We start from the raw sequence: 138,783 nt of genomic DNA on the forward strand, positions 1-138,783 counted from the left end.
GGCAGGGCCCCCCTTTGCTCCCCTGGAAGGCCCTTCCTGGGTCTTTCATGTGCTGCCCTGCCTGCTTTCGGTGCCCACCCCCTCCCCCCACGTTCGTGGTCCACCCAGCACCTCCCAGCTATTGGGAAGCCCTGGGCCTGAGGCAGTGGGTGGGAGGTGGGGGTCAGTGCAGGTTGGCCGAGCTCCTGGGAGTGAGGAGAACAGCTGGGCATGGGGGCCCACCCAGGCTGAGAGGAGGTGGCCCACGGTCCCCCACGGAATCCTGCAGCTATGGCCGAGATTCCAAGCCCCCCGAGGGCAGGGGCGGTTGACCCTCTTGTCGGCTGCGTTGAAGCAGCTCAGGCAGGGCGCCGGCACAGAGGAGGCCTTGGTTCAAGGAGGGGGTGCAGGAGGGAGGGACTGCAGCCTGCCTCGAGGCCCCTTGGCGTGGGTTCCTGCTCCAGACTCGCACCCCCCTCCCGTGCCACTCCCTGCGGCCTCGGGCCACCCAGGCCGCCGGCACCGCCTCCTCTTGGCCCTCTGGCTGCCTCCAGGAGCCTGGCGCGGACAGCTCTCCCCGGCTCTGCAGGACCCAGATCGGCCGCCCGCTGCGGCCACCGGGTCCAGGTCGCCCCACCCTTCGGGGGGCAAGTCCGGAGGCCTCTCCCCTCCCCCCAGTGCCAGCCAAAGCCCCCTCTTAGGCCCTGCGGGTCACACCCCAGCGTGCCCGGGGTCCACGCCAGCGGCGGCCAGGGCGTGGGGCACGGCCTCGAGGTACTCCCGTAGAGGGGGCTCCAGGTGGGGTCCACCCCGCCCCGAGGGAGGGTCCCCCGTCCCGGGCAGTGCCTCGGCCCCTCCTCGCCCCCGGCGGCGCAGCCCAGCCCCGGCTCTGCCCGCAGACCCCGCCCCGCAGCGCCCGGCCAACCCAGGTATGCGCGGGCGCTGGAGCGAAGCCGGGCGCCGGGCTCGTCGCGACACGCTCGGGGACCGGCGCATAAAGGCGCATTATACGGGCGGCGGGATCGGGGACGGGGGTCGGGGTCCCCCCACCCCGCGCGGGCGACGTGTCCCGGCGGCGCGGCGCGCAGGCAAGGGCTTGTCCCAGGGCGGCGCAGGAATCCGCCGCCGCCGCCGCGTTTCCGGCCCCGCCCCCGCCCGTTGGGTCCGGGGTGGGTGGGGGCGCCGCGGCGACCCGAGCCCAGCTCCCCCCACGCCCGGCGGCAGCGGCAGCCACGGTCCAGGTGTCCTCTTCCGGAGGCTTTGCTCAGGCGGTGCCCCCTTCCCGGAATCCTTTCCTCCCCCTGGCCTCTGGCATCCCGTAGCTGGAGGGGGGTTGGGGAGCAGGGGTGACCAGAGGGCCGGGGGGCCACAAAGAGGGACCCGAGCCGGCCTCTCCCGCCAGTGTCGCAGCGGAGGGTCCAGGTGCGCTCTGGGCTCAGAGCGACGGGGGCCGGCGTCCTCCCCTTCCCGGGGGTCCCCCGAGCCCCTTCTCGCCGGCTGCGTGGGGCCACGTGGCTAAGGCGCACGGAGCGCCAGGTCCCCGAAACCCGCTCTGAACCCTCCAGCGCGGGAGAGGGTGCTGGTTACCCTCATCTCCGGCTGGTAGGTGAGGAAACAGGCCAGGAGCTGGCCGGGTGACAGAGCCCCTGAGCTCCTGGGCAGCTCCTCAGGCTCCCTGGCCCGGCCCCTCCTCGGGACTGTGAGACTGGACCCCCCTCCCCCAGGCTGCAGAGGGCGCCCCATTTCCTGCTCAGCCCCTTGTCCTGGGGTCGGGGTGCTCAGGGCTGCTTGACACGGGGTAGGTGACCCAGGAAGGTTCCCCGAGGGAATGGCAGCTGTCACGGGTCGGCAAGGCAGACTGCAGCCAGCCGGTCCCGCACCAGGACCCCCAGGGTCTCAGGCGGGGGTGGGGGTGGGGCTCGCGCTGCAGTCACATGTTCAAGGTGGGGAGCAGCTCGGGCCTCCAGGTGAGGGGGGCTGTCACCGCAGCCCCTCTGGCGGCGGGGAGCGGGAGCCCGGGACGCAGGAGCCGAGACGCACCCTGCCGGCCACCCCCGCTCTCCCCTGTGGCCCGGCTGGCGAGGCCTGGGCGGGCGGCTCCCTGGAGTTGGCAGGGATCAAAGGGCGGAAAGCCGCCCTCCGCCCTCGCCCACTGGGACAGGAATCCGTGGCCCCGGGGCACGGAACCCACAGGCGCGTTCCGAGGGCCGGGTCCCCGCAAGGCAAGGGTGGGGCCGGGCGGGGGCGTGGGAACGACTGTGCTGCCCGCGCCGGCCCGGCTGCCGCGCGGAGGGCCCCCCCCGCCCCTGCCCCGGCTGTGGCCTTCGCCCCCTCGCCCTCCCTCGAGAGCTCCAGGCGCCAGGCCTCGCGGGGCCAAAGGGGCCCACGTCTCCAGGAACTGGGGTGCCCGAGGAGGGCTGCGTTTCTGGGGCTCACAGCCGGGGCGCGGTCACCTCCCCACCCCCCCCGCCCCACGCTCGGGGATGCAGACCCTGCCCCGTCTGGGCTGGCGGGGGCCGCGGGGGGACAGGGTGTGGCGGGGAGGGGGCGCTCCGGGGGTGGCGCGGGGTGGCAGGCCCCCGGCACACGCAGACGGCGCGCACTCGCCCTCGCGCTCCCCCGAGCTCGTCCTGAGCTGGCTGGAGCGGGGCTGGAGCGGCCTGCGGCCCCCGCCTCCCGCCTCCCGCCCGCGGGCCTCCCCGCCCCAGCCCAGAGCCGCGCGACGAGCCGAGGCGCAGACCCCGATTCCGGGCGGGCTCGGAGGACGCTGCGGACCCGGCCGCCCCTGCAGGCGCCTCCCCCACCAGCGCTGCAGCGCGGCGCCCCCTGGTGGCTGCGGGAGCCGGGAGGCCCGTCCTCCGGCCTGGGATGATGGGCAGCCAGGGGAGTCCAGGCTCCGGCCCTCTGGAGCACCGGGGTGGGGGTGGGGGTGAGTGGGGTGCCCCGGGGGGGCGGGCAGGTTGCAGCAGAACAGGGACCATGGCAGGCAGGTGGCAGCCCCGGGGTGTTCACCCCCCACCCCACCCCCCAGGCTGATGGGAGAGACGGAGGAAGGGGGGGGCAGGCTTGGGGAGAAAGGTGCTGTGGGGGCCACAGGCCCGCTGTCCCCGGAGCCCCCGTGCCCTAGGAGGACTGCATGGACCCCAGCCCCTTCTGGGGCCGCCCTAGCATCAGGCTCGGTGTCTGGCACCCAGAGCCCAGAATCGTGGTTTGTGGAAGACACAAATAAGTGAACAAGACTCAGATGACAGCGTGAATGAGGAGCGTCCTCAGGGGGGCCCAGCCCACCCTGGCTCCCTGATGACTGCTCTCCCCGCCTGGGGTCCGCGGGGAGGTGCTTCCCCTCTGGGGTTCTGCAGGTTGTGAGGGGGTGGTCCTGAGACCTCTGGGGCACGATGGGGGGGGGGAGCAGCTTGCCCAGCGGACAGCTGGGTCCCAAGGCAAGACCCATGCAGGGGGCCCCCACAGTCCCATGGGGGGCCGGCCAGCCAAGGGGCTCTTCTGGCCTTGGGGCGAGGGGCTGGGCTGGATTCTGTGGCCTCTGGGCACAGGGCGAAGAGACAGGCTGTGCTCCTTCTGCCACCACCACTGCGGTGAGGGCAGCACGGGCAGGGCCGAGCGGTGAGGGGCACCCGGCTCTCCAGCTCATCCAGGGGCATCCCCAGTGCCACCCCACTCCCAGGGGAGGGGGCTCCATGCGCACTAGGACTTCTGGCCCCAGTACTGACAGCCCCCCTGCATGCCGGTGGCTCCCTGAGTTGTCTACCTGGCAGGACCCCTTCTCCTAGGGCCAGTCAATCCACGGCCTTTGCTGAGTGCCCATGGCTAGCACCATCAGGGGCAGGGGTTTCCTGGCATGACGGCCTGCCTGGCCCCCTCCCTGGGCTCTGTAGTCACCTGAGCCTGGGGTCTCCTTGGCCTGGAGGGGGACAGGCTGGGGCGAACATCTGCAGACTGGGCCCGGGGTCTGCCCTCCCAGGGAGCTGGCCAGCCTCCCTCTCTCCTTGGCAAAGTGCTCCCCTGCAAGGGCCGACGGGAGGGGGGGAGCCGCGTGGGCAAACCTGGGGAGGGCCCCAGGGGCTGGCATCTGAGAGCTCCCCTGTGTTGACACGGCTCCCCACCCACGGAGCTGAATTGGCCAAAGTGTGCACACACACAGCACACACGTGCACACGCACATGAGCACACATGCTCACACATGCAGGAACACACTGGCAGGCACGTGCTTGTATCACACACGCACACGTGGGTGCCACCCGGCCTTGGCTTCCTCTTGCCCCGGGAAGCCCCGCGGGTATCATACTGGATCACCCAAGAAGGAAATTAAAAGGGGAGGGTGGAAGAGTGGGCCCTGTGGTGTTGGGGGTGGGGGTGGGGTTTCTCTGGGCCTCAGTTTCCCCTCTGGAAGTGGTAACTACTGCCCTCGGCCCCAGCCTTTACCACGGGCGGTTCCAGATACTGTGCGTGTATCCGCTCCCGCGCTGCACCCTCTGGTGGAGATAACGCTCTCTGCACGGATGGGGAAACCGAGGCCCAGGCCGTGGGGTTCTGTGCCTTCTGTGGGAGGTGTGGGGGAAGGGCCGGCTCTGCGCGGGGCGGGGAGCTCCGCCCCCCTCGGGGAGCCTGTCCCCTCGCCCCCGCTGGTTGGGGCCGGCCCAGCGGGAGGGGTCGCCGGGCCGCTGGCGGGCTCCCCCGGGAATTCCAGGCGCATGTGTCAGCGCGCGGGCTCCCGCCCTCCACCCCGGAGAGGCCCTGGCGTGGACCCGTCTACTCGCCCAGAGGCCTCGTCATGTCCCCTGGGCTGGGGGGCTCCAGTCGGGGTGGGGGCAGTTCCAGGAGGAGGCCTGGGCACCTGGGCGCCGGCGCCCGGAATTCTCTCCACCTCCCGGGAGGCGGGCCCTGCCCTGCGCCGCGAAGCCCCCGAGGGCGCGGATGACAAGCAGGGGCGCGTCTGGCTCCGGGTGGGCGGCGGGTGAATCCCAGGCGTCGCCCCGATTTCAACCCCGACAAATGGGACGGCTGCAGCCCCCACCGCCGGGTCCTGTGCGAAGAAGCGAGAGGCTGGGTCAACGCCGTGGGCCCGGGGCGCGTGCAGGAGGGGCCCCCGGGCGCGGTGGCGAGCCCCGCGGCTCTGCCCTGGGGGGCTTGGGGCGGCGTGGCTGAGGCCCGCTCCCGGCCCCACGGACCGAACCCTCCCCAGGCCCGGCCCGCTCTGCAGGCGGCGGGGTGAGGGGCCGCGGGGGTCCGAGGGGAAGGCTCCGGGCCACGCGACGGGCGGGGGCAGGGAGGCTGGGCACTGCAGACCGTCAGCGGAAGCCCCCGCCCGTCCCCGCACACCGCCGCGCCGAGGCCAGCGCTCCTGGGCGCACTTCCCAGCCAGGGAAACCGAGGCTCCAGGCCCGCGGTGCGCCTGAGGGGAAGGGAGAGTGTTTGTGGCCAAGGGGCCCTCCGCAGCGGACGTGGTGTTCGGGGAGCCCCTCATGAGCTGATGAGGAGCCTGGCAGCACTGGGGCGAGGAGCAAGCTCTGAGCGTAGGCTGAGCCAGTGGTCGCGGAGCACCACCCCACCTGCGGGGGACAGGACCCCCTCCCCAGCGGCCCTCCCGGTCGGAGGCGCAGGACAGCCAGCGGGGGCCAGGCTGCAGTGCGGGCAGCCGCCGCCAGAGGGCAGGACAGGGCCGGGGACCGGCGGTGGGCCGGGGCAGGGGGACCCAGGGCCGCGCGCCCTGGCCTCAACTTGGAGCCCCTGAAAGAAAGGGGACTCGGAGGCAGCTGTCTTGGGGGAGGGGGCAGATGGAAGAAACCTGAGCTCCCCTAGCTGTGCCTCTGATGGGCTGCCTGACTTTAATCAATTCTCAGGCTCCTGTGTCTTGGTTTCCCCCTATGAAAATGGGGGGTGGGGTGGTGAGAACTCCAAGCTTCTGATCCTTCTTGTCCCCAGGAGCAGCTGTAGGGAGTCGGGGCCTGTCCGGAGGGGGAGGAAGGCTGGCCCCTCGCTAACCTGGCCGAGGGGAAGGGGCAAGTTGAGCTGGACCCTGGGCTCAGCTGGGGATGGGGTCGGGCCAGGGGAGGGCCAGCTGGTGGTCAGCCCTGGGACCAGAGACCCCTGATCTGAGGCTGGGGGTCATGGGCTTCAAGGCCCAGCCATGGGGCTCAGGCTGCACACCTGATTTAGCCCTGGGGAGGCCTGGCTCCTGCCCAAGGCTCTCGGAGATGCCACTGAGCATGCTCAGACCTGCCTGGCCCCCCGGCCACTGCGGTCAGCACGGCCAGGCTGGCCCCAGGCACACAGCCCTTCCTATCCCGGGCACTTGGGCTTGGCAGCAAGGTGGGGCAGCCTCCCCACCAGTGGGGCGCCTGGCCAGGAGGTGACATGGGAGGGGTCTGGGGGCTGCCGAGGGGCTACGCCTCCAGGTACTGACGGGAAATGAACTCAGAAAGTAGGGGGTGGGGCGGGGGCAAAGTCGGCGGCCTCAGGAGCCCATGCATAGCCAGGGCTGAAAGGGACCTTGGCCAGCTCGGGCCCGTCACTTTCCTGCCCACAAGAGAAACTGAGGCAGGAAGTCCTGCAGGGCCCCCGACCTGGGTTTCTTGGGCCCGGGACTTCCCCACATCTCCTCCCTGCTGGGTGGTTTTGGGGAACTTCAGTTGCTGGGACGGCTGAGCTAGGAGATTTTCTAACTGAAAGTGAAGGGAGCTTTTCTCTGAATCAAGAAAATTCCCCTCATGCCCCAGAGCCGGCCCGTTAGTCACCCACTGTCTGCAGAACAGAGCGGGGGGCCCCTGCCTGGGTCTGACCCCGTCCTCCCCGTCTGGGGGTGGGTGCCTGAGGGGATGCCACAGCTCTGCCCACAGACGAGCCTCTCCACAGAAGCTCACTGCCACCTCCGTGTCACCCACCTGGTGGCCGTCCCCCTGCCCTGCCCACCCCAGGTTACTCGGGGCCCAGCTCCCTGTAGGGGCCGGGCAGGGCGCCTGTGGGCTCCCGATTGGGGAAGGTTCCGGGCTTGGGTGCAGCTGAGGAGGGGCATGGCTGGTGCAGCCACAGCCGGCGGGGTCTTCTCGGGGAGCCCGGGGCCCAGTGAGGGCACTGCGACGGTCAGCTCCCCTTTTCCACAGCCGGCGGTCTTGGCTCGTGGGTACGGGGTGTGGGGGACGTGTCCTCTCAGTGCCTCCCCAGCATAGCCATTGGCATGGGGGGCCCACCCACTCACCGGCAGCCCCCAGTGGTGGACACAAAGGGCCGTCCCCATGTGGGAGCTGACAAGGGCTGTGGAGCTCTGCTCCTCAGTTTCCCCTCCTGCACCCGGGGGAGTAGTGCCCGTCTTCTGGGCTGCTGAGAGGCTCCCACTGCCCTGAAGGGGTCCCCTGCGGGCAGTGCCCAGAAAGGTGAGTCAGGAACAGGACTCCCAGCCCCTTGGCCGGGGCGGCTCTGAGGCCTCCACACCCCTTCCCGCGGCCCAGAGGACTGAGCTCAGGTGCCCACAGGGCAATGGGCTACCAGCTCGCCCTTCACCCTCCTTCTCTGCCCTGGGTCCCAGGGTCACCCCCCAAAGGCACCCTGCCTCGAGGCCAGCTCCTGGATGGGTCCCAGTGCCCTGGCCTCTGCCCCCTCCTGGCTGGGAACCACACGCTCCCTGCGTCTGGCTGCGACCTGCAGGGACAGAGCCCCTCTAGGCCTTTCGCCCTTGCTCCTCCAAGGTGGGCTGCAGCATGTGGCATCTTGGGCTGGAGGCCGGCCAGCCCCTAGGTTACAGATGAGGGAAACCGAGGCCCAGGGAAGGAGGACACACGCCAGCCCCACAGTGACCTGGGGGAGGACAGGTGCAGGTGGGCGCTGGCCTCAGCAGGGAGCCTGGCAGTGCGAGAGGAGCAGGCCGGCAGGTCGGCCAGCAGGCAGGGCCCGGCCTGAGGGGGGACGTGGCTGTCCTGTCCCGCCTGGGGCAGAAGGCCTGTCGGACTCCAGGAGCCACGGGTCTTGCACAGTAGCAGCTCCTGGCCCCGGGCAGGCCAGTTGGAGCCGTGTGGCTCTTGCCTCACAAGTTGGGGTCCACAGTGGATGCAGCACCTCTCCCCCACAGGGCAGCCGGCTCCCCCCAGCCGGGAGCCTGTGCTTCTCGGCAGTTAAGGCTCCAGGCCCCCAGGCCTGCCCTCCAGCCCCAGGCCCAAGCTGCCCCATCCTTGGGAAGCCCCATGGGCTCAGGGGCCTCCTTGGGGGTCCTCCGTGCCAAAGAACAGACCTCCCCTCTCGTGCCAGGCTGGGAAAGGCAGAGCTTTCCTGGAAGAGCCTCCATGTCAGCTTCCAAGAGTTTTATGATTTTAGCCCTCCTATTTAGGTCCTTGATCCATTTGGAGTTAGTTTTTGTGTGTGGTATGAGGCAGGGATCCAGCTCATTCTTTTGCATGTGGATTTGCAGCTGTCCCAGCCCTGTTTGTTAAAAGAATGTTCTTTCCCCATTGCAAGGACGTGGCAGCCTTGTTGAAAATCAACCCACAGGCATCGGGGTTTATCTCTGGACTCTCAGTCCTGCTCCACTGGCCTCTGTCCCTCCTAGCGCCACGCCACACCACACGCTCACCATGGCCTTGCAGGAAGTCTTGAGATCGGAAGTGCGAGTTCTCCAGCTTTGCTCGCTTTTCAAGATTCGGGGATGTTGGGGTTGAATCGTGTCCCCACAAAGGACCCGTTCAAGCCCTGATCCCCAGCACCCCAGGTGTGAATCGTTCATAAATGGACCTTAGTGTGTTGTTGGTCAAAGCGAGCCCTCCAGAGTGGGGCCTCTGGAGACTGACCACACTGTGGCCAGACGAGTGAGGGTGGCCTTCACCCCATGCAGCTGAAACAAAGGGAGTTGGACGTGGAGGCAGAAACCAGACAGCGCGTCGGGTGACGGGAGCCGGGACCAAGCTGCACAAGAACACAGCAGGTGCGGAGGGGACGCGGCCCGGCAGTGCTGAGACTCCGACTTCCAGCCTCCAAGACCGCGGGGCAGTGTGCGCCTGCAGTCGTCCCGTTCTGTGGCATTTGTCACGGCATCCCCAGCACGCCAGGACAGGCCCTTTGCAAGCCCATGTGAAGCTGAGGGTTGGCTTTTCCATTTCTGCAAAAAAAAAAAAAAAAAAAAGTCTGCTGGAATTTTGGTAGGGATTGTATTGAATCTGTAAATCTCTTTGGGTAGTGTGCCAGTTTGAATGTATTATGTCTCCCAAACGCCATTATCTTTGATGTAATCTTGTGTGGGCAGACATATTATTGTTAACTAGATTGTAATTCTTTGAGTGTTTCCATGGAGATGCGCCCCACCCAGCTGTGGATGATGACTCTGATTGGATAATTTCCATGGAGGTGTTGGCCCGCCCATTGGGTGGGTCTGAATTAGTTTACTAGAGCACTGTATAAGACCAGACAGAAGGAGCAAGCTGCTACAGCCAAGAGGGACACTTTGAAGAATGCACAAGAGCTGAGAGAGGAGCTTCAGCTTACAGGGACATTTTGGAGAAGGCCTTTGGGAGCAGACTTGTGCTCCGGAGAGGCTGAGAGAGGACAAATACCCCAAGAGCAACTAAGAGTGACATTTTTGAGGCGCTGAAGCCTAGAGAGGAACGTCCTGGGAGAAATCCATTTTGAAACCATAACTTGGAGCAGATGCCAGCCATGTGCCTTTCCAGCTAACAGAGGTTTTCCGGGCACCACTGGCCATCCTCCAGTGAAGGTACCCGATTCTTGATGGGTTACCTTGGACACTTTATGGACACTTTATGACTGTAACTGTGTAACCAAAATGAACTCCCTTTTATAAAAGCCAGTCCGTCTCTGGTGTTTTGCATTCTGGCAGCATTAGCAAACTACAACAGGTAGTGTTGAATTTTGTCTCCAGTCCATGAACGCAGGGTGTCTTTCCATCTATTTAGGTCTTCTCCTATTTTTTTCAGCAGTGTTGTGTGGTGTTCAGTGCACAAGTCTTTCACCTCCTTGGTTAGATTTATTCCTAGATATTTTATCCTTTTAGTTGCTATTGTAAATGGAATTGTTTGCTTAATTTCCTCTTCAATTGTTTATTGCTGATGTATAGAACCACACTTTAGTTTTGTTTGGTGGTTGTGTGTTGCTAGATTTGTTTATTAGCCCTAGTAGCTTTTTTTTTTTTTTTAATAAATTCAAAGTTACAGGAACAGTTGCAAAAACAATACAAACCCCATACACAGCATACCCTGACCCCCCTCTCCCGATACCCCCATCCATCAACTTTAATATGCTGTCATACCACCGTTTCTTTCTTTCCCTCCCTCCCTCTCTCCCTCCCTATCATCCATCATCTATTGCTCTGTCTTCTGAACATGAGAGCTAGCTGCACACATCCTTGAACAAACACTATAATTCACATATACATTTCTCATGAACAAGAACATTCTTTTATGCAATCCCATTAAGCGCAGCTAAGAAGTTCAAGAGATTCAACACTGATACAAAGCTTACATTCTATATTTCCTTTTTTTTTTTTCCCTTATGTCTCAACTGTGTCCCTTTGAGCCTCCTGTTTTCCATCCTCAGATCCCATCCAGGGTCATCCTTGGCATTCAATTGTCATCTATTTAGACTGTCTTTTTTTTTTTTTTTTTCGATTGTGGAAACATATGTACAGCCTAAATCTTCCCATTCCACCCCCTCCCTAGCCTTCCATTAGTGGGATTAATCACATTTAGAATGTTGTAATGCTATCACCTTCCCACCATCCATTACCAGAAATTTCTCTTCATCTCAAACAGCAACCCTACACTCATTTCTTAACTCCCCATTGCCCCTTCCCCCACTTCTCGTAACCCATACTCTACTTTTCATCTCTGTGGTCATATCTTCTGATAATTTCTTTGTGTTTACTGTGGGGCTTAAATTTAACCTCTTAAATCCATAACAATGTTGGTTTTCTTTGATACCAACTTAACTTCAATAGGACCCATAAACTATGTTCCTATACTCCTCCATTCCCCCATCTTTATATAGTTCTTGTCAAAAATTACATATTTTACATTGAGTCCAAAACCACTGATTTGTCATTAGAGTTTATGTATTTTATATCCTGTAGGAAGTAAATAGTGGAGTTACAAATCAAAAATTATTGACTTCTATTTGTATTCCATTGTGGTCAGAGAATGTGCTTTGAATACATTCAATTTTTTTTTCAATTTATTGAGGCTTGTTTTATGTCCCAGCATATGGTCTATTCTGGAGAAAGATCTGTGACCACTAGAGAAAAATATGTGTCCTGGTGATTTGAGATGTAAGGTTCTATAAATGTCTGTTAAAATTCTCTGTATCTCTTTCTCCTTTCTTTGTCTGTCTGTTGGTAGGGCTCTCTTTAGTATCTGAAGTAGGGCAGATCTTTTATTGGCAAAATCTCTCAGCATTTGTTTGTCTGTGAAGAATTTAATCTCTCCCTCAAATCTGAAGGAGAGTTTTGCTGGATAAAGTATTCTTGGTTGGAAATTTTTCTCTCTGAGAATTTTAAATCTGTCATGCCACTGCCTCCTCACCTCCATAGTGGCCACTGAGTAGTCACTCTTAGTCTTATGTTGTTTCCTTTGTATGTGGTGAATTGCTTTTCTCTTGCTGCTTTCAGAACTTGCTCCTTCTCTTCAGTATTTGAGAATTTGATCAGAATATGTCTTGGAGTGGGTTTATTTGGATTTATTCTATTTGGAGTTCACTGGGCATTTATGCTTTGTGTATTTATATTGTGTAGAAGGTTTGGGAAGTTTTCCCCAACAATTTTTTTGAATACTCTTTCTAGACCTTTACCCTTCTCTTCCCCTTCTGGGACACCAATGAGTCTTAAATTTGGATGTTTTATTTTATCTATCATATCCCTGAGATTCATTTTGATTTTTTTTGATTTTTTTCTCCATTCTTTCTTTTATTCTTTAATCTTCTGTTCTGTGGCCTTCTAGGACACTGAGTTGTTGTTCAACTTCCTCTTATCTTGTATTATGAGTATCCAGAGTCTTTTTAATTTGGCCAACAGTTTCTTTTATTTCCATAAGAACTTCCGTTTTTTTATTTACTCTTGCACTTTCTTTTTTATGCTCTTCTAGGGTCTTCTTTATGTCCTTTATATCTTGTGCCATGCTCTTCTTCACGTCCTTTATATCCTGTGCCATGCTCTCATTCTTTGACTGTAGTCCTTTGATTAATTGCGCCAAGTACTGTGTCTCCTCCAGTCGTTTGATTTGGGTGTTTGGGATTGGGTTCTCCATACCGTCTAGCTTTAGCAAATGCTTTAAGATTTTCTGTTATTTTTGGCCTCTTGGCATTTGCTTTGCTTGACAGCTGTGATCTTCCAGGACCTCTGCTGAGGGAAGGCTGTGCTACGTCACAAGTGTGAGCCTTCCCTTAAGGGAAGCCCCGGGCTGCCAGGCCGTGCAGGGGCGCTCCCAGCCTGATGCAAAGATGGCTGAATGGGGCATCTCAACCCCTCCCCTTTTCGCACAGCTCCACCTTCCCAGCTCCAGGACAACTAGCTGTGGTTGCACCCAAGGCCACTGTCCACGGCCGTTATTGTGGCTTGTGTGGGGTGCCGTGGGAAGCCGGCTGCAAGGGGTATGGTTTCTTTCTCCTTTTGGCTCTCCCCTCTGTCCCTCTGGCCCCGGGACAATCAGCAGCAGGTGTGGGGAGGGCGATCCTCCATGCCAGACACCAAGGCGTTGGTTTCAGCCCGCTCCTACGTGCTTCACTGCGCAGTTCTCACTGCCGTATCTGCAGCTGCTCCTGGGTTTTTTGTTTTGTTTTGTTTTGTTTTAAAGAACTAGTCCGTCTCCAAATGCCAACCCGCAGTTTCCCCACACCACAGCACAGCCGTGGGACTTTCAGTCAGCTTACTCACTCGTTTCAGAATGCAGACTCCTGGTTTCACCAACTGCATGGTCCCTGTGGTTTTAGCAACCTTGTCCAGCTGGTGCATTGCTGGAAGTGGTGTTCTGGGTCACTTTCTGGTTTTTATCTAGTATTTTTCACGGAGGTGTTTTTTTGCCCTGTCTCACCTAGCTGCCACCTTAGGTTCTGCATAAACAGCTACTGAAAACTTCTCTCCAGAGATTCAATGACAAAAAGGACAACTCTGAATTGCTTGAAATTCTGGAAGAGGACACAGAGTGGAGAAGGGCCCTGCCAATGCGGTGTAGACGCAGCCTTTGCTCAGAGGCAAAGCAGCTTCTGAGGATGATTAAGTCACTGAACAGCACCATCTGCTGGACAGTCTGGAAGGTGCAAGGGAACACCTGAAAGGCTGTTCAACTCCATCCCGGGAAGAGTCACCTGGATTCCACGAAGTCTCGGGGCCAACTGAGCAGCTCCCAAAGACAGAGGACTCAGGAAGCCCTAGTAGCTTTTTTGTAGATTCCCTGGGATTTTATATATATAGGATTGTACCACTTGCAAATTGAGATAGTTTTCCTTCTTTCTTTCCATTTATTTCTTTCCTTGCCTAATTGCTCTGGCTGGAACTTCCAACACAGTGTTGAATAGCTGTGGCAACAGTGGGTGTCCCCGTCTTGTTTCCTCTTGGGAGGGAAGCTGTCAGCCTTTCGCATGGATTACGAGGTTAGCCATGGGTTCTCCATAAACAGCCTTGACCATGTTGAGGACATTCTCTTATGTTCCTAGTTTTCTGAGTGTTGTTAATCATGCAAGGGTGCTGAATTTTCAGCTGCCCATTCGGTGTCCATTGAGATGGTCATGTGCTTTTCCCTGGTTCTGTTAATGTGGCGTATTACATCGGTTGATTTTCAACGATGAACCATCCTTGCATTCCTGGGATAAATCCCACTTGGTCATCGTGTATAAGCCTTTTATTATGCTCTTGAATTCAGTTTGCCAGTGTTTCTTTGAGGCTCTTTGCATCTATATTGAAAAGGGTAATTGGTCTGTAATTTTCTTTTCTTGTTCTGTGTTTATCTGGTGTTGGTATCAGGTTAATGCTAGCCTCAGAATGAGTTAATATACCCTCTTTTTCAATTCTTTGGAAGAGTGTGAGAAGGTTCTGTTAATTCATTAAGTGTTTGATTAAGTGGGATTCACCGTGAAACCATCTGGTCCTGCACTTCTCTTTGCTGGAGGTTTTTGATGACTGATTCTTTGCTTGTTATAGGTCTGTTAAGATTTTCTGTTTGTTCTTGGGCCAGTTCAGCCAATTTGTGTGTTTCTAGGCATTTGTTCATCTAGGTGATTTAACTTATTGTGTGTGCATTTGTGTGTGCCTGTGTGTGTGTGTGTGTGTTTGTAAAGATGAGCAGGTCTTGATCTTGCAGACAGGGTGAGGCAGCTGAAAGAGGAGGGGTCCAGGAGGGGTTCTCACCCTGCACCCCACAAGGAAACTTCAGGCTCTGAGCAGGTGACACAGGCAAAGGGTGTGAGTCTGTAGGGAGGGGCAGGAAGTGGAGGCGGCTCACCCAGATTTTCCTGTGAGGTGCGAGGAGTGCCGTCAGCAGGCCGCTCAGACCTGCATGGTACTGATCGCTTCACACACACCTGTACATGAGCACACACCTGTGCATGCACACAGCACACCTGCCTCACACACTGACATACGCTCACACAGGCACATGGACACACACCTATACAAGGTGCACATGCAAACTTGTACACACCACAGACACCAATGTGCATGCACACACACATTCTCACATCTGATACATGTGCACACACAGCTCTACTCACACTCATGCCACACAGAAACATAGACACAATGCACATGCACACACTCCACACACTCACCAACACCACACACATGTCTGTATGCACACATCTGTACTCACACATGTACTCACACTTGTACTGACACACTAGTATACACATGCACACACACACCTGTCCTCACATACACACTCGTGCACTCATGCACACACACACACTCCTGCACCCACACTCCTCCCTCACCTTCTAGCCCCTGACTTAACTCCCTACCCCGGCCCTGGGCACCTCTTTGGTGGGTCAGCCACACCCACTGTCCTGGTGACTTTGTCCCCCACTCGTCCCTCTGGTTTGGCCTCCCTCCCCACCCCCTCCCCAGCACCCCCTGAGGCCCAGCCCAGCTGCATCTTACCCACACCCTGCAGGCAGGTGACTTGGCCAGTCTCGCTTGGCCTCTGAGGCCTCAGGCCCCCCATACCCTTGGATGTCCTGGGGTCTCCTCTGGGCACCACACCATGCCAGCCACCCAGAGCCCCTGCTCCCAGCCCCCAGGCTCACTCTCCGCCTGCCCGGGCCTCGGCCCTCCCACTGCCCAGGTAAGCCTGTCCCTCCTGGAGTCGCCCAGCTACCCCTGCGCCTCCGTGTCTCCCTCCTACCTCCAGAGCCCCTGGCCCCCCCGGCCCCCTGCCCCCTACCTTGTCCACTCTGTCAGGGCTGAGGCCTCTGGAGCTGCCCAGCCAGAGCAACAGGCACACCCGGCACCTGTCTCGCCAGCCCTGGGACACAAGTGGCTGCGTGGTCGGTGTGGACCCCGGCCTCTCTCCCGCTGGCCTCACTTCCTGACCCTCACCTGCACCCCAGGAGCTGCCCTCAGGCCTCCAGACCTTTGCACTTGCCCCCCCTGCCCCCCTGCCCCCCCCCCCCCGCTCCCTGACTAACTGGCTCCAGCCCCGAGTTCTGGCTCTCTGAAGTGCTTCCAGACCCCACTGTGGGACTGGGGGCCTGGCCTGCCCTGTGGGGTGGCTTCTGTCCTGCTGACCCCCCCGACCCTACCCTCCAGGCCACAGGCCAGGGCAGCCTCCCAGCAGGGACTCAGCACTTGCGGTTGAGCTGCTTGTCAGGGCCGAGAGGGGCCATCTGCCCGGGTCCTCCCCTGGGGAGGTGGGTGATGGGGAAGGGGTCCCCCAGACCAGCAGCCTCGTCCACACCCCCTGGCTCAGGTTGGCTGGGGCCCCTGCCGGCCCGCAGAGGGACCAGATTGTTTCCATGGGAGCCATGGGCTGCGGACGCTCCTGGGGCCTTTCCCATGTGGGGCGGCTGTTTCCGACCCGCGTCCCCACGTCCCCGCTGTGGGTGGAGGCGGCCTTGCCCAGCACCCCCAGCCACAGCATCCCCTTCCCCAGGTCACTTGTGCTTTTTGACATAGTGGGAAAGGGCTGCAGTGGGAGGGGGCCGGGGCCGTGAGGTTGCCCAGGGAGGGGTCTCTGTCATCCCTGCCACCCCTCCCAGCCCCTCCCAGCAGCCCCCTGGAGTCTAGCTTCACGGCTTCCCCAGGGGGCCTTTGCAGAGATGGGGAACCCCACCCCACCGTCCCTGCAGCCAGCTCCTCCTGGGGGGGTGCTCTGGAACAATCTTTCTGAGACCCACACACACACATCACCCCCAGCTGCACACATTTGGGGCTGATGCTTCGTGTGCGTGCAGGGGGATGGGGGTGGGGGGCTGTCCTGTGCACCGTCGGGTGTGGTCGCGTCCTTGGTCCCCTGCTGGGGCTGGGAGCATCTCCCCAGACATTGCCTGATGGCCCCTGGGGGGCACAATCACCCCCGTGGGGACCCCAGTGGGGGCGAGCCAGCCGGGACAGGCCTGGCTGCTCAAACCACAGGCTGGGAAGGATTTGATTTCAATTTCCAATCTCTGACAACAGACTACAAGAAAAACGAAGTGAAAATGAATAGAAAAACTCAAAAACAAGCACCTGATTTTTTATGGGATTCATTGTATTATCATGAAAGCAGCTCGCGTCCTCCAGATTTCTGGGCTTTTCTCCCCGCTGGAGGTAACAGTTTGGGGCCAGCCTTGGCCTGTGGCTGCTCCGTCAGAGACTGGACTGCAGAGCTGGGGGCCTGGATGCAGGGTCCCCGGTGGGCTGGGGGAGGGGACAGAGGAAGCGCCCCGGCCCGACCCCCTCCAGCCGCACTTCTGCATTTCTCCCCTGCTGGTGTGGGCTGGGCTGGTGCTGAGGGGCCCAGACCCCTCCCCAAGGCCTGGGGGTGGACCCCTCTCACCCAGGCTGTCAGGCGAAAACAAGCAGTTTCTAAAAGCCAGCTGAGGGTTGACCACAAGGGCCCAAGGGGCACTCCCCTGGGGGAGCCGAGGCCACTGTGTGTTGTCGTGGGGAGGCCCTGGGGCGGGGTTGGGGGATCTGGAGAAAGTGTGGGGTGGGGGCCCCGGTGGAGTCCACAGGGGGCGTGCCCCCTACCCGGGGGAGGGAAGGCTGGCTACCCACGCTTAGGGCCTGGTCCCCAGCAGGTGCTCACTATGCAGGGCTGAGCAGACGGCCTTCTCCAGGTGCTGTGGGGCCTGGGCCCTGAGGGGACTGGGGTCAAGGCGAGGCCGAGCAGGGAGTTCCAGCCGAGGCCCACTGTGTCGGGGACCGGCCCGCAGCTGGAGGAGCTGAGCCCACCCCACCTCTGCGCCCACGGGGGCCAGGCCCCCACCCATGGAGGGCAGGGCGCGGGGCTGCCGGGAAATGAACACACTTGCTTATTTGGCCACAGATCCCATGCCAGGGCCTGGGGCTCTGCGGCAGAGAAGGCAGGGGTAGTGCCCCCCTGCTGGGAGCAGGGACAGACAGACGAAGCCCACCCAGCACAGTGGGAGGCCCAGGGTCATGGAGCTCAGGCGAGAGGCCCCTGACCTGACACGGAATCCAGGAAGGCTTCCTGGAGGAAGGAGACCTGCTGGACGAACGAGGCCGGAGGGGGTGGGCCCAGAGCAGAGGGAGGTGAAGGCTCCCGGGGGGGCTGCAGGGGGCAGCAGGGCCAGGCCTGGGGCCACAGAAAGTGCTGGACCACCTGGGAGCCGTGGGCAGGCTGGGGAGGGGCTGGTGAACCAGGGCCTAGAAAGGGGCCCCTCCGGGGAGCCGGGCGGTGGCCGAGATCCCGGCTGCAGGGACAAGAGGTGGGGTGCAGGCCTCAAGCCTTTCAGGGCAAGCCGCAGGCCAGCCACAGGGGGAGGCGGGCAGGGGTCTCTGGGGGTCGGCGGCGAGCTCGTCCACTGCGAGCAGGGGCAGCTGGGGTTGGCAGTTTCCTGGTGAACTGGGGTCCAGGTGAGGGTGTCAGGAGGAGCCTTGGGTACCCCGCTTTCCCAATGCACTTTCAGAGCTGTCGGCGCAGGTGGGGTTCAAAGGCAAGAGAGGGCGACTCTCGACCCCGGGCCCCGAGATTCAGGGGGAACAGGGAAAGCCGCGAAGGAGAGAGAGAAGGAAGCCCTGGCCCACCCCGCGCGTCTCCGTTGGTGCATCTCCGCCACCTCCTCCTCCTCGGAGGCCGCAGGACGGGACCCACCCCGTCCCTCCCCACCCCGCAGCTCTCCCTTTCCCATGGGGGGTGCTGCCCGCCCCACGGCCCTTCCCAGCCCTGCGGCCCGAGGCCCCGGGTCCTGCACCCCAACTGGGCGGCCACCTGGGCTCCTGCCCCAGCCCTCCAACGGGGCGCCCAGCCCCCCACATCCCCCCACTCCACCCAGCAGCCAGTGTTTCCAAAGCGTCCCCCATCCGAGCCCCCAGGGGCTTCATGGCAAAACGGCCCCGGCTCCCCTTCTCCAAGACCCCCGTGCATCAGGCGTGCAGCCCCTCCCCGGCAGCCCCTCCCCCGCAGCCCCTCCCCGGCAGCTCCTCCCCCCGCAGCCCCTCCCCCGCAGCCCCTCCCCCAGCAGCCCCTCCCCCGCAGCCCCTCCCCGGCAGCCCCTCCCCCGCAGCCCCTCCTCCGCAGCCCGGCTGCAACCTTTCTTGTGTGGGTCGGAGGCACCATTAAATATCTTTTTCATTGTGGCAACACGTGTACGACATGACCTTTCCAGTTGTAACTTTCAGGTGTCCCCCAAACTCGGCACCCCACGCAGACGCTGTTGAGCAGACTCCCCCCCCCGCCGGCACCCTGGTCTGCTCCCTGCGTCGGTGCACGAGCCACGGGGTGCAGGCCGGGGCCCTCCGCACTGCGGCGCGCTGGGGCGGACGGGCTCCCGCCTGTGCTGTTCCTGCCGGTGGGTGCGAGGCTGGAGGCTGCGCCGCCGTCGTGTCTCCCGCCCCCCTGCTGCGGCCACTGAGCTGCCCCGAGGGGGCTCATCCGGCGGACAGGAGGCGCCTTCCCGGCCCGGCCTGGTTCTCTCTGTGGTTGCGCATCTCCTCCTGGTGTGCGCCTGACAGCAGTTTCCCGTTAATTCTCGCCGGCAAGTGCGCTGTCCCGTCCTGCGACGCGTGCGTCGGTCCGCGGCGTCCTCACCCGCGGTGCCCGTCTTTGGCTTTCTGTTGGGCCTTTGGTGTTTGTCTGGGTCCTGCTCCGTCCCGGCGGTCAGGCTGCGTTCCCTGGTCGCCCTGGAGCTTCCACGCGCGGACGGACTCTGGTCACTTCCCCTCCGCCTGCGCTGGTGCTGGGCCAGGCCAGGGTCAGCGGCAATGGCCAGAGGCCACCCGTGCAGAGGCGGCGGAGCCGGCTGCCGTGCCCAGTGCCCGCCCAACGCCCAGGGCAGCCTCCGGGAGAGGAGGGCTCGGTCCAGCCCGCGCCCGCCCCGTGGACTCGGCTCCTCCTGCAGGTCCCCCTCTTGGGGGGACGTGGAAACTCCTCCCTGTGTCCATGGACACCCGCGTTAGTTCCTTTCTTTTCTTACACTTTTATGTAGGACTCAAACACGCAGAGGAGTACACTAACCGCCAGTGCACAGCGTGAATTCGCCAGCTGAACGTGGTGGTGGGACAAACCCATGATCACGACAGACATCTGGGACCCAGGGGCTCCCCTCGGACCCCTCCCCAGCCTCCGCCTCCCCAGGGCGCCCCCACACCGCCTCCCGGGTGGCGTCTGCAGAACGCAGGCAGCACCGGCTCCACGGGCTGGATGTGCCGCTGTGCGCTCGAGCGGCCTCCTGCCCCGGCCACCCCCACCCTCAAGGCGAGGGCAACTGTCCAGCTGTGCCCAGTGGCCGCCCGGCAGAGGTGCCAGCTCAGGCCCAGCAAGCAAGGCCTCCCGGCGCTGCCACGTCCAGCCAAGACCGGGACTCACCTGTCAGTGGCTTTCATCCGACCTTGGCCCTTTGCTCTTTGCCCTTGGCCTGTGGCCTCTGCCAAGGGGCCTGTCGGCCTCACCCCGTCTCTCTGTCTCTCCATTGGCCCCTTTGTCGGCCTAGTTGCCGGGAGGGGGCTCCTGGTTAGAGCCTACCCTCTAACGGCCCCACGGAGGCTCTCACCTGCTCCTCCCGGGGCCTTTGGACAAACAGGTCTTTGCTTCGACATAAAACGATTTACCAGTCTCTTGGCCTTGGCGCCTCTGCACCCTCTTTAAGGGCCCTGCTCACGCCCTGAAGTGAGGCTTTCCCTTCGCTTTCTCCCCAAAGCTCTGCTGTCTCTCGTCCCCGTCTGGCTCTCAGCCTCCGGGGTTGGCTTTCCGGGCGCACCGGGGTGCTCCCGGTTATTCCCTGAAGGCCGCAGGACCCAAGCGGCTCTCTCTGCCCAGGAATGATTCTTCATCTCCCAGGGCCTGGGCTTCCGCCTCCTCTTTAGTGAGCGTTTTCAGCTCCTGAGGTGTGAGGCTGGGGCAGGGCAGGGGCAAAATAGCAAGGTCCGAACCCTGCTGCCTCGGGGCTCACGGACCGAGGGGACAGACAGACGGACAGGGTTTGGCACCGGGACCCCTCTCACCTCTCAAGGCCCACCCCAGTGCTCTCAAAAGATGCTGGCGAACGCGGGTCTCCTGAAGTACCGCCCGGACCCCCGGGGAACGACAGAGCCGGGCAGCTCCTGCCCCTGGCCCTGGCGTTCAGAGCGGGAGGGGCGGCTGGGGCGGGTGAGGGTCGCCAGGAGCCCGTTTGGGAGAGATTTTGAGGCGAGGGATTGGAAGAGTCTTGGGGTTTCAAGTGTTGATCTGGGTCCTTTTTGGAATTGCTGGGGGGATCGAGACGATTATCTGACCCTTTTGCCTTCTGGGCAAGGGTCCCTGGGAAGAGCAGAGGAAGTGGGTGGAGACGCTGGGGGCTCCTGCCAGCGCCCGCGGCCCTGAGCTTGCAGACGCCTCCCGAAGTCCAGAGACGTGGCATGACAGGACTTTCCTGGTCCCCATGGGCAGCCCCCTCCCCGTGAGCTGGGCCCCTCCTCTCGCCCTCCTCTCCTTCCCAGCCCGTTTCTCCCTGGCCTCTGGCCTCTGGGCTCCACCTTCTCTTCCCGATCCTGCTCCCTGGTCCTTCCTCCCCTTTGGGGGCAATTTCACCCCGGAGCTGGGCCACTGTGCCCCTCACCCGCCTGCCTGGGAACTGCCCTTCCCAGGAGAAAGAGAAGCCGGTGATGAGGTGACCAGAGACAGCACGTGCCCTCCGATATCTACCTGCCCCTTTTCCCGAGGGAAAGCACCCACATCAGCTACATCTCCATCTTCCCCTGCAGCCAGGGGTGTGCCAGGGCTGCATGCTGCCAAGGGCAGAGCAGAAGCACTGGGTGGACTGCTGGGAAAGCCCATCAAAGGGGGTGAGGCACACAGTCCCTACTTCCTTCCTGTTACCTGGAATGCAGCTGTGAAGGCTGGAACCCAAGCAGCCACTCTGCCCATGAGCTAAGGTGCCGGGATTTCCAGTGACTGTGGAAGTGGCCATGCCAGCCTCCAGACCAAGAATGCCCCTGTGTGTGAGACCTGGTTCTCTGAGGTCCTGGGTTATGGGGAGTCTGTCCTGGACCAAGCCAGGACACACCATAATTTGCTGAAACCACAGTGAGTATTAAGTCATAATCAGGGCGTGCTTCTGTCTGAGACACAGCCACCCATAAGGAGTTTCAGAGTCATCCAGCTCTTGGTGTGAGCTTCTCGAAAGCTCCTTCCTCCCTCAGCCTCTTCTGGAGGCCTCGCGCCCCCGCCTCCCCCTCCTTCTGTCCTGCTCGGCATCGCCGACTGCAAGGGTCGGGCGGGAAGGACGGAGCCTCCCCCCGAGGCGGGCGGGGGAGCCGAGGGCGCAGGGGCAGCGAAGCCTGGGGACTCCTGTTCAGAAGCGGCCGACGCTTTGCCAGCCGGACCAGGCGGCGCGTCAGCGGAGTCGGACCCTGAGGGCGGAATTAGAGTCGCGGGCCTGGGGCTGGCGCCGCGGGGCCGTCCTCACCGACAGCTGAGCCCGGTGGACGCCCTGAATAAACAGCACGGGGCGGGGGGTTGTTTCCTCGGACCCGGCCCCAAAGCCAGCGCCTGCTCAGCGGGACCCGCAGGCCCCCGTCGGCGGGGGTGGGACAGGGCGCCCCGGGGCCCGTGCGTGGCGCTGCCCGGACGCTCCGGCCAAGCCAGCCAGACCGAAGGAAGAGAGTGGGGGTGAAACCCGGGAAGGAGGCGCAGGCCCGTCGGTGCTGACCGTGCACCGGAAACCGAGGCTACGCGCGTGAGAACTGTTATAAACGACCAAATAATTTAATGATGTGTAGAGATTAACACCATCATATGTGCCCAAAACAGCCAGATGGAACATGGACGAGCGGAAGGACCCCCCTTCCCAGAGAGAGGGACTGAGGGACAGAGCGCGACTCCTGGGAATACTTCAACGCAGAATGTGGGGCTTCAATAAGCACAATGTCAAACACGCCCAAGGGGCACAGAAGAAACGTGACACCAGTGGAAACTGGGCCGGGCCCTGGAGAGCTGCCGGCCATCCTGCATCGCGGTAAAAAGACCCACAGACAAGCAGAGTCTGAAAGTCCACAGAGCAGCAGGCGAGACTGCAGGGAACCCCCTGCGGGGGAAGTGAGGAACAGGGCGGCCGGCTCCCCCAGAGGCTGGACACTGCAGTGACGGGAACCCCGTGCTCTGTGCACACGGGGCGGAAAGGGCCAGAGATGGAGCCAAATCCACGGGATCCTGGTGCTTGACAAGGTGCCGCAGACATCAGTGGGGAGTCCACAGATTGCTACGGGGCCGCCCCCGGGAAAAGTGAAATGGGATCCCTGGATCCCTGCCTCAGCCCGTAAACCAGGACAAATTCCAAATGCACCAGAGTTAAGTGTGAGAAACCCGGGGCAAGAAAACTTCCTAACTATGATTCAAAACCCAAAGCCTTAAAAGAAAAGTCCGATGTGTCCTACTGCACACAATTTAAAATGTTCTAAAATAAAAGCAAAGGGAAAACAACCCAATCAAGTTAAAATAATTTTCCAACTACAGAAGGTTAATTTCTTACCACACAGTGGACACAGGCATCTCCTGCAAGTACAAACAGCTCCTGCAAATCACCCTGTCTTAAACGGGCAACGACTCTGGGCAGCCACAGGGAGGAAGGCTCCAGCTCCTGGACAAAAACAGACGCTCGGCCTGGCACGAGAAAGGAATGAGCCGGAGCCCTGACCTGAGCTGCCCCTTGCCTGCCGGACGGCCCCGGGGCAGGCAGTGTGGCTGTGGCCTCTCATGGGCACGACCCCTTAGAGGACTGCCCAGCAGGTCCACCAGGTGACACGTGCATCCCACCCGAGTTGGGCCTTCGCTTCTGGCAGGGGTCTCACAGACACATTTGGGCATGAGGGGATTCTCTGTGGCTCAGGGACCACCCTCGCTCTCCCCACCTGGGGACCACGTGAGGCGACGCTGGCCAAGGCATGAGGTGCTGCGCGTTTCGAGGACCAGAGGGGCCACGTCAGAGGGGCAGGGGGAAGTAGGTGCCCTCATTCGTGGCAGGGGGTGTGAAGCAGTGTGGCTGCTGTGCGAGACAGCTTGGTCAAACGTGGAATAAGTCCAGGACCCGCAGAGCCGCTCCCAGCACGTCCACGGGCCCCTGAGGGTGGAAAGCAGGGACCCACCAGGGCCTGCACACCGATGTCCGTAGGAGCATTTTTCTCGATTCCCAAAAGATGGGAGCAACCAGGTGTCCGTCGGCAGATGACAGACACTCAGAGAGTGGTCTCCCACCCTCGGAGGAGAGAAGTTATGATACGAGCAACAACATGCATGAACTTCAAAAACGAGCTGAGCAGAAGAAGCCGGACACGAGAGGACAAATGTTGCAGGTTCCAAGAAACACCCGGAATGTGCAGATTCATAGACCAGGTGCTGGTGGGGGCAGGGTTTCCGTTTAGGGAGATGGAAAAGTTTTGGCACCACATTGTGACTGTGATTAATGTCACAGAATCAGACACTTAAAAATGGTCAAAATGGGATATTTTGAGTTATATATTGTTCCAGTTAGCTAATGCTGCCATTTTGCAAAATACCAGAAACAGATCGGCTTTTATAAAGGGGGTTTATTTGGTTACGCAGTTACAGTCTTAAGGCAATAAAGTGCCCAAGGTAACACATCAGGAATCAGGTACCTTCACTGGAGGATGGCCAATGGTGTCCGGAAAACCTCTGTTAGCTGGGAAGGCACGTGGCTGGTGTCTGCTTGCTCCCAGGTTGTGTTTTAAAATGGTGTTCTCTGAAGTGTCAGTGTCAGCTTCCATTGGCTGTCTTCAAAATATCTGTCTCAGCTCCAGCTCGCTCTGTGCTCCTTCTGTCTGAGCTTATATAGGGCTCCAGTGAACCAATCAAAGCCCACGCTGAATAGGTGTGGCCACACCTCCATGGAAATTATCCAATCAGAGTCATCACCCACAGTTGGGTGGGTCACATCTTCATGGAAACATCCAATCAAAAGGTCACACCGTAATCAAAACGAACATGTTTTTTCCTGGGGGACATAATATATACAAACCAGCAGATATGTGTTACCACAAAAGGTTATCTTCAGTTATAAAATTATTTTGTATAATTCTTCCAATAAACGTGCTTTACTTATATTTTAGAAGATGTGGGAGCCAGCTTGAAGGGGCTCCCACGGCCACATCTGGACAATTTGTGAGTCGTTGAGAACATGACTGGGTGTCTGAGACACAGCGAAGATGTAAAAACCCATGGGGCCATGACGACAAAGAGCAGAAGAAAAAAATCCAGGTCCTCAGGCACCCTTGGAGGTGACCACTTCCCCTCTCGGTCAGGAGGAAGTGGAGCCCCCAGGTGATGTCCAGGCAGACAGGTGTGCAACACCATCAGGGGTAAACCATGCGGCCGGACGTCGGTGACGGCCAGCTCGACGGCAGGTGGACCAGGACGCCGGGGACGCCCCCACCGGTGCCGGAGCTGCCCCTGCCCACGATTTGCGACTCAGTTCATTTTGTGCCCCACCTGGGAGCAACCTGCAGGGCCAGGCCAGGTGTCCCCGGTGCCGAGCTGGGCGTGGCACCCAGAATGTGCTCAGTGAACCTCACTGACGGCACGGGAAGCGGCTGAGCTGTGCACGGTTTCCCTCTCTGTGCGCCCTGCTTCCGGGCCAGGTGTGCAGAGATGGCAGCCCAGGGGCACCTGCTTGTCACCCATCTCTACCCAGCCCCCTTGCCGGCCCTGCCAGCCCCACGGTCAGCAGGCAGGACACGGGCCCGCCCCGCCCTGGGCAGCCCCTGCAGCTGGTGCTTCAACAATGCCATGAAAGATCGGGGCACCCCCAGGGAGCAGCCGTCCTGAGCCGAGGTAGCTCAGTCACCTTGGGCTGACACTCCCTTGTCTCAGGAGGAAGCTGCCCCCCCAAATGTGGGGCTCACCCTTCAGGAGCTTCTCTTTCAGACTCTCCCAGTAGGCAAAGCTAGAACTGGCTGTGAGAATTCAGCGGGCACCAGACGAGGGCCAGGCAGGGGACGGCCGGGAGAGCTGGGGCTGCTCCTGGCCTGTCCGCCCCTGCGGCCCACCCCTCGCCCCACTCCCAGGGTCCCGGCTTCTGCCGGCCTCGGCCTCGGGTCGTCTGCCTGAGCTGCTGGGACACATACACCACGGTGGTGGCTCAGACAGCGGGAGCTTATCGGCCACGCTTCTGAGGCAGAAAGTCCATACCCCAGAGACCAGCCAGGCTTGCTTTCTCCCCAAAGACCGCTCCGGCACTGGCTGCGGTGTGACTCGGTGTTCCCTGGCTTTCCCTTCCCATGGCGATGTCGTCTTTCCTCTGCCTCATCCCGCTGACCCCGGCTTCTCCCTGGGGACTCCGAGAACCCGTGTTCAGACCCACCTGCTTGGTGGCCGCACCTTACCCACGAGTAGCATCTGTGAGAGGCCCTGGGTGCGGGGTTCCCAGCCTCGGGGGGCAGAGTAAGATGAAGAGTTCGTCTAAATTGGGGGCATAACCAACCTACCCCCCTTATTTGGCCTCAGAGCCCCTGTCTCGGTGCCTGCCCGGGAGGACCGGACAAAGCTCACGCCAGCGGGTACCATTTTTGGCTTCTGTAGGAAAAAATGTAAAAAGACTTTGAAGCGGACAGCTGGGTGTCCTCAGCGGGCAGGCCTGGGGCCGGGAGATCAGGGGGCGGCAGAGACCCTGCTGGGCACGCACGGGGGTCCTGACCGCTTCCCGCAGCCGTGGAAAGAGCCGGCCCAGCACAAGTGTGTCCATCACGCCGGTGTTCAGCATCCTCGACTGGTCTGATGAGTGCGCTACTTTTGAACAGGTTGTAACCTTGCGGCCGTTCCTGCACTCGTTAGTGGGTTAAAGACCTCCGGCAGGCGTTCCCTCTGTATTTGTAGATCGTGATTTTACCTGTTTGTAAGAAGTTTCCTGAAACACGATGTCCTCACCTGGACAGAAGCAGGGTGTGGGCTCCCCATGGGCCTCCTGGGGCTTGGTGGGCAGAGGGTGGGATCAGCCATGGGATCTGCGTGGGGCCACCCAAAGCTGCCCCTGGGCTGGACAGAGCCATCCTCAGGCCCGGCCTTAGAAGGTTTGGGCTCCTCCTGCCTGCGGGACCTGCTCCCTTACTGACGCGCGGAGGGGCTGGGGCCACCCGGGGCACGACACGCGTCTCCACTGTCTGCGATGCGACCAGGGCTCAGCTGGGGGCTGGGTGACCCCACAGAGGCCCGGGGGCCTGCAATCCTGGGGTGCACTGGAGCTGCCTGGCTGTGCCATGCCCCTGGGTGGTGAAGGTTCAGCTTCCAGCATCCAGGGGGCCAGCGTGGACCCCAGTACCAGTTTGTATATTATGTTCCTGAGAAAAAGCCATTATCTTTGATGCAGTCTTGTGGACACAGATGTATTAGTGTTGATTGGGTTGGAACCTATTGGTTCAGTGTTTCCTTGGAGATGTGACACAATCACCTCTGGGCGAGAATTTTCACTGGATTATTTCTATGGAGATGTTACCCCACCCATTCAGGGTGGGTCTGTATTGGATCACTGGAGTACTTTAAAAAGAGCCACGTAGGCCCAGAAGCAGAGCAACTGAGGGTGACATTTTGAAGAGCAGCTGCAGCTGAGAGAGGATGATTCACCCTGAGAGCAACACTTTGGGGAACGCCATTTTGCAATGCAACCTGGGAGCAAGCAGACGCCAGCCACGTGCCTTCCTGGCTAACAGAGGTTTTCCAGACACCAGTGGATCCTCCATCCTCCAGTGGATCAACCCAATTGCTGATGTCTTACCTTGGACACTTTATGGCCTTAAGACTGTAACTGTGTAACCAAATAAACCCCCTTTATAAAAGCCAATCCATTTCTGGTGTTTTGCATTCTGGCAGCATTAGCAAACTGGAGCAACCCCCCAGGGCAGAGGGAGAAGTGGGGGAATGGAGGCTGCCCTGAAGGGCTGGGATGGGGCCTGGAGACCCCAGTGTGGCCCTGCCAATTATAGGCTCTCAGCAGGAACACGGGGTGCAGGGCCACACCCTTCAATCCCACAGACTCCTGGGCCAGGCCCCCACAGCCAGCCCCCACCCCACAGCTCCCACCTTCTTTTCCGGGGTCCACTGAGGGACCCCCGGGGAGGGCTCCTTCTGGCTTCTCTCCTGCCGTCAGCTGCGGCTTTGGAGGAACCTTGGAGAACACGGTGGGCTCCACCAGAACCCCCCAGAGGGATGAGGACAAGAGCAGGTCCCACCGGAAGGCAGCCGTCCCCCAGGCCACCCCTGGTGCTGGGCACTGCCGGGCCCTCTCAAGGCATCTGCGTCCCTTGGGTCCTTACATCAGGCCTGTCTCGGGGTCTCCGTGTGCCTCGGGCCCCTCTACCAGGCCTGTGCCTGCAGCCCCTGGGTGGACGACATGTGGGCAGTGGCCTGCACTAGACCTGCTGCTTGTCGTGGACCCCCAGGGGACACAGCCCTCGCACAGACACATTTGGCAGGAGGCGGTGGGTCTGTGCTCACGTCACGTGCTCCGCGCCCAGGGCTGCTGCTCCTGGCTGTGCAGGTACCGGGCGCCCACCTCCCAAAGCCCCCTGGGATGGCAGCTCAGGGGTAGAACCGAGCCGGCCGGGCGGACTGCGGATCAGACATCTAGGGGAAAGCACCATGTGGCAGGGACCCTCGAGCCAACGTCATCCCCCCTGGGGTCCACCCGCCTTGGACACGCCAGGGACGCAGCTGCTGGAGAAAGTGCCCGTCTGTCCACGGCCCACAGCATCTGGGCAGCCACAGGTCGTGGACCTGACTCCTCAGCTGGGTGGAAGGAGCCAGGGTGAGGGCGGCTCCTGCTCGCAGCCCATGGGGTGGGCACATGCCCAGGGCGCCCACGGAGCCCTGCGCCTCCACCAGCCCTCTGGGTGGTCGGTGGTCAAGTGGGGTCGGGGTGATGTGGGGATGTGAGTGAGCACTTTCCGGGGAAACGGGACTTTGGGTTTGGACCCAGGATTTTTCAGCCTGGGGTGCTGCAAGCTGGAGGAAAAGCAGGACGCTGTGCGGTACCTCCGCGGCCCCCATGCTCCCTCGCTGAGACCCCACGGACGGGGAGGGCGGCACTAGGCCCGTGGCAGGCCCCCCCGGGAGGGTGAGTGGGTGCTGGAGGGCGGATGCCAGCCACCCCACAGCTCCACCACCGGCCAGGGCAGCCCCCCAGGGAAGCTCGGGAACCCTGCCCCGAGCCAGGTCCATCTCACCAGGGCACCCCCAGGGGTCCCCCGTGTCTTCTGGGGACGCCGTGGACCGGCCGTGCTTCCTCCTCCGCTCAGTGCCCACGCTCGCCGGGACAGCCCAGAGTGAGCCCCAAGCCGCAAGGAGCCGAGCGCCCCGGCTGTTTCCTGCCCCCCTACCCCAGGAAGGTGACGGGGCCGCGCTGTCACTGTCACTGCAGCCATTGGCCGGGCCCGACCTCCGCGCCAGCTGCGGTTAGGGGAGTTCTAGAGCCAGCCCTGGAGGACGCCTCCGTGCCACTTCCTGAAACCTGCCGGAGGGGCCGGGGCCCAGGGCGCATGGCCAGGACAAGCCGAGTGAGTCGGGGCTTGCGGGCAGGGGCACGCCCAGGGCTGCCGTCACCCCAGGGGTCCCATCTCCCTGTGGGACCTTCGTCCCTGCCCGCTGGTCTGGGTGGCCGAATTCCATCCCTGGGGCCTCTCCTGCCCCCACCAAGGGACTCGGGGGCTCCTGGTGCCGGCCGTGCTTGTTGCCGACCCTCTTGGGGTCCAGCCCCTCTGCTCCAGGGCCTGCAGGGCACGAGGGGATGAGGGGTGGACAGGCCAGCCCGGGCACGTGGCATGGCCGAGCCGCTGCCTATTTGCCTGTTGGGGGTGCGAAGCTGGACCCCAGGGGCAGGGACTGACCCATTGGTGACCCGGCGATGCTTCCGGGGGCTCGGGGGCCTCGGGAGGGCAGAGTGGGGTAGGAGGGGACCTCACACGCGGGGGCCCGGGAGATGCGCTTTCTAGAGGTGCCCTTTTAAACTCTCAGTTTGGGAAATGAAAGCGCAGCTTGCCCTGGGGCCGCGTGTCCCGGAATTGCGCCCAGGCCTGGCAACGCCGGGGCAGAGCTGGGCTCAGGCCGTGCCCAGGAGTGGGGTGCAAAGCTGGGAGCCACGGGGAGGGGGGCGAAGGCCCTGGAGCGCCAAGGGAGGGCCAGGGTCGGCGTCGGTGGGAGGTTTTCGGCCGGGAATTCACTGAGTATTCCAGAAGCCCGGAGGGACGCACAGCCAAGGCGGCTCCTCCTATGTCCCTGGATGTCCCCAGTGCCCTCGCAGCCAGGACATAGGCTCATGGGTCTTTTATTGGAGAAAAGAGGGGTGGTGGCTACGACGTCTCAGGATGCCGGGGAGGGGACGGAGGGTATGAGGAGAGGGGCTGAAGGCCGAGCTGGACACACGGTGGTCATTGAGTGTGGCAGCTGGGGATGACCGGGGGTGGGGGCATGTGGCTGGACATTGGGGGAGCACATGGGGGCACGAAGGGGTGCAAGGGGGTGCAAGGTGACCGTGCACCCTCACCAGGACCTGCACATCCAGCTGCAGTTGCCTGGGCCCTGGGGGACAGGACGCGGGAGGGGACGCGTGGCCTCAGGTGCCCTCAAGCTGAGCGTGAGCTCAGGCTGCAGACCCCACAGGTGGGCAGGGGCGGCTGAGGAAAGGGCTGGTTACAGCCCACGGCCCGGGCAGGGAGGTGGCAGCCACTTTTTGGTGGAGACTCCCACACAGCTCCCTGCTGCCTTCACTGAGCCCACCCCCTGGTGTGGCCCAGAAGCCCCCCAGGTCCCTTCCTCTGAAGAATCAGGGCTCCAGCAGCAGGCAAGGCCAGGCCTGGTCAGGGACCCCGGGGGGACACCCACCGCCAGCCACCGCTGGCCTGGACACTGAGGTCCACACTCCCCACCCACACCCAGGGCTGGATCAGCCTTCAGGAATGGTCCATGCCCCCCGCAGGCATCCCAGCCATGAGCCGAGGTGGAGGGTCCCGGGGTGGGGGTGGGGGGTGGTGCTGTGGCCGCCGGCCATGGTAGGGCCTCAGGGAGTCCCCGGGCCCCAAGGGCTGGCCACGCTCCTGGGTGGTCTCTGTCACCCTGTCCTCATGAAGGCCCCCTACCGGACAGCAGCACGTGCGGGGCCGCGTGGCAGGGTCCAGGCTCTCCCACGCGTGGCGTCGCTGACGGGCTGGGCCGGCGTCCCCAGAGCCCCTCCCCAGCAGGTGCCCGAGGGCAGGCCCTGGGGTCCTGCGCTTGAAGGGGCTCCGCCGCCCTCGCCCGTGAAGTGAGTGTGCATTTTTGGCTAAGCTGCCACTTCCTCTGCTTTTGCAGAAGTGACCTCTCGAGAACCCCTTGCCCCTGCCCGTCAGGTCGCTGGCATCACCAGAGAAGCCCCTGCGGGTGGAAGGGCTGACGGCCCCGAGTGCAGAGATGCGACGCCCTGAACCCAGATGATGGGGTCCCGGGGCACCTGCTAATCCTGTGTGGGACGTGTGGGGGCCACGGGCCACCTGTGCAGCCACACTCGCTGCACCGGGCATGCAGGCGTCACGCGGAACTGGGATGTAGGGCAGCTTTCCCTAGGGAGCCGGGACCCCCAAGACGGCCGGGCCTGGGTGCAGCACTGGGGGTCGCTCAGAGCGCCCCCCCAACTCCCCTGGTCAGGTTCCCCTCCCCCAGCCCCTGCACCATCTGGGTCTCTGTGTCCGGCAAATGGTGTCCCTGGGGGCCCCTCTCAAGGCCGGGTCCACCCGCCCCCAGGCTGGGGACCGCAGGCCGCCTTGGAGGACAGCGAGGTCTCTGAGGCCCCCAGGGGGTGTCTCCATTTTTGGGGCGACCCGAGTCCCAGGGCACCCGCGGGGCGAGACGAGGTAAGTTTGGGGCCGTGGTCACCCGCGTCGTGGGGACACCTGTTTTGAAGGGGTCATGTCACTGCAGAGATGACTCTTTCTTCTCTCCTCCCTCAACGTCTCGCCTCTTCATGTATTTGAGGAGAGTCATTTAAAAATTCTTCCTAAGCCAACGAACTTCCTGTAATTTCAAGTAAACCTCCGGGCTTCCTGTTAGAGTTTTGAGAAATACACTTGAAAAAAAGAAGGCTGAGACGCGGCTGCTGGCAGCAGCACCGCAGGGGCCGGGGGCACCTGGATCTTCCCCCTCCCCACTGTGTGGTTTCTAGAAAGTTCCGGTGGCCACGGAGCCCTGGCCAGGCCGGCCCTTGGGGGCAAGAGGCAGCTGCTGAGGAGGCTGATCGCACCCCCCGACCGAGGGTAGCACAGGGTGGACCGACCGGAGAGGGGCGTCCTCTAGCCGGGCCCCTACGCCCCAGGACAAGGCGCCCGCCGGCCTGCTCCCCGGGGCCGAGGGCGCGGCTGCAACGGGGCTTTCCCAGGGCCGCAGCCCCTGCCCCATCCCCGCCGCGCTCCCCGGGCTCCCCTTCCACCTCTGCGCTGGGAGGTCCCTGCTGGGTCCCACGTGCTCTGCTTCTAGTGAAAAATTCCTAAAAGGGGCTCTACAGGGTCAAAAGTCACACACATTTTTAAATGTTAGAAACATCCTGCAAAATTGTGCTCCAAAAAACGTGTACCGTTTATAACCCCTGGACGGAGGGTGGGAGCTCTGCCTCAGCCCTCACCAACCCAACGGTTAAACGTCCTTCTATCTGCCCGTGGAGGGGAAAATGCTCTTTCAGATGTTTATCGTCACATCTTTTTTTATTATTAGTAGAGTTGAGCATTTTTTGGATTTTTAGGAGCTATTTTTATTTCTTCCATGAATTATCTGTTCCTGGCCTTTGACAATTTTCCATTGGGTTGTCTTTTGTTGATTTGTGGGAATTCTTTTTAGATTAAGGATTTGCTATCATATTCCCCAGAATTAATATGAGACTTGGAACCTCATAAATGCTCATTAACCACTCATCAAATCAATTAATTTGTGGCTTAATCTGATTTCCCTAAAGCAATTTCAACCTACTTTTTTGCAGGTCATTTAAAACTCCTGGAGTCAACGTCCCAGCGGAGTTTGCAGGACGCACGCAGAGCTCGGGAAGGGCTGACGCTATGCAAGGTGAGCCCCTGCCCGGCCCCGCGCCTGTGAAGACTTGAGAAGCAGCTGCGAGAATTTTTTCCACAGTGCACTTTGTCCGCATAATGGGGATAATTACTTCAAAAATTAATGTGAAAACAGTCTTGAAGAAATTATAAAAGAACTCAGACAATAGAGCTAGAGGCACCCTCTTGAGAAACTGGAAAATGTCAGGTTCGTAATTCCCAGTGATGCTGGGAAAAGCCTCAAGCTGTGGGGCTGGGGTTGTGTGGCCCCCGAGAGCCGCCTGGCGGGGAGTGCAGCGCTGACCCCACGGGAGCTGCCGGCGGAGGGGACCCCGGCCCTGCCCTCCCCAGGGAGCAGGCGGCTCCCGCCCCAGGACTCTGCCCCCTGCCCCGACGGCTCTTCCCCAGGTGGTGCGGGGGTCGCACTCACCTGCACCCGAGAGCTTAAGGCGCCCAGAGGCGGGTCTGGGGGCTGCAGGGAGCGGGCAGGGGCCCGTCTGGGCGTGAGTGTTGGGCGCCCGGGGGGAGCGGCCCAGGCCGTGGCAGCAGCGGGGCCGCCGTGGCCTTCGCCCTTCACTCAGTCCTGGCCCCAGGTGTGCAGCCACCAGCGGCCGGTGACACGTCCCAGGACGGGGTCGGTGCTGGGAGGGAAACGGGCCGGAGGCCGGGGAGCGCGGTGGCCGCGGCAGGTCGGGTCGTGGTCCCCGCAAACATGCCCAGGTCCCGCTCTCGCCTGTGGCTGCGGACCATTTGGAAGGAGCGAGGAGGACGTGACTCGGACACGGCCTCCCGGACCAGCACCCCCATGGGTGGCCGGAGCCCTTCCGAGCGGAGAAGGGTCTGCACCGGGAGAAGCCGGGAAGTGACAGAGGCGCGGCCACAGAGCCACCACCTAGAGGCTGCCGGATCCGGATCCCTGAGACAACGAAATCCCAGGGGTGGCATTTGTCCTTGAGCCTGGCAAGCCCACTTGGCCTTCCTGGGCTAGGGAGCAGCACACACAGGGACGGGGAGCTCATGGCTCTCCCCGAGAGGACACCCCCCCCCCCCACCGAGGCCCTGGCCAGAGTGGGGACACCGCTGACCCCAGGGCACCAACCAGGAGACCGCAGGGGGCAGGGGTCATTGGGGGCCTCCCCCTGCCATGGGGGGTCAGCAGGAGGAGCCCGGGCAACTCTGAGCCGTGCTGGAGCGCCAGTGGGACCCCAGAGACGCGACCCTCATGGCCTTGGGCTGGCCCAGCCCCCGCCCCGAGCCCCCGGGAGGCAGCACGAGCCTCTCCTGGCCCTCAGCCTCTTGGGGCGTCCCTCACGTGGAAGCAAACGTTCAGGCGCTGCCCTCTGTGCTGCCTCCTGGCTTCTCCTCAAAGTCCCCGACACCTCCTCAAGGAAAGCAGCACGTCCCGGACGCCAGGCCCCCCGGGTCACACAGGCCGCAGCCTCGGCGATTCATTGAGGACTGAAGGGAGGAGAGCAAGAGAGGGAGCCCCGGTCTCTCGGCCAAGGTGTCACAAAGCGCCCAGGAGCTTGTCCCTGAGCCTGGAGGAAGCTGGCTACGGTGGGGACCCCTGGAGCCTGCAGTGCCGCCCGCTTTCGGGGCCCCTCGCCCACCTTCCACCATCAGTTTCTTTCCCGGCCGGGGGGCACGGCTTCCCTCAGCTGCGGGTCACGGGCTCCGCACAAGAGCCTGGGCTGGACCAGCAGCCGGGTTGGGGGCGTCGTGGGGACCCTGCTGTCCGAGTCTTCTGGGCTGCGGTGCCGGGCACCACCCACGGGCGGTGCAGCAAGAGCCCCGCGGCTCACGGCCTGGAGGCCGGAAGCCCAGCACGGAGATGTCGCCGAGACCGTGCTTCCGTCTTGGCCCGCGCTGCCGCCCCCCAGCGTCCTCGGCCTTCCGTTGTCCCCTGACGGCTTCTGGATCCCTCTCCCCACGAAGCCCCCGTCCTCACTCGGCCGCCTCTAAATCGGATCTTCAAAGACCTTCGTTCACAAAAGAGCCCACAGCTCAACCCCAGTACCTTCCTCGGAGATGCTGTTTGCAAGCTGGTTCCCACCCACAGGACCACGGTGAGATTTGGCCGTGTCTTCTGGGGGGATTCAACCCCCACCCCCACTGCAGGCTGCCCCCACTCGGGCCGGGGCTGGGGGCCAGCGGGAGCCCACTCTCTCCCTGGAGACCCCCCTCGCCCTCAGCCAGGGTGATGCCCACGAGGACGCCCGGCGAGCTGAGCCCACGGTGCCACCCGAGGGGCAGACGGCACAGAAGACGCACGGTCAGCGCATTCGCACTGCGGGAACTAACGCGGGAACTGAAAACACAAGCCTGCCCAAAAGGACCAGGCAGACGTGCAGAGAAACCAAGTGAAATTTCTAGAAATGAAAAATACAGTAATTGAATGTTAAAACCCAGTGGACAAGATTTTTTAAAAGATGAGAAAATTAATCAACGGAAGTTAGATATGAAAAAATTATCCAGAAGGCATCACAGAAGACAGAAAGGGTGAGAGTGAGATGAGTGGGCGAGGGCTCGGATGATGAGATGTGCGTGTGAAATCGGAGTTCCCGGAGAAGGTGAGACAGGTGGGGAACACGCAAAATGGGTTTCTCCCAGAGCCGACGGAAGATGGAAGTTCTGAGATTCCACAGGTCCCGCTGGCTCACAGCCGCCCTGGAAGCCGGAGCCCTGGACAACGGTCTCCAGAATGTAGAGAAAACCGCTGCCGAGCCAGAAAAGGGTTCCCAGGGAAACGGCTTTCCAGAAGAGGAGTAACGTGGAGGCGTTTCAGATGAACAAAAGCTGAAAGAGTTTGCACTACAGGCTTTCGTTAACAGAATCACAACAGGATGTCTTCAGGGAAGAAGGAAAACAGTCTCAGAAGGATGCTTGAGTGAAGAGGGAGCAAAACCAGCTAGCCCGGGGCTAATTTTAAACAGGGATTGATTTTAGGAAAGAATTACATTAATAAAGTCTAACTTGTGGGGTTAAAAACAACCAAAAAATTAACACAACTAAAATAACTGGATAGAAAAGCATATGATCCAGACTCTGGGGTGATTAGAGTTACAGCATTTGAAGGTCCTTGAATATTCCAGAGGGAAAAGATTTGATTAACATTACATTCATTAAATACACCTGAAAAAATTTCTACGGTAACGTCTAAGAGACGAAAAATAGACTTAATTTCCAAGCCAATAGAAGGGAGGAAGTAGAATAAGGGGGAAAAACCCCAATAAATCTAAAAGAAATCTAAAAGAAAGCAAAAAGAATAAAAAGAAACAGAAAAACAAACAAAAGAACAAATAACATGGAGAAAATAAAATATATCAATAATATAAATATATTGAACTGCACTCAGTATTTAAAAGATAAAGATTGTTCAATTTTTAATTCTGGCTATAAACCTTTTATGTGTCATCTCTAAAACATAAGGATACTGATAGGGTGAAAAGAAAAATTTGGAAAAATATACCAAGCAAATAGTAAGCAAAAGAAAGCGGATATAGTTATATGAAATAATAGACCAATGAAAGTATTTTACATTGAAAACATTTTTAGAGATTGCATTAATTTTCTATTGCTTTTGTAACAAATTGCTACAAATTTTGTGGCCTCAGGCAACACAAGTCCATTATCTCTCAGTTCTGGAGCCGGGAGTCTGAATGGGTCCCACTGGGCTGAGATCAAAGTGCTGCAGCTGCAACCAGGTTGGGCTCCAGCAAGAAGCCGTCTCCTCGCCACCCACGGCCTGCGGCTCCTGGCCCCTCCGTTCCAGGCCGCAGTGGCGGGTCAGGCGTCCCAGGGGTCCCAGGCTGTCCCAGGCTGTCCCGGGGGTCCCAGGGGTCCCAGGCTGTCCCGGGGGTCCCAGGGGTCCCAGGCTGTCCCAGGCTGTCCCGGGGGTCCCAGGGGTCCCGGGCTGTCCCAGGCTGTCCCAGGGGTCCCAGGCTGTCCCGGGGGTCCCAGGGGTCCTAGGCAGTCCCAGGCTGTCCCGGGGGTCCCAGGGGTCCCAGGCTGTCCCGGGGGTCCCAGGGGTCCCAGGGGTCCCAGGGGTCCCGGGCTGTCCCAGGCTGTCCCGGGGGTCCCAGGGGTCCCAGGTTGTCCCAGGCTGTCCCAGGGGTCCCAGGCTGTCCCAGGGGTCCCAGGGGTCCCAGGCTGTCCCAGGCTGTCCCAGGCTATCCCAGGCTGTCCCAGGGGTCCCAGGCTATCCAAGGCTGTCCCAGGGGTCCCAGGGGTCCCAGGCTGTCCCAGGCTGTCCCAGGGGTCCCAGGGATCCCGGGCTGTCCCAGGCTGTCCCAGGCCGCCCTGCTGTCCATCTGTAGGACGCCAGGGCGCAGGTCCGGTTGGGCTCCTCCTGGGTGCATTTCGTTGGGCGTCTTGGCTTGTGGATCCATGTCTCTCACTAAATGTGTGGAGTTTCCAGCCATTATTTTCTCCGATATTCTCTCTGCCCTTTTCTCTCTTCCTTCTCCTTCTGGAACGCTTGATGGTACCCCACAGGCTCCCCAGGCTCCGTCTGCTTTCTTCGTTCGCTCCTCCTCCTCCTCAGACTAGATGATATCACTTGTCTTATCTTCAAGTTCTCTGATTCCTTCTTCTGCCAGCTCCAATCTGCTGTTGAACCCCTCCAGGGGATTTTTAACTTCTGTTACTGGGGTCTTCAGAGCTGTTTGGTTCCTTTTCATAATTTCCATCTCTCTACTGATAGTTTCTTTGTGTTCATCTGTCATTTTTCTGGTTTCCTTTGGTTCTTTGTCCATGTTTTTCTTTAGCCCTTTGAGCATATTTAGACCATTTATTTAAAGTCTTTCTCTGGAATGTTCCAGGTCTGGGTTTTTATCTTCTCCTTTGCCTGGGCCATTTCTTCTTGTTTCTTTGTTTGTTTTGCAACCTTTTGTTGAAACATGGGCATTTCAATATTTTACTATTATCACTGAAATTTTAGTTCTGAGGTGTCTGTTCCTTAAGCTTATATCCAACTAGTATTACTAGAGAAGTTTTGCTGGGTGCCCAGAGCCAGGAAGGAATCAATTAAAAATAGAGAAGGAAAAGAAGAAAACACCTCTCCCAGTCTCTGCAGATCACCCTGTGCCAGTGATTTTCCATACGATGAGCTTAGAGAAAAGCTCCAGGCCGAAGCCTAGGGGCATCCTGATCCTTTCTGTGTCTGTGCTCTCACCCCACCCCTGTGTACACAGATTCCCTTCCCTAAGAAACCGTTTCCTCACGCTCACAGGCTCTGCTCCGTGTGCCCTCCAGCCAGCGTCCCTTGTCCCAGGCTGCATGGCTTTCCTGCTCCCTCACTGTGTTCTGCAGAGAGCTCAGTGAGCCCCTTCCACACGCAGGGCAGGTTCTGGGATGGTGAGTCCCTCAGACACCCCCAAACAGATGGAGCTGGACACTCACGCTGCCAGCCTGTGCGCGCGGCTTCCCCTGCTCCCTCCAGAACCAGAACCAGGACCGAGGGTCCACACTGGGGGTGCGGCTGGCTCCTCGCCGAGCCAGTGAGGGGCAGGGAGGGGCCATCCCATGCCTTCTAGTGGCCTTTTTCTTGGTTCAGTGTTCGCCCTGTTGCTCAGTCTTTTACCTGTTTTCTGGGCTTCGAGAAAGATGTCTCTGCCAGTTGCTAGTTGTTCAAGGCTTCTATGGGGGACGGAGCCCTGGAGGGTCTCACTCTGTCTGCTGTCTTGGCTGAGGTGGGGCCGAGGAAAACACTCTTTTCTAACAAACCAGCAACAGTTTTGTTCCCTGCCATCACAGTTTTGGGTTGGAAACCAATAATCCAAGGATCATTCAAAAAAACCCACTTGGGAATTTTCATACACCTGGGGTCCCTGGTTTGGAGTTACCAGGAAACTCTCACCTTTTCCTACAGCCTCTGAGCCTCCTCCAGGTGGTTCCCAGGACACCCACCTTCACTCTTGTCTCTGTCCCGCAGGAAACGCCACCTCGGTGACGGCCCATGTCCCGCGCTCCGCCGAGGGCTGCAACGTGTCGTACGAGGAGAGCAGGGTGATCCTGGTGGCCGTGTACAGTGCCGTGTGCGCCCTGGGCCTCCCGGCCAACTGCCTGACAGCGTGGCTGACGCTGCTGCAGGCCCTGCAGGGCAACGTGCTGGCCGTCTACCTGTTCTGCCTGGCACTCTGCGAGCTGCTCTACCTGAGCACTCTGCCGCTCTGGGTCGTCTACATCCAGAACCAGCACCGCTGGACCCTGGGCCCGTGGGCCTGCAAACTGACCGCCTACGTCTTCTTCTGCAACATCTACGTAAGCATCCTCTTCCTGTGCTGCATCTCCTGCGACCGCTTCCTGGCAGTCGTCTATGCCCTGGAGAGCCGGGGCCACCGCCAGCAGAGGATCGCCGTGGCCGTTTCGGTCTCCGTCTTCGTCCTCGTAGGGCTGGTCCACTATCCCGTGTTCGAGATGGAAGAGAGGGGGACCTGCTTCGAGGTGCTGCCCACGGACAGCAGGATCGCCGGGTACCACTACTCACGGTTTGTCGTGGGGTTTGCGGTCCCACTCTCCATCATCGCGTTCACCAACCACCGGATCTTCGCGAGCATCAGGCTGAGCCCGAGCCTGAGTGCCACCCAGAAGGCCAAGGTGCGGCACTCGGTGACCGCTGTCGTCATCATCTTCCTCGTCTGCTTTGCCCCCTACCACCTGGTGCTCCTCATCAAGGCCGTCGCCGTCTCCTACTACAAAGGGGACCAGGACGCGCTGTGCACATTTGAAGCCAGCCTGTACACGGTGTCTGTGGTGTTTCTGTGCCTGTCCACAGTGAACAGTGTGGCCGACCCGGTCATCTACGTGCTGGCCACTGACCACTCAAGGCAAGAAGCATCCAGGATCCACCGGGAGTGGAAGGAGTGGTCAGCGAGGACCAATGCCAGCAAGCTCACGTGCTCCAGGGACTCGGACGAGGCGAGGTTCCCCACTGCACCCAGCAGCTGCTACGCATTCTCCGGGCCTGTGCACCCCCCAGGACTGCGGCCGCATGTGTGGGGCTCCCCTTGCACCCCAGAGAGGCTGGGCGAGGAGGCCTGCTGAGCCTGGGGCGCGCGAGGGCGGGGGCTGGCAGCTCCCCTTCCGCCGAGTTCGCTGTGCCCTTGGTGCCAGCTGGAGGACACTCTCTGGAAGATGTGCCCCTGGCTTCTTGTTCCCGGAGCCGTTGCCTCGGGGAGCCTCTGCCTCTCAGGGATTCCAGCTGCCCAGGCTGTCCCATTGGGCACAGAAACCTACTGGGGAGCTGGCCTTATGCCACGGGCTAGCGGTGACACTTCCAGGCGCCCAGAGGCGTGGCGTCGGGGACTCCCTGCTCCACAGCCTTGCTGGGTGGTTCCCTCAGCCATGAGAGCACATCCAGGCCTTTGCCAGGGCCAGGGCTTGCCCGGAGCCCCCGGCCAGCAGCTGGTACACAGTGGGCATCAGGCGTGGCCAGGGCAGCATCCCTGGTCTGTGGGTTTGGGCTGGTGCTGCGCAGCGACTGAAGGGGCACAGTGGGGTGTCGGTGAGCCTTCGCCTCAGGATTGCCTGAGATCACTGGGCTCCGACGCAGTGTCCAGTCACCCGGGACAGCCCTGGACCGAGCAGGGGGGCAGGAGCTGGCCCTGAGGGCCTCGGCTGGAATGCTGCTGCAGGGGCTGCAGGATCCCTACAGGAGACCCTAGAGGGGTAGGCCCATGCGCCCCCCACAGGGAACCCCAAATCCTCACAACGGGACGGTCAGCCTGCCAGAGAGCTTGCCTGGTGCCTGGGGTCTGCGTTGTGTCCCACATGGCTGCTGCTGGGGCCAGGGATGTGCTCGGAGCCCTTTGCCCGGGGACCTCTGGGCTCCCTGGTCAGTGAGAAGGGACACAGGGCTCCGGGCCGGGCCAGTCGGGAGCGAGCAGCTGCCCCCTGCCCCCCATGCCCTCCCCCAGGCACGGATGAGCCCGAGTCAGCTCCCAGCTCTGCGCCACGTCCCACGGCCACCTCAGCTTCCTCGACCGTACAAGGGACTCAGGACACCTGCTCAGGAGGTCGCGTCCAGGCTGACCCTCCTCCCCTCCCGCTGCTTCTGCCCTAGTTGCCTGGCAGGTGGGAGCCCAGGGCAGTGGCCGTGGCCGGAGCCGAGCAGACCTGCTGGCCGCCGAGGGGGATGGCCGCGCGGAGAGGGGTGGGCACCGGGGAGGCCGCTGCTGGAAGTCTCTCCAAGGGTTTGTTTCCCACGGAGCTGGGTGTGGCCGTGGTGTTAAATTATGTTTCCGTTTCTGCAAGGGGGCACTGCTCCTCCTCACTGTTACAGAAGTTGAGAAAATACGTTTTCTAATAAAAACATAAATATACATCAGCCCCAAATCCCCTTTTAAAGAAAGAACGCAATTTTACCTTTTTGGGTAAACACGTTCCTCAGGGGCTCCCTTGGGTGCCCTGGCTTCACCCCCACCCGACAGGGGACGCCCACCCCCTGCAGCCCAGGGAACCCTCACGAGGCTCCAGGGCTGGGGCTGAGGTGGGGGAACTCGGCCCAGAGCAGCCGGACACCCCCATGGTCGGGGACACAGGGGCTCCTCCAGGGGTGTATGCACCGAGTGGAGCACATCCTTCCTCGCTGCCACCACCCCTCACGGTCGCCGTCCTGCTGGCCCCTCCCGGGCCCCTCTGCTGCCCACAGACGGGGCAGGCATGGCTGGGGGTCCGGGCCCCCAACCCTCGGCTGTGCCTCTTGGACTCGGCTCCCATCGCCCCCATGGCCTGGCCTCCGGGAGCAGCGGGGGGTCCGGGGCAGCTGCCCCCAGGCTCCTGGGAGCAGAGTGGAGCCACCAGACCTCAGGGCCGCGGGGCCACCCTCTGTCCTCAGCCCGGAGCTGGGAGTGGCCTCACCAGCACTGGGTGGCGAGGGGCCGCCTTGGCCAGGGCGGCACAGGGTGAGGGTCCTGCCTGGCCACCCTCGCTTCTCCCCAGGGCTCCGCGACGCGCTGCGATGCCGCGGCCTCTCCTGAAGACCCCTTCGCCCGCCCGCCCACCCTTTCTTCTGTCCCCTCACCCAAGCGTTCCCTGCCTGCACCCCCTCTGCAGTGGGGCACAGAGACGTCCACCCGCACAGTTCTGAGGTGATCCAAGCCGGGAGTAGACGGAGGAGGGGAGCCCCAAGAATGCTCGTGGGTGCCTCGAGTCCCTCTACACCCTGGGGCTCCTTGCGCAGGGGCCTCCCCGAGACTGGGCCCGGGGACGGGCTCTCCCGCGTTCTGCTCTCTGCTGAGCTCCGGGCTCCCCGTGCAAGGCCTGCGTGGGGCCCCCCAAGTAAAATGCCCTTCCAGGCCCCTCTGTCGTCTTGTGAACTGGAGGGAGAAACCAGCGAGGAGGCGACAGCTGGCGTTTCACTTTACCGTTGAGCCCGGACGCCGTGCCGGGCGGGACACACGCGATCTCGATGAAGCCCCCGGCAGCCTTTCGGGGCAGGTGCCGCCATCGGGGCTCCTGGGACGTCGAGGAGAGGTTTGCTCCGTCCACGTCCGTGTGTTTCCAGTGGACTTTTGGGCAACAGTCTCAGATTTACAGGAAAAGCGAATAGACGGAGCAGCTCCCCGCACCGCACCCTTGTCCGTCGGTGTGTCCGTCCCTGTCGGTGTGTCCGTCCCGCTGCGGCAGCCGAGGACCTGGATCCGCTCGGTCTCTCCCGGGTTCTCTTTCCCGCCCCAGGACCTCCCGGGACCCACAGGACCACCGGGCGCCCCCTCGGGCTGTTCTGGGGCTCGGGGCTGAGGGCGGGTGTGCGGGGGACTCGGCAGGAAGAGGACGGTGACCCCCTGTTCAGCCCACCTGTGAGGACTGGGGGGTCCTGCTCCCCTGCCCTGAGGGCAAAATATCCACACAAATTACCTGGATTTTTCTGCCTGGGAGACTTGTCTCTACTCCTCCATTTATTTACCCATTCAGTCATTTCTTTATTTCTGTCCAGACTCATGGAGATTTATTTTATACTTTGTGTTATAATCCAGTGTGACTTTATTTATTTTATTGCTCAAAATCGCTCCAGCTTTGGCCGCTGGGTGGTGCTTTCAGTTGGCTCCTGGGTCCCTATAACACACCCCCATCACGACAGGGTTTTTTTTTTTTTTTAAATTCAATTTTATTGAGATACATTCACACACCATACAGTTATCCAAAGTGTACAACTAATTGTTCACAGTACCATTATACAGCTGTGCCGTCATCACAATTAATTTTTTTAACATTTTCATTCCCCCCCCCACACACAAAATAAGAATAAGGATAAAAATTAAAGTAAAAAAAGAACACCCGAAACATCCCATTCCCCCCTTCCCTCCCTATTATTCATTTACTTTTTTTGTCCCCATTTTCATTTGTCCACACACTGGACAAAGGGAGTGTGAGCTACAAGGTTTTCACAATCACACTGTCACTCCTTGTAAGCTACATAGTTACACAATCATCTTCAAGAATCAAGGCCACTGGGTTGCAGTTCAATAGTTTCAGGCATTTCCTTCTAGCTATTCCAATACACTAAAAACTAAAGAGGGATATCTATATAGCACTAAGAATAACCTCCAGAATGACCTCTCGACTCCGTTTGAGATCTCTCAGCCACTGAAACTTTATTTTGTTTCATTTCTCTTCCCCCTTTTGGTCAAGAAGATTTTCTCAATCCCGTGAGACCAGATCCAGGCTCATCCCTGGGAGTCACGTCCCACTATGGGGGGGGGCAGTGAGTTAACTTGCAGAGTTGGCTTAGAGAACAAATAGGTTCCCTGGGGGTGACTCTTAGGCACAATTACAAGTAGGCTCAGCCTCTTCTTTACAGAAACAAACTTCATAAGGGCAAGCCCCAAGATCGAGGACTCAGCCTTCTAAATTGGTGGCCCCCAATTCTTCTGAGAATATCAGTAATTCCCCAAGTGGGGAAATTTAATATTTCCACATTTCCCCCCATTCCCTCAAGGGGGCTTTGCAAATACATTTTTATTCTCTACCCAAATTATTCTGGGATATATTGGGGCTTCATGATAACATGTACAAACCAACCAGATTTCACTCCCTATTCAATGTTCCATGTAATTATGGTGTTTGAATAAACTGACCATACAAGCTAAATTTTATAATGTGCAACAAAAAATATAGATTTTTCACCAAATAAGCATCTCTTCCTTTGGTCTCACACAGAAGTTGAAGTTTCATAACACTGTTTCTGGTATAATCAAGTAGTTACGCATTCACCACCACAGTCTATATGAGGACATTTCCATTTCTTCAGCAAAGAAAGAGGAATGGGAGAAAAAAGAAAAAAAGAAAAAGAAAAAGGAAAAAAAAGACGACTGATATTTCTTCTTTTTGCTCAATTTGGCATCTGCAGGGTCCTTCTCCAGTCTACATCCTCCTCCAGAGTTTCAAACAATTCAGAATTGTCCTTTTTTTGTTGAATCTCCGGAGAGAAGTTTTCAGTAACTGTTTACATTGCCATGTTGATGATGTCGCCCCAGGGGTTTTGTTCTTTAGATGTTTTTCTTTCAAAGTGCTTCCTTACTTTCTGGCACCGTAGGATGCTCCAGGCTCGTCTCCTCTATCTCAGGAGCCCTGCTTCCTCGGACTGGAGGGTGCTGTGGGAGCCCAAGATCTGGGTGCTGGGTGCGCTGGCCGCTACTGGGGTGTCACAGCTGAGAACAGACGTGTGTGAACGAACCTGTGCGCACACATCTATGAATGCGTCCGTACGTCCTCATCAGGTCTTGCATCTACATGTGTGTCCGTCCGTCTTCATCGGGGCTGATGAAGCTGAGCATGACTCACGCTCATGTCCACCCTCCAGCCCGTTACCCGTGGGTCTTTCCAGCTTTTCCCCTTCTTGCCTGACACCTCCCAGGTGAGCAACCGGCTCCCACCACTTGCCGCCCATCGGCCGAACAATTTATTCTGGAACATGTGCACGCCACGTCAGAATTGTCCACCTGTGCAGAGCGTCACTGAGCACAGCTGCTGGGCACTTCCTTTGCCCTCAGACTTGCAGACGCCCTCATCTCCAGGCCGCAGGTGGCTTCGTGCATTCCTGACGCAGGTAGATGCTTTCGTCACAGTCCTCACCCCTCCTGGGAGTCCCCGACCTCCTGAATGATTTTTAGAATTTGCACAAGTAAGTGCTCCCTCTTTGTGCTGTAAAGTTCTTTGGGCTTTCAGACTTCAATTAGTGATACGAATGAAGCAGATCCGGTTAGGACCAGGGCAAACCAGGCCAAAGGGTAAAGGATGATACTGACTGTGTTTTAAAACTTCAACTTCCACGTGAGACCAAGGGAAGAGATGTCTTTTTGGTGCAGGATCTGTATTTTCTAAACAGTATAACTCCACAGTCAGTTTGTTCAAACACCACAATTACATGGAACTTTGAACAGTGAGTGAGATACGGTAGGTTTGTACAGGTTAGAGAGAAATAGTGACACATCCCAAAGTAATTGGGGCAGACAATAAAAATGCATTTACAAGGCACCCTGAGGAGCTGGGGGAAAGTGCGGAGGTGTTGGGCTTCCTCACCTGGAGTGATGCTGATGTTCTCCCAAACATTAGAACCGGTGGGTTGATGTGCCGAGCTCTCTATCATGAGACTTGCCCTTATTAAGCTCCTTACTGCAGAGGAGAGGCTAGACTTGCTTATAATTGTGCCTAAGAGTCTCCCCCTGAGTGCCTCTTTGTTGCTCAGATATGTCCCCACCTCTAACTAAGCCGCCTAAGCAGGTGAACTCGCTGCCCTCCCCCCTACGTGGGACCTGACTCCGGGGGTGTAAATCTCCCTGGCAATGCAGGATATGACTCCCGGGGATGAATCTGGACCCAGCATCGTGGGATTGAGAACATCTTCTTGTCTAAAAGGGGGATGCAACATAATGAGACGAAATAGTTTCAGTGGCTGAGAGATTTCAAATGGAGTCGAGAGGTCACTCCGGTGGACATTCTTATGCACTATATAGATAACACCTCTTAGGATTTAATGTATTGGAATAGCTAGAAGTAAATACCTGAAACTACCAAACTCCAACCCAGTAGTCTGGACTCCTGAAGACAATTATATAATAATGTAGATTACAAGGGGTGACAGTGTGATTGTGAAACCCTGTGGATCACACTCCCTTTATCCAGTGTATGGATGGATGAGTAGAAAAATGGGGACGAAACCTAAATGAAAAATAGGGTGGGAAGGGGGGGATGATTTGTGTGTTATTTTTTTTTTTTTTTTTTTTTTTTTTTAATCATCATTTTATTGAGATATATTCACATACCACGCAGTCATACAAAACAAATTGTACTTTCGATTGTTTACAGTACCATTACATAGTTGTACATTCATCACCTAAATCAATCCCTGACACCTTCATTAGCACACACACAAAAATAACAAGAATAATAATTAGAGTGAAAAAGAGCAATTGAAGTAAAAAAGAACACTAGGTACCTTTGTCTGTTTGTTTGCTTCCCCTACTTTTCTACACATCGATCCATAAACTAGACAAAGTGGAGTTTGGTCCTTATGGCATTCCCAATCCCACTGTCACCCCTCATAAGCTACATTTTTATACAACTGTCTTCGAGATTCATGGGTTCTGGGTTGTAGTTTAATAGTTTCAGGTATCCACCACCAGCTACCCCAATTCTTTAGAACCTAAAAAAGGTTGTCTAAAGTGTGCGTAAGAGTGCCCACCAGAGTGATCTCTCGGCTCGTTTTGGAATCTCTCTGCCACTGAAGCTTATTTCATTTCCTTTCACATCCCCCTTTTGGTCAAGAAGATGTTCTCCATCCCACGATGCCGGGTCTACATTCCTCCCCGGGAGTCATATTCCACGTTGCCAGGGAGATTCACTTCCCTGGGTGTCTGATCCCACGTAGGGGGGAGGGCAGTGATTTCACCTTTCAAGTTGGCTTAGCCAGAGAGAGAGGGCCACATCTGAGCAACAAAGAGGCATTCAGGAGGAGACTCTTAGGCACAAATACAGGGAGGCCTAGCCTCTCCTTTGCAGCAACCGTCTTCCCAAGGGTAAAACTTATGGTAGAGGGCTCAACCCATCAAACCACCAGTCCCCTATGTCTGTGGTCATGTTAGCAACCATGGAGGTGGGGTAGGCGAATACCCCTGCATTCTCCACAGGCTCCTCAAGGGGGCACTACATCGTTTTTTTTTTTGTTTTTTTTTTTTTTTTTATCCTTGTTTGTCTTTTTTTCTTTTTTTTTTTTTTTTAACTTTCCCTTCTTTTTTCAAATCAACTGTATGAAAAAAAAGTTAAAAAGAAAACAAACATACAATAAAAGAACATTTCAAAGAGACCATAGCAAGGGAGTAAGAAAAAGACAACTAACCTAAGATAACTGCTTAACTTCCAACATGTTCCTACTTTACCCCAAGAAAGTTACATACTATAGCAACATTTCAGTGAACTTGTTCCTACTACATCCATCAGAAATTAACAGACCATAGTCATTTCTGGGCATCCCCAGAACGTTAAATAGCTTATCTGTTCTTCTTGGATTATTGTTCCCCCTTCCTTAATTGCTCTCTACTGCTAGTTCCCCTACATTCTACATTATAAACCATTTGTTTTACATTTTTCAAAGTTCACATTAGTGGTAGCATATAATATTTCTCTTTTGTGCCTGGCTTATTTCGCTCAGCATTATGTCTTCAAGGTTCATCCATGTTGTCATATGTTTCACCAGATCGTTCCTTCTTACTGCCACGTAGTATTCCATCGTGTGTATATACCACATTTTATTTATCCACTCATCTGTTGAAGGACATTTGGGTTGTTTCCATCTCTTGGCAATTGTGAATAATGCTGCTATGAACATTGGCGTGCAGATATCTGTTCGTGTCACTGCTTTCCGATCTTCCGGGTATATACCGAGAAGTGCAATCGCTGGATCGAATGGTAGCTCTATATCTAGTTTTCTAAGGAACTGCCAGACTGACTTCCAGAGTGGCTGAACCATTACGCAGTCCCACCAACAATGAATAAGAGTTCCAATTTCTCCACATCCCCTCCAGCATTTGTAGTTTCCTGTTTGTTTAATGGCAGCCATTCTAACCGGTGTTAGATGGTATCTCATTGTGGTCTTAATTTGCATCTCTCTAATAGCTAGTGAAGCTGAACATTTTTTCATGTGTTTCTTGGCCATTTGTATTTCCTCTTCAGAGAACTGTCTTTTCATATCTTTTGCCCATTTTATAATTGGGCTGTCTGTGCTATTGTCATTGAGTTGTAGGATTTCTTTGTATATGCAAGATATCAGTCTTTTGTCAGATACATGGTTTCCAAAAATTTTTTCCCATTGAGTTGGCTGCCTCTTTACCTTTTTGAGAAATTCCTTTGAGGTGCAGAAACTTCTAAGCTTGAGGAGTTCCCATTTATCTATTTTCTCTTTTGTTGCTTGTGCTTTGGGTGTAAAGTCTAGGAAGTGGCCTCCTAATACAAGGTCTTGAAGATGTTTTCCTACATTATCTTCTAGGAGTTTAATGGTACTTTCTTTTATATTGAGATCTTTGGTCCATTTTGAGTTAATTTTTGTGTAGGGGGTGAGGTAGGGGTCCTCCTTCATTCTTTTGGATATGGATATCCAACTCTCCCAGCCCCATTTGTTGAAAAGACCATTATGGCTCAGTTCGGTGACTTTGGGGGCCTTATCAAAGATCAGTCGGCCATAGATCTGAGGGTCTATCTCTGAATTCTCAATTCGATTCCATTGATCTATATGTCTATCTTTGTGCCAGTACCATGCTGTTTTGGCAACTGTGGCTTTATAATAAGCTTCAAAGTCAGGGAGTGTAAGTCCTCCCACTTCGTTTTTCTTTTTTAAAGTGTCTTTATCAATTCGAGGCATCTTCCCTTTCCAAATAAATTTGATAACTAGCTTTTCCAAGTCTGCAAAGTAGGTTGTTGGAATTTTGATTGGGATTGCATTGAATCTGTAGATGAGTTTGGGTAGAATTGACATCTTAATGACATTTAGCCTTCCTATCCATGAACATGGAATATTTTTCCATCTTTTAAGGTCCCCTTCTATTTCTTTTAGTAGAGTTATGTAGTTTTCTTTGTATAGGTCTTTTACATCTTTGGTTAAGTTTATTCCTAGGTACTTGATTTTTTTAGTTGCTATTGAAAATGGTATCTTTTTCTTGAGTGTCTCTTCAGTTTGTTCATTTCTAGCATATAGAAACATTACTGACTTATGTGCATTAATCTTGTATCCCGCTACTTTGCTAAATTTGTTTATTAGCTCTAGTAGGTGTATCGTTGATTTCTCAGGGTTTTCTAGATATAAGATCATATCATCTGCAAACAATGACAGTTTTACTTCTTCTTTTCCAATTTGGATGCCTTTTATTTCTTTGTCTTGCCGGATTGCCCTGGCTAGCACTTCCAGCACAATGTTGAATAACAGTGGTGACAGCGGGCATCCTTGTCTTGTTCCTGATCTTAGAGGGAAGGCTTTCAGCCTGTCTCCATTGAGTACTATGCTGGCTGTGGGTTTTTCATATATGCTCTTTATCATGTTGAGGAAGTTTCCTTCAATTCCTACCTTTTGAAGTGTTTTTATCAAAAACGGATGTTGGATTTTGTCAAATGCTTTTTCAGCATCTATTGAGATGATCAATTGATTTTTCCCTTTCGAGTTTTTAATGTGTTGTAATACATTGATTGTTTTTCTTATGTTGAACCATCCTTGCATGCCTGGAATGAACCCCACTTGGTCATGGTGTATGATTTTTTTAATGTGTCTTTGGATTCGATTTGCAAGTATTTTGTTGAGGATTTTTGCATCTATATTCATTAGGGAGATTGGCCGGTAGTTTTCCTTTTTTGTAGCATCTTTGCCTGGTTTTGGTATTAGATTGATGTTAGCTTCATAAAATGAATTAGGTAGTGTTCCATTTTTTTCAATGTTTTGAAAGAGTTTGAGTAAGATTGGTGTCAGTTCTTTCTGGAAAGTTTGGTAGAATTCCCCTGTGAAGCCATCTGGCCCTGGGCATTTATTTGTGGGAAGATTTTTGATGACTGATTGGATCTCTTTGCTTGTGATGGGTTGGTTGAGGTCTTCTATTTCTTCTCTGGTCAGTCTAGGTTGTTCATATGTTTCCAGGAAATTGTCCATTTCTTCTACATTATCCAGTTTGTTGCCATACAGTTGTTCATAATATCCTCTTATAATTTTTTTAATTTCTTCAGGATCTGCAGTTATGTCACCTTTTTCATTCATTATTTTGTTTATATGGGTCTTCTCTCTTTTTGATTTTGTCAGTCTAGCTAGGGGCTTGTCAATCTTGTTGATCTTCTCAAAGAACCAACTTTTGGTGATATTTATCCTTTCTATTGTTTTTTTGTTCTCTATTTCATTTATTTCTGCTTTAATCCTTGTTATTTCTTTTCTTGTACTTGGTTTAGGATTGGTTTGCTGTTCATTTTCTAGCTTCTTCAGTTGATCCATTAGTTCTTTGATTTTGGCTCTTTCTTCCTTTTTAATATATGCGTTTAGTGCTATAAATTTCCCCCTTAGCACTGCTTTTGCTGCATCCCATAGGTTTTGGTATGTTGTGTTCTCATTTTCATTCGTCTCTATATATTTAGCAATTTCTCTTGCTATTTCTTCTTTAACCCACTGATTGTTTAGGAGTGTGTTGTTTAACCTCCAGGTATTTGTGAATTTTCTAAGTCTCTGATGGTTATTGACTTCTAATTGTATTCCATTGTGGTCAGAGAATGTGCTTTGAATAATTTCAATCTTTTTAAATTTATTGAGGCTTGTTTTATGTCCCAGCATATGATCTATTCTGGAGAAAGTTCCGTGAGCACTAGAAAAGTATGTGTATCCTGTTGATTTGGGATGTAATGTCCTGTAGATGTCTGTTAAATCTAATTCATTTATCAGATTGTTTAGGTTTTCAATTTCCTTATTGGTCTTCTGTCTGGTTGATCTATCTATAGGAGAGAGTGATGTGTTGAAGTCTCCCACAATTATTGTGGAAACATCAATTGCTTCCTTTAGTTTGCCAATGTTTCTCTCATGTATTTTGTGGCACCTTGATTGGGTGCATAGACATTTACGATTGTTATTTCTTCTTGCTGAATTGCCCCTTTTATTAGTATGTAGTGGCCTTCTTTGTCTCTCAAAACATCCCTGCATTTGAAGTCTATTTTATCTGAGATTAATATTGCTACACCTGCTTTCTTTTGGCTGTAGCTTGCATGAAATATTTTTTTCCATCCTTTCACTTTCAGTTTCTTTGTGTCCCTGTGTCTAAGATGAGTCTCTTGTATGCAACATATTGATGGTTCATTTTTTTTGATCCATTCTGCGAATCTATATCTTTTAATTGGGGAGTTTAATCCATTTACATTCAACGTTAAAACCGTGAAGGCATTTCTTGAATCGGCCATCTTATCCTTTGGATTATGTTTGCCATATTTTTCCCTCTCTCTATTAATATCCTTTATTGTACCCATACCGAATCTCTTTAGTACTGAACCTTTCTCCAAGTCTCTCTGTCCTGTCTTTGTTTCTCTGTCTGTAGGGCTCCCTTTAGTATCTCCAGTAGGGCAGGTCTCTTGTTAGCAAATTCTCTCAGCATTTCTTTGTCTGTGAAAAATTTAAGCTCTCCCTCAAATTTGAAGGAGAGCTTTGCTGGATAAAGTATTCTTGGCTGGAAATTCCTCTCACTCAGAATTTTAAATATATCGTGCCACTGCCTTCTCGCCTCCATGGTGGCTGCTGAGTAGTCACTACTTAGTCTTATGCTGTTCCTTTGTATGTGGTGAATTGCTTTTCTCTTGCTGCTTTCAGAACTTGCTCCTTCTCTTCTATGTTTGACAGTGTGATCAGTATATGTCTCGGAGTGGGTTTTTTTTGGATTTATTCTATTTGGAGTTCGCTGAGCATTTATGATTTGTGTATTTATGTTGTTTAGAAGATTTGGGAAGTTTTCCCCAACAATTTCTTTGAATACTCTTCCTAGACCTTTACCCTTTTCTTCCCCTTCTGGGACACCAATGAGTCTTATATTCGGACGTTTCATATTATCTATCATATCCCTGAGGTCCATTTCGAGTTTTTCAATTTTTTTCCCCATTCTTTCTTTTATGTTTTCATTTTCCATTCTGTCATCTTCCAGGTCACTGATTCGTTGTTCAACTTCCTCTAGTCTTGTACTATGAGTGTCCAGAATCTTTTTAATTTGGTCAACAGTTTCTTTAATTTCCATAAGATCATCCATTTTTTTATTTAGTCTTGCAATGTCTTCTTTATGCTCTTCTAGGGTCTTCTTGATTTCCTTCATATCCCGTACTAGGGTCTCATTGTTCATCTTTAGTTCTTTGAGTAGCTGCTCTAGGTGTGTCTCTTCTGGTCTTTTGATTTGGGTGCTTGGGCTTGGGTTATCCATATCGTCTGGTTTTTTCATATGCTTTATAATTTTCTGTTGTTTTTGGCCTCGTGGCATTTGCTGACCTTGATAGGGTTCTTTTAGGGTTTGTAGACCAGTTGAAGTCCTTATCTCTAATTTATCAGATCTACAGCTTCGTGGAGTACACTTTCTCTAACTAACCAGCAGGTGGCGTCCACGAGCCACCTGTTCTCCACAAGCCAGATCTCCCCTGCTTAGCCTTTTTGGTGAGTGGGGGAGTGAGTCTTGTGGGGCCCAATTGGTGTCCCAAGCTTGCGTGTGTAGTTGGTGTTGCCTGCCCTGTATGTGGGGCGTGTTTCTGGGCAGTCGGGGAGGGGGGGTGGCCCTAACAATCAAATCTCCCTGATGATCCTAGAGTTTTAAAGCTACTGCAATAGTCTAATCCTTCAGTTCAGTCCTGCCACAGTTTGTCTCTGCCACTGACCCACAAGTCTTTGGTATTGGCGTATGGCTCCTGAGACTTGCAAGTGGGCCCCTCTTCCAGGCTGTGCACCCCGGGTCCTCTGTTGAGGGATGACTGTGCTATGTCGCAGGTGAGTGCCGTCCCCCCAGGGCAGTTCTGGGCTGCTGGGCTGTGTTGGGAGGCTCCCAGTCTGCTCAAATGATGGCTGAATGGGGCTCTGTTAATTCACACTGCTCCCCCTTCCCAGCTCTGGGACATTCAGCTGAGGTTGCAGGGAAGGCTAATGTCCACGCCCAGTTTTGTGGTGTGTGCCTGTTATTTGAAGCACTTCCGTCACACTGGGTTGTCTGGGGCAGCTCTGGGCTATGGGGCTGGCGATGGGCAGGAGTGTTTCCTGTCCACCAGGATGGTGGCTGTGAGCGGACACCCCCCTTTTCTTGGGAAGTTGTGTTGTTTAGTGAATTTTCTCAGCCACTGGATTATTGCCTTTTGTCTCAGAGCTCTCTTAGTTCTGCTCTTGACTTGAGGTGCCCAAATTTCAATTCTTTGAAGCTTTCTGTATTGAGCTTCTTAGAGTAATTGTTTTAGAAAAAGCAAAAAGGATTTAAAAAAAAAAAAAAAAAAAACGGCCCTCCTCAGAGATCTAATGGGTTATTGAAATGCTAATAGACAAAGCAACCAGGGCCATTAAGGAAAAGTGCCCAGGGCAGAGAGATCAGCCTTGCTTCGGGATTTGCATATGCGCCTCAAGGCCTGATCTCCGCCCTTCCCCTTTCTGTGTTCACCAGAACTCCAAAAATCCTCTGCTTTTATTTTGGAGTTTTTCGTGTTGTTTTTTTTCTATGCCTGTCTCCTCTCTGCTGGGCTGGCTGCTCTCAGAGTCTCTGGTGTCTGGCCTCAGTCTATCTATGGTTGGAGTTTGAATCAGTAGAATGAGTTTCCGGTAAGAGCAGCCACTGCAATTCTCCCTTCTCCTTCCTGGAGCTGACAGCCCCTCCTCCCCCGGGACTGAGCCTGGCAGGGAGGGGCGCGGGTCCCCTGGCCGCAAAAACTTACAGATTTCGCTGATCTCAGCAGTTCCACGTTTTCATGAGTGTTGTATGAAGTATGCCCAAAGACAGATTGCTCTGTGGTGTCCAGTCCACGCAGTTCCTGCCTTTTTACCTACTTTCCTGGAGGAGTAACTAAAACATACAGCTCACCAGTCTGCCATCTTGCCCCGCCTCTCTCTGTCTTAAATGCAATTTTATTGAGATATATTCACATAACATAGAATACTTTGAAGTGTACAATCAGTTGTTCATAGTTGTGCATTGATCACCACAATCAATCATTGAACATTTTCATTACTCCAAAAAAATAAAATAAAAATTAGAATAAAAAAGAACATCCAAAACATTCCATTCCCCTCCTCCCCATCGTTCATTTTCTTTTTTTCATACACATTAATTGTTTTTTAAACTTTATCAAAAAATTAAAAAAACAGTAAAAAAACAACATTTCAAACAAAACAAAAACAAAGGAATAAGAAAAAACAAATAACCTAAAATAACTACCTTGCTTCCAACATGTTCCTACCCTACCCCAAGAAAATAAACAGACTATAACCCAACAAAGGAATAAGAAAAACAAATAACATAAAAGAACTATTTTTCTGTAAACTTGTTCCTACCATACCCTGCAGAAATTAACAAACCATAGTCATTCTTGAGCATTCCCAGAACATTAAGTTTACCCTCCATCACTTATCTGTTCTTATTAGATTATCATTCCCCCTTCACTATTTGCTGTCTATCGCTAGGTCCCCTACATTCTACAATATAAACCATTTATTTTACATTTTTCACAGTGTTCACAGTAGTGGTAACATACAATATTTCTCTTTTTGTGCCTTGCTTATTTCCCTTAGCATTACGTCCTCAGGGTTCATCCATGTTGTCATATGTTTCACGACATCATTCCTTCTTACTGCTGCGTAGTATTCCATCGTATGTATATACCACATTTTGTTTATCCACTCATCTATTGAAGGACATTTGGGTTGTTTCCATCTCTTGGCAACTGTGAACAATGCTGCTATGAACATAGGCGTGCAGATATCTGTTCATGTCACTACTTTCAGTTCTGGGTGTATACTGAGAAGTGCAATTGCTGGATCGAAGGGTAACTTTATATCCAGTTTTCTAAGGAACTACCAGACTGACTTCCAGAGCGGCTGAACCATTATACAGTCCCACCAGCAATGAATAAGAGTTCCAATTTCTCCACATCCCCTCCAGCATTTGTAGTTTCCTGTTTGTTTAATGGCAGCCATTCTAATTGGTGTGAGATGATAGCTCGTGGTCTTAATTTGCATTTCCCTAATAGCTAGTGAAGCTGAACATTTTTTCATGTGTTTTTTTGGCCATTTGTATTTCCTCCTCAGAAAACTGTCTTTTCATATCTTTTGCCCATTTTATAATTGGGCTGTCTGTACTATTGTCATTGAGTTGTAGGATTTCTTCATATATGCAAGATATCAGTCTTTTGTTAGATACATGGTTTCCAAATATTTTTTCCCATTGAATTGGCTGCCTCTTCACCTTTTTGACAAATTCCTTTGAGGTACAGAAATTTCTAAGCTTGAGGAGTTCCCATTTATCTATTTTTTCTTTTGTTGCTTGTGCTTTAGGTGTAAGGTCTAGGAAGTGGCCTCCTAATACAAGGTCCTGAAGATGTTTCCCTACATTATCTTCTAGGGGTTTTATGGTACTGTCTCTTATGGTGAGGTCTTTAATCCATTCTGGGTTAATTTTTGTGTAGGGTGTGAGGTAGGGGTCCCCATTCATTCTTTTGGATATGGAGATCCAGCTCTCTGAGCCCCATTTGTTGAACAGACTGTTAGTCCCAGTTCAATGGTTTTGGGGGCCTTATCAAAGATCAGTCGACTGTAGATCTGGGGGTCTATCTCCCAATTCTCTATTCAATTCCATTGATCAATGTGTCTATCTTTGTGTCAGTATCATGCTCTTTTGACTACTGTGGCTTTATAATAAGCTTCAAAGTCAGGAAGTGTAAGTCTTCCTGCTTCAGTTTTCTTTTTTAGAGTGTTTTTAGCAATTCAAGACATCTTCCACTTCCAAATAAGTTTGATAACTAGCTTTTCCAAGTCTGCAAAGCAGGTTGTTGGAATTTTGATAGGAATTGCATTGAATCTGCCAAAGAGGTTGGGTAGAATTGACATCTTAATGACATTTAGCCTTCCTATCCGTGAACAAGGAGTATTTTTCCATCTTTTTAAGTCTGCTTCTATTTCTTTTAGTAAAGTTATGTAGTTTTCTATGTATAGGTCTTTTACATCCTTGGTTAAGTTTATTCCTAGATACTTGATTTTTTTTTGGTTGCTATTGAGAATGGAATCTTTTTCTCGAGTGTCTCTTCAGTTAGGTCATTTATAGTGTATAGGAAACTTACTGACTTATGTGTATTAATTGTGTATTCTGCCACTTTGCTAAATTTGTTTCTTAGCTCAAGTAGCTGTATCGTCGATTTCTCAGGGTTTTCCAGGTATAAGATCATATCATCTGTAAATAATGACAGTTTTACTTCTTCCTTTCCATTTGGACACCTTTTATTTCTTTGTCTTGCCTAAATTCTCTGGCTAGAACTTCCGGTACAATGCTGAATAACAGTGATTACAGTGGGCATCCTTGTTTGGTGTCTGATCTTAGAGGGAAACTTTCAGTGTTTCGCCATCAAGTATGATGATAGCTGTGGGTTTTCCTATATGCTCTTCATCACGTTGAGGAAATTTCCTTCCACTGCTGTTTGTCTAAGTGCTTTTATCAAGAAAGGATGCTGGGTTTTATCAAATGCTTTTTCAGCATCTGTTGAGATGATCATTTGATTTTTCCCTTTTGATTTGTTAATGCGTTGTAATACATTGATTGATTTTCTTATGTTGAACCATCCTTGCATGCCTGGAATGAACCCCTCTTGGTCATGGTGTATGATTTTTTTAATGTGTCTTTGGGTTTGATTTGCAAGTATTTTGTTGAGAATTTTTGCATCTGTATTCATTAGGGAGATTGGCCTGTAGTTTTCCTTTCTTGTACCTGGTTTTGGCATTAGAGTGATGTTGGCTTCATAAAATGAGTTAGGTAGTGTTCCATTTTCTTCAGAAAAGGCATTTGTCATAATGAACTGACACCAATCCTACTTAGCAGTGGCTCCTGCCCGCCCCCCCATGCCTGGTCACCACCGTCCTGCTCTCTGACCCTATTTTGTATGAGATCACACAATATTTGCCCACTGTGTCTTTATGGTTCACCCATGTTGCAGCACGCACCTGCACCTCACTGTTTACAGTTGAATTATACTCAAAAATACCACATTTTGTTGATGGACACTTGGGTTGCTTCTACCTTTTGGCTATCAAGAATAATGCTGCAATGAACACTGGTGTGCAGCTACCTGTTGGAACCCCTGCTTTCACTTCCTTAGGGTGTATACCTGGGAGTGGCATTGCCAGATCATATGGTAATTCTACGCTTAACTTTCTGAGAAACCACCTAACTGTTTTCTTCAGCGGCTGCACCATTTTACATTTCTGCTGACAGTGTACAAGGGCTCCTATTCTCTACATCCCTGCCAACACTTATTATTTTCCATTTTTTAAATAATAGGCATCCAGTGGATGTGAAGTGGAATCTCATTGTAGTTTTAATTTGCATTTCTCTCAAGGTTAATGTTGAGCATCTTTTTATATCCCTATTGGTCATTTGAATATCGTCTTTGGAGAAATGTCTATTCAAATCCTTGGCCCATTTTTTAATTGGGTTCTTTGTCATTTTGTTGATGAGTTTTAGGAGTTCTTTATGTATTCTCAGTACTAAACCCTCACCAGATACATGGTTTGCAAATACTTTCTGCCATTCTGTAGGTTGTCTTTTCACTTTCTTGATAATGTCCTATGATGCACAAAAGTTAATTTTCATGAAGTCCGTTGTATCAATTTTTCTTTCAGTGCCTCTGCTTTTTTTTTTTTTATAAAGTTCAGCTTTATTGAGATATAGTCACATAGCATACAATCATCCATTGCGTACAATCAACTGTTCACAGCACCATCCTACAGTTGTGCATTCATCACCCCAATCTATTTCTGAACATTTTCCTTACACCAGAAAGAATCAGAATATGAAAAAAAAACAAAAGTAGAAAAGAACACCCAAATCATTCCCCCCATTCCACCCTATTTTTCATTTAGTTTTGGTCCCCATTTTTCTACTCATCCATCCATACACTGGATAAAGGAGTATGATCCACAAGGTTTTCACAATCACACTGTCACCCCTTGTAATCTACATTGTTAAACAATTGTCTTCAAGAGTCAAGACTACTGGGTTGGAGTTTGGTAGTTTCAGGTATTTACTTCTAGCTATTCCAGTACATTAAAACCTAAAAAGTGTTATCTATATAGTGCGTACGAATGTCCACCAGAGTGACTTCTCGACTCCATTTGAAATCTCTCAGCCTCTGAAGCTTTATTTCATTTCATTTCTCATCCCCCTTTTGGTCAAGAAGATGTTCCCAATCCCATGATGCCAGGTCCAGATTAATCCTTGGGAGTCATATCCTGCATTGCCAGGGAGATTTACACCCCTGGGAGTCGGGTCCCACGTAGGGGGGAGGGCAGTGAGTTCACCTGCCAAGGGGGCTTAGAGAGAGAGAGAGAGAGAGGCCACATCTGAGCAACAAAGAGGCACTCAGGGGGAGACTCTTAGACATAGTTATAAGCAGGTTTAGCCTCTCCTTTGCAGTAACACGCTTCATAAGGGCAAGCCCCAAGACAGAGGGTACCTCTGCTTTTGATGTAAAAGAAAAAAAAATCCATTGCCTACCATAATGTCCTGAAGATATTTCCTTATGTTTTATTGTAAGAATTTGATATATTTTTCTTCTTCTATTGTGGGGCTCTGACATGAGATGAATATGTTTATAATTGCTATATCCTCTTGCTGGATTGAAACTTTTACAAATATATAATATCTTTCTTTGTCTCTGTTTTGGTTTTCTAGGCTACTGAAAGCAGAACCATGAAATGTGTTGGCTTAAACAGTGGAAATTCATTTGCTTACAGTTTGAGTCATGAGAATGTTCAAATCAAGGCATTGCCAGGGTGATTCTTCCTGAAGATGGGCTGCCAGCGATCCTTGGCTCCTCTGCCACATGGCCCAGGGCAGCGTCTCCAGTCTCTCCCTTCTTGCCTAGGTTTCGTTGCTTTCAGCTTCTTGCTCGCATGGCTCTCTCTCTCTCTTTCTCTTTCTCTCTCTCCCTCTCTCTCTCTCCCTCTCTCCCTCTTTCTCTCTCTCTCTCTCTCTCTCTCTCTGTATTCATTCCATTTATAAAGAACTCCAGTAAGAGGATTAAGTCCCATCCTGAATGAGTTAGGCCACACCTTAACAGAAGTGGCAATATCAAAAGGTCTTACTTAGAATGGGTTTACACCACAGGAATGGATTAGATTGAAGAACATGTTTTTCTGGGGTACAGACAGCTTCAAACCACCATGGTCTTGTAATCTTTTTTGACTTAATCTTTTGTCTGACAATTATGTAGCCATTCTGGTCTCCTTTGATTACTGCTTGTATGGAATATCTTTTTCCACCCTTTTACTTTCAACCTCTTTGTGTCTTTGTACCTAAGATGTCTCATTGATGGATCATGTTTTTCATCCAATATGCCAACCTCTGTCTTTTAATAGGGAGTCGAATACATTGACTTTCAGTGTACTAACTGAGAAGGAATAATTCACTTCTGCCATTTAGCTATTTGTTTTCTATCTGGCTTATTGTGTTTTTTCCCTCGATTACTGCATTCAGCCTTTTAATTTTTGTATTAGTTGCTCTTGTGAGAAACAAGCACTGTACCTAAAAGGAATAAATGCTTACCCAATTGTAGAGAAGAAAAGAATTTATTCATGATCTTGTAAGAACGGGCAAAAAAACCAAAATGTGGTGGTTGGCACCCAGAACAATGGACCCAGCAGTATTTATTCCCTACGCCTAACTCGCAAGTCCCTTCCCTGTTTCTCCATTGCCTGATACTCCAGAGGTTACAGCCTATTGATGGGCCTAACTAACCCGTGCAAATCTGAAGCATGCAGCCAGTACAAATTTGAAACATTTGAAACAAGAAACATTTGAAACAAGTCTCCACCTCTGACTAAAACTGTTATGCCCACATAAGGCACAGACACCACTTCTATGCTTTCATGGTCTCTTTCCTTTGGTTCTGTAACTGCAGAGCCAGTCTGAGCTAGTTTGGTAACAAGTTATGAAGCTATTTTAGGAATATCCACCCCCGAGTCTCCACCTTGCAAGGATAGTGGGTGGATAAACAGGAAGACCAGCCACTGATTACAGTCTGGCTTCTTAACTCTCTGCCAACCCCTGAAATGCCCCCAATCTGTGTGAAAACTAAACTTAATCTAATTCTCACACTCTTTGATTCCCTTCTTTCCTTTTCTCTACAATTTTTAGTTATTTTCTTAATGAGTATATTTGTAATTTACAATTAACATCTTAAACTAATACCAATCTAGTTCAACTAATACCAACCTAGTTTTAATCGGTTACAAACTCCCAACTCCTAAATATCTCTGTCTCTCCCCATTTAATATTATTTTCTCAGGTTATATCTTTATATATTATATGTCCATTAACACAGAATTTAAATATTATTTTACACATTTGCTTGCCAAGCCAAACAAAGTGGTAAAAAGCAGATTTTATGTTTTCTATAGTTACTTTACCAATGTTCTTTATTTCTTCTCATTGCTTCTGCTTCAAGTTACTGTCTAGGGTCTCTTTTTTTTTTCTTTTTTGCAATTTTATTGAGATATAGTCACATATCATACAATCATCCAAAATGTACAATCATTTCCAGTATCATCATATAGTTGTTCATTTATCACCACAATTTTTGAACATTTTCACTACTCCAAAAAAAAAATGAGTAAAAATAAAAGTAAAAAGAACACCCAGAACAACCCATCTTCCACACACACACCCCCACTATTCATTTACTTTTTGTCCCCATTTTTTTACCCATCTGTCCACACACTGGATAAAGGGAGTGTGAGCCACAAGGTTTCCACAATTACATGGTCACACTGTGTAAGCTGCATAGTTCTCCGATCATCCTCAAGAATCAAGGCTACTGGGTTGCAGTTCAACAGTTTCAGGTATTTCCATCTAGCTGTTCCAATACATCTAGTGTCCTTTTATTTCAGTCCAAAGGACTCCCTTTGGCATTTTTTGTGGAAAAAGTGTACTTTTGTTTATCTGTTATTGTGTTAATTTCTCTTTCATTTTTGAAAGATAATTTTGCCACATATAGAATTCTTTTTGACATTTTTTTTTTTCTTTAAGGACTTTAAATATGTCATCCCACTCTCTTCTGGATTCCATGGTTTCTGATGAGGAATCTGCTGCTGACCTTATTGGGGAATCCCCTGTTGTCACAGGTCGTGTGTCTCTTGCTGCTTTCCAAATTCTCTCTTTTATTTTCACAGTTTTACTATGAGTTGTCTTGGTGTAGATCTCTTAGAGTCTGTCCTGCTTTGAGTTCATTGAGCTTCTGGGATGTGTGTATTCATGTGTTTCATCAGATTTGGGAAGTTTGGGACATTATTTCCTCAAATACTTTTCTACCCCTTTCTCTCTCTCTTGTCTTTCTGGGGCTTCAGTGATGCATATTTTGGTGTGCCTGATGGTGTCCCACAGGTCCCTCAGGCTCTCTTCATTTTTCTTCATTATTATTCCTTCCTGCTTCTCACATTGGATAATTTCAATTGCCTTATCTTCAAATTCTCTGATCCTTTCTTCTGCTTGTTCAAATCTGCTGTTGAATCATCTAATGAGTTTTGCATTTCAATTACTGTACTTTGCAGCTGCAAAATTTGTTTAGTTCATTTTCATAATTTCCATCTCCTTATTTTGTTCAGATGTTTTCCTAACTTCCTTTAATTCATGTGTGATTCTTAAGACTGTTGATCTAAAGTCTTTGGCTAATGCTTCCAGTGCATGAGCTTTTTAAGGGATGGTTTATGGCAAATTCTCTTTTTCCTATGAATGGGTCATACTCACCTGCTGGTATGTTTAGTAATTTTTTTGTTGAGCACTAGAGATCCTGAGTATTATCTTGTTATACCTCTGGAAATCTATTTCTTCCACTCCTCTGGGATTGCTAGGTTTTTGTTGTTGTTGAGAGCTGGAGCCATCAATCTGTGACTTTTGCAAACTATTTTTCTCCCAAATGGGAATGGAAAGAGGAAAGAGTAAATATTAGTACTGCCTCTTTAAAACTCTCCTGCCACTTTTGCCTTACAGGGGTAAGTGGATGTGTAGGCTGAACAATGGCCATCCTCAGAGCTCCCACACACACCCGCTGCCCCCCCCCCAGCAATCTGAATTAGGTGATCAAAAGCAGTGACAAGTGAGAAGAACACACACCACCAGATTTTTGAGGACTAGGATCTTACAGCCCACCCTGGCACCAGCAAGCTGCCTAGGAGCCCGGGCTGCCGTCCCCACTGCCACCTGCCACCATGTGGTTGGGGAGGGTGGTGGTAGCCATGACACAGAAGGTGAAATTCACCTACAATCACCACAAGTTACCAGACTCTTCCTCCAGCTCTTCCCTGGAGGCTGTACAGTGTCTTCTAGACAGACTCCAGAGTTCTGAAATAGCTGATAGTGCCAGTTCCTGCCAGCTCACCATTGTTTTGGTGGAGGGACTGATTCCTGGAGTTTCCTACTCCATCTTCTCACAATCATCTTTGCTTGATATATTGACTGTGGATCCATTAATCTTGCTTAATTCTTTATTAATTTGAACATTTTATCTGGAGATTATTTGAATTTTGTACATTAAAAATATTATCTCCTAGGAATTATTTTCTAGACAATTTTATTTCTTCTTTCCAAATCCTCATAGTTTATTTCTTTTTATTTCCTTCTTGTACTAGCTAGGTCCTTAGTACAATGTTGGATAGAATTGGTGAGAGCAGAAACCTTTGTTACATTCCTGATTTCAGGAGAAATCTTTCAAGATTTCACTGTTCATTGTATTCTCTAGAGTTTTTTTTTTTTTTTTTTTTGTAAATACACTTATTCCAATTAAGGTAATTCCCTTGTTTATTTATTTTGCTAAGTATTTTATCATAAATGGGTGTTGAATTTTGTCAAATGCTTTTTCTGCACCTATTGAAATTTTCATTTTTTTTTCTCCTTCATTCTGTTAACATGGTGAATTATGTTGGTTAATTTTGGAATGTTAAATTAATCTTGCATTCCTGGAAAAAACCCAGCTTGGTTCTGATGTATTGTCTTTTTCATATACCACTGGATTTGATTGCTCATATTTTGCTTGGAATTTTACTGTCAATATTTATGAAAGATTAGCCTGCAATTCTTCTTTCTTGTCCTGTCTGTTTTGAATTTTAGTATGTGCCAGTTTGGATATATTACATCCCTCCTAAAGGCATGTTTTAATCCAATCTTGTGGGATAAATAGATTGGGTTGTTTCCAGGAGCTGTGACTCACCCAGCTGTAGGTGGTGATTCTGATTGGATTATTTCCATGGAGGTGTGGCCCCGCCCATCAGCCTGGGTCTTGATTAGTTTACTGGAGTATTTAAAAAGAGCCACACAGGCCCAGACACTTGCTGATGCTGATGCTTAGACATGCTGGGAGATGCAGACAGAACGACATTTAGCTAACAGATGAAGTCCAGAGTTTGCCCCGGGATATGCTACGACAGGACCCCCAGGTGCTTAGAGAGAAATGTCCTGGAAGAAAGAACCAAGAACACAGGAGCTGAGGGAGGAGCTGGAAGACAATCCAGGATCAGCAGACACCAGCCATGCCCCTTCCCAGCTAACAGAGGTTTTCCAGATGCCAATGGCCTTTCTTCAGAGAAGGTATGCTTGTGTTGATGCCTTAATTTGGACACCTTTATGGACTTCGGACTGTAAACATGTAACCAAATGTTCTAGTTTGCTAATGCTGCCGGAATGCAAAACACAAGAGATGGATTGGCTTTTATAAAAGGGGTTTATTTGGTTATACAGTTACAGTCTTAAGGCCATAAAGTGTCCAAGGTAATGCATCAGTAATCGGGTACCTTCACTGGAGGATGGCCAATGGTGTCCGGAAAACCTCCGTTAGCTGGGAAGGCACGTGGCTGGCGTCTGCTCCAAAGTTCTGGTTTCAAAATGGCTTTCTCCCAAGACGTTCCTCTCTAGGCTGCAGTTCCTCAAAAATGTCACTCTTAGTTGCACTTGGGATATTTGTCCTCTCTCAGCTTCTCTGGAGCAAGAGTCTGCGTTCAACAGCCATCTTCAAACTGTCTCTCATCTGCAGCTCCTGTGCTTTCTTCAAAGTGTCCCTCTTGGCTGTAGCTCCTCTTCAAAATGTCACTCACAGCTGCACTGAGTTCCTTCTGTTTGTCAGCTCATTTTCATATGGCTCCAGTGATTTAATTTAGACCCACCATGAATGGGTGGGGTAACACCTCCATGGAAATTATCCAATCAGAGTCATCACCCACAGTTGGGTGGGGTGCATCTCCATGGAAACACTCAAAGGATTCCAAAATCTAATCAACACTAATATGTCTGTCCACACAAGATTGCATCAAAGATAATGGCATTTGGGGGAACATAATACATCGAACTGCACACCAAATAAACCCGCATTGTAAAAGCCAATCCATTTCTGGCATTTTGCATAACAGCAGCATTAGCAAACTGGAACACAGTCCGAAGGTTTTGTTGCCTTCCTATAACAAATTGTCCTGAGTTCCCTCTTTATTCTCTGGAATACTCTGATTTAGAATAGTTTTTCCTTTCTGTTCTGGTTTGCTAAAACTGCCAAAATGCAAAATACCAGAAATGGAGTGGTTTTTATAACAGGGGTTTATTAGTTCAGAAATTTACAGTTCTAAGTCCATGAATAGGATGATATCATCTCTGAAGAAAGGCCGATGGCATCTGAGGTTCCTCTGTCACATGGGAAGGCACAAGGCCGGAGTCTGCTAGGCCTCTCCTGGAGTTGGCTTCTGGTTTCCATTACTTTCTCCAAAATGTCTCTGGGCTGCTGTCTTCTCTCAGCTTCTCTCCCTCAGCTCCTGTGCATCCTTGCTTGTTCTCCCAGGGCACTTCTCTGTAAGCATCTGGGGGTCCTCTCTTAGCTTCTCTGCGGCAAACTCTGGATTTCATCTCTTAGCTTCTCTCCTGGTTCTGGTTTCAATGGCTGTCTCCAAACTGTCTCTGGGCATTTTTCTCTCTAAGCATCTGGGGCTGTGTTGGCTCTGAGCTCTCTTAAGGATTTCAGTAAACTAATTAAGACCAACCTTGAATGCGTGGGGTCACATCTCCATGGAAACCACCTGTACCAGTTTGGATGTATTATGTTCCCCAAAATGCCATGTTCTTTGATGCTATCTAGTGGGGGCAAATGTATTAGTGTTGAATAGATTGGAAGCCTTTGTTTGAGTGTTTCCGTGGAGATGTGACTCAATCAACTGTGAGTGGAATGTTTGGTTGAATGATTTCCATGGAGGCGTTACCCTGCCCACTCAGGGTGGGTGTTAATTGGATCACTGGAGTCGTATAAAGGAGTTCACAGACAGAAGGAACTCGAAGCAACTGAGAGTGACATTTTGAAGAGGAGCTGCAGCTAAGAGAGGGCAAAACGCCCCAAGAGCAACACTTTGGAGAACGCCATTTTGAAATGCAACCTGGGAGCAAGCAGACGCCAGCCACATGCCTTCCGAGCTAACAGAGGTTTTCAGGACACTATTGGCCATTCTTCTGTGAAGGTACTCTATGGTTGATGCCTTAGCTTGGACAATTTTTTGGCCTTAAGACTGTAATTTTGTAACCAAAAAAACCCCCTTTGTAAAAGCCAATCGATTTCTGGCATTTTGCATTCTGGCAGCATTAGCAAACCAGAACACAACCTAATCAAAGATCCCACCCACAATAAGTCTGCACCCGCAAGAGTACATTAAAAGAACATGGCTTTCGTGGCGGACATCATAGATTCAAACCAGCACATCTTCCATTTGAGTCTTTTTTATAGATTCTAATTCTTGCCATCAACATTTTCCTGAATACACTGATCACTGTTAATTAAAAATATAACTTAGTCACCCATGAATCTATTCCAATTTTTTCTCCTTTTCTTTTTTTGGTCCTTGCCTATTAAATTTTTATTGAATGCTGGACGTTTTGGATGAGAAGGAGGAGAGCTTTTCACTTGTTTAATACATAGCAGCATTTGTATTTTCTTTGCTCGGATCTGTGGGTTAATATCCTTACCCATTTTTCCACTGGCTTGTTTATCTTGTTGCCATTTGCAGAATGTCTGTGGGTTAAGGAACTTAATCCTTTGCGTGGGATACGGCTAGATGTTTTTTTCTGAACTAGTCTTTGCACTTTATTTTGACTCACGCATTCTAAATTTTCATGTAGTCTTATTTATCAAAGTCCCTTTCTCTCGCGCGGGGAGCCTGCAATGTCCTAACTGGACTTTCCACCCCTTCTTCCCAACACCGCTGAGTCAGGGAAGCTGAGGATCGGGTCCCGTTCCCCGCCCGGTTATTTTTCTAAAAATCTCCCTTGGTTTCTACCATCGCGGTTTCGTTTCTGACATGTGGAACCGGGAATCCCCTGGGGTTACCCGGGCGCCTGGACCCGCCGGGAAGGAGCCCGCGCCCCCCACCCCTTCCCTCCCCGCACCCCCGCCCTCCCGCCCGACCCCCCAACTCCTCCTCCCTCCCCTCCCCCCCTGCTCCCAGTCTACTCCCAGCCCCCACCCTGCTCGAGGCCCCAGCGGCTCACCCGCCCCGGCCCCCGCCCCGCGGTTCGCCCCGCGCGCCGCCAACGGCCGCGGCTCCCGCGCGGGAAGCTGCCGCCGAGGCCCCGCCCCACGTTCGAACCGCGCGGCCCCGCCCCCTCTCCCGGCCAATCAGCGCGCGCGGCGCGGCGGCGCCATGGCGACCCCTCGGTGGCGCCGACGCGCCGCCCGGCCCCGCCCCCGCGCCCGCCCGGCACTTCCGGCCGTCGGCGGCGCGCGCGGCCCAGCGAGGCGGAGCAGGGCGGACTCGGCGGCGCAGGTGAGGACCCCGCGCCCCCAGCCCCGCCCGAGGACGCCCCCCGAGGCCCCGCGCCCCCGCGCCGCTCCGGAGGGGCCCGGGCCCACCCCCCGGTGGGGACCCCGGGAGGACCCCGCGGCCGGGCCCGTCTGCCCCGGGAGGGGCTCTCCGGGACGCGCGGCCTCGCCTCGGGGAGCTCGGGGCGGCTGGGACGGGGTGGCGGGTCCCGGGAAGGGCCCGGGCGAGCTCGACCCCCGGGGGCGGGAAGCCCAGCCCCCCCCCGTGAGTCACAGCCCTGGGAATTCCCTCGGGTTCCTGCGGCCTTCGCTCCCCGTGCTCTGCCGGGTCAGTCAAACAGCGTCGTCCTCTCCTTGGCTTCCGGCTGATTGTTGGCTTTAAAGAAACACAAAACTGAAACGGACCTGGGCGGCCGCTGAAGAGGCTCCCTCCGTGAGGTCCCCACGCCGCCGCCTTCGCCTCTGATGCGGGAAGCCCCGTGCAGGCTGCCCCTCCGGCCTGGATGCAGGGCCACGGGGCCGGGGCGCACCCAGAGCCCACGCTGCTCCTGGGCCCCCCCACCCCACCCCGAGGTGCGGGCTCCCGTCCCACTGCCCTGGGTTCACGTCCCTGACCCGGGAGTCCCGCGGCCACCCTCCTGTCCACCATCTGTCCGTCTGTGCCTGGCATGCACCCCCCACCTGCCCTTCCCTCTCTTTCTCCAGCCATTTCCTGCCCTCCTATCTCCCACCGCCCACCCAGCCTGGCCGAATGCTGCCCTTTAGGTTCACTCCTAATTTGCGTTCCTTGCCAGTGAGGGGTGGGTAGGGGGTGTTGGCCATGGAGCTTGGGTTTTATTGTAGGTTCTCTTAGCAAGACTGGGGCTCGCTCCTTGATGTAGCCACGCCAGGGGCCCCTTTCTCTGGAACCCAGGGGGACAGGGTGGGCTGGCTTGGTGAGTTTCCCTTCTTTTTTCGGGGTCTTGTTGCTTTTAAGAGGCCTGTTTCGGCGTTTGGCAGCGGCTTTCCTCCCTGGTTCCGTCGGAGACGCTGTTCTAGGCTTGTCAGGCTGCGGGTCTCCGGGACGCCGGCCGTGGGTGGTTCCGGGCTGCCCTGCCTGCCTCCCGGCAGTCTAGTCCTGCCGCCCGGGCACCGGGAGCTGGGGTCTGGGGAGACGGGGACCCCAGAGCCCAGCAGGTAAATTAGCTGCATCGTAGGGGGTCCTGGTGCCCTGTCCCTCGGCTCCTCGGCCAGTGTGGGAGGTGATGGCCCCAAGACCAGGAAAATACAGAAATGAGCTTCCAGAAGTCAGAAGCAGGCTGAACTCGAAATTTGCAAAAGGTTATTGTGCCCCAAATAGAATTATTCGGAAAAAGAGGTGGTTCCTGTCTGTTCTCTCTCCTGGCGACAGCAGGCCTGAGGGGACCATGGGGAAAATGATCAGTTTGCAAAGTTAAGCTTGATGTCTCGTAAACTTCTTCTGTGAATCTCTTTGTTTTCAACATTTATCACGCTTTATATAAATTCAGAACAGAAAGTGAGTTAGGGACTTCCCTGTAGGGAGAGTGTCACACTTCTTCCCAGACAAAGGAAGCTCGTGCGTTTCATTCCAAGTAACAAAAGTACTTGAAACTAATTTTCTGGTAATTGTTTATGAAAAATTTCAGACAGACGGTGATAGAAAAATGAAACCTGTCACTCGGATTCAGCACTTTGCACGGTTTATCTTCCTCTTTGGTGAAGTGTTTCAAAGCGAGTCTGATCAAGTCACAGGAACGGAGCCGGGTGGTGCTGAGTTGCCTCCTGGTCTGGCGTGAGGGTGGCCGGGTGGGGATCTGGGCCGGCCCCACAGGAACCTCGGCTTCCGCCCGCCTGGTGGGCCCCAGGGCCCCTGCGCGTGGAGGTGCCGGGGTCACCATGACTGGGTGTGATCAGGGGTGGGGATCCCTCACCTGCAGGTCCCGTCTCTCGCTCGGCTTTCGGGGAGCTGCCCCAGGCTTCCTCTCTCTGCAGCGTCCACGGCTCTCTGAGGCCCGTCTCTGAGCCGCTGTCCCTGCCAGGGACATTTTGCTCGGCCGTTCTGTGCCCGGGCAGAGGAGCGGGCAATGCTGCTTTTTACCAGGCTGAATCCCGGCGACCACTGCTGCTGGCCAACCCTCGAGGGTCTCGGGGGAAGACTGGCAACCCGAAGGAATGGGTGGGCTTTGGGCACTCAGCCAAGTACATCGGGGCGGAGGGGACAGGTGAGGGCCGGGCAGTGGGCCCTGTGCTGCTGCCTCAGGGAGGTCACACAGCTGAACCCAAGCTCCCCGTGGCCCTCCAGCCTGTGGTCCCCGGCTCTGCCCTGACCTGCCCGGGGAGGGCCCCCAGCCGGCCTTGGGGCCCAGGCGTACCCTCCCAGGCCTGGCTCCCCAATGTGCGGTTGGGTGACAGCTCCTCGGGGTGATGGGCTGATGAAAACTGCCCGTGAGTCTGTTTTTGGAATAGTAAATCTGTCAGCAGTTTTTACGTTGGGTGTAACAGAAAACGAATAGTGCTTAGGATTTGGAACATTTGAAAGAAGTAACTTCAGAGTGATTTTTAACATGTGTGTGTCATGGCACGTGGGAGGGTGGGAGAGGTGACATCTGGAGTGGTTCTAGGTTTTAAATTAATATCCCTCTCACCCCTCCCGCCATCAGCTTGTTTTAAACTTTAAAGGTAGAGAGGGGGCTGCTGCATACACAGGGGTCCCGTGTGTCGGAGGGGACGGGGCATAACTGGTAAATAAATGCAGGTAAATCGGGAGGAGGAGTTGGCCAGCAAATGTGAAAAAAAAGGAAGAAAATTGGTGGAAGGGTGAACTGGCCCAGCCTTCCTAGAATCCAGTTTGACAAGGTCAGTTAAGTGTGTTGAAAATATTCCTATCCTTTGCCCTCGTCGTCCCTGGGAGTGAAGGCTGAGGAGGCCACGTGCTGGGAGGGCTGGAACCGGAGCTGGAAGGCGCCCCGCTGGTGACGGGGGAGTCGTGCGTAGTGCACAGGCTGTGGCCAGCGGTGCAGGGAGGTGTTGCATGCTGCTACGCGGGAGCAAATGTGCAGGTATCGGGAAAATCGTGAACCCTTCGTACATGATGTGGAGATGCGTGAGGAGACGGTGCTTGGGGACAGAGCCTCGCAGAAATGCAGGAGATTGCCAAGGTCCTCTTGGAGCGGCTCAGACCGCGGGCACGGGTTTGTCTGGTGCCTTGTGCTCCCCTCCAAGGTGGTCTCAATCAAGGGAGTGTCCAGCTTCTTTCTCTGGCCATCCTGGCCCCGAGCAGCCTTTGGGAGCAGGGATTGGCCTCCAGCTTAGGGGGCCCTCGTGAGGTCCACCTGCCCAGGAAGTTGGGGTGCAGGATCACTGGACCCTCCGGTGCCCAGCAGGACCTCAAGCTGTTTCCAGGTGTGGCTGTAGCCCCCGAGGACCCAGCTGCAGGTGGGCGAGTTGGGGAGCGAGTGGGGGCTCCTGGCACCCACACGAATTCAGTCGTTCCAAAGAGTCGCAAGTTTAGACTCTGTTGGAAAGACACAGAAAGCAAAGCAGTGAAAGGGCTGCCCTAGAAGAATCGGGAAACTTGCTCTTTTCCCCAACACAAGGTCTCCTTTTATAGTTTGACATAATCTTCATGTAATTTCTCACTGTACTTAGAAATTTTGAACCCGTGCTTTTTAAAGTAGTGATGGGGAAAAAACACACCAAATTTTGTAATAGTTAATTCGCAGCCACGACAAAGAAAAAGTGAGTCCCTTATAACCAGAATAATTGAAGTACTTGTGGGGGTGTTTGGGGGTAAACTCTTTCTTTGATTCTTCTGAGAACAGTCGATAAACTGGTGCGTGGGGTGCAGGGACAGGCGGTGCGTGGCTGAGTGGCTTTGCCCCTGCTGGCCGGGGGAACAACTAGGTTCACCCTTCACCTGCCTCCCCCACTTTGGCACCTCACAGAACTGGGGTCCAACAGCAACCCCAGGGACAGGCATCCGGGCAGCCCACGGAGCTGGTCAGGTTCGGCAGGTGTACCTGCCCGTGTGCGTGCCTGCCTGTCCGTGTGCTCACGCGCGCAGCGTCGTGGAGCCACCACTGCGGTCCGGGTGCAGAGCTGGCCCACTGCCTCCCTCTCAGCCCTTTCCGCCCCACTCTCCCCCTCTGGGGCCTTCGGGGCTGCCGGTGGGTGGGCGTGTGGGGCGGAGCCTGTGGACGTGGCTCTTCCCTCGCAGCCTCGTCCCCAACTGTGGCCGGGGCGGTGGCCGTTGCCTCCCGTGGGTGGACCCCACCCTGTGTGACCACTTGCCCTCGGAGGACGGGTGTCGTGGTGGGCTCCGGTTGTGCCTTCACAAGTAAAGCGGCCATTCCTGCTCGGGTTTTTTGCATGAGTGCAGGTTTTCATTTCTCTAGGATGCTTGCCTAAGAGGTCACTGAGATTTAAAAGAAATTTACAAGTGTCAGATGCAGCGAGATGAGGTCCATGGCACTGGAAGGAAATTCAGCAGAAGAGGACCCCTTCCTGCCCGGCAGAAGCAAGCGTCCAGGGGAGGTTCCCAGCAGGGCTGGGGTGGCCGAGCCCGAGCCAGCTTCGCTTGCGCCCCAGGAGCACTGGACTCCATCTTCTGAAAACAAATTTGCCTATTAAAAGGTTCTTGCCATGTTTATGAATAGCAAAGTATTCTAAATAAAAACGTTCATCTATGAGAGTACAAGCAGCGAGAAGCTCCATAACCCGTCTCGGCTTTTTCTCCCTTCCAGAAAGGGCGCTCCTGGCTGGGATGCTCGTGGGGCGGGGCCTGCCGGGCGGCGCTGCCCCCCACCTGCACCTGTAGCCCCCCAGCCCTGCCGGCTGGCGCAGGTAAGTTAGCTCTCTGCTCCCCTTGCCTCCTCGGTGAGAATCCATCCAAAGATTGGTTTCTACCTGTTTCCCCTCCTGAGACTGGAATTTGCTGCTAATTCGTCCTGTGAGCACGTGTCCCGGGAGGGGACACGCCACCCAAGGCCGAGCGGGGCGAGCGAGCAGCTGCGGCCCAGAAAGCCAGCCCTTGGGGCCGCGTGGGACAGAGGCTGCTTGTGGGGGTCAGAGGGACGTGCTGGCATCAGCCGAGGGGCTGGGTAGGGGCGGCAGGGGTGGGTGGCCTGCGGTGGAGCAGCTTGGACAGACAGACGGGTGGGGGCGGGGGTGGCAGGGAGCTGAGGCTGGGTTTTGGATTAAGTGTGGATATGGTTTGGGTAAGGGCCTGTGTATGTGGAGACTTAGGACTTTCCTCTGGTTTGTTTAAGGATCTTGGTTTAGACTTTGTCATGACCGATTGGCCTTTTGCTCTGAAATTTCTAATAGTCGTAACAGTGCGAGTGCAGAGACAGTTTTATGGCATCTGTTCTAACGTTGTCAAGACGGACATGTGTCAAGTCCTTAAAAAGCGTATTTTAAAGGGTTGTGAATTTTAAAGCAATCGCTTATGTTGCAGTGAGTGTTTATCGTTCTTTCTCCGTGTAGACGTTTGTCTTCACCGCAGAGCAGGCTGGCGCCGCCCTCTCCGTGGTGTCCGGGTGCGCCTCTGGGCCCTGGGAGCCCACCGCAGTGGTGGGGGCGGAGCCAGGGAGGGTCACGACCCCTGACCCAGGGCGGGGGTCGCAGGCCTGGAGCCAGCCTGGCGGCTGGTCCTGCTCTGGAGCTCCGGCCCGGGCCGCCCCGCCCTGCGGTGCTTGGGTTTGTTCCAGAATGAAGGGGTTGGGAACGGAAGGTGGAGGGTGGGGAGCCCCCGAGGCCACGGCTGTGCAGGCTTAGCCAAGAGTCCGCTTTAAGGACTGGCAAAATGAGGCTGAAGATGACGGAAAATAGAGAGCCGCGCGGCGGGGCCTCTGCCTGCCGGAGGACCTGAGCTTGGAGACGGAGGAGGGAGGGCGGCAGGGGCCTCCGGGTCCGCCCGGCCTCGGCCTGCTCTCCTGAGCTGCTGCCGCCCATCGCCTGGCGCAGATCCGCTGCCCCTAAGTTGGACGGCAGAGAGGCAGCGCGGACCCGGCTGTGTTCCCTCCCTGGTCGTCTCCGGCGGTGCCGTTTTCCTGCGTCTGTGATCAGTGAAAACACTTTCATTTGTGGCAACATTGAAGCAGGGGAGGCCGGCGTGGTCGGCAGGGCTTCTGGGCCCCCGGCTCCAGAGGCGAACCTGTGGAGAAGACGGGGTGTCTTGGCGGGCAGCCCCCTGCCTGGGTCCGTGGTCACCCCACAGGCCTCTTCTCGCACAGGCCCCAATTCAGAAAGTTCAAATTTTGGTAAAGATTTTCAACGTAACTCTTTAGATATATATTTCTTCTATGTTTAGTTTGTTATTGTTTTTTAATGGAGAACAATTGTGCTATAGTATAAAGATGTATCGTTTGTTTAAAAAAAAAAAAGCAAGCAAACCTTCACTGGCTTTGTTTGAATTAAAGATAGTTGTGGTAAGGCCTCTGCAGGGGAAAGTCCTCATCCCCGTATGTCCCGTTGGGGTCAGATCTGCAAACTCTGCCATTGCCACAGACCGTGTCCTGGCTTCTCCCCTCTGACGGTCAGAGATCGTGGGGGGCAGCGTCCAGTGGACTGAATCGTGGGGGCAGTGCCTGGTGGGCCCTGACGGTGGGGGCAGTGTCAGGTGGACTCTGTGCTTACCGGTCTCTCTTGGTTCCGCAGGTCACGATGTTTGCCGCAGGGTCGAAGAGGAAGTGCTGTGAGCCCGAGGAGGGCGCGGATGGCGCCCTGGCCAGCCTGAGGGCCGTCCCCTCCTACGCGCTGCAGCGACAGCTGCTGCTGGACATGTCCCTGGTGAAGCTTCAGCTGTGCCACATGCTGGCGGAGCCCAGGCTCTGCCGCTCGGTGCTCATTGCCAACACGGTCAGGCAGATCCAGGAGGAGATGGCCCAGGACGGGACGTGGCGGCTGCTGCCCCCGCCAAGCGTGGGCCCCGCGCCACTCGACCGCCTCGTGTCCACTGACGTCCTCTGCCGGGCGGCCCCGGGGCCTGGCCCTGAGGGCAGCGGCCTCCCCGGGGACTTGGAGGGCGTGCAGGCCCAAGAGATGGTCTCTCAGCATTCCATGTCCGCACAGGCGTCCAGGGGCCCTCAGAGCGGTGCTTGGGAGGTGGACAGCCCTCGGGACAGCCGAGGGCACTTCCAGAAGTCGCTGGACCACCTCCTGGAGACCCTGGACGGCAGAGCACCTGGCTCCGCAGAAGACCTCTTTGCGGACGTGGACTCGTCCTACCGTGACCTGGACTCGGTGCTGGCCGGCGTGATGACTGGCACGCGGCCGGCTCCCTGTGACGTGCTGGACGGCCTCGGCCCCCCGGCCTCCGCTGCCCCCAGCGCCAGCTGCAAGCCAGACCTCGGGGAGCTGGAGCACGTCGTGGGGATCCTGGTGGAGAGCTGAGCGGGGCGCGAGGGGGACGCGGACGCCCTCAGCCTGTCCAGTGTATTGTCCACATAAAAGCCACCGAGTGCACATGGCTCTGTGCGTGGTGTCCGCACCCGTCCACCCAGCTCGCCACCGGCGGGGTTGGCCGTGCTCACGGGCCAGGGCGGGTCCCAGGCGGGCCCTGGGGTCCTCCTGGAATCCCCCCTGCCCTGGCCGTCCCCTTCCGCGTCCGGCCGCAGCACCACAGGGGACACCGCCTCGCTCTGCACCGGCCTTGGGGCTTAGAGGGCTGGGTTTTTAAATTAAGTTTTATATGTTTAGGGCAATATTTTGTCTTAAGATATATTTTTTAAATTTTTATACTTGTATCTTTTTAGATTTTTTAGCTATTTTCTTAAAAGTATATTTTTTCTATACACATCCTCTGCTGCTACATTAGAAGTTTTTATAGCCTGAACAGTTGAATTTGGTGTATTTCACGTTTTTCGGGTTTAAAGGGCCTTTTTCACAGTGAGCTCGCTGCTCCTGCGGCCAGCAGTGCACGTGCTGCCTTTCTCTGAATCCACGTGGGAACCTCCTGCTGGAGCTCTGGGTCCCTGGAGCTGACTGGGGGGCTCCCGGCCCAGCTTTGCCTTTGACTCCCATCAGGTGCTCTTCTCTGCAGACTGCACGTGTAAATTCCCAACGGTTCTATTTATGCTGATTTATATGTGACGGGGCACTACGTGGCCTGTTTGTCCTGATGACCAAGGTCAAATCGTGTTTATTTGGGACCCACATGCACCAGTGGATCTCAGAGGCTCGAGCCTCTCGAGTGGTGCGTTTTGCTAGATCTTCTTCCTGGGTGGGCCAGGCCGGGCAGGGTCTGCTGGGCCCGCCTGAGCCCCCCTGAAGGCTGCCCCTCTGCACGCGCCTGCTCTGGACTGGGCTTGCTGAGCCGGCCAGGGATGGGGGCTGCCGGGGGCTGTTGGGGAGGGGGTGTCCCTGCCCTGCCGGAGAGGAGCGCCAACGAGTGCCATCTTACACTGGTGCCGGAGCAGAACCTGCGGATGGAATCAGAGTCCAGAATTAAAGGACGCGGGGTCCACGTAGTTTGTGGCCTCTCCACCCAGAGGGCCATTGGTGGTGGGGCCCACGGGCACTTGTAGATCTCTTCTGCCCACTTGAAGTGAATCTGCACCCCCTGCCCCTTACCCAAGTCCTGTTACAGGGCTATGGCTGCCTTCCCACCCCTTAACCAAGAAAGGTTCGTTTTGTGCATCTGGCCATTCTTTAGTGTAATGTCATGATGTTAAGCTCACTTTAATTAAAAGTATCCAGCAAACAGATGAACGTGCTGTTACTTTCCTTCCACGTGACCATCTGCAGGTGGGCCTTTTTCTTCTCTAGTTCAGTCCAGTGGGTTCAGGAACGGCGCTCGGCAAGGTGGGGAACCGGTTTCACTTGGCAGCAGCAGCCGGGCCGTGAGCACTTGCTTCCTACGTGGATTCCCAGGCAGGGCCCCTTCCCTCGTGCAGCGTCTCACCCCGCTGCCCCAAGTGAGTAGGGTCACGTGGTGGGTGAGGGGGCTCCTGGGGGCTGGTCCACCGCCACACTGCCCGACATCCACGCCACTCCTGATTTTGAGAGAAATTATAGCTGTTACATCTTTATAGAACACCCTCTGCTTGGTTTTGGTGGCAGCTGTATCCGGGCAGCAGAAGGTGACCCGGGAAGGCTGGTGGCTGAGGGGTGCCGCGCCGGGGGTGGTGACACCCGAGCTAGTGAGGACCTGGCTTGCCTGGTGCCGCCGACGCCATGAGGGGCTGCGTGTGGCCAAGGGCCTCCTGCTTGGAACGTGGCCCCTGGTGAAGGCCTGAGCCAGCTGAGTCGGTGCTTCTAAAATTAGTCAAACTTGTAAGCCGGAGGACTACTTCCGCTGTAGTCTACATTGGCCAAGCAAATGGTTGATTTTCCAAGAATTTCTCTCCAAATTTAACTAGTGTGTATATTTTTTCCATTATGTAGGTGCAAGTTAATCAACTTTGGAAACAAATTTTCCAAGTGTTTAATAGTTTTGTCTGCAGAATATAAATTCAGTAGCCAAAACATAAATCCGGATTGCCTAAAATCTCTGCCGAGTGCCTGGGACCACAGGCCCTGCTGCTGCCCGTCCTGGGAGGATGGGCAGGAGGGAGAGGAACTGTGCTTTCTTGTTTATAATTCGCTCCCTATATGAGCAACTGAAGGCGTTTATTGTGAAAATCAACAATTGTAAGGGAGGCGGTAACTCCGGGGCCCCGAGATGCTGCGCACTGAGTCTGGGGTGCCCGCTCTGCCTCGCACACAGCCTTGCAGCCACCTTTCACCCTGAGAGTTCTGTTAGTTTTCTTTTTTAGTTAAAAGTAATCACATTCATTTTAAGAGATGGACTCAAAGGATGCGCAGCCTTTGCTGCCCCAGGGGGAGCCTTTCCCATGGGCACCTGAGAAGGCAGCGTCACCGGTTCTGGAATGTGATGGCGAGGGCCCCGCGGCGCCCAGTGGCCAGACGCTGGCTGGGCCCGGCTGTGCCGCGGTCGCCGCTCGGGGACGCCCCACCTGGGACCCGCTGGGAAACCAACGCCTGACGTTTAAACGGTGCTTGAGGGAGGCTGTCGAGGCGCAGGCGAGCCGGGCAGCCTTGGCCTCGGGGGACGCCCAGCCTTGGGTGGCACGAGTGCAGTGGGGACGGTCTCCAGGTGCTGATGGCTCGACAGGTTGGGTTAGTCTACCTCGTGTTTCCTCATTGACATCCGGCCTTTCCAGAGGTTTTTGTGGGCAGCAGGTGCTCCACCTCCTGGGACGTCGCTACACCGAGCAAGACTTCACAGGGAGCTCTCTGGGTCACTCACTGAGGGAAAGGCCAATTCTATGTGCCCTGCATCCGTGTGGCTGTTTTTTTATTGTTTTTAATTTTTTTATAGCAGAAAGCGCAGAGCTCCCATAGTCCCCCCCCCCCGCCAGGTGTACAGGTGTACAGTTGTCTTGACGAGTCCCTGTCTGTGACACTCCTGCAGACGTGCCGCTGGGGCTGCCTCGCCGGGGCAAGGAGGCTGTGTCCTGGGCCTGCTGGACATTTGCCTGGAGATTTAACGGCAGGCACAAAGCCCCTGACTGCGAGTCTCCCCAGCAACCCCAGCTGGGACCCCTGCCCCTGGGGCCCCCCTGGCCGACCCCTCCGCTTGCCCTGTCCACCCCGCTGCCCCTCCCCACCACCTTGCTCAGGCTGGCCTGGACACCAGCTAGATGGGGGCACCCGTGGGGATGGGGCGAGGCCTTTGGGATCAGGGGCCTGGGCTCCAGCAGTGCAGGCAGGGTGACAGCCCACTGAAGGGGGTGGGCACAGGGCCTTGCTGTATGCCCCAGGAGCCCCCTGGAAGTGCAGGAGACGGTGGCGGTGGGGTGGGTAGAAGTGGGGGTCGAGGAGGCCTCCCTGGGGCCAATGAGGATGATGAGCAGCTGGGGACGCAGTCCCCCAGAGCATGGCTCGGGCGGAGACTCGGTAGCTGCTGGGAGCAGCCGGGTGGCCGCGGGCACCAAGCGAGGAGGGCTCTCATCCCCAGGCGGGGCACACCTGGTGCCCCTTCCCTGTGACAAAGCCTCTGGCCACACACCCCCAGGACGTGGGGGCCTCTGGTCTCCAGAGAGGAGCAGGGGTGCTGCTGGCAAAGGGTTTGGAGCCAGTGTCCCACGTGGAGTGCCTTGGCCGAGGCCCCTGGCTGTACCCACAGCCCCTCGGGGCGGGTCAGGGGCTTCGGGGCACCCGGGATGGGGGGCAGGAGCAGCCCTGGAGCACAGGGGTCTCCACTGCGTGTCCTGGTTGCTTCTGGGTGCGGCTCACCACCGCCCACCACCCACTGCCCCGGCCGAGAGCGCGTCCCGGGGGTGTCACGATGCGGTCGCAGCTAGGGGCGGGCACCCATGGAACCCTCTGCGCTCAGCGATGCTTGAGGGGTACCGGCGGCGGCTCTTCCCGGAGGCGAAGGTGAGGCGGGGGACTTGGCCGAGTCCCCGGCGGAGGCGTGCAAGGTGTGGAGGGCGGCGAGAGAGGGACGCGAGACACTCTCCTCTCGAGGTTATAGAACAAAAGCCTTTATTCAGGGGTGAGCACAAGTTATATAGGGTGGCATAGAGGGCGGGGTCGGTGTTAGGGGTGTGGGGTCCTTACATGGCAATGCTGAGGGGATAAAGGCTAGGATTGGTTCTGAGAGGGCGCGGAGGTCGTTTGAAAAGGGGCGGGAGTTGCTCTGGCAATGGTGCATGCGCACTGGCGGTGGCGGGAGTTGCTCTGGCAACGGGGAGTGTGCGGGCAAGATAAGGGGGGCGGTTTTCTCCGGCAAGCTTCCTCTAACGGTTGTATTTTGGGTGAGGGAGGTGGGGCCTGTAGCCGGCTCCACTTTCTCAGGCCCAGGGGGCTGTGGAGGGTATTACTGCCCATGCCCACTACCCTCCCCAGGGGCTGGCCAGGTTCCCTGGCCCCGGCCCGCCAAGTCGGAACTCAGCACCAGCAACCCGCAATTCCCCCTTCTTTTCTAATTAGAAGAAGAAGCTCACCAGAGAGATCCGCCAAGGGATGAGGGAGAGGGGAGGCCGGGGAGGGGAGGGGAAAAGGATTGACGGCCGCTCAGAGAGGCTGGAGCTCGGCGTTGGTGTGGCGCCCGGGCGCTCGAGAGGGGCCTCGCTGCTTGCGGGATGGACGAGGGTGGTGGCGCTGCGGAGGGTCAGCTTCTTCAGTAGAGGCAAGTCGTTGATACTGGACTTGCACAAATGATGAGCAGACAGCATTGGCCTGGTTTTTAACAAGCTGGACAATTCTGCGGATGAGGCAGGGTCCTAAGGTGAGAGCTAGAATAATCATTAGTAGGGGGCCGAGGAGAGGGAGGAGGTATGGGAGGAGGGGGGCAAAGATGTGGGACCAATAGTTGGCAGCTTCACGGTCCCTTTTGCGTTGTTCTAGTCCCTCTCGGACCTTCTTTAGGCTGTCCTCGGCGAGACCTGTGGAATTAGCATATACACAGCACTCTTCTAGGGCGGCGCAAAGGCCTCCTTCTTTGAGGAGAAGAAGGTCGAGACCTCGGCGGTTTTGGAGCACGACCTCAGAGAGGGAGTTAACAGAATTTTTAAGATGGGAAATAGCCTTTTGTAGGTGACTAATGTCTTTGTCAACAGCCGCCCGGAGGTGAGCTAGGGCGGAGCCTTGACTGGCTAGCGCAGCGATTCCGGTGCCAGCGCCTGCAAGACCTAGGAGGGAGGCGACCGTGAGGGCGGTGATGGGCTCTCGCTTTTGCAGAGGGGCAGGAGCTGCAGTTCTTTCTAGGCGGAGGAAGAAGTCTTCCTCGCTGTGGTATAGGACCCTAGGGATAAGGACAATTAGGAGGCAAGTTTCATTAGTTGTATTAAGGGTCTGCACGTTAAGGCAGGGGGTAAGTCCTGTAGAGGAGCAGAGCCATTGGGAGGAGTTGTGAGGAATAAGAAATTTGGCAGAGCTGTCGGGGGATGAGTAGTTGGCACAAGCTGTGAGGTTGGGAGAGTTGTATGAGAGAGGGCGGATGCACTTCCCTGTGGAGGAAACCGAATGAAAGGTTAGGGGGACGGCAGAAGTATTTTAATTGCATTCCAAGGGGCTATTCTCTGTATTTTCTGAAAAAGAGAGGTTGGAGGCGACAGGCTTATACAGGGAGGAGGAGGTGGAGAGGCAAAGCCAACAGGAGGAGGTAAGATTGGGGTGGGAGGAATTTACTGAGGTGAAGGCCGCTTGGATAAGGCCGAGGAGGGGAGAGGAGTAACGAGAGGGGGGCAGAAAAGGTTGGGGTGGTGGGGTTGGCGATGCGCTGTTTGCAGCTGAGGTGCGGCTGGAGAGCCGTGGATTAAGGGGGTTAAGGACTTTGTTGGGGCCAACGCTGCTCGGATTGGTGGCGGTGGGGTGTCTCTTTTGTATGGAGAAGAGACCACCCCAATCATAGCCCTCCATGTAGAGGCGGAGGCCATATGTGCGGCCACTAAGCCAATTGTCCTGGCCGGGGTTTTTAACCTTAAGGGTTATATTGCGCCAATTTGGCTTTGTCCATGACACTTGGAGGTGCTGATCTCTATTGGGAGCTCCAGACCATCCGTAGGCCATTGTTTCACACCCCCAGGAGGGGCAATAAAAATGCGAGGGGTCAGCACAGCCTTTGCCTGTGGAGGGACAAATGTAATAACCAGAAACGAGGCCGCCTTGACATTGATTACGTAACCAATTATTGTTGTTTAAACCTGCGAATTGAACAAAATCACAAATGCTGGCAGTAAACGAAGGAGCCTCGGCTGTAACATTATAGAGGAGGTCCTTCTCTATTCCCCCCATGATATGGACTGTCCAGTTAAAAGTTTGGTGTAGTGAGTTGGCCTGGGTGGGAGAGGCGAGGGCCAGCATGATCATTAGAAGGGAAGCAATGCTTGGGTAGGGGTTATGGAGGTGCAGGGGGCTTGCTTTTGCTCGTCTGTATAGGCGTATAATCTCACTCTCCGGGGGTATTTCCGGACTGGGCTCCCGGTCTACCTCCGCATTGGGGCACTCCCTGGCGGCTAAGGCGGCAGTGACAGCGCCAGAGACAGCCTGGGCTAGGGACGCGGCAGCTGGGTCAAAGGCGCTGCAGGCAAGTACCCAATCGTGCAGGCTCTTCTCCCGCAAGGGAAGGATAGCCTGCTTGCAAGGGGGATTGGCTCCCTCGAGAATGAGTTCTCGAGCGAGGGCCAGTTGGGCCTGGGGATCACTTACCTTTCGAGCGCAGGTTTCTTCGACTCTGGAGACAAAGGTGGCGAAAGGCTCACTCGGCTCCTGGAGGAGCTTGGTGAATTTCGTAGGCCGACAGGCGGAGCAGTTGGCAAACGCTCGTAAGGCGATTCCCCGAAGGATAGGCCAAAAGGTGGCAGGTGCATTGGTATAGGCGGATGCGTGTATAAACGCTCCCGTGCCCAGGTAAGCTTCGGGGGGATGAGTGGCCCCAGTGGCTGCGTCTTGCTCGCTTTGCTTAGCTGCTTCCGCCTGGAAGTGGGCACGCCAATCAACAAACTGGCCGGGGTTAAGAATGGAACGGGCAAGCGAGGCCCAGTCTTGGGGGAGGCAAAGGTCCATGGCGACATTCTGCAGTATTTGGGAAGCGTATGGGCTACCTAACCCGTCCTCCTTGACGGCCCTGCGAAGTTGCTTGATAGTATCTGAGTCAATGGGATACCAGTCGTACGGTTTCTGTGGTGTGGGGGTAAGGTTAAGGGGAAAGCAGCGAAAAGCGCGAGGGAAAGGAGGACGCGCTTGCAGAGGGCCTGGCATGGGAGTGGGGGTAGGGGGAGCGTTGCCCCAAGGGTTGCCTTGAGGTGTAGAAGGCAGCCAGGGGTTGTTTGCCGGCAGGGTGGGAGGAGCGGCGGCAGCTGCCGGTAGCGGCTCTAAGGGGGAGAGGAAGGCGGGTTGCGAGTGGGGGGTGGGTGTGGGTTGCGGCGGTGCAATCCAAGAGTCCGCCGAAGGGGGAAGCGGAAGCGGGAGGCCCCAAGTGTCGCAAGATGGCGGCGCGGTGGGTGCAGCTAAGGCGTAAGATGGCGGACTAGCCCCGTCCTGTGAAAGGGCGGGGTAAAGCGCATGCGGTTTCCGGCCCGGCTCAGGGCTGACGTCATCGCTGGAGCACTTCCTCCCTTCGGTGGAAGAAGGAGGAGGAAGTTCACCATCTTGGCGAGGCTCGGTATTGTTTCGTTTTTGGGGGGCGACTTCGAGCGCGTTGTTAGTTTGCTCGACTAAGGACTCTGTGTCTGAATCGTGGTCCGCATTGGTCTCACTGTCCGAATCTGTCGATTGAGTCGACAGGGCCTCCTTGGATTTAATGGGGCCTCGATCAGGGGGGAGGGAGCCCTGAAGGCAGGAGCGGACGGTTATTAAGGTGGGGAGCAAACCGGGAGGGAAGCGCTTGCTCTCATGTTTCATGGCGTTGGTGACCCGATCAATAAGGCGATCATAAGTGACGGGGTCCCAAAGGTGGCAAGTGGTGAGCCATGGGTTAAAGGGCAGCAGGAGGTCCCAGTATACTTGCAGCTGCCGGACAGACACCTTGCAACGATGTGTGTCCAGAAGACCCGCCAGAGCGCGAACTTGAGGCGCTTGGCGTGCGGATAGACAATTACCCATAGCGGAGGGGAAAGGAGGGGGGGGGTCGTCTACCGGGCAAGGAGAATGAGGTAAACCGTGGCCGCGAGGCCGAAGAAGACGACAAGAACAGAAAGCAGGACTCTCTGGTAACGGGAACAGTCTGGGGGGGGCGGTCACGGCAAGGCACACTGCGCCGAACAGAGAAACGAAGACACAGAGGACTACACCAAAGTAATGAAGGGGTAGATGGAGAGTGTTAGGAGGAATGGGGGTCATAGAAAGAGAAGACAAGAGGTAGTCGGGGGCAACAGTATTTGTAGCCGGGATAATTCGGGAAGGGAGAGGCGGCTCCGGGCGCGGAGCGGCGAGGGAGAGGCGGCCCTTACCTTGCAGGCGAGGGGAAGGGGAGATGGAGAGGCGTCCGGGCGAGCGGGCGATTTGCTGGACCGTTGCGTGGAGAGGGGACGAGTAGATGAGCCTCACACGGGGCACCAGTTGCGGTCGCAGTTAGGGGCGGGCACCCACGGAACCCTCTGCGCTCAGCGATGCTTGAGGGGTACCGGCGGCGGCTCTTCCCGGAGGCGAAGGTGAGGCGGGGGACTTGGCCGAGTCCCCGGCGGAGGCGTGCAAGGTGTGGAGGGCGGCGAGAGAGGGACGCGAGACACTCTCCTCTCGAGGTTATAGAACAAAAGCCTTTATTCAGGGGTGAGCACAAGTTATATAGGGTGGCATAGAGGGCGGGGTCGGTGTTAGGGGTGTGGGGTCCTTACATGGCAATGCTGAGGGGATAAAGGCTAGGATTGGTTCTGAGCGGGCGCGGAGGTCGTTTGAAAAGGGGCGGGAGTTGCTCTGGCAATGGTGCATGCGCACTGGCGGTGGCGGGAGTTGCTCTGGCAACGGGGAGTGTGCGGGCAAGATAAAGGGGGCGGTTTTCTCCGGCAAGCTTCCTCTAATGGTTGTATTTTGGGTGAGGGAGATGGGGCCTGTAGCCGGCTCCACTTTCTCAGGCCCAGGGGGCTGTGGAGGGTATTACTGCCCATGCCCACTACCCTCCCCAGGGGCTGGCCAGGTTCCCTGGCCCCGGCCCGCCAAGTTGGAACTCAGCACCAGCAACCCGCATCACGAGGCCGGCGAGCGGAGGCGGGGTGGAAGGCAGCGCCCGGTCGCTTCTCCTAACCCCGGAGAGGCTGAAGCCCCGGGGCTCGCACAGTCGCGACGCCAGCAGCAACGGGTTCCACTGGAAGAAGCGGCTCTAAACCAGCGGGGAGGCGGGCGGCCCCCCACCCAGGGCTGCTCCGCTGGGCTTTGGTTTTCACTTTCTTTGATTCTTTTCTCCACTCAAACTCTCTTAGAGTCTACCTCGTATTTGTGACGTTGGCTCTTTGTCCTTGAAAAGCCACGCGTGTCCGCGCAGGTCCCGCCCCCGGGGCCGCCGTCCCCAAGGCCCAAGGGCCGGAGTCACACAAGAGCTGCCACCCGGGTCAGGGGCCCGTCCGGCCGGACCCCGAGGAGGCCCCGAGGGCCCGGTCAGCTCTGCCTGAGGGGTCTGCGAGAGGCCAGGCTGCCGCGCGCCCGGGGTCGTGCCTCCCTGGGAGGTCGTGTCTAGGGCCGCCGCCGCTCCCCAGCCCCTCAGAGCCGGGCAAAGGCACCTCCCAGCGCGGGGCAAAATGGAGGAAGGCTCCTGAGCCCACCGCGCCTCTCACCCCACCCTTCAGAGCAGGTCCCGGGCAGGCCCCCTTCACCGCTCGGTTCGTCCGTGTGCACCGAGTGTGTCTGCACGTGAGGACCTCATCCTGTACGCGACCACGGTGACCGTCACACCCGACACGTCCAGGCACCTTTGCACAAGCCCCCCGGTCGTCCGGGACCCCGAGCAGCGAGTCCCCTGCCACGGCTCACCTCCGGCCAAGGTTCCACACTGCGTTTGGTGGGTGGACAGGATTTTCATCAAGGAAAGGCACTTCCTCCCCATGGACACTGCAGCTACAGAGCTGGTCCCGCGCTGAGAGCCGGGACAGGGGCCCGAGGCCTGGGACCAAGGGGGGGCTGCCACGGGGAGCAAAGTCAGCACGTGGGCACCGGCCACCTCCCTCCACTGGGCCGGGGGCTGCCCCAGGACGGCCTCCTGTCAGACCTGTCCTTCAAGCCTGGGTTGCTGGCCTGAGACCTGTCACCAGCCCTGCAGCAGCCGCCTGGGGGCCACAGCTGCGAGCCCAGGCCAGCAAGGCCCCCGAGCAGGGCAGGAAGTGGGGGCCTGGCTCCCCAATGGCACTGACCAGCAGCCAAGCACCCTCACGCGGGCAGAGCTGCTCGGCCCTTGGGCCCAGGACACAGCAGGGGCCCTGGGCAGAGGCTGAGCCTGGTTGGGGGACTGGCCAGTCAGACGGCCGCCCCTGGGCTGTCGGCCCCAGGCTGGGTCTGGCCCACATGCACGTGCCTGGGGGTGGGCATGCTGCCTGCCCTGGGTCTGCGTTGGGGGTCTGCCAGGGAGCTGCCCCCGTGGTCGCCTCAGGGTCCCCAGGCTGCCTGTCTAAGGACCCTTGCTCGGCTGCCCCCTTGTTTTGCCTCTTGACCTGCTGCCCTGCACCCCGTCCCCCCCTCCCAGCGCTTCATGGGCATTTATGTCGCACATCTGGCCTCTGAAGCCAGGGTTCCCGGTCCCAGCTCTGGGCCCCCCCCCACCGCCACCGGTCCTGCCTCCTGCTGAGGGTCCTGCCCCATCACAGCCCTGCTGGAGGAGCCCCCGCTGGGGACCTCCTGCAGTGGCCTTGCTCTCACTTTTGATTAACTTTCTGGAAGCAAGCTGGAAGAAATGACAATTGTCAGGGGAACTTGAGGATGCTCTACCTGCAAAAAATCCATTTCATTATAAACATTTTAAACACACACAAAAGCAGGGGAAACAGCTGTCCTGAACCCCTGGACCCGCTGTCTGTATCAATCAGTCAGCATTTCTCATCTATCATCTTTTTAGCAGAAAGAATTTCAAGGGAAAACCCAGATAGCAAGACATTTCACCCCTAAATACTTGAATGTTAAACTTAAAAGTAAGTGTGTAGGAACTAAGATGGAGGCATAGAGAGGAATGGAAGCTAGTTAGTCCCCCTGGAACAACTAATAAACAACAGGAACAACTAGTGAATAACCTGGAATAACTGCGGGGAGACAAACGTGGCTGTCCACTCATCATCCATCAACCTGAATTGGGAGGAATGCCCGAGGTCACAGCATAAAATCTGTAAGTAAAACTGCGGACCCGCGCTGAGAGCTGAGAGCCCCTCAGTGCTAGAGAGCAGCACTCTCTCAGCCCAGCTCCAACTGGGGTTTTAATGTTAACTGCTCAATACAGACAGTGAATCCTCAACAAGCAGACAGAGGCTTTTGGTGACGACTGACCTTGGAGAGTCAGGGGACATATCTGTCTCAGGATGGGGAGCCCAGAAGATTGGATGCTCTCTCTGGCTGACAGGTGAATCTGGGGGCTTTCTGTCCCTTTCTCTCTCTCAACCTGGGCGGCTCAGTGAAGAAAGCCTCCGCCATTTTCAGCCTGCAGTGCTCTGACCCAGACAAGGGTGGAGCTAGCAGAGTTAGAGAAACAAATAATCTATTTATATGCAAAAGACCTCTCTAGGGGGCATATCTCATATCTTCCCAAGAGGAAAGGGGTGGGGCCCAGCTCTACTACCCACCTTCCATTCAGAACCAGACCCCAGAGCCTGGGGGAAAACAGCCACAGGCCACACCTTACACCAGTCTGGAGTGACAGGCTGACAGGCATCACCTGCTGGGCAGAAAAGCACAGTGATCTGAGGCCTCACAGGGTGCACCAATTTTCTAAGACACACCCTCAGGGAAACCAGATACTGAATATCTCCTCCTTCTGGGACCTGAGCCTGTTCTCATCTGGGAAAACTGGATTGGGGTGGCCTAGGAGGTCAGATGCCTAGACAACAGAAAACTACAACCTACACTAAGAAAAACGAAGTTATGGCCCAGTCAAAGGAACAAACATACACTTCAACTGAGATACAGGAATTTAAACAACTAATGCTAAATCAGTTCAAAAAGTTTAGAGAAGATATGGCTAAAGAGATAAAGCCTATAAAGAAAACACTGGGCATACATAAGGCAGAAATCGAAAGTTTGAAAAAAACAACCAGCAGAATCTATGGAAATGAAAGGCACAACACAAGAGATGAAAGACACACTGGAAACATACAACAGCAGATCTCAAGAGGCAGAAGAAAACACCCAGGAACTGGAGAACAAGGCACCTGAAAGCCTACACACAAAAGAACAAATAGAGAAAAGAATGGAAAAATATGAGCAATGTCTCCAGGAACTTAAAGACAAAATGAAAATCAGGAATGTAGGTGTCATTGGTGTCCCAGAAGGAGAAGAGAAGGGAAAAGGGGCAGAAGCAATGATAGAGGAAATAATCAATGAAAACTTCCCATCTCTTATGAAAGATATAAAGCACAGTATGCTGGTTTGAATGTATTATGTCCCCCAGAAAAAGCCATATTCTTTGATGCAATCTCGTGGGACACATATTAGTGGGGATTAAGTTGGAACATTTGGATTAGGTTGTTTGCATGGAAATGCGCCCCACCCAACTGTAGGTGATGACTCTGATGAGATATTTCCATGGAGGTGTGGCCCCACCCATTCATGGTGGGCCTAGATCAGTGGAGCCATATAAATGAGCTGACAGGCAGAGGGAACTCAGTGCAGCTGAGAGTGACATTTTGAAGAGAAGCTACAGCCAAGAGGGGCACTTTGAAGAAAGCACAGGAGCTGCAGATGAGAGACAGTTTGAAGACGGCCATTGAAAGCAGACTCTTGGTCCAGAGAAGCTAAGAGAGGACAAATGCCCCAAGAGTAACTAAGAGTGACATTCTGGAGAGAAGTTGAAGCCTAAAGAGGAATGTCCTGGGAGAAAGCCATTTGAAACCAGAACTTGGAGCAGACGCCAGCCACGTGCCTTCCCAGCTAACAGAGGTTTTCCGGATGCCATTGACCATTCTCCAGTGAAGGTACCCGACTGCTGATGTGTTACCTTGGACACTTTATGGCCTTAAGACTGTAACTGTGTGACCAAATAACCCCCCCTTTATAAAAGCCAATCCATCTCTGGTGTTTTGCATTCTGGCAGCATTAGCAAACTAGGACAAAGCAGCAAGAGAAAAGTGATCCATCCCATACAAAGGAAGCTTGATAGACTATGTGCGGATCTCTCAGCAGAAACCATGGAGGCAAGAAGGAAGTGGTGTGATATATTTAAGATACTGAAAGAGAAAAACCACCAACCAAGGATCCTATATCCAGCAAAACTGTGCTTCAAATAAGAGGGAGAGTTCAAAATATTCTCTGACAAACAGACAATGAGAGAGTTTGTGAACAAGACACCTGCCCTACAGGAAATACTAAAGGGAGCACTACAGACAGATAGGAAAAGACAGGAGTGAGAGGTTTGGAACACAATTTTGTGTGATGGTAGCACAATAATGTGAGTATACTGAACAAAGATGACTGTGAGTATGGTTGAAAGAGGAAGGCTGGGAGCATGTGAGGCAACAGAAGAAAAGAGGAAAGATAAAGACTGGGACTGTATAACCCAGTGAAACCTAGAGTGCTCAACAACTGTGATAAAATGTACAGCTATGCTTTTTTTATGAGGGAGAACAAACGAATGTCAACCTTGCAAGTTGTTAAAAATAGGGAGGTATCGGGAGAAAAATTACAATTAACGTAAACTAGAGACTATAATTAACAGAATCATTGTATTATGCTTCCTTTAATGTAACAAAGGCAATATACCAAGGTAAATGCAGATAAGAGGGGGCATAGTGGAGGGGTGTGAGACTCTTGGCATTGGTGGTGGTGTCTGACTCTTTATTCTACTTTGATCTAAGGTTATCTTTCCTTTTGCTGCTTCCTAGCTGTCATGTTTTTTTTTCCCTCTTTCTTTTTTCTTTTTCTTTTCCTCTCTACCTTCTTTGACTCTTCCTCCTGCTTTGTGGAAGAAATGTAGATGTCCTTATATAGATAGAGGTGAGGGTGGTGAACACATATATTGTGACTACACAGGGAACCATCGATTGCTTACTTAGGACGGATTGTATGGTGTGTGAACAAAAACATCTTAAAAAAAATGGATTGATGACGAAAACTTGAGGACAATATACTGAGTGAAATAAGCCAGACACATGGGGACAAATATTGCAGGGTCTCACCGATAGGAACTAATTATAATATGTAAACTCATAGACATGAAATATAAGTTACCAGGATGTAGAACGGGGCTAAAGAATGAGGAGTGGTAGCTTAGTATGAGCAGAATATTCAACTTAGAATGAACTTAAATGTTTGGAAATGAACAGAGGTGATGGTAGCACGTTGTGAGAATAACTATCAGTGCTGAATGGTGTGTGAAGGTGGTGGAAAGGGGAAGCTCAGAGTAACATATGTCTCCAGAAGGAAAGTTGGAGGTTAAAAGATGGGAATGTAGGGGGAATGTTGTGGGGGACAATGTCCATGATTAACTGTACAAATATTAGAAATCTCTTTCATGAACTAGAACAAATATATGACACTACAACTAGAAGGTAATAATGGAGGGGTATTTATGAAAAAATTATACCTATTGCAAACTATATACTACAGTTAGTAGTATTTCAACGTTCTTTCATAAACAGTAACAAATGTATTATACCAATACTACCAGTCAACAGTGGAAGGAGGGTGGTTAGGGATATGGCGGGATTTGAGGGTTTTTTTGCCTTTTTTGTGTGTGTGGTCTTTATTTCTTTTCTGGAATGATGAAAATGTTCTAAAATTGAACAAAAATTAATTGTGATGGATGCACAGCTGTATGATGGGACCGGCGGTGATTGTACACTTTGGATTTTTGGATAATTGTATCGTATGTGAACAATCCCAATAAAAAATAAATTAATTAATAAATTAATTTTTAAAAAAGTAAGCATGTATCTTACATAACCACAATATCACATTGCACTTAATTCCCTAATGTCATCTAACACTTCATATTGAAATGTCTCAGGATCTCCCAAACAATTTTCTTTTTGTCTTTTTGGCCTTAAGGACTGAAGTAGCACATAAATATGTCTGTCCACAGGGTGCCCGAACCGTCCGTTCTGCTTGTGTCCAAGGACTCAGCTGCCCCGTCCCGGCCACTGGCCACCGTCCCGCACCGAGATGTCCACAGGACCAGCTCCCGCCCCAGCCGCTGGCCGGTGTCCTCGCCGCAGCCACCTGCGCTGTGGGAGCCCCCCCACCATGAAGGTCTGAATCTTGGCCTCGGAGGGGGTGGCCCCTCAGCCTAGAGGCAGGAGCTACTTTTTCACACCTGTGACTTCTGGACCCCTTGGGCGTCTCTTTTTAACCCGTTTACTTAGCCGCTTTATATTAGTTAACAGCTCTTTATCTCACAGTTCCCTGTTCAGATGCCTGGTTCAGTCTGTCTCTGCACCCTTGACTCTGAGAGCTGTGTCGCAGCAGTGGCCTCCACGTCTTCTCTCTTCCTTCCGCGCAGTGACCGTCACCCGGCCCCGCTGCTCCACTGAGAAGTCGGCGTCACCCCCGCCGTGTCCCCGCAGGAACATTCTTCTTCTGCCCCTGCCGCTCGCTCTGTCCTGGAACGACTTTCTTCATATTTATCCTGCTTGAGTGATCGAGAGTCTTGGATTTGGGGATTATTGTCTTTCATCGGTTTTAGACAACTCTTAGCTATTAAATCTTGAAAGGTTTCTTCTTCCCTTTCTTCTTATATATATTATGTTCCCCAGAAAAAGCCATATTCTTTGATACAACCTTGTGGGGACAAATGTATTTGTGTTGATTAGATTGGAATTCTTTAATTGTTTCCGGGGAGATGTGACTCAATCAACTGTGAGAGGAACGTCTGATTGGGTAATTTCCACGGAGGCGTTACCCTGCCCACTCAGGGTGGGTGTTAACTGGATCACTGGAGTCGTACAAAGGAGTTCACAGAGGGGACCTCAGAGCAGCTGAGAGTGACATTTTGAAGAGGAGCTGCAGCTAAGAGAGGACAAAACGCCCCAAGAGCAACACTTTGGAGAACATTTTGAAATGCAACCTGGGAGCAAGCAGACGCCACCCACATGCCTTCCGAGCTAACAGAGCTTTTCCGGACATCAGTGGCCTTTCTCCAGTGAAGGTAGCCGACTGCTGATGCCTTATCTTGGACACTTTATGGCCTTAAGACTGTAATTTTGTAACCAAATAAACCCCCTTTATAAGAGCCAATCTGTTTCCGGTATTTTGCAAAAAGGCAGCATTAACAAACCGGAACACCCACGTTCCCTTTCCTGTCCTTCTGGGACTCTGGCTGCAGCTGCGCTGGATGGTTCCTGTCGGGCCAGAGATCCCGGACACCTGCTCCGCTCCCCTCTTCCCTCTTCGTGCTTCTGTTGGGATATTCACCACAGACCAATCTGGAGGCTCACGGATCTATTTCTCAGCCATTAAGCGCATCTAATGAATTATTTCTATTTTTCACTCCCAGCATTTCCATTTTCTCCTTTTTTATAATGTCCATGTTTTTGCTGACATTTTCCATCTTTTCATGCATGCTGTCCCTTTGTACCATTTTTGTCATGGTTATTTTGCCATCTTTGCCTGATAATTTTACCACTTAGGGCGTCTCCATATCTGCTTCTGCTGACCATCGTTATGGGGTGAACTGTGCCCCAGCAAGAGAAGCTGGGTCCTACACTGGTGCTGTGACCGTGGCTTTACCTGGAGACAACGTCCTTGCAGGTGAGCTCGGTGGCCCTAATCCATGGAGTGGTGTCCCCGTCAGACAAGGAGGAGGGCACAGGGAGCCATGCGTGCATCGGCCAAGGGGCGCTGAGGACAGCGGGGGGTGCAGGTGCTGGGGGCAAGGCCGGGTCTCCCCATGGGCCCCGCACGCCTGGAATCAGGCTTCCGCCCCCAGGACTGCGGAGAATAAACTCAGGTGGTTTTAAGCCGCCCAGTTGTGGACTTTGTCACCACAGACCTAGGAAACCAAGATGACCAGGGACCACAGTGTCTTGCTTTTCTGTGTGTCTTGTAATTTTTTATTGTCTGAGAGGACCAGAGAGACTAACGTAAACAGCACTTACTTCCAGCAGGTCACCGGGGTGGGGCTGGGACTCTGCAGCTCGGGTGTTTTGAGAGTGGGCTTGGGACCCCCTCGCTTCAGCGCCGCTGGAGGCCTGAGCTCTGCAAGGCTCAGGAGGTCACAGTCGGCAGGGCGGGACAGAGCTCCACCTGTCCTACACGCCAGCTGCGGCTGTCTCACATCGCTGGACGGTCCTCTCTGCTCTCCGTGTCCACGTCTCACTTTCTGCGCCTGGGAGATCATGGTGGCGTGGAGTGTGTCCCCCAGAAAAACACATTCTTGAACTGAATCCACTCCCGCAGGTGTGGACCCCTGTGACGGGCCTTCTGATGAGGTCACCTTGGCTGGGTGGGCCCAGCCCAGTCAGGAGGGTCTTCATCCGATCACTGGATCCTCTATAGGAGAATGAAACTCAGACAAATAAGAGAGAGGAAGCCACGGGGAGCAAGAAGCTGGAGGTCAACAGGACCCGGCAGAGAAGGGGAGGCCGGGGAGGCCTCCGGGTGCAGGGCCTGGGGCCGAGGAGCCCGGGGCGGGGATCGCTGGCAGCCACCCGGAGCGCCAGTCTGCAGGCCTTGCCCTGGTGACGCCTCGATTTTCCCGGCCTCAGAACCGTGAGCCAGTCCGTCCCCTGGTCAAGCTGACGCACTCCCGGCGTTTGCTGAGCAGCGTGGGAGACTGAGGTGATCTGCAGCGCGGCGGGCAGCTCTGCACACGGGAAGGCCACAGGAGCCTTCCCTCGGCCCCCGCCAAATCCGGAGGCCGGAGGCTGCTGGAGGGTCGCCGCCCCCGGCCCCCCTGCCCACCCCGGCTCGGAAGGAAGCTGCTCCCACTTGGGGGAGGCCCCGCAGGCCTCGGGGAGTGTCAGGTGCTCTCCCCGACCCCCCGGTTTCGGCACTTCTCCCAAACACCCAGCGTGGGAAAGAGTTGGAGGGTGAGCTCAGACCCGTGCTGCCGCTGGGCGTGAAGACGGTCACGCTCGTCTGCCTGCGACAGTGGAAAGTTGGGGGCTTGAGGCGCATCCCCCGTCCTGCCCCGTGGCCGAGCCTCGTCCCCCACTGTCGGCCGGAGCCGAGAGCAGCCGCAGGCCTCTGCTCCGAGCACTCATGCTTCCGTTTCAGGGTTTCTCCACGTTCTTGGCTCCCTGCTTTTTTTCTTTAGTCTTGCCACTTCCTAGCTCCTTGTGTAAGCAAACACGTTTAAAACATGTTCTTAAACAGAATCCATTCCCGCCCTAACAGGACCTCCTGGCGACACTCTCCTGTGGCGACAGCAAGTCTCGCGACTGTGTCTGTCTGAATCGGAGGCAGCCGCCAGTGCCCCTTTGCCCACATCCCTCCAGCCCCGAAAGTGCCCTCGTCACATGGATCTGTTGGACACAAGGAGATGGACCCAGAACCACGCGTGCTGCGTGATCTGAGGCAGAGCGGGGAGAGGGGGAGCCGTGGTTTCTGGCTGGGCTAGAACTCCAGGAAGCGGAGCTGCCGGGGCCCTGGGAGAGGCGGTGCAGGATTCAAGTTCACACTTGCACCTGCTGTGGCCGGACCCGGACAGGATGCTGAGCTGCCGTGCGGCCTGGAGCAAGGGCCGAATGTGCCAGCACCTGTAGAAAGTCGGGTAACTGTGGGCTGCGCAGTAAGACTCGGGGGTCTTTGGAGAGGAGGGTCACAGCCTGAGACATCTGGGGTTGTTGGAGTTAACCTGAAGCCGATGGCTAGGAACACTGGCGAGCCCCCGGGGCTCTTCTGACTGTGCCCGAAAGACTGGGGAGGAGGCCGCCCCGTGGAGGAAGTGGCACCGTTGGAAAAGCGGTCTCCAAATCCGCCCCTCTTCTGGTGGAGGTGCCCCAGACCGCATGGGCTTCGAGCCTCCCCCGGGGACTGGTGGCTTTCCCGGCCTCCACTCCACCCTGCAGAGCAGGTGAGGCTGGGTGAGGACGTGGTTTATTAACAACTTTTTACTGAGGAAAATTTTACAGAGCTGGCTTGGCCCAGGCCCTCGTGGGGGCCCCAGGGGTGCACCTCGCACTGCTCAGTGGGTCAGGGGGTGCCCGGGTAACTCCCAGAAATCCACCGGCAAGGGGAGGTGCAGGCCGAGACCACACAGGGCACTGGCCCAGGAGGCAGCCTGGGGCCCCTTGTGGGGACCCCCACCCAGCCTGCCCCCATGCCCAGTGTCCCCCAGCCCCCACCGCAGGTCCGAGCGATCCCGGCAACCCCTGTGCTCACGCCAGGCTCAAGGGGCCCCCTTCTCCGCGAGTCTGAGTGCCGCAGGGTGGGCTGAAGCCCAGAGCCTGGAAGTGGATTCTGGATTGGGAAATAATTCCACAGAGCAGTTCTGAGTTTCAGTATCAAACCAAACCAGTAACAAAATGCGGAACCCCTCACAAAGAGAGAGCCGACGCCACTCCCGAACAGGCCACGGTCAGGCCCCTGCGGGAGCATCTTCCCTTCTCTGGAAACTGTTCTGTACCACGGGCCTCCAGGCACGGGGTCTTCTCCCGAAGAGGCTGCATTCGGGTTCCCCTGCCTGCTCCTGGGGACCCCAGAGCTGAGGGGGGAAGAGCCACCGGCCAGGTCTGCACGGGCCCAGTGCCTCCGCCAGGCCTGGGTGCGGGCTGCCCCCCTCTGAGCCCGCCTCGGGCCCTCCCACGCACCCCCTTCCCGCGCCTCGGGCCAGGCCAGCCCCATCCCACCAGGGACCCCTCCACACCGTTCCACGGAAACACCGAGGGACGCTCTTCACGAACAAGGAAACACCTTTCAGGCATCTCGTGGCCCTAAGGCGACCCCTGCAATATGCTTCTAGAAGTTTCCACCTCTTGTCTGACAGTGTTTTCTGAATAGCAGATCTATGTGGAGTCATCTGCACCCCGAGCTGGTCCTGGAGGATCAGGAGGAGGGGCCAAGGTGGGGTCTCTGGGGGCCTCAGGGCCCCTGGGGGTCCTCCCACAGCACGCAGCTTTCCTGCCCCGTGACTCTAATGCTATGTAATGAGCATCTCCCAGAGCATCAGAATCCCCCAAACAGCAGGGGGATCACCGGGCGGGCAAGGGGCCCCCTGCACGCTCCTGCTCCAGCCAGCGACCCGGGAGCGCCAAGCGCACCCCTCAAGGAGCCCCTGCTTAGAATGCGGAGGAGTCGGACGAGCGCCCATGGGGAGTATCTGGTCTCGCCATTTTGTGGTCTCTGTGTTTGCAAATTTCCATCACAGTTAAAAATGGAAAATGCTCTTTGCCGACCTGACCTGGGGAAGGCCGCCCCCAGCAGAGCCAGCGCTTTTGCAACGGGAGGCTGCACATCTGGGGGTGTGGGGCTTCGCCACCTGCACCTCTGCTGGCCATTGGGGGTCCCACTGCTGGGGGTCCCTCCTGTGGCCTTTGCCACTGCTCTGCGCTGGTCCCTGTGCCTGGTGCCCTCCTCAGACCTCAGGTTCCATCCTGGGGGCCCCAAACTCCTGTGGGGTTACCTTGTGGCTTTATGCCTCCCATATGGAGGTGAACCCCAAATCTCTGCCTGTGCCCACCACCCTGCTGCACGCAGGCCTACAGGGCACCCTGCCAAGGGACATTTCCATCTGAGCACCCCCTGCCACCCCACAACCAGCGTTTGTTTCCCAAGCGCTGTGCACCCTCCCACCGGCCGGTGCCCACGGTGGCCCTGCGTGGAGCTGCCCCTGCCTGTCCTGCGTGACCACTGCGTGCTCACAGCCTGGCCAGGCAGCCTGCGGCCTCAGTCCTGCTCTCCCAGGGCAGCTCCGTCCCCGAAACACTCTGTGTGGCTCTCATAGCCTCCACGTTGATCTCCCCACTCCTCAAGCGGGTGCCCGTTGAAGTGATGTGGTCAGCGGGCGCCACCTGCCCTTCCCTGCCAGGCTGCTCCCCCACGGCCGTCGGCCCACATCACCCCGACTTCACGATACCAGGGCGACCAGGGTCCCCAGACTGTCCCAAGGCGCGTCGTGGCCCTGGGATACCGGGAGCCCCCGCCGGCCCAGAGCACAGCCCGGACGGAGAGCAGCGCCTCTGCCCCGAGTCCCGCCCCGCGGCGCGGGGTAGTGGAGCTCAGAACCCGGAGACGAACGCAGTGAGCGCCGGTGGCCGCGCTCGCCTCCGGCCAGGAGGCCCGGGTCTCCGAGCCGTCGGCCCCGCGCGTCCTCCAGCAGCCTCTGCTCTCGCGGGCGCCCCTGGCCCTCCCACTGGTGTATCGCAAGGGCCTAAAACTACTTGGGGACAAACCCGCTGGGACGCGGGGTGCAGAACGCGCGCGGGACCCCAAGGCGGCGGGAGAGTGGACAAAAGGAGGCCAGGCCGGCCCTCGGGGTGTGGGGGATGCTGGCTGCAGACACCACCGGCAGGAATCCTTCCCAGAGAGCCTCGAGTTCTAGAACACGCGGCAACCGCACCGGGCTCCGCCGCAAGGTGAAAGAGCCGCTCTGCTCGTGGGGTCGCTGAGGCCACGCTGCTGAGGGCCCGGCGCGCAGGGGGCGTCTGGGGTGCGCATGGCAGGCGTGTGGGGAGTGCACGGCGGGCACGTGCGGCGTGTGTGTGAGGGGCGCGAAGCGCGCACGGCGGGCGCAGACGTGCGTCCGCGCACATTTTGCGTTCCTTGTACCTTCCCTCCCTCATAGGGGAGTTTCCTGCCCTCGCAAGTTTCTTGCAAAGGAATCGGGCAGAAGCGAATGCAAATTTCACGCTGTGCTCAAACTGTTCCCTGACATCAGCTGCAGCACCCACCCGGCCCGGGCTCCAGGGTGACCTCCCGAGCGCGCCCCCGCGGGCAGCTGACTCCCGCCGACCGGAAGGGGCGCGCGGCTGGAGAAGCCCCGAGGCCCGCTGCCAGGGACGCGCCGCGCATACCAAGGCGCCCGGGGACTGGGGGCGCGGGCGCAGCCGAAGGAAGCCCTCGGGGACGCGCCGCCCACCCCGCATCCCCGGGGCGCACCCGGCCCAAGGCAGAGCCCGCCCCGACGGCTGCCTCCCGCCCCGCCCGGCACACCGGGACGCCGGGAGGGGCTCGAGGGCCCCGGCGCGAGCGGCGGAGCTTCTCGTCGGGCCCGGATCGGGCTCGTCATCCCGCCCGGACCCCACGCAGCCGCCAGCCCGCCCCTCGGGCCGCGCCATTCGTTGTCCGGCAACAGCTTGTGCCAGCGCCGCTCCCGGCGCCCGCCTCCTCCCCGCCGCCGTCTCCGTGACGTCATCACGCCGCCGCCTCGGGCGGGGTCACCCCGGGTCCCGCCCCCGCCTCCTCCCCGCCGCCGTCGCCGTGACGTCAGCACGCCGCCGCCTCGGGCGGGGTCACCCCGGGTCCCGCCCCCGCCTCCTCCCCGCCGCCGTCTCCGTGACGTCAGCGCGCCGCCGCCTCGGGCGGGGTCACCCCGGGTCCCGCTTCCGCCCCCCGCCCCCCTCGCCGGGCGCCTACGGGGCCTCTCGGTGCCGCCCCCGGATTGAGGTCCTCCGGCCGCGCCTCTGGCCCCGCGCAGCCCGGACCCCACCGGGAGCCGAGGCCCTTCCTCGGCGGCCCCCTGCCGCGGGGTAACGGGAGGCGCCGCGCCGCGGCCCCCACGCCCCTCCCGCGCTCGGCGCCGGGTGACCACGCCCGCCCTGCCCGGGCCGCCCGCAAACTGCCCCTTCGCCTGCGACGACCCCCTCTTACCGCCCACCCTGCCCCCTCCCCGCCCGGGCCGGGCCTCCCAGCGCGCCGCTGGCTGCGGGCGCGACCGCGTGGGGCCCTCGTCCTCTCTCGGGGCAGGGTCTCCGAACCCCCAGAACCTCCCCGGCTCCGGCTCCTCAGCTTCCCGAGGGACGAGACCCCGGGGCGCTCCACGCCGTGCCCTCCGCCGCTGCCCGCCAGGCCAAGGGGCCGCTAAGGCGCCAGCCGGGCCCCTCCGCCCGCGCCCCTGCCAGCCTGTCAGGCCTTCCCCGACCTCCCCACCCCCTGGAGCACCTGATGAGAGCCTGACTCCGCGTGGCCCACCCGGGGCTCCCCAGACTGGAGGGGGGTGGTCCTCACCCCCACGCGCCCGCAGGCTGCCTTTCTGCGCACACCCTCCCACCTGCCGCCTCGCCTCCCAGGCCGCCCCCCTGGCGGGAATCACCTGCTCTCCCCTTTCCCTGAGGCAGGGCAGCAGGAGTGCCGGTGCCCACCCTGCAGCCACACGGCCCAGGTCCGGTCCTGGCACTGCCGCCCGCAGCCTGCGTCCTCTGCGTTCCCCATAAGACGGGGTGGCTGTGATATCAGGGGGCTCAGTGAATGATGGCCTGTTGTGCCCACCCTGCCCTCCCACCGTGCCGCCCCACCGTGAGCCCCCCTGGGCTGAAGGGGGTCCTTCTCTACCCTGCCCACCCTGCAGGCACATCAGGGTGCAGGGGGTGTCTGTAAGCCCCCCTGGGTGGTGGTCAGTTGGCAGCTCCAGCCTGGCGGTCGCAGGGACAGTGTCAGCCCCACAGTGCCCTGCTGCCCCTCCCACCGCTGGGACCCTCGTCCGCTGCCCTTGCCTTCCTTGCTGCCCAGGAGGAGTGTTGTCCTTGTGTACAGGTCGGGAGCCCCCGTGCCCCACTGAAGAGCGGGGTGGCACTGCCAGGTGGTTGCGCAGATGAAGCGACAGGAGCAAGACGGCGGCCAGCCCCGGCCCGAGGCTGTTGGATCTGCTGGAGACGGCACGGCGGCCCCAGTGCATCCCCGTCCCAGTCCCCGACCTCTGAATGTGGGCGCTTCAATGGTGGAGGGCCGCTGTGGGTGGGGGTGAGTTTTGAACTTGAGCTGGGGTCATCGTGGGTCAGCCAGCTGGGCCGTCTGAGTCCGCGAAGGAGGGAAGCTGAGCGTGGAGAGGAAGCTGAGGAGTGAGCCCGGAAGGCTGAGAGAGGCCAGGAGCCTCCTGGGGGCCCAGAGCTGCAAGAATAAATCTCAGTTGTTTTCAGCCACTGGGTTCGTGGCTCATTCCCTGGGGTGACCCTCAGCTGCCCAATTAAGAGGGTGCTGACCTCGGGGAGCCAAGATTCTGAGGAGGCGGCACGGTGGCCCCGAGATTGGGTGCCCAGCCCTGGCACAGGAGGGATGGTGTCAGCCCGGGCAGCTGATGGGCGGCCCTGCTTCTCGGGCCAGGGTCTGGGTGGGCGGCCCTACTCTGTGGGCACGTGGGGCAGGAGCCGGTGGTCAGGCCTCCTGGTGCATGGGGGGAGACTGGGCCAGATGGGGTGGGCCTCCCTTAACATGGGAGTCAGAGGGACACAGGCCTCGACTCCTCACAAGACCGTGGAGGGGATCGTGGGAGGGTGGGGGTAGGAAGGAGGAGGAGCCCATGTGACCCCCCAGGCTCCGCTGGGCGCCTCCGTCCCTCCCTGAGCCCTGGCCCGGCTAAATGGGTGGGGGGCAGCTCCTCCTCTGCAGACAAGCCAGGGCCCCACAGCCTGGGCTTGAGGGAAGGAGCAGCTGCTTGGAGGGGGGGCCCACTCTGCCGGGGGCTGCCACGGCTGTGCTGCCTCCCAGGATCAGGCCCTGAAACTGCCTCTGAGCAAGGACGGGCTGGGGAGCAGACCTGTCACCCTGGACCCCTCAGGGGCCCTCGGACCGGGGTCCCCAGGTGAGCCCGGGCGGCTGCGTCCACCCACCTCTGTTGGCCGGGGGTGCCTGGGCAGCGGGAGCAGTGGGCACCCAGCCTATGGCCTCGCCGCTGCCCCAGTCCCCGTGGCCCACCTGAGGCCCCTATTGCTGTGCCCAAGCCAGAGGGGTCCACAGAAGCTCGAGGAGCCAGAGAGACACCTACCCTGGGTTAGAACACAGTGCCCTGGCATCCCCACCATCGCCACCCATTTTTTGAACCCCCAGCTGTGTGCCCAGCTGTGTGGGTGCAGAGAGGGGACTCAGAAACAACCGCAGGCCTGGGGGCATTCAGCTTTGGAGGAGAGTGAGTGACTGGCCGAGGTCAGGGACGAGGGCGAGGCTGGGGGTGGGGGGCCCCTCCATGCCATTCCCCCCGGCCCCAGCCCGTCTCTGCAGTCCTTAGACCTGGGCCAGCGGCCATCGAGCCATCCCCCACCCTGTGTGCAAAGGCTAGGGTGAGGGGAGAGGGGAGTAGGCCAGGAAGCAACTGAGGAGGTCCCAGCGCTCCTCCCTGTGCCCCCCACCCAGGCTCGGGCCGAGCTGACGCAAGGTGAGGGCTGGGCCGGCCGGGAAGTCGGCAGGGCTATTTATGCTTCTGCCGCTGTGGCTGCCATGAGAAGTCATCAATGATTGATGCTTGGGCGTCCCTGCCTGCCAGCTGAGGCTGGTAGCCATGCCCCGCCCTGGGCCCCAGCACCCAGCCTCGGAAGGCTGCAGGCGGGCCCGAGCCCCTGGCTGCTGCTGGGGTTCCCGCACCCCTGAACCACGAGCCTTCTGAGGGGGCTTCCTGGACGTTCCTCTCCTCACACTGGGTTTACCAAGGGGGTGCGTCTGGCTGAGCCACCCTGGCTGTGTGCCCCCTGCCTTGCACCACGTTGCAGGATAAGTCTCTACTGATTTGCAGACAAGGAAGGAAGCCGACTGCGGAGGGAGAAACGTGCCCAGGGCCACAGAACCGAGGGATTTGGAGACCCCAGCCATGCGACCTGGCCCTGGAGGCCACAGCGGCCTGAGCGAGGGGGAGGCAGGCCCCGTGGACACAGTGCGGAGGGGGTCTCAGTGCCCCCAAGCTGAGGGCGGGTGCCTGGCACGTGGGAGGGGCTGGCCGCAGTGCGCTGTCCTGTCTCTGAGGCCCGGCTCCCACCCATGCTGCCGAGATGGCGTCGCCGGTTGTCTCCATCTTGCTGAAGGGGAAGCCAAGGTCGGGGAGCGTGTAGCAGCTCAGGGTCACGCGGGGAGACGGCCACCTCGGCCTCCTCCCCCTCTCCACAAAGCTGCCAGCCCAAGCCAGACAATAAGGGAACGTCACGTAGAGTGAGGCCGCTTCATCTGGACGGGGCCCAGGCCACGTGACTTTGCCAAGGTCACCCACCTAATGGGGGGCTCAGAGCTGGTTCTGTGCACCAAGGTCCTGATTCCTCAAGACCCCCACCTTGTTCCCAGGCCCTGCCCACAGGTTCCTGCAGCCAGAACTCATTAGAAACAGGACAGGTGGACAGACGCAGATGGACACACGGACACGCCGGATGTGCAGCCACACCTAGGCAGACAGACCCAGGAGGACACACGGACACCCACATCCAGGGCACACGCAGACACCGACAGCTCTTTCTCTGCCTGGCTGCACCCATGGGGACTGGCTCCGAGGCCAGGGGCAGGGCCGGGCCCCGGGGGGAGAGGGCTGGGGTGGGTGGGGGGGGTCTCTGCCCTGGGAGAAAGAAGCCTGGGCAGATCGTGGGAGACCAGGACCCCTGCTGAAGGGCACTGTGCCCGCCGAGCCATGGGTTGGGGTTGGGAGGCTGCCACAGCCTTTCCCGGCAGTGAGTGCCGCATGCTGCTGTTGGAAGCCTGCCCAGCTGCAGCTCTGCCGACGGGAACGGCCACCTGATCATCCTGCCCGGCTGAGCGTGGTCTGCAGGCGCCCCACAGCGGGCACCCCTGAGGCTGGGCGGGCCCGGGACTGCGCATCCAGGTCCTGCCGAGCATGTTGTGCCCATGTGCCTGAGTGGGTGCACGCGAGTGAGTGCCTCTGTGTGTGCTCCGGGCGTCCGAGTGTGCCCGTGTGCCTGGGTGTGTGCCTGTGCCACATTCCGGTTCATCCATGTGCGAATGTTGTGTACTGGTGTGGGTGCGGGCGGCCTTGTCCACCGCGGCCTGCGTGTGCGCGTGTGTGTGCGTGGCCCGCCTGTTGGAGCCTGGCCTCTTCATGCCCCAGGAAAAGGGGTGGGTGTGTGTGTGTGTGTGTGTGTGTGTGTGTGTGCGCGTGCGCCCCTGGCACCATCCACACACACACACACACACACACTGCCTGGAGCCAGGTTAGGAGCTCCTGGGCGGTGCCCGTGCTCTCCTGCTCTCCCCATTGCCAGCCCCGGGGGCTCCAACCCCCCCGAGGTCTGCACCAGGCCAGGGCTCAGCTCAGGCCTTCCTCCTAACCCCACACCTGTGCCTCTGCCCACGCCCCTCTTCCTTCCCCCAGATGGGCCACCAACTCCTCTGGGAGTCCCCCCAGTCACTCCCCTGTCCCAAAGACTCCCCACTCTAGTCCTCACCAAGCCCCTCCTCCTGGGCGGATACCCCTGACCCACAGCTCCGCCCTGGCCCAGCCTCCACCCTCTTGCCTCTCACAGGGCTCCTGCCCTCTGTCGGGGCCCCTCCAGGAAACCCTCAGGCACCTGTGTGGGCTTTCCCCGGCTCCTGCCAACCATGGCAGACCCTGCTTGGAACATTAGGAGGACCCCCTAGGACCCTCTGCCCACGGGGCTCCCGTCTGCAGCCCTGCTGCCCTCAGCCACCTACCCTGCCCCCAGCCCTGCGAACAAGCCCCAGCTCTCTTACCCTCCATCCTCTGCACACTCACGACTCTGTTCCCCTCTTCAGAATACCCTTCTCTGCACTCTTTGCCTGGCTCACCTCATCCCTGTGGGCTCCAGGAGCAGCCTCCCCGTACTCAGCACTTCCCCCTGCACATTCTGCACCTGCAACCACCAGCTTGTCCTCACGAGCCCAGATCAAATGTGGTGTCCTCCCTGCGCTCCTGCGGCCCCTGCTGCCCCCACCGCCTCCGGGGACCCCACCCTGCGAGGCCGACGTCTGTCTCTTCCCGACTGGAGGGAGACCTCCGTCCCCCCCGCCAGGGTCGCCTGCTGGGCTCTGAAAGGGGATGGTAAAGAACGCGGCGCGCGGGACAAGTCGGGGGTCTCGGACGGGGTCTGCCTGACGGCTTCAAAGACAACTCCTTGGGCCCAGGCCCGTTGGCGGCGCGGGGCGGCGCGGGGCGGTGCCGGGGGCGGGCAGGGGGCGGGCAGGGGGCGGTGCCGGGGCGCGCGGCAGCCAATGCGCCGAATGAGGCCGGCGGCGCCGCCTCCCGCTCGCTCCGCAGTGGCCGCGGGGTCGTCGGGGGCGGAGCGGGGCGGGGCCCGCGGGCGGCGGCGGGGTCGCGGGGCGCGGGCTGGGTCCGCAGTCGGAGTCCGGCCGCCCGCGGCGTCGCCAGGCCCGCGGAGCGAGAGCGCGGCGGTGCCGCGGCCGCCCGAGCCGGAGCCGGGAGCCGGGAGCTGGGAGCCGAGCGTGGACGCGACAGGCGCCCCCGGCCCGCGCCGCCGCCGCGATGTGCGACTGCTTCCACCTGGTGCTGCCCGCCTGGCCCGGAGCCCCCGGCAGCGGTGCGCCCCACTCCCCGCCTGCAGCCCGCTCCCAGGGGCGGGTGGGCTCCGCGCGGGCCGGGCACGGGGGCGCGCGCCGGGGCGGGGCCGGGGCGCGCACTGCGGGCCGGGCTGGGTGGGGCGCCCGGGGACCCCGCGGCCGGGGCTCGCGCGCTTCCTCCCCTGGGGCGCCGCCGCCTCCGCCGCATCTCCTCTCCCACCTACCTCTCATCGCTCGCTCACTTTGTCTCTCCCGGTGGCTGACCCGTCTCTGCCACTCGCTCTGTGTCTCCGCTGTCGTTCCTGGTCCTTGTCTGCTGCTCTCTGTCCCTGGCCATATCCCTCTGGGACTCTGGTTTGTGCCAGGTGGCCGCCTGGGGAGGTGTTACCGGGCTCGGGAGCAGTGCCGGGGGCCTCCAGGACCCTGGGGCCCTCTGACCTCTTTTGGGGGAGAGCAGCCTGGGCAAGGAGTTAGGGTGACTGGCCTGGGAGCAGGTTACCAGGCCGGGCTGAGGCTGGGCCACCAGGCCAGGTGGTGGTCGTGCAGAGCCCGGCCTGGGGTCTGGCTTCTAGTGAGGGACCTGTGTGGAGTCTAAGTCAGGCTGCAGGGCTCCCTGTTGCTGGGCAAGGGAGGATGGGTGCCTCCTGCAGGGTGCCCCCCAGGAAGGGTCAGCGCCCCTCCCTCTGAGCCTCTGCTGCAGAGTGGGTGCCTGGTGCTCCTTTCTCGCCTGTCCCTGCACTAAGGCCTGTGTGTCTCAGCATCTGCGGGGGGTGGGGCCAGGGCATCAGGGTGGGGGGGTGAGGGGCAGGGGGCCCTGGCTCTGGGTCAGCAATGCGGCAGCCGGGCCACACCCAGGGCACCTGGCCAGCGGGCGGCAAGGGGCTGGGGCTGTGCTGCATTGCCGAGGTCTGCACCCCACCCCCTGGAGGACACAGTGATGGGTAAATGCCGCTGCGGCTGACGGAGGGGGCAGGGCCTTGCCTGCGGCCTGGGCACGCCCCTCCAGCTGTAGCCCGAGCTCCCAGTGCCCACTGGTCTGACAGAGCAGGGAGGCTGGACCCCTCTGGGTACCTCCCTTCACAGTGTCTGGGGACCCCCTGTTGGGCCCATTCCTGCACAGATTAGGGTCCAAGAAGGCCGACTCACCCTGGGCAGTTCCCGTGGGTGGGTGGATCCCGTCTCCTCCTCCACTGTGGGGACCACCAGGGTCACTGAGGAGAGGGTTGGGGCTCAGAGAGACCAGGGGTCTGGGTCTGCTTCCAGCTCCTGCGCCAGCCCCTCCCTCTTCTTCCTCACCCCGGGTCCCCTGGAGGCTCCCCGCACTGCAGGGTCCACGAGCAGCTCGTGCATCTTCCGGTCTCCCCTGCTGAGGGCCTGGTTGGCAGTTTTTGGCCCCTGGGCCTCGTGCTTCTGGCCTCTCTAGGGAAGTCCTACCTCATGTCCAGCCCACGGAATCTCCTTCTCTTAGGGAGTGAGCTCGGTGGATTCTCAGTGCACCATAACCAGAATCCTGGGGGCAGGTCCAGTGTGCAGATTCCAGGCTCACTCCTGCCCTTCACAGAACGGGTCCCAGAAATGAGTATTCGTGGCGAGGACCAGGAAATTCTGGTCCCGGCTGTAATCCCCCCCAGAGGGCCCAAGGCGGGCAGGCCCCAGTGCCCCTGGCCTCGCACCCACTCCCAGCCCGTCCTCCTGTGCCATCCATGCAAGGCCCCTGGCTGTCTGCCCCCTGCCCGGCCACCCAGAGGGAGGGATCCTCCTACCAGCCCGCGCCGAGGCTGCCCCCTGGTGTCTGTGTAGGGACCTAACCGCGGGGAGCGTGTCCAGGGGCAGGGATCCGCCCGGCTTCAGGCCCCTCCAGGGGCAGTTCACTGGCCACCGCCTTCCTGGGGGCCCTGGGTCGTGACCCGCTCTGGGCCGTGGGAAGGGGGCTCTGCCTAGGTGTGCCCCCCTCCCCCCGATTCCTGACGGGCACGGGTGTCTCGCTCCTCCCTTCCTAGCCCAAGGCAGGGGCAGAGCTGGGGCAGCCCCTCCCCAGGCCCTGGCCCCTGCCCTGAGGCACTGGGCTGCTGTCCCCTGCCCGGTTTTCCCTGCGATTGTCCTCGCTGGCGGGCTCCCTGCTCCTGTTTTGCAGACAGGGACCCTGAGGCTCGGAGCAGTGAGAGGCAGAAACCTGCACCAAACGGAGGCTCTCGGGGCTCCCCAGGGGCCAGTGCAGCGATGACCCCAACCCTGGGCTGTGGTGTGCTGGCTGAGCACCCAAGGGCGGGGTCTGGGGTCTGGCTCTGCGGCCATGTGGGCAAGGCTGCTCTCGCGTGCCCCTCTCCAGCCTTGGAGTGTCCGTGGCAGGGGTGGATGCCTGGGGAGAGGCAGCAGGGGTCAGCTGGGGCCCAGCTCCCCCCGCCCGCCCCCCATCGTGATCAGGAGGATGACAGATGCATGTGGTACTGCCTGTGCGTTCCTGACAGCTCCCCCTGCCCTTACCCTGGTGGGGAAACTGAGGCTGGGTGGCCCTCCCTCCCACCTCTGGCTCCTGCCTGAAGCCTTAGGCTGTGCCCAGCTGGTCCCAGGGAAGGGGTAGGTTGGGGGAAGTGGGGCCCTGGCGAGCCCTGGCGGGGGGGGGCAGAGCTGGCAATGCGCAGGGCCCCCAGGGCCGCCCCGGGCCGGGCAGCTTGTGCACCTCCTCCCCTGGCTCGATGGGGCCTGCAGCAGGGCCGCCTTTCCTTCCTCCACCTGCCAAGCTCTTTGGTCCTGGGCTGGGCTGGGAGCCGCCTCTTCCCAGAAGCCGCCTAGATTGCTGGGCTCACCCCTGGCTCTCCGGCAGACTCGGGCGCTCTCTGCACCTATCTCCCGTGACTGCTGCGTTGCCGAGGGGCTCTGTGTGTCGGGCTGGAGTGGGGCTGGCTGCCCGGGGGCTGGGGAAGTGGAGAGGATGGGACGAGAGGCCACCTCCTGGGGCTCTGCCAGCCATGCCAGAGGGGAAAGCCAAGCTCTCCCCAGCTGGTCCTCTGCCCGGGAGGGGGGCAGATCCTGCCCGCGGGGCTCAGGTGAGGTGTGGGCTGCCCTGTCTGTCCACCGTCTGTCTGTCTGAGCCCCGCCCAGGAGCCAGTGGGGTCCCAGGGCCTGGGCCTTGGGAGGCCACATGTGCTGAGAGGGGGTTCAGTTAACCTGAGTCAGGTCTTGCCTGTTGGAATCGGTGCCGTCTGGGGGTGCCCAGGGATCAGGGAGGGCCACCTAGACGGGCACTAAAACTAGGTCGGCTGCAGAGGTGCTGTTAGGGGGGATCCCCAAGGGGCAGCCTTGGTGGAAGGGGATGAGGAGGGGCCCCTTCCCACTCTGGCTTCTGAGGGAGGGGAGGCCGGGGGAGCCTGAGGGGGCCTGGCCTACCAGGGAGCAGCAGCCGGACCACGGACATCCATACTCCGGGTTCCAAGGGTGGCTCTGCTCTGGGCCAGGGGTCCCGGGGCATCCTCCGCCAGCCTTCCCGCCCCTGATGCCAGATTTCCTTGTTTTTCTTTTTTTGGAAGCTGTCCCGGCTGGGAGCCAAAGCCTGCCTTGCTGGGATAAATATTTAATAGTCAGAAGCACTTTCTAAGATGGAAAATGGAGCAGGGCCCAGGAGGCCCGAGGGGCTGCGGTGGGGTGGGAGGCGGTGCCTCCCCACATCCCCCCCACGTCCCTCCCAGATGCTGATTCACAGGCACCACCCACCCACCTGCTGCTGGTTCCCGTCCTCTGGAACAGGACACCAGAGGGAGCCCCAGGGACCCAGTGCGGGATGCGGGGGTCTTTGGGGCCCATTCCCTGGGGCACTTGCGAGAGGAACTCTCTGCAGCCCCATCAGGCCGTGGGTGGCGGCGGATCTTAGACGGAGGAGCTGGGCCCAGAGCTGCTGGCAGAGGCCATGGGCTCCTGGGCCAGGTGACCCCACAGTGTCTGGGGTGGGGGCACAGTGCCGGGCAGCGGTTGGGGGCAGTGGTCCTGGGAAGGGTGAGGGAGCCGTGTTCTGGCCCGGACACGCCGTAGATGATGGGTGTGTCCACTTCAGAGAAGACAGAGAGGCTCGGAAGGCGGGGTGCAGTGGGCACGAGCCAGGCCAGGCCTCAGCCTCCCGTCTGCACGGTGGAGTCACCCAGTGGCTCAGGCCCCCTGCCCCAGACAAGCCCACTGGATGGGCTGCCCGGGTGCTGGAGCCCTGGTGGGTGGGAGGCCAGTGACAGCCCTGCTCGGTGAGTCAAGGCCCCTTTGTTTGGGGCTCCAGCCCTCAGCTCCCCAGCCTTGTGCAGGGGTCAGACCGCAGGGCCTGCTGCCTGAAGCCTCTGAGAGGCTGCAGACCACCCCCCACTCCACCTCCAGAGGGCATCGGGCTCTGGGGGCTCTGACCGCCCCTCGCACACCAGCCTTTGACACTGGCCATGGCCTTTGCCTCCTGAGCTGCCGGGCTGGCCCGGGAACCCCCATGGGCAGGGAAGAGGACGGCCCTTTGGAGTGGGTTCCTGGGCTGGCTTCGGGGTCCCTTGTGGGCAGCTCCCTCCCTGGCTTCTGGGTGGCACCGGCGCCCGTGAGTGTCTCTCTGACACACCCCCCAGGAATGTGGTGCTTGGCCTTGGCCTCCTCACCAGCTGATTCACCATCAGCTGCCCCAGCCCCGCCCGGGCCCTGATGCCGGCTCCTGTGGGGAATACGGGCAGGGTTCTGGCTCTCCCAGCTTCGGGCCGGCACTGCCCAGTGTGGTCGGTGTGTGCCGGGCACAAGCTGGAGAGCGCGGCTCTCGGGATCCCATGCGGCTGCGCGGCCCAGCCTCCTGCCCTCACTGCAGGACACCAAGCCCAGAGAGGCGGAATGTGCCGCACACGTCCTGCCCAGCTCCTGCCCCCCCACCCAGACTAGCCAGGTGGAGCCGGGGGTCTGGCGGACCCCTGCCCTGGCTCTCGGTCCTCCCAGCACTTAGCCTTGTCCAGTTCCTGGGTCACGGCAGTCCTGAGCACAGGGTCTCTGCCTTTGCAGCCTGAACCCCTTTCCTGCCCAGGGCGCTCCCACTGACCGACAGCCCAGGAGCCAGGTGGGAAGGTCCCCCTGGTGGCTCACGAGGGCCCAGCGCTGGCCGCATGGGGCGTGGGCTTCATGGGACACGGCAGTGGGAACGTGTCCGGGGACCAGGCTGGGGAGGGCGTCCGGGCAGAGCTGACGGCACGTGTGCCCACTGTGGGTCTGCAGGGGGCCTCGTGAGTTGGGGAGCCGTGGATTTGAGGGGCAGTCTCAGGCAGGCAAGCTGGGGGCACCCGGGAAGGGCTTGAGCAGCGGCTGGCTCTGCGGCGGGCAGGTGTGGGCAGCAGAGGCCATCGTGGTGGCCCAGGCAAGAGGCGATGGGGGCTGAGTCCCCGTTGGGGTCGGATCAGGAGGATGGGGAGTTTGGGACACCCAGGCTCAGGGGGTAACGGGGTGGGGGTCAGCATTCCATCGAGTACCCCAGACCCCGCTCCGTGCTAGCACCGAGCCCCCCATCTGGTACCAGCTGCTATCTGGGGCACGGTGCCGAGTCGGCTGCGCCCCGCCCTGGGGAGGGGGCAGAGTCTGCTGGGGGTGTCAGCTGTAAACAGAGTTCCCAGGTGTGAACTGTGGGTGTGGATGGGCCGTGGGTGTGGGTGAGATCACTGGGGAGCTGGCCTGGCCACCTTTCCCATCATGCTGTCATAGAGGCCCTTTTCATGTTGCAACCGATAGGATTTAGCAGCAGCATTTGTAGGGAGTGGGGCTGGGGTGGCGGCCCCTCACCTCCAGGACGGCTGGAGGGCTCGGCCCTTCTCACCCGCTGTCCCCCGCCTGGGAACCCTCTGACCTGTCCCGGGCCCCCTTCTCTGGCTGTCAGCCTGCTTGGGCCGTGCCTGGCTTCCTGTATCAGGTGGAGGGGCCTGTGGTGGAGCTTCTGGTGCCTTCTGTAGCTGGCTGCCCCGAGAAGCCCCCACATCTGCGGTCGCCAGCCAGGACCCTGGGCCTGGCAGAAGGGCTGAGCCCAAAACCACCCTCCCTGGGCTGGGCTCCTCAGCCGCCCGGGCCTGCACGGGCCTGCTCGTGGGGTGCAGGTGCCCGCAGCCAGCCCGGTTCTACCCTCCTGGGCCGTGGGACCAGGGTGCAGCGCTGTTGGGATCCAGGAGATCTGCAGATAGCATCCTGCCCCGGCCTGCCTGGCCCCCGAAGTGGGAGTGGAGCCGGGAAGCTGCACCCCTTTTCTTGCGGCCTGGAGGTATGGGGCTGGGAGTGAGGCCCTGGGGGCAGCAAGGGGTGATGGAGGGGTGCAGGTCCGGCAACTGAGCTCTGGGGGAGCGAGCGATGGGGACTGTCAACGCAGGGACCCGTTTCTCGGCCACCACTTGTACCCAAATTACTCGGGGTGGGGCTTGTTAAATGTTGGTTCCAGGCACCCCCACCCCGCTCACCTGATGTCCTGGAGCTGCGAGGGGTGGGGATGCCTTGGGGGGCGCCGGCGGAGGCCGTGTGCATGCAGCCCTGCCCCTCCAGCCTCCGCAACTGTGGCCTTGGAAGGGGCTCGCTGGGCCCTGGGTGGGGGGCTTCAGCCGGCCTCAAGGGGCCTTGTCCTCATCGGAGCACACAGCTGTCCTCATCTCAGGGGCCCCTCCTGCAGGGCCCCCTGTCCTGCCCCTCCTGCATCCCTAGCTGGGACAGCTCTGAGACTTCCTTTCACCCACAGGGAAACTGAGGCCCAGGGCCCGTGCACACCCGCTCGGGAAGCTCCTGCCTCCTCCTCCTGTCTGTGCGTCCGTCCACCTATCCTTCCACCCACTCGGTACACACACCGGGCCGGGCCAGCGGCCATGACTCAGAAGTCCTGGTGCACAGTGGGCGTTTCCTCCCCAGTCAGCTGCCTGGGCTGGGGGGCGCCCTGGGGTCTGGGCTGGGGGCCCCACGCTGCAGGAAGCCGAGCCCTGGGGGGCTGCCCAGCCCCTGGGCCTGTAAGGGCCCCTCCCCCTCCCTCTGGCGGGGCGGGTGGGCTTGGCAAGGCTCGGAGCCCGCTGCCCCAGGAGAGGAGGCGGCCCAGGGAGGGAGGGGACGGTGGGGGCGGGGCCTGGAGGGAGGGCCGGGACGGGGAGGGCGGGGCCTGGAGGGAGGGAGGGGACAGTGGGGGCGGGGCCTGGAGGGAGGGCAGGGCCGGGGCGGGGCGGGCCGCGGGGAGGCAGCCGCCGCCAGCGCGCTGCGATTTTCACTTCTGGGCAACTTGGGAGAGCTTTGGCCTAGGTAAGCGGGCTGCACCTTCTTCTGGGCCCACCATCTGCCCTTTCCCCCTTCCCGGTTCCCCCTGGGGGCCCTGCTCCCCCTGCCTCTTGGCTGGCCTGTGCAGGCAGATGGACAATCCGTGGGGCCAGCCAGCAAGGGGGCTTGGGTGGGGCTGGACTGGGCATCTCTGAGCCCTCAGCTCCGTCCTTTCCTGCCAGCCGGGCACCCCGGTACCGGAGGGGTGGGCAGCAGTTCACAGCGGCTCCAGCTGACCTTGTGCCTTCTGCACACTGGAGGGTCAGCCAGGCTGGGCAGAGAGGACAGGGAGGGGCCGTCTCAGACCCCAAATCCCCTGGAAACCAGGGGCAAGGCTCTGGAGCGGGCCCCCAGCTGCCCAGCTCTGCCCCTGGCTCTTGGACAGGTGGGGGACAGAGGCTCCCACTTGGGGGGAGCACAGACCCACTAGGGCAGTTGGCACCCATGGATGCCAGCACAGCTGTGCCAGCTCCAGGCCATGCAGATCCCAGGGTGGATCCTGTGGCCAGGGGAAGGGGCCACCATGATGACCTCATTTGGTGGATGGGGACCCTGGCAAGGTGGTGGTGGGGTTTGTCAGAGGCCTGCCCGGGCTTGCTGACCTGAAGGTGTCTAGAGGGGCTGAGGCGAGGGGCCCCTTGGCGTCAGTGGCCACCTGCAGAACGAGATGGACTGGCCCCGTGGCTGCCCACCCAGCCCACACTGCTTGGCCTCGCCCGCAGGCGGAGCAGACTTGCTACTTTCTGGTTGTCTGACCAGCCCCTGCCCTCCTCCCACACCCACTCATGGCACTAGCATTTATTATGCACCCACTGCATGCCAGCTCAGGGGCTGAGTACTTGGGGAACTAGCTGTTCTGGGGCCTGGGGATGGGGCAGCACCACAAACGTCAGCAGGGTGGCCAGGAGGCCCAGGCCGAGGAGAGAGCATGTGCAGAGGCCCAGGGTGGCTGGGAGCCCACTGCCCAGGAAGGAGCAGCGAGGGCGGGGGCTGCAGGGCCGGCCAGGGAGGCATGGAGGGGCTTGGAGGCCAGGCTGTCTCATGGCACCAGGGAGCCATGGAAGGGTGTTGAGGGGGAGAGTGATGTCACCAGCCCTGGCTTGCCAGGGCCGCCCTCTCCCCAGGTCCATGTGGACCCACGGCCTGTTTGGAGCCTGGAGACAGAAGCAGGGGCCCCGGGCAGCCTCCTGGAGCTGGGCTCTGCCCACCCCATCCAGGGAGAATTATCTTGAGAAAAATCGAGATGGGGCGGGCAGGGCCGTGGCTGCTGTGGGTGCTGCTGTGGAAAGTCTGAAGTCTTGTGACAGTCAGCCGAGCCCGCACTTTCCTCGTGAAGTTCCGGGACGGGGTGAGGCCGGGTGGGTGTGAGCAGCCAATGCTCATGTGTACCCTTGTGGGCTCTGGAGCGAGTGGGCCTGCCCTGGCCCGCACTGCCACAGCTCCCCGGCCAGCCTGGGTCTCACTGAGGACTGTCCGTGGGGCTCTGGGTGGGGGTGGGGGTGGGGGTGGGCAAGCCCAGACCCGTCTTTCTGCACTGGCACACAGACCTCGAGAGTGTGCACGCACACACACACATGTGTGTGTGCACACACCTGCAAGCCCGGAGTCAGCAGAGGTGCTGAGAGCCACCCTCGGGGCCCCCCTTGCACCGTCGCCCTGGGACACAAGAACATGGCCACAGCGTTGACCCCGCCCCGGAGCTGCGCCTGGGAGCGGCAGGGTGCAGGCCGAAGCTTTGTTTAAGGAAAGTTGCAACCCGGGACCCCCAAGGGGCCCCACTCTGGAACCTCCAAGAGCCCCCACTTGGTGGCTGGTAGCCAGGGGGTCCTCAGCTCAGAGCTGGGCTCCTGTGGCTCCAGGTGTGTGTTGGGGGGAGGTTGCCCTGGACAGAAAGTGCCCCTTTCTGCCCCCACTTCCCCTCCACCCTGACCCCCGGGCCAGCATGGGGCCTCCCCTTTGCTCTGCACCTCTTCCCCCCACCACCCAGAGGCCCCCCCTGTGTGATCCCAGCTCCCCCACACCCACCACCCTGAGCAGGGGCCGGGACGCTCAGGCAGCCAGCAGTCGGGGTACAGGTGTGCCCCCACAGGAGTGGGACGTGGAGGTGGTGTTTGAGGCCGGGTGCAGGGGCTGGGGCGAGGACAGGTCCCCAGCAGACTCGAGTCAAGGAGGGGGAGGGAAGGTGCTTGGGGAAGCCCCAGGTGAGGGCCTGGGTGGTGGCCCGGAACCCAACCTGCTGGGCCACCTGGGGCAGGTGTGCCTCCCCCACCCCCTCTCTGTGAGTGGCAGCTTCAGTGGCCAATAACCAGTGTCACTATTCAAGGTGACCACTCGAAACCTATCCGTGAGGGCCAGGAGGTGGTGGGGGCCCGAGCCAGGGCAGGTGGGCTGCCTCCCCTGCTCCCGGGCTGAGGTGGGGGCTCAGGAGAGGGGGCTGGGAGGACCGTGCTCTTGGGCCCGGGGGCTCTTCCTTGCCCCTTCCCAGGCATGCAGGTGGAGGCTGGCAGGAAAGTCCCGTCCTACTGCTGGCAGGAGGTCCCCCTTCCTGTTTGTGTGGCTCTAGGCCAGGTCCAGCTAGGGCGAGGCCCAGGGTTCTGGTTTCAGGGAAGCGACTTCCCCGCCGTGTGGCCGTGGCCCTGAGCTCCTGCTCCTCATGGCTGCAGGGCGCTTAAGGACAGCTGCTTGCCAGGGGTGACCAGGCCCCCGCGTGCCCACCCGGTGCCAGCTGAGGGCTGGCTGCGCCTCCGCCGTCCCTCCCGCGTCCCTGGTGCACCCGCAGGGGGTGTCCGCGGGCCTCCAGCTGACACCCCCTTTCTCACCTCTGACCGTCACGCCCACCAGCCCGCCTGCCTCTGGGCCCTCCCCCGCAGTGCCCACCCCAGCGCACCCCGCCCCGCCCACGGCCCTGCCCCCACAGGGGCCCCGTTTCCTGCGCGCCGCCGCCCCCGTCCCTCGCCCCTCCCCTCGCCGCGCCGACCCCCGCGGCCCCAGGCCCCTCCTCCAGCGCACGCCCACCTCCCCTGGACTCGCGCGCCCGGCGCCGGGTCCACCCTCGCGGGTCTCGGGCGTCGCTGTCTGGCTCCCGGAGGCTCGGGGAGCTCTCGGAGGGAGGAGGGCGGCGGGCTACGTCCCTGGGCTGCCCCCGCCGAGCCTCTCGGGCCTCCTCCCACTCTCCCCTCCCCCGAGTGCCCCGTCCTGGATGGTCTCAGGGCTGCCGCTGAGGATGGCCCGTGCGCACAGGCCCCTCCTCTGCCCCTGCCCGCGCCGGGCTCGGGGTCGGGGGTCGGGGGACGGGGGACGGCCGGCGCAGACTTGTCCCCGCGCCGAAGAGGCAGAGGCGGCGCGCAACCCGCGGCAGCACGGCCGGGGTGCAGGACGTTGGGTCCCAGCCCCGGCATGCAGTCCCTGCGCGCCTCCCCGCTGTCGGGCCACGGGGGCAAGTGGCTCGCCTCCCAGAGCCCCTGCGTTCAGGGTGCTGGGGGTCTGGTGTGGCTGGGGTTCAAGGCCAGGCGGGAGAGCAGGGCCACCGGGCCTTGGCCTGGGGCTCGGGACTCAGGGCGGGGCTTGTCCTTCAGGGACAGAGCACTGGGGAGCCACGGCAGGGGCTGGAGCGGGGGCAGCGAGGTGGCGCGGTGCCAGGGGTTCCCTGGCTGCAGGGGGGCTGGAGCGGGGAAGCCCAGGGGCCAGTGGGAACGGATGGAGAGCGGATTAGAACGCAGGGCCACGGGGTGGGGGTGGGGACACGTGTGGGGGAGGCGCATCCAGGCCCAGGAGGAGCACGTCCGAAGCAGTGGCCTGGTGGGTGGCAGGGGCTGGGTCTGAGTGGCCCGTGGGTCCCTGGGGGCAGGCGGCCAAGGCTGGGCAGGTGGGTGGTGGGCGTGCGGGCCGGCACAGGGCTGTGTGGAGAAGGGGCTGCGCGGAGAAGGGGCTGCGCATTGCACTCCACGGTACCTGCTGCCTGGTTAGGGAGGAGGGGCCTGCGGGGGCCCTCTCAGGGGTGTTTGATTCTTGAATGGACACCTTTCCCAAGGCTGGTTTTACGGATGGGGAAACTGAGATTGCGGCAGGGGTCAGGGGTCGCTGGAGGCAGGGGTGTGGGCTTGGCCCCTGGAGAGGTGGGACTGAACACACACCCCATGGACGGGGACAGGACCGGGTCCCCAGTCCGCCTGGCAGGGGTGTGCTCCGTTCTCTGGGGCCCTACAGGTCCCCGGGGGCTGTTTCCTTAAATATTCCCTGCGATTCACAGGAGGTTGGGCCTGGGGTTTTATTTGTGGGAAGGTTTCAAAGAAGGGGTTTGATTTTTAAATAAAGAGCTACTTAAATTTTCTATTTCTTCTTGTGTAGTTTTGGTAGTGTGTTTTTTAAGGAATATGTTCAATAAATATTCAAATTTGTTGGTATAAAGTTTTTAATTTCCCCTTTTTTGTTTTATGTAGAACTTAAAAACTTTTATTGACAGAGGGTACAGATCATAAGTTTATAGTTTGATGCCTTCTCACAAAGCGGACACACTCGTGTACCAGAAGCAGGTTGAGAGGTGGAACTTTCCAGCATCAGGAGGCCCTGCTCTGCCGCCCCCCCCCCCCAGCGTAACCACACATCTGAGCTCACACCTGAGCGTGAGTGTGATCTGCACAGGCACGGGGCCCTCCATGTGAACTCTCCTTACGTCTGGCTTCTTGATGTCAACGTTATGCTGGAGAAATTGGTCCACGTTCACACACAAGTAGTTCATTCATTTTCATTGCCACGTAATCTTCCACTGCACACACACACCACCGTTTATTTTTTAATTGTTCCACTGTTGATGGACACAGGAGAATCTGGTTTCTGGCCACTAAAAATAGTGCTGAGATGGACATTTGCAAACATGTCTTTTGGAGAATTCAAGTATTCCCTTCGGTTGGGGATACATCTGGGTATGGAATTCTGGGTCGAATGTTCGCTTTAGTAGATACTGACAGTTTTCTAAAGTGACCGTCTCCATTCACTCCCCACGTCTGCATCGGGGTGGGAGTTCCAGCTGCCCCACATCCTTGTCACCACTTGGTGTGGCCATTCTTTTTCGTTTCAGCTGCTCCATGCGGGTGCGGTGCAGGGCGCTTAAGGACAGTGCAAATGTATTTCTCCAATGGCTTGACTATCCACTCCTCAGTGGTGTCTTTTGATGAACACAAGTTCTTTAATTTTTATGCAGAGCAATTTATCCGTTGTTTCCTTTATAGCTAGTGCTTTCTGTGCTCCTATCCCCAGGTCATTGCTGTTTATTGTCTAGAATCTTTTTTGTTAAACCTTCAACTTTAGATCTACAATCCGTATGAAATTGATTTTTGCTCCTGGTTGAGGTAGGGGTCACAGTTAGCATTTCTCCTATGGATAGTTCACGGACCCAGGGCTGTCTGTTGAAAACCTCATCCATTTCCTGTTGTCTGCTTCTGGAATCTCTGTCTGCTCCATGGGTCTGTTTGTCTCTCCTGGCAAGTGTTGATACCTGCTAATGTGCGCCCTGAACCAGATTTCAGCGTTTCACCATGAAGCACAAGGCTTGCAATGGCTTCTTTGTTTGTTTATTTTGTTTTGAATCCCTTTACCAGATACAGGAAGTTCCCTTCTCTTGTGGTTTGGTAAGAATTTTTCTTTTTTGAACCAGGAAAGACTTGAATTTTATCAAATGCTTTTGCAGAATCTATTAAAGTGATCATTCTGTTTTTCTGTAATGTGGAATTGAGTTTTAGTTGTTAAGTCAAACTTATGTTCCTGGAATAAATCTGGCTATCGTTTTGCAGGTTTGAATGTATTATGTCCCCCAGAAAAAGCCATATTCTTTGATGCAGTCTTGTGGGGCAGACATTTTAGTGCTGATTAGACTGGAATCCTTTGAGTGTTTCCATGGAGATGTGCCCCACCCAACTGTAGGTGATAACTCTGATTGGATAACTTCTATGGAGGTGTGGCCCCGCCCATTCACCATGGGCCTTGATTGGTTCACTGGGGCACTATATAAGCTCAGACAGAAGGAGCGAGCTTGCTACAGCAAAGAGGGACACTTTGAAGAATGCACAGGAGCTGAGAGAGGAGCTGCAGATGAGAGACAGTTTGAAGATGGCCATTGAAAGCAGACTTTTACTCTGGAGAAGCTAAGAGAGGACAAACGCCCCAAGAGCAACTGAGAGTGACATTTTTGTAACCAGAACTTGGAGCAGACGCCAACCAAATAAATCCCCTTTTATGAAAGCCAATCCATTTCTGGTGTTTTGCATCCCAGCAGCATTAGAAAACCAGAACAATCGTGATATATTATAATTTTTATATGTCACTGTTTGATTGGCTAATAAATTGCTTGGGATTTTTGCCCTGTATTCATAAGGGAAATTAGTCTGTAAATTATCTTTCTTGTCCTGTCCTTTGTTGTTGTTGTTATGCTGACCACATAACATGAGATGAGAAAAGTTCCCTCTTTTTCTATAGGATGGAAAAGTTTGTGGCTGTTACTGTTATTACTTCCTTATATATTTGGAGCCATTCACTGGTGAAACCAATTGAATCTGGAAATTTCTTTGTAGGGAAGTTTTTGATCACCAAATCCATTTTATTAATCATTACAGGACTATTCAGATTTTCAATTACTTCTTGTGTCAACTTTGGGAAGTTCTGTTTTGAAGAAAGGGATGTCCTCTTTTTCATTTCTAATATTGATGAATTGTACCTTTTCTCTTTTTTCCCAGGGATTTATCAGTCTTGTCGGTCTTCTCAGAAAACCAGCATTTGGCTATCTTGATTCTCTTCATTGTAGGTTTTATTCCATTAAAAAAAAAAAAAAAGACAGAAAGAAGACTTCTGGTTTTATCTTTCAGGCTTTCCATCCATCTTTTGATTTGTTTTAGTTTGCTGTTTTTTTCCTAACTTCTTGAGATGGGTATTTTGATCCTAGATTTTTAGTGTCCTCTTTTCTCACTTATTCATTTGAAGTTATATTTTTACCTCTAGACATGGCTTTGTCGCATCCCACAAGTTTTATTTTTATGTTTTAGAGTCGACTTTCTGGGGTATGATGAGGTGCGCGGTTACTGAGTTTTGACGACGTGCCCTCGATGTGGGCGCGCCCCGAGCACACGCGGGGTCTGCCCCCCCAGGCAGCCGCGGACCCGCTCCTGGAAACCTCAGACCGGCTCATCTTTTCCGGAGTTTCACAAACACCAGTCACACGTTACATACGAATCTCGGCATTGTGTTTTGAGGTCCCCGACGGCGCAGCATGTGTCAGTGCCCGGGGGGTCCTCCTGGGTATGTCCAGGGCGCAGAGCGCACGTCCGCTCACGCCTGCTGGGCACAGGGCTGTGCGAACCCCGCGTCCTCGTGGGCCTGATCTCGTTTCTCCTGCGTAAATACTCGAGGGTGAAATTCCGAGGTCAGCTGGTGAGGCCAGGCTTGTCCTGGTGGGGAACCGCCGTCTGTTTCCTTCACGTTTCCGCCAGCGCGCGGGAGGGGCCTTGGTCAGTCTCGCTGAGGCTAAGCCGTTCTCGTGGGTGCGCAGTGCTGTTTCGGTGTGGTTTTCCTTCGTGTTTCCCTGACGACTAATGGCGTTGACCATCTTTTCTTGTGCTTCTTAGTCAATTGCACATCTTCTTTTCTGAAGTGTTTGCTCAAATATTTTGCACATTTTTAAAAAGTAGAGCGGTTATAGGTTTACAGAGAAATCGTGCAGAAGGACCCACGTCTCCATATATCCCACCCCACCCCCCACACAGTTTTCCATGTTATTATTACTGTGCATTAGAGTGGTACTTCTGTTTCAATTGGTGCAACAATATTATTATAATTATACCCTCCTAATTTAATTACATATTATGTATTATAGATATAATAGGAATTAAGCTGTTATATAGTCCATACTTTGCATTAGGGTTTACTCTGTGTTCTTTAGTTCTATGGGCTTTAGAAAATTTTTTTATTCTGGTAACATAAAATTTCCCATTTTATCCACTTGCAAGTGTATAATTCAGTGGAGTTAATTGCATTCAGGATGGTGTGCCTATTTTTAATTGAGATATTAAATCTTATGTTGAGTTGTAGTTTTTCTGGATTCAAGTTCTTTGTCAGGTAAATGTGCTGCCTTTTCATTTTCTTAATATCTATCAAGATGAGAGGTTTTTAATTATGAATGAAATCGAACTTATCAATTTTTTGTTTTATGATTAATAATTTTTATCTCCTAAGAAATATTTGCCTCCCCCAAGGTGGCAGAGAGCTTCTCCTATGTCTTCTTTTCAAGCTTTAGGTTTTCCGTTTAACTCCATGATTCATTTTGAGTTAATTTTTAGGTGTAGCGTGAGGTAAGCATCCAGCTTTATATTCTTCCAAATAAATATCCAGTTGTTCCAGTACAATTTTTTGAAATAACTGCTTTGTCAAAAGTCACTCAACCACTTACGTGTGGGTCTATTCTGTTCCGCTGATTTATGTGTTTATACCACACTGTCTTGAAAGAGGTAACAAAGTACTCCAATTTTGTTTTATGTTTTCTAAATTGCTTTAACTATTATAGGTCTTTTGCATTTTTATATACATTTTAGAATCAGCTTGTCAATTTCTACAAAAAAATCCTGCTATGAATTTTATTGGGATTGCATTAAATCTCATGGGGAGATATGATATCTTTCTTAACAAGACTGAGTCTTCCACTTGGTGATAATGTGTTCAGTTTCTCCATTGAGTCCGTTCTTTTTGTTTTATGATTCATGCTTTGCATAGTTTGTGTGTACAGATCTTTCCCAAATTTTGTTAAAATTACCCAAGTATGTTATGTCTTTTGGATGCTATTATTAATGGAATTGATTTTTAACATTCATTTTCTAGTTATTTCTTCCTCATATTTTTTGTATGTTGACCTTGTAGGCTTTGAGCTCTCAGAATTTGCTTATTAGATCTAGTAGTTTTTTTGTGCATTCCTTAGGATTTTCTGGATACGCAATCATGGCATCTGTCAACAAAGATCCTTGTGTGTGCTCCTTTTGTTTTCCTCGCCGTCTTCCATTCACCAGAGCCTCCCGTGCACGGCGACTGGAGACGGTGAGAGGGGACGGCCGCCCCACTCCGGTCCTAGGATGACGCGTCCTGGGGCGCCCCGAGGTCAGGTGTTCGCTGGAGGATTTTTCATCGACACCTTTTATCAGGTGGAGGAAGTTCTCTTCCTCACCTGGGCTGCTAGGAGTTTTGCTTTGCTTTGTTTTGTTTTTTAAATCATGAATGTGTGTTGGATTTTGCGTCTGCTGAGATGTGATCACATTTTTTTTTCTCTTTTATTCTGTCAATAGGTTGAATTTCATCAATCGATTTCGAATGCTAAGCCTATGTCACAACTCTCAGATAAATTCCACTTGATCATGATGGGCTGTTCCGTTTATCTTTGTCATCTTGAGTTAGTTTTGGTAATTTATGCTTTCAAGGAATTTGTCCATTTCACTCAAGTTGTCAAATTCCTGATATCCCCTAAAATCCTAATGATCCTAATGATCCTAATATCCCCCCTTCTCTCTCTTTAGGGCCTTCCCGCAGGGTCTCAGGGTGTGCCCACTTCCATTCTGGATACTAGTAACTTGTGCTTTCTCTTTTTTTCTTTATCAGTCTAGCTAGAGGTTTTTCGTTTTTATTGGTCTTTTCAAGGGCTCAGCTTTTGGTTCTGTTTATATCTCAATTGACTCTCACCTTTCAGTTTCATTTGTTTCCATTCTTATCACTATTGTTTCCTTCCTTGTACTTAGGGGTTGATTTGTTCTTCTTTTTCTGGATTCCAGAGTGGAAGCTTGTATAATCAATTCTGTACCTTTCTTCTTTTTTAATAAAAGCATTCCCTCTAAGCCTCACCTGCACACCACACATTTTAATGTTGTTTTTATTATTGTCGTTCAATTTGAAACACTTTTTAATTTTCCTTGTCGTTTCTCCTTACAGTTATTTATAAGTGTGTTTAATTTCCAGAGATTTCAGGGCTCTTCCGTACATCTTTCTGTGGGTGAGTTATAATTTAATTACCTTAGGATCAGTGAAAATACCTAGTATGATTTAAATTATTTTAGCTTTATTGAGACTTTTTTTATGAACTGGCATATAGTCTATCTAGAATATATAGACTATTCCCCATGCACTTGAGATGAATGTTAAGCTGCCATGGTGGGGCTGCTGTTTATCCTATGAATTTCAGTTAAGTCTCCGTTTGATGGGCGGTTTGAGCCTCCTTATACTGTAGGGCCTTCAGTTACTGCACGGAGTGTTAGACTCTCCTACTGTAATTGTGGATTTGCTTATTTGCCCTTTCAGGTTTGCTAGTTTTTGCTTTGCTGTTTTTTTTTTTTAATGCAATTTATTGAGATATATTCACACACCATAAAATCCATCCAAAGTATACAATCAATGACTCACAGTATCATCATATAGTTGTGCATAAATCACCACAGTCAATTTTAGGACATTTTCATTACTCCAGAAAAAAAAAAGAAATCACAATAAAAAAGAAAACCCAAAACATCCCACATCCCTTATCCCCTCCTATTATTTTTTTGTCTTTATTTTATGACTCATTTGCCCATACGCTGGATAAAGGGAGTGTCAGTCACAAGGTTTTCACAATCACACAGTCATACAAGAAAAGCTGTATAGTTACACAAGCGTCATCCAAGATCAAGGCTGCTGGCTTATATCTCAACAACTTCAGGTATTTCCTTCTGGCTATTCTAATATAACAGACACTAAAAAGAAATATCTCTATGAGTCAGTATTCAGTCATTTGCTAAATCCTAACCTCTCAGTTACTCCTCCTCCCCCCTCATTTGATCTTTCTCTCAGTCTTCAGGGGCATCTGGGCAATGACCACTAACTTCTTTGTGCTGAAAAGAGGTGTCAACATTATGGGGTAGAGGGCTGGAACTGGTTGATGAATTTGGAGAGACTGGTACCTCTGGGTTTCAGGGCTTATCTGGCATAGGAACAATCTGGAGGCTTTAAGTTTCTGAAAAAATAAACTTAATAAATAAAACTTTTATAGAGTCTTATATAGAGCCCAGGGTATTCTTTAGGGTTTTCAGAAATACCGTTGATTACGGCTTGGCGTATTGTGGCAATCTGCAATATCTGACTGAAGCTTGCCTAAGAGTGCCCTCCAGAATGACCTCTGTACTCTATTTGAAATCTCTCAGCCACTGAAACTTTATTTTGTTTCATTTCTCTTACCCTTTTTAGTCAAAAAGGCATTGTCAATCCCATGATGCCAAGGCCAGGCTCATCCCCGAGAGTCACGTCCCACGTAGGGGGAGGGCAGTGAGTTCACCTTCAGAGTTGGCTTAGAGAATGAGGCCACGTCTGAGCAATGAAAGAGGCTGTCTGGGGGTGACTCTTAGGCATAATTATCAGTAGGCTTAGTTTTGCCATTGCAGAAATAAGTTTCAAAAGGGCAAGCCTCAAGATCGAGGCTTATTAAATTGGGAGTCCCTATGCTTCAGTGTTTTTAACATCTGTTATTAAATATTTACTATTCCGGTTTGCTGATGCTGCCATTTGCAAAATACCAGAAATGGGTTGGCTTTTATAAAGGGGGTTTATTTCATTGCAAAGTTATAGTCCTAAGGCCATAAAAGTGTTCAGACAAAGGCATCAACAATAGGCTACCTTTGCTGGAGGATGGCCATTGGCGTCTGGAAAAACCTCTGTTAGCTGGGAAGGCACGTGGCTGGCGTCTGCTCCAGGGTTCTGGTTTCAGAAGGGCTTTCTCCCAGGTTGTTCCTCTCTAGGCATCTGGGGGTGTTCTCTTAGTTTTTCCCGGGCAAACTCTGGACTAGCAAAAGTCTACTTTCAATGGATATCTCCAAAATGACTCTCTTGGCTGCAGCAAGCATCTGGGCCTGTGTGGCTCTTTTTAAAGCACTCCAGTAAATCAGTCAAGGCCCACACTGAATGGGTGGGGCCACACCGCCATGGAAATAATCTAATCAAAGTTATTACCCACAGTTGGGTGGGTCACATTTTCATGGAAACAACCTAATCCAAAGATTTCAACCTAATCAACACTAATACATCTGCCCCTACAAGATTGCATTAAAGAATATGGCTTTTTCTGGGGGACATAATCAGCACATGTACAGATTTAGGAATGTCACTTTTTTAATGAATTGTCTCCCTTATCATTATGAAATGTTATCATTAGCTTTCATATGGTGTATATATTTCTTTCATTTGTTATAAATGTAACTTTGTATTTTGAAATACTTTCAAAATTATAGGACAGTTACAAAATAACAAGCCCCATACAGAGAACTCCAGCATACCCTTATCTCCCCAGATACCTAAGTCCACCAATTTTAACATTTTGGCACTCCCAGTGTCATTCTATGTATTCATTTTTCTGCCTTTCTATTTGTCTATCTGTTTATCAATCCATTTTCTGAACAGGAGTGTATGTTGTGTATAACATGTTCCTTGAACACTTAATACTGTCTTGTGCATTTCCTAAGAACAAGGATATTCAATTATGTACCCACCTTATGTACAGTTATCAAGTTCAAGAAATTGAACATTGATATACAGCTTACAGTCTATATTCTGTTTTTTTCATGTCCCAATAATGTCCTTTTGAGCCTTTTCTCCTCCCTTATTAGATCCTGTCCAGAGAAACATATTGTCCTTGTCTTTTTAATTACTTTCTTTTTTTTTTAATTGTGGGAACGTATGTATGCACAGTATAAACTTTCCCATCCCACCCCCTCCGAGGCACACCATGCAGTGCAATTACTTGTATTACGCTGTTGTGGTGCCCTCGCTACCTTCCGTTTCTAAAACTTTCCCATCTCCCCAAACAGAAACCCTACACCCTTTATGCACTGACTCCCCATTCTCCCTGCTGCTAGTAACCTGTCTAATTTCTGTCTCTGTGAGCTCATACATTCTACAGTATTTTCTTTGTTGTCACTACGGGGCATAAATTTAACATCCTAAATCTGTAACAAGCTCATTTGCTTTGATGCCAACTTAATTTCAATGGTATTGAATTCAAACTATATTCCTATACCCCTCCATCCCTCCACTTTTTCCCCCTTTTTATTTATTTATTTATTTGTGTATTTATTTATTTATTTATTTTTTAAATTTTATTTTCAAATAAATTCAAAGTTATAGGAACAGTTGCAAAAACAATACAAACCCCTTACACAGAACTCCAGCATTCCCTGACCCCCCCGATACCCCGATCCACCAACTGTAACATGTTGTCATGACACCATTTCTTTCTTTCCCTCCCTCCCTCCCTCCCTCCCTATCATCCATCATCTATTGCTCTGTCTTGTGAGCATATGAGAGCTAGTGCACACATCCTTGAACAAACACTGTAATTCACATATACACTTCCCATGAACAAGAACATTCTTTTATGCAATCCCATTAAGCGCAGCTAAGATGTTCAAGGAATTCAACCTTGATACAAAGCTTACATTCTATGTTTCCTTTTTTCTTTTCCTTATGTCCCAACTGTGTCCCTTTGAGCCTCCTCTCCTCCATCCTCAGATCCCATCCAGGGTCATCCTTGGCATTCAGCTGTCATCTATTTAGACTGTTTTTTTTTTTTTTTTTTCCAATTGTGGAAACATATATACAGCCTAAATCTTCCCATTCCACCCCCTCCCTAGCATTCCATTAGTGGGATTAATCACATTTAGAATGTTGTAATGCTATCACCTTCCCACCATCCATTACTAGAAATTTCCCTTCACCTCAAACAGCAACCCTACACTCATTTCTTAAGTCCTCATTGCCCCTTCCCCCGCTTCTCGTAACCCATGCTCTACTTTTCATCTCTATGGTTATATTCTCTGATAATTTTTTTGTGTTTACTGTGGGGCTTAAAATTAACCTCTTAAATCCATAACAATCTTGTTTTTCTTTGATACCAACTTAACTTCAATAGGACACATAAACTATGTTCCTATACTCCTGCATTCCCTACCTTTATATAGTTCTTGTCAAAAATTACATATTTTACATTGAGTCCAAAACCACTGATTTTTCATTGGAGTTTGTGTATTTTATATCATGTAGGAAATAAATAGTGGAGTTACAAATAAAAAATTATTGACTTCTATTTGTATTCCATTGTGGTCAGAGAATGTGCTTTGAATATATTCAATTTTTTTTTTTTTAATTTATTGAGGCTTGTTTTATGTCTCAGCATATGGTCTATTCTGGAGAAAGATCCGTGATCACTAGAAAAAAATGTGTGTCCTGGTGATTTGGGATGTAAGGTTCTATATATGTCTGTTAAAATACTCTATATCTCTTTCTCCTTTCTTTGTTTCTCTGTTGGTAGGGCTCCCTTTAGTTTCTGAAGTAGGGCAGATCTTTTATTGGCAAAATCTCTTAACATTTGTTTGTCTGTGAAAAATTTAAGCTCTCCCTCAAATTTGAAGGAGACTTTTGCTGGATAAAGTATTCTTGGTTGGAAATTTTTCTCTCTCAGAGTTTTAAATATGTCATGCCACTGCCTTCTCGCCTCCGTGGTGGCTGCTGAGTAGTCACTACTTAGTTTTATGTTGTTTCCTTTGTATGTGGTGAATTGCTTTTCTCTTGCTGCTTTCAGAACTTGCTACTTCTCTTCAGTATTTGAGAGTCTGACCAGAATATGTCTTGGAGTGGGTTTATTTGGATTTATTCTATTTGGAGTTCGCTGGGCATTTATGCTTTGTGTATTTATATTGTGTAGAAGGTTTGGGAAGTTTCCCCAACAATTTCTTTGAATACTCTTTCTAGACCTTTACCCTTCTCTTCCCCTTCTGGGACACCAATGAGTCTTAAATTTGGATGTTTTATTTTATCTATCATATCCCTGAGATACATTTTGATTTTTTCAATTTTTTTCTCCATTCTTTCTTTTGTTCTTTCATTTTCTGTTCTGTGGACGTTCAGGACACTGAGTCATTGTTCAGCTTCCTCTAATCTTGTATTATGAGTATCCAGAGTCTTTTTAATTAGGCCAAGTTTCTTTTATTTCCATAAGATCTTCTATTTTTTTATTTACTCTTGCAGTTTCTTCTTTATGCTCTTCTAGGGTCTTCTTCATGTCCTTTATATCCTGTGCCATGCGCTTGTCATTTGATTTTAGTTCTTTGATTAATTGTGTCAAGTACTGTGTCTCTTCTGATATTTTGATTTGGGTGTTTGGGATTGGGTTCTCCATATCGTCTGGTTTTATCATATGCTTTAAGATTTTCTGTTGTTTTTTGCCTCTTGGCATTTGCTTTGCTTGACAGGGTTCTTTCAAATTGTAAAAAATACCAATCTAATTTTTCAAATCTACAGCTTGGTGGCGTACACTTTCTCTGACTAACCAGCAGATGGCATCTGCGAGTCACCTATTCCCCTCAAGTCAGTTCTCCTCAACTTTGTCTTTGTGGTGTGTGGGGAAATGATTCTTGTGGGGTTCAATTGGTGAACTCAGTTTGGGTGTGTTGTTGGTGCTGTCCGCCCTGAATGTGGGGCGTGTGTCTGGGTTGTTAGGGAGGCAGGGCAGCTTTAATAATCCAACCTCCCAGGTGTTCCCAGAGAGTCAAGGTTGTTGCAAGAGTCTAAGCCTTCATTTCAGTTTTGCCCCACCTTTTCTCTGCCGCTGACCCACAAGTCCCCGGGATGGACGTAGCATCCCTGGGTTTTCCGAGCAGGCCCCCTTCTCAGCTGTGATCTTCCAGGACCTCTGCTGAGGGAAGGCTGTGCTACGTCACAAGTGTGCATCAGCCCTCCAGGGAAACCCCGGGCCGCTGGGCCATGCAGGGGCACTGCCAGCCTGATGCAGAGATGGCTGAATGGGGTGTCTCAACCGCCCCCCCCCTCCGCTTTTCGTACAGCTCCGCCTTCCCAGCTCCAGGACAACTAGCTGTGTATGCACCCAAGGCCACTGTCCATGGCCAATATTGTGGTGTGTGCGCAGTGCTGTGGGATACACTCCCTTTCACACTGGGTTTCCTGGCACGGCTCTGGGCTGTGGGTACGGCCCCGGGCAGGAGTGTCTCCAGCCTGCCGGGGAGCCGGCTGCAAGCAGTGCAGTTTCTTTCTCCTTTTGGCTCTCCCCTCTGCCCCCTTGGCCCTGAGGAAATCAGCAGCGGTCTGTCCTCCACGCCAGACACTGAGAGGTTGGCACAGCCCCTCCTGCCGTGCTTCACTGCGTGGCTCTCACCGTCGTAACTGCAGCCACTCCTGTTTTTTTTTTTAAAAAGAACTAGTCCGTCTCCAAACGACAACCCATGGTTTCCCCCACACTGCAGTGTGGCTGCGGGACTTTCAGCGGCTCGCTTACTCATTTCAGAATGTAGACTCCCGGTTTCACCAAGTGCATGGTCCCTGTGGTTTTAGCAGACCTTGTCCAGCTGGTGCATCACTGAAACTGGTGTTCTGGGTCACTTTCTGGTTTTTATCTAATATTTTTCATGGAGGTGTTTTTTTGCCCTTTCTCACCTCGCCACCATCTTAGGTTCTCCCCAATCCCTCCACTTTTATCTAGTTCTTGTCACAAATTGCATGTCTGTATATTAGAGTCCGAAAAACCACTGATTTCTCATTCCAGTTATGCATTTGTCTTTTAGAACCTGTAGGAAGTAAAAAGTGGAGTTAAAACCAAAGATGCAACAGTCCTGGCATGTACATTGACCATCGTCATCCTCAATGGAGAGCTTTATTTCTTCACATGGCTTCAATCTGTTGTCTAGGGTCCTTTCCTTTCCTCTAGGGCTGGCTGAGTGACGATGAGCTCCTTCAGCTTTTGTTTATCTGGGAATGTCTCAATATCTCCCTCATTTGTGAAAGTCAGTCTTGATGAATATAGGATTCTTAGGTGGCAATATTTTGCTTTTAGCACTTTAAAAATGTCATCCCACTGCCTTCTTGCCATGGTTTCCGGTGAGAAGTTGGAGATTAATCTTATGGAGACTCCCTGGTCTCTCTTCCCTCTTGAGGTTTTCAGAATTCTCTCTTTATCTTTGGCATTTGACGGTTTGTGTCAAGGTGTGGGTCTTTGGGTTTATCCTGCTTGGAGTTCATCTTGGATGTGCATATTCATGTTTTCCATTAAATTTGGAAGTTTTCAGCCATTATTTCTTTGACTATCCTTGTTTGGGCCCAGAGCGAGTTCATGGAGAGCGTGGGCGGGTGCTGCTGCGAGACTGAAAAGCATGCCGAGCCCAGAAGCAGGCACGGTTTGTTGGGGCTCCCCAGCAGGGGAGGTTCTCTGGTGGCCGTTCTGGGTGTTTGTGCTCCGCGAGGAGTAGGGGTCCAGGAGAGGGTAATATGTGATTTTTGAACACAGATATTCCATATAGCACGAGGACATCGGTCCTCTAGTAGAATTGGTAAAGGGCCTAAGACCTGCTGTTTCACTGAGATTCGTGTTTATGGCTAAGATACAGTCAGTGCCGACTTTACATCCATGCTTACATTCTTCTCCCTCTGGGGAGATTGCTCAGTTTCTTGACCTCTGTTACGGGCCGTTTCGGAGGGCCTTGGACCTGGGCTGCCTCAATCATCTCTGCTCCTCTTTCTCCTCCTCCTGGGACTCCCTCAGTGTGGATATTGGTGGACATCGTGTTTTCCCACAGGTTCCTCGGGCTCTGCTCACTTTTCCTCAGTCTTTCTATTTTCCACTTCTCAGGATGACAATATTTGTCTTGTCTTCAATCAAGTTCATCGATTCTTCTGTCAGCTCAGCCTGCTTGAGCGCCTCCAGGGAATTTCTAATTTCTGTTACTGGGGTCTTCAGCTCTGTTTGGTTCCTTTTCATAATTTCCACCTCTCTAGTGATATTCTCTTTGTGTTCTTCTGTTGTTTTCCTGATTTCCTTTAGTTCTCTGTTCATGTTTTCCTTTAGCTCTTCAAGTATATTCAGGACCATTTTTAAAAAGTGTTTCTCTGGTATGTCCCAGCCATGACTTGATGCTCCCCCCGGGGTTCCACAGGAGAGCTCTGTGGGCTGCTTTCTGCACGCAGGGCAGATTCTGTGATGGTGAGCCTGTGACGCGTGCCCTGGTTCAGCCCCTCAGCCCCCCACCAGGCAGACTGGGTCAACTATACATGCCCCAAGTACATGCACGAGTGTTTCTGTGCTCCCTCTGGAGCTGGGCCTGGGGACCCCCGCCGGGAAGGCGGGCTGCCTCTGTGCCCACCAGTGGGGGGATGGGTAGGGGCCAGAAGACCCTACTGCGTGTAAGTTGTCTTTTTCTTGATTTGTCACTTGCCCTAGAACTGCAATTCTTTAACTGTTTTCTGGAGCATTGGGAAGTTGTTTCTGCCAGTTCTTGCTGGTTGTTCAAAACTTCTGTGAGGGTTGGGGCTCTGGTGCTTCTACTCTGCCATGCTTATTGCCTTCTTACTTTTAAGCTTATCTGTGTTTTTATATTTATAGTACATTGCTTGTAGATTGCATATAACAATCTGTACCTTTTGATTGGAGTTCTAATCCATTTATATTTAACATAATTAACATAATTGTCAATAAGTTTGTGTTTAATCCTATCAGTTTACTGATTGTTTTCCACTTTGTCCCATCTACTCTTTGTTCCTTTTTCCTTACCTTTTTAGGATAACGGAAAAGATATACATACACACATATATATTCAATATATTTATATATTTTAGCATTCCATTTTATTTCCACTTTTGGCTTATTACCTATGCATCTCCTTTTTATTTGTTAAATGGTTGTTTTATGGTTTATACTATGTATCTGTAGTTCATCACTGTTGTTGTAGTTTGCTAATGCTGCCAGAATGCAAAACACCAGAAATGGATTGGCTTTTACAAAAAAGGGTTTATTTGGTTACAAAGTTACAGTCTGAAGTCCCCATAAAATGTCCAAGATAAGTCATCAACCATCAGGTACCTTCACTGGAGGATAGCCAATGGCATCTGGAAAACCTCTGTTAGCTGGGAAGGCATGTGGCTGGCAACTGCTTCGGAATTCTGGTTTCAAAATGCTTTCTCCTGGGATGTTCCTTTCTAGGCTTTAGCTTTTCTCCAAAATGTCACTCTCAGTTGCTCTTGGGGCGTTTTTCCTCTCTTAGCTTCCCTGGAGCAAAAGTCTGCTTTCATAGGCCATCTCCAAAATGTCTCTGTAAGCTTCAGCTCCTGTCTCAGCTCCTGTGCATTCTTCAAAGTCTCCCTCTTGGCTATAGCAAGCTCCCTCCTTCTGTCTGAGCTTATATAGTGCCCCAGTGAACTAATTCAGACCCACCCTGAATGGGTGGGGGCAACACCTCCATGGAAATTATTCAATCAGAGTTATCACCTACAGCTGGGTGGGGCGCATCTCCATGAAAACACTCAAAGAATTACAATCTAATCAACACTGATAGGTCTGTCCACACAAGAGTACATCAAAGATAGTGGTGTTTGGGGGGACATAATACATTCAAACCGGCACAACTGTATACATTCAATAACATTATACTACTTCATGTATGATGTAAGACCCTTACAACAGTGACTTCCCATTACTCCCATCCCATTTTTCATGCTATAGTTGTCACACACTTTATTTCTTCATGTGTTAAATTCTACAATACATTTTAATTATTTTTCTTTTATGTATTCAATAACTTTTTTCTTTTATAGTCTTATTGAGATATAATTTACATGCCATACAGCCCATTCATTGTGAATCATTTTAATAACTTTATAGAACTGTGCAACCATCACCACAATTCAGTTTCAGAAATTTCTGTCAACACCAAAGTTCTCGAGCCAATTTATAGCCATTGCCACTCCCACTCCCAAACCCAGGCAATACTAGCTTAACTCTGGAAAACTATAAAAACTTTGCTTTATCCTAGCTCATTTTCCACCTTCTCCCTTTTGCTTTTGTCATGTCTGTGTGTCATCATCCAAAAAGTATAGGGTTAGAATTATTGCTTTATAGTATGGATCAGTAAACCTTGGCCCACATGCCAGACACAGCCTGCCATTTATTTAATGTTGTTTACAGCCAGTTCCATGCAACTGCAGAGTTGAGTAGTTACAATGGAGATCACGTGGCCTGAAAAGCTTAAAATATTTACTATCTGACTCTTTAAAACAACAGTTTGCCATCCCTGCTTTACACAATTTTATGTCTTTTAAAGAAGTTCAGAGATGAAATGAGAAAAAATATATTCAGAGTCTTTTATATTCACCCACATATTTACCATTTCCTACATTTTTTGTTTCTTTCTGTGGATTTGAGTTACCATCTGATATTTCTTCTTTTCAGCCTAAAGGACTTCTTTGGTGTTTCTTGTAAGGCATGTCTGCTGGCAATGAATTCTCCTTGTTTATTTCAGAATGCCTTTATTTTGCCTTCATTTTTAATGGATACTTTCCTAGCTATCGAATTTAGAATTTCTGGTTGACAATGATTTTCTTTCAGTACTTTGAATATATTATTCACTGTCTCTAGCTCCCATGGCTTCTGATGAGAAGTCAGGTTTAATTGTGTGTTGTGCCTTTATCTGTGATGGATCCTTTTCTTCTTGCTACTTTCAAGATTTTCTCTTTGATTTTGCCTCTGAGCATTTTGACGATGATATGTTTAGGTGTAGATCTCTTTATGCTCATCTACTTGGGTCTTTTTGAGCCTCTTGGATCTGTAGATTGTTGTCAGTCATCATTTCTGCCTTTTTCTCTCCTTTCCTTCTGGGGCTCCAACCACACGTATGTTGGTTAGCCTGATTTTGTCCTGCAAGTTTCTGAGGCTCGATTCATTTTTCTTCAATTGCCTCCTCTCCATTCTTCACATTGATTAATTTCTGTTGATTCTTTTAACATCCCAAATAGATGTTACAAAGTTACAGTCTTAAGGCCATAAAGTGTCCTAGGTAAGTCATCAATAATCTTGAGTCCTTCTCATAAGTATTTTAATTCCAGAATTTCCACTTGGGTCTTTTTTTATACTTTCTCTTTAAGAGATTTTTTTCTTCAGGGAGACATTGTCATCATATTTTCCATTATTTCTTTAGACATGGTTTCCTTTAGTTCTTTGAACACGTATACAGTGGTTGCTTGAAGGTTCTGCTGAACCCAGCATCTGTGGACACTCAGGGGCAGTTCCCATTAGCTGTATTTTTCTGGCTCTACTGTATTCTTGCTCGGCATGTCTGGTAACGTTTTGTGGAAACTGGACATTTTAGATAAATTGTAGCAACTCTACAATTCTGATTCCCCATCACCCCTGGAGATATTTCTATGATGTTTGTGTGTTTGTGTAGTGACTTTGCTGGACTAAACCTGTAAAGTCTGTCTACTGTGTCCCAGCTCCCAGCCCTCTGAGCTGATGCCACCTGTATGTGCTCGCCTGGCCCCGGCCCCAGGCCCTCCATCTGGACCCCGCCCGCCTGCCAGCACTCACTCAGCCCCTCTCTCTCTGCAGTATCTGGACGGCAGCTGCAGCCCGAGGAGCCAGATGCAGAGACCGAAGAGGACCCTTCTGTAAGTGAGGCCCGGGGAGGAGCCACGTTCTCCTCAGACCCCCACCCCTTCCATGCCTGGGCTGGGCAGGGCCCCAGTGGCAGAGGGTACCCAGATTCTCCCTCCTACCAGGTGACTGAAGGGCCTGCAGGCGAGAACATTCGGCCACGACCACAGGGATCGTCTCCTGTCTATGAATGTGCAGCTGAGGGCGCTGGCTTTGGGCTTCGGGTAAGCCTGGGTCTGTGCAGCCACCCTGCCCTGCTGCCCACTGGGCCTGCAGCTGTGCCCGTTCAGCCACCCAGGGATGCCTCTGCCTTCTGCCCTCCCACCTCCGCTGGCCACGGGCCAGTAGAGGCACCGCCCTGCAGGTTTCCGGAGCACACATGGGAGCTGAAGGGGACACACCTGGTGTTCTTGCTCTGGTACAGGAGGCAGTGGAAGGGCCCAGGACATGTGCACATGCACCCACATGACCACGCACCTGCATGACACCTGCACAACACCTGCACGACACACACACGCTGCCTGTGGGAGAGGCACAGAGAAGGTCCCTGTCGCTGCCTCTGGAGAGGGAACTGGGGGAGGGGACCGGAGGACATGTTAACCACAGGATCTGGTTTTGCACATTTGAATTTCTTATCCTGCTCCACACAAAACCCCAGTTTGCCCCGGGGCTTCCCTGAAGGTGTGGGAGTAGGGGACTGTGGGCTGGGCCCCGTCAGGAAGCACAGAGCCCCTGGTGGGAGGGACTCAGCTCCCTTTGCACACAGCGGTGCTGGGGTGGTTCTGAGGCCCCTCCGGGCTGGGGTCTTGGGCCAGGTGCCCAGCCTCCCTGTGGCCCTCCCTGTTCCCTGGGCTGGGGCAGGTGGGTCACTCCAGACATCTGTGGCTGCAGGAGGACACCCCGGGCAGGCGGAGATCCTGGTGGAAGCGGGATTCAGGGGGCTCCCGGACATTTTCCAGGATGAGTCACACAGAGGTGGGTATGTGGGAGCTGAGGGTCAGGGGCCACATCACCCCCTCAGCCCCCGGGAGGGGTCAGGGCAAGGAGGGGGAGGAAGACCAAGGGGACTGGCTGAGTGCCACTGTCCCGGGGGCTGGCCCATCTGTGCCGGGTCCGGGCTGGGGGGCAGGGACCCCAAAAGGCTCATGGTCTGTCAGGCCTCTCCCGAGACCCCTGGCCCCTGGGTACTCCTGCCTGGAGGTTAGGAGCTAGCCCTCCCCTCACTGCTTGGCACCCCAAGCCCTGCTGGGGCTGGACGGCCAGTGGGCAGGCGGCTCCCGAGTCCTGATGGGCGACCGGAGGAGGAGGCAGTGCCCACCTGCAGCCGACCTGCAAAGCTCGGGCTCCGCAGCCTGGTGCCCCTGTCTTGACCTGTATCCCTGGGGTGGTGGGCAGGACGGGGGGACCCCAGCCCCAGCAGTGGTGCTCGGAGGCCGTGGTGGGTCACTCCCGCACTCACTGTGGCGCTGTGTGGCTTCGGCCTGTCCGGGCAGGAGGCCACAGAGGGGACGCTGAAGACGGAGGTGGAGGCAGGGGCCAGCGGCTACAGCGTGACCGGCGGCGGGGACCAGGGCATCTTCGTCAAGCAAGTGCTGAAGGACTCTTCGGCCGCCAAGCTCTTCAGTTTGAGAGAAGGTACAGCTGCCCGCCCCGCCCCACCCCAGCCCCCGCCCAGGGGTCCCCGCGGCTGACCTGGAAGGCGCCCTCCAGGCTGAGGCCCACCCTGGGGAGCCAGGGAGAAGTCGTCCCGCTGGAGCACACACCGCCCGTAGGGGCAGCCGGCACCCCTGCCCTCCCCGCGCCCCTCCCTGCAGTCCCCTCCCAGGCCGGGAGGCTGAGGCCGGTGCGCTCCCTTGTCTAGGAGATCAGCTGCTCAGCACAACCATATTCTTTGACAACATTAAATATGAAGATGCTCTCAAAATCCTTCAGTACTCAGAGCCCTACAAGGTTCAGTTCACAATCAGACGGAGACTCCCTGCCGGAGAGGACCAGCAGGCGGCTCGGCGGGGCCCAGAGGCAGGGACGAAGGTGAGGACAGGCCCCCGGAGACCACCCCGGCACCCCCTGCCCGCCCTCCTCCCTCCCCGCCCCTCCGCCTCCCCCCACCACCCTGCCTCCCCACCTCTCCCCTTTCCCCGCCCTCCCCCCTCCCCACCCTCCCCTCCCCCCACATCCCCACCTCCCTGCCCTCCTCCTTCTCTACCCCCCCTTCCCCCATCACCACACCTCCCCACACCTCCCCACCCCCCACCTTCCCCCGCCCTCCCCCTCCCTGCCCCCCACCTTCCCCCACCTCCCCGCCTCCCCCCACCTCACTGCCCTCCCCCTTCCAGCTCCCCTGCCCAGACCTCCCTGCCCCCCACACTGTGTTTCAGGACCAGGACATCACCGACTGGGGCACAGAGACCCCCACGAAGACCCTGGAAGGAGATGGGGACCGCGAGAGGCTCATCACCAAACCCAGGGACGGGAGAGGCCGGCGGCCCCAGAAGGAGAGGCTCTCCTGGCCCAAATTCCAGTCCATGAGAACCAAAGGGGGGCCCGGGCCCCGGCGGTCGCACAGCTCCTCGGAGGCCAGCGAGCGGCTCGCCCGGGGCGTGTCCCCCAGCAGCACAGACAAGGAGGCCCAGCGCCCATGGGAGGAGCCGGAGGGCAGCCCAGGCGGCCGGCGGAGCGCCGGGTTCCTGAACCTGCAGTTCCGGACGGGCTCTGGGCTGGGCCAGGCACAGGCAGGACGTCCCGGCTCAGGGACCCAGGGAGGGCGGATCCGCGCTGGGGTCCCAGAGGAGGCAGCCCCGGAGGCACCAGAGGCACAGACTGCAGCGGAGGCCGGCAGCCCCCGGCAGGCGGCCAGAGACGGGAAGACCAAGGCGGACGGGGCCCAGGCCGAGACCCCCAGCCAGAAGGTGCTGCAGGCGAGCTCTGCCACAGGGCTCACGGCGGAGGGCAGCTCTGGGGAGATAGAGGGGCTGGAAATCGGGATTGCCAGATTATCTCTGCAGGACACCACCGACACTGCGGTCACACAGAGGGGCAAACACGAAATCCGGGTCCGGATACCCAATTTACAAACACCCAAATTTGGATTTTCTAAAGAAAAAGTAAAGAAGGATGAAAGAGGCCTCACGGTTCCCCAGAGGGGAGGGAGGCAGGGCATGGCCTCTGGAGAAGGAGGACACCCCCAGAAAGATGAGGCTGGGCAAGATGAAAAGGACATGGAGGAGACTGAGGGAAAACTGAAAATGCCCAAGTTCAAAATGCCCTCCTTCAAGATGCCTTCATTTGGCATCTCGGCACCGAGCAAGTCCATCGAGGCATCTGCCGATGTCTCTGTGCCAAAGGTGAAGGGGGATGTGTCCCTCCCGTCTATTGAGGGGGAAATCAAGAGCCCTGAGCTCCACGTTGAAGTCCCATCTGTCGACGTCCAAGTGAAGCCTGGAGAGCTGGACGTGAAGCTGCCGGAGGCGCCGATGGCCGAGATCGAGATCACGGGGCAGGCCGAGGGAGCCGGACTCAAAGGACACCTGCCCAAGTTCCATATGCCCAGCATCAAGAAGCCCACAGTGGAATTCAAAGGCCCCGATGTGGACATCAAAATCCCCAAGGTGGACATCAAGGGTCCAAAGAAGCATCTTAAGGGCCCCGAGATAGACATGCAGGCGACACCAGTGGACATCAAGGGGCCCATGGTGGACGTCACCCTTCCCGATGTGGACGTGGCCATGCCGAAGGTGTCAGTGGATGCCCAGGCCCCTGATCTCTCCGTGGAGCCTGGGAAAGTGGGTGCAGAAGTCAAGCTGGGAGACAAGGAAGTCAAGGCCAAGGACAGCAAGTTCAAAATGCCCTCCTTCAAGATGCCTTCATTTGGCATCTCGGCACCGAGCAAGTCCATCGAGGCATCGGCCGATGTCTCTGTGCCAAAGGTGAAGGGGTGATATGTCCCTCCCGTCTATTGAGGGGGAAATCAAGAGCCCTGAGCTCCACGTTGAAGTCCCATCTGTCGACGTCCAAGTGAAGCCTGGAGAGCTGGACGTGAAGCAGCCGGAGGCGCCGATGGCCGAGATCGAGATCACGGGGCAGGCCGAGGGAGCCGAACTCAAAGCACACCTGCCCAAGTTCCATATGCCCAGCATCAAGAAGCCCATGGTGGAATTCAAAGGCCCCGATGTGGACGTCAAGGGCCCCAAGTTGGGCTTCAAGGGTCCAAAGGTGGAGGTGAAGGGGCCCAAGGTGGACTTGCAGACCACCGAAGGGGATGTCAAGGGGTCCCCGGTGGACATCACCCTCCCTGATGTGGACGTGACCATGCCGAAGGTGGCAGTGGATGCCCAGGCCCCAGATCTCTCCTTGGAGGGTGCAAAAGTGGGTGCAGACATCAAGCTGGGAGACAAGGATGTCAAAGCCAAGGACGGCAAGTTCAAAATGCCCTCCTTCAAGATGCCTTCATTTGGCATCTCGGCACCGAGCAAGTCCATTGAGGCATCTGCCGATGTCTCTGTGTCAAAGGTGAAGGGGGATGTGTCCCTCCCGTCTATTGAGGGGGAAATCAAGAGCCCTGAGCTCCACGTTGAAGTCCCATCTGTCGACGTCCAAGTGAAGCCTGGAGAGCTGGACATGAAGCTGCCGGAGGTGCCGATGGCCGAGATCGAGATCACGGGGCAGGCCGAGGGAGCCGGACTCAAAGGACACCTGCCCAAGTTCCATATGCCCAGCATGAAGATGCCAAAGGTGGATCTCAAAGGCCCTGATGTGGACCTCAAGATCCCCAAGGTAGACATCAAGGGTCCAAAGAAGGATCTTAAGGGCCCCGAGATAGACATGCAGGCGACAGAAGTGGACATCAAGGGGCCCATGGTGGACGTCACCCTCCCTGATGTGGACGTGACCATGCCGAAGGTGGCAGTGGATGCCCAGGCCCCAGATCTCTCCATGGAGGGTGCAAAAGTGGGTGCAGAGGTCAAGCTGGGAGACAAGGACGTCAAAGCCAAGGACGGCAAGTTCAAAATGCCCTCCTTCAAGATGCCTTCATTTGGCATCTCGGCACCGAGCAAGTCCATCGAGGCATCTGCCGATGTCTCTGTGCCAAAGGTGAAGGGTGATGTGTCCCTCCCGTCTATTGAGGGGGAAATCAAGAGCCCTGAGCTCCACGTTGAAGTCCCATCTGTCGACGTCCAAGTGAAGCCTGGAGAGCTGGACGTGAAGCTGCCAGAGGCGCCGATGGCCGAGATCGAGATCACGGGGCAGGCCGAGGGAGCCGGACTCAAAGGACACCTGCCCAAGTTCCATATGCCCAGCATCAAGAAGCCCACAGTGGAATTCAAAGGCCCCGATGTGGACATCAAAATCCCCAAGGTGGACATCAAGGGTCCAAAGAAGCATCTTAAGGGCCCCGAGATAGACATGCAGGCGACACCAGTGGACATCAAGGGGCCCATGGTGGACGTCACCCTTCCCGATGTGGACGTGGCCATGCCGAAGGTGTCAGTGGATGCCCAGGCCCCCGATCTCTCCATGGAGCCTAGGAAAGTGGGTGCAGAAGTCAAGCTGGGAGACAAGGAAGTCAAGGCCAAGGACAGCAAGTTCAAAATGCCCTCCTTCAAGATGCCTTCATTTGGCATCTCGGCACCGAGCAAGTCCATCGAGGCATCGGCCGATGTCTCTGTGCCAAAGGCGAAGGGTGATGTGTCCCTCCCGTCTATTGAGGGGGAAATCAAGAGCCCTGAGCTCCACATTGAAGTCCCATCTGTCGACGTCCAAGTGAAGCCTGGAGAGCTGGACGCGAAGCTGCCGGAGGCACCCATGGCCGAGATCGAGATCACGGGGCAGGCCGAGGGAGCCGGACTCAAAGGACAGCTGCCCAAGTTCCATATGCCCAGCATCAAGAAGCCCACGGTGGAATTCAGAGGCCCTGATGTGGACGTCAAGGGCCCCAAGTTGGGCTTCAAGGGTCCAAAGGTGGAGGTGAAGGGGCCCAAGGTGGACTTGCAGACCACCGAAGGGGATGTCAAGGAGTCCCCAGTGGACATCACCCTCCTTGATGTGGACGTGACCATGCCGAAGGTGGCAGTGGATGCCCAGGCCCCAGATCTCTCCTTGGAGGGTGCAAAAGTGGGTGCAGACATCAAGCTGGGAGACAAGGACGTCAAAGCCAAGGACGGCAAGTTCAAAATGCCCTCCTTCAAGATGCCTTCATTTGGCATCTCGGCACCGAGCAAGTCCATCGAGGCATCTGCCGATGTCTCTGTGTCAAAGGTGAAGGGGGATGTGTCCCTCCCGTCTATTGAGGGGGAAATCAAGAGCCCTGAGCTCCACGTTGAAGTCCCATCTGTCGACGTCCTAGTGAAGCGTGGAGAGCTGGACGTGAAGCTGCCGGAGGCGCCGATGGCCGAGATCGAGATCACGGGGCAGGCCGAGGGAGCCGGACTCAAAGGACACCTGCCCAAGTTCCATATGCCCAGCATCAAGAAGCCCACAGTGGAATTCAAAGGCCCCGATGTGGACATCAAAATCCCCAAGGTGGACATCAAGGGTCCAAAGAAGCATCTTAAGGGCCCCGAGATAGACATGCAGGCGACACCAGTGGACATCAAGGGGCCCATGGTGGACGTCACCCTTCCTGATGTGGACGTGGCCATGCCGAAGGTGTCAGTGGATGCCCAGGCCCCTGATCTCTCCGTGGAGCCTGGGAAAGTGGGTGCAGAAGTCAAGCTGGGAGACAAGGAAGTCAAGGCCAAGGACAGCAAGTTCAAAATGCCCTCCTTCAAGATGCCTTCATTTGGCATCTCGGCACCGAGCAAGTCCATCGAGGCATCGGCCGATGTCTCTGTGCCAAAGGTGAAGGGTGATATGTCCCTCCCGTCTATTGAGGGGGAAATCAAGAGCCCTGAGCTCCACGTTGAAGTCCCATCTGTCGACGTCCAAGTGAAGCCTGGAGAGCTGGACGTGAAGCAGCCGGAGGCGCCGATGGCCGAGATCGAGATCACGGGGCAGGCCGAGGGAGCCGAACTCAAAGCACACCTGCCCAAGTTCCATATGCCCAGCATCAAGAAGCCCATGGTGGAATTCAAAGGCCCCGATGTGGACGTCAAGGGCCCCAAGTTGGGCTTCAAGGGTCCAAAGGTGGAGGTGAAGGGGCCCAAGGTGGACTTGCAGACCACCGAAGGGGATGTCAAGGGGTCCCCGGTGGACATCACCCTCCCTGATGTGGACGTGACCATGCCGAAGGTGGCAGTGGATGCCCAGGCCCCAGATCTCTCCTTGGAGGGTGCAAAAGTGGGTGCAGACATCAAGCTGGGAGACAAGGATGTCAAAGCCAAGGACGGCAAGTTCAAAATGCCCTCCTTCAAGATGCCTTCATTTGGCATCTCGGCACCGAGCAAGTCCATTGAGGCATCTGCCGATGTCTCTGTGTCAAAGGTGAAGGGGGATGTGTCCCTCCCGTCTATTGAGGGGGAAATCAAGAGCCCTGAGCTCCACGTTGAAGTCCCATCTGTCGACGTCCAAGTGAAGCCTGGAGAGC

At 55.5% G+C, this 138,783-nt stretch overlaps 5 protein-coding genes across 8 annotated transcripts in view; 4 read left to right on the forward strand and 1 right to left on the reverse strand.

Moving 5' to 3' along the window:
• Positions 1–4,693: 4,693 nt before the first annotated feature.
• LOC119530974 (collagen alpha-1(I) chain-like) lies at positions 4,694–14,760 on the reverse strand. Its single transcript, XM_037831620.1, has 5 exons — positions 14,746–14,760; positions 7,783–7,916; positions 6,879–7,346; positions 5,547–5,724; positions 4,694–5,389 (listed from the first exon to the last, which is right to left on the reverse strand). Exons 1-5 carry the CDS (start codon positions 14,758–14,760, stop codon positions 4,694–4,696), a joined length of 1,491 nt encoding a protein of 496 aa, XP_037687548.1.
• A 14,271-nt stretch (positions 14,761–29,031) lies between these two features.
• On the forward strand, positions 29,032–40,924 carry GPR132 (G protein-coupled receptor 132). 2 transcript variants are annotated; one of them, XM_037831686.1, is made up of 3 exons: positions 29,032–29,110; positions 32,554–32,828; positions 38,553–40,924. In XM_037831686.1, the coding sequence occupies exons 2-3, from the start codon at positions 32,822–32,824 to the stop codon at positions 39,662–39,664; spliced, it is 1,119 nt and encodes a 372-aa protein (XP_037687614.1). In that variant the 5' UTR covers positions 29,032–29,110; positions 32,554–32,821; the 3' UTR covers positions 39,665–40,924. The 2 variants fall into 2 exon arrangements, with proteins under 2 accessions (XP_037687614.1, XP_037687613.1); XM_037831685.1 differs by having other exon boundaries at positions 29,038–29,110; positions 32,554–32,636.
• Positions 40,925–66,568: 25,644 nt separating this feature from the next.
• Positions 66,569–74,080, forward strand: CDCA4 (cell division cycle associated 4). 3 transcript variants are annotated; one of them, XM_037831687.1, is made up of 4 exons: positions 66,569–66,620; positions 71,011–71,248; positions 71,359–71,458; positions 73,274–74,080. In XM_037831687.1, exon 4 carries the CDS (start codon positions 73,280–73,282, stop codon positions 74,006–74,008), a length of 729 nt encoding a protein of 242 aa, XP_037687615.1. In that variant the 5' UTR covers positions 66,569–66,620; positions 71,011–71,248; positions 71,359–71,458; positions 73,274–73,279; the 3' UTR covers positions 74,009–74,080. The 3 variants fall into 3 exon arrangements, with proteins under 3 accessions (XP_037687615.1, XP_037687616.1, XP_037687617.1); XM_037831688.1 differs by lacking the exon at positions 71,011–71,248 and having other exon boundaries at positions 66,574–66,620; XM_037831689.1 differs by lacking the exons at positions 71,011–71,248; positions 71,359–71,458 and having other exon boundaries at positions 66,577–66,620.
• A 21,700-nt stretch (positions 74,081–95,780) lies between these two features.
• LOC119530975 (collagen alpha-1(II) chain-like) lies at positions 95,781–99,643 on the forward strand. The gene is made up of 10 exons (XM_037831622.1): positions 95,781–95,861; positions 96,032–96,711; positions 96,762–97,188; positions 97,308–97,445; positions 97,863–98,023; positions 98,239–98,407; positions 98,768–99,049; positions 99,265–99,336; positions 99,410–99,431; positions 99,576–99,643. The coding sequence occupies exons 1-10, from the start codon at positions 95,781–95,783 to the stop codon at positions 99,641–99,643; spliced, it is 2,100 nt and encodes a 699-aa protein (XP_037687550.1).
• Positions 99,644–102,410: 2,767 nt separating this feature from the next.
• AHNAK2 (AHNAK nucleoprotein 2) overlaps positions 102,411–138,783 on the forward strand; it is a 46,324-nt gene continuing 9,951 nt past the window's right edge. The window contains 8 exon segments of the mRNA XM_037831691.1: positions 102,411–102,543; positions 131,217–131,275; positions 131,387–131,485; positions 132,153–132,236; positions 132,755–132,896; positions 133,123–133,292; positions 133,640–135,193; positions 135,195–138,783. The exon segment at positions 135,195–138,783 is cut by the window's right edge and continues 9,951 nt beyond it. Of these exon segments, the coding sequence (XP_037687619.1) occupies positions 102,489–102,543; positions 131,217–131,275; positions 131,387–131,485; positions 132,153–132,236; positions 132,755–132,896; positions 133,123–133,292; positions 133,640–135,193; positions 135,195–138,783 (5,752 nt within the window). The 5' untranslated portion in view covers positions 102,411–102,488.

The sequence above is a fragment of the Choloepus didactylus genome, chromosome 4, assembly GCF_015220235.1.
Source record: "Choloepus didactylus isolate mChoDid1 chromosome 4, mChoDid1.pri, whole genome shotgun sequence".
In the NCBI taxonomy this organism is placed as follows: domain Eukaryota; kingdom Metazoa; phylum Chordata; class Mammalia; order Pilosa; family Megalonychidae; genus Choloepus; species Choloepus didactylus.

Coding starts and splice junctions, on each gene's coding strand:
- LOC119530974 (XM_037831620.1), bottom strand. Junction 5,725..6,878: donor GGCAGGGGGACGGCCACCAG/GTGGGTGACACG, acceptor CCTTTCTTTCAG/GGGCTCCAAGTTGAGGCCAG. Junction 5,390..5,546: donor GGGGGTCCTGTCCCCCGCAG/GTGGGGTGGTGC, acceptor CCTTCCCCTCAG/GCGCACCGCGGGCCTGGAGC.
- LOC119530975 (XM_037831622.1), top strand. CDS start 95,781: ATGGCAGGCGTGTGGGGAGTGCACGGCGGGCACGTGCGGCGTGTGTGT. Junction 96,712..96,761: donor GGCGCCTACGGGGCCTCTCG/GTGCCGCCCCCG, acceptor GGCCCCGCGCAG/CCCGGACCCCACCGGGAGCC. Junction 99,337..99,409: donor CCCTGTGTGCAAAGGCTAGG/GTGAGGGGAGAG, acceptor CCCCCCACCCAG/GCTCGGGCCGAGCTGACGCA.
- CDCA4 (XM_037831687.1), top strand. CDS start 73,280: ATGTTTGCCGCAGGGTCGAAGAGGAAGTGCTGTGAGCCCGAGGAGGGC.